This window comes from Taurulus bubalis (genome assembly GCF_910589615.1).
Source record: "Taurulus bubalis genome assembly, chromosome: 17".
In the NCBI taxonomy this organism is placed as follows: Eukaryota; Metazoa; Chordata; class Actinopteri; order Perciformes; family Cottidae; genus Taurulus; species Taurulus bubalis.
In genome coordinates, this window is record NC_136605.1 from 9,477,897 (window position 1) to 9,622,075 (window position 144,179).

General features: G+C 41.9%; 8 protein-coding genes across 11 annotated transcripts; 6 read left to right on the top strand and 2 right to left on the bottom strand.

Moving 5' to 3' along the window:
- Positions 1-10,587: 10,587 nt before the first annotated feature.
- Positions 10,588-33,847, top strand: vat1 (vesicle amine transport 1; the record flags this gene model as incomplete). The annotated part of the gene is made up of 6 exons (XM_079232712.1): positions 10,588-11,013; positions 16,163-16,370; positions 26,838-27,008; positions 28,232-28,321; positions 30,230-30,471; positions 33,528-33,847. 6 exons carry the CDS (start codon positions 10,588-10,590, stop codon positions 33,798-33,800), a joined length of 1,410 nt encoding a protein of 469 aa, XP_079088838.1. The 3' UTR covers positions 33,801-33,847.
- Positions 33,848-38,991: 5,144 nt separating this feature from the next.
- On the bottom strand, positions 38,992-41,311 carry LOC306749847 (uncharacterized protein). The gene is made up of 3 exons (XM_079233182.1): positions 40,283-41,311; positions 39,647-39,855; positions 38,992-39,547 (listed from the first exon to the last, which is right to left on the bottom strand). Exons 1-3 carry the CDS (start codon positions 41,135-41,137, stop codon positions 39,460-39,462), a joined length of 1,152 nt encoding a protein of 383 aa, XP_079089308.1. The 5' UTR covers positions 41,138-41,311; the 3' UTR covers positions 38,992-39,459.
- A 4,457-nt stretch (positions 41,312-45,768) lies between these two features.
- phb (prohibitin) lies at positions 45,769-48,893 on the top strand. The gene is made up of 7 exons (XM_079233393.1): positions 45,769-45,799; positions 46,314-46,411; positions 47,143-47,304; positions 47,425-47,567; positions 47,666-47,782; positions 47,878-47,973; positions 48,116-48,893. Exons 2-7 carry the CDS (start codon positions 46,327-46,329, stop codon positions 48,326-48,328), a joined length of 816 nt encoding a protein of 271 aa, XP_079089519.1. The 5' UTR covers positions 45,769-45,799; positions 46,314-46,326; the 3' UTR covers positions 48,329-48,893.
- Positions 48,894-54,726: 5,833 nt separating this feature from the next.
- On the top strand, positions 54,727-63,876 carry znf652 (zinc finger protein 652; the record flags this gene model as incomplete). Its single annotated transcript, XM_079233760.1, has 5 exons — positions 54,727-55,782; positions 59,115-59,262; positions 59,572-59,687; positions 61,525-61,669; positions 63,251-63,876. The coding sequence occupies 5 exons, from the start codon at positions 54,727-54,729 to the stop codon at positions 63,874-63,876; spliced, it is 2,091 nt and encodes a 696-aa protein (XP_079089886.1).
- A 5,328-nt stretch (positions 63,877-69,204) lies between these two features.
- On the top strand, positions 69,205-71,957 carry LOC306749681 (putative phosphatase phospho1). 3 transcript variants are annotated; one of them, XM_079232998.1, is made up of 3 exons: positions 69,205-69,342; positions 69,679-69,786; positions 70,168-71,957. In XM_079232998.1, the coding sequence occupies exon 3, from the start codon at positions 70,296-70,298 to the stop codon at positions 71,148-71,150; it is 855 nt and encodes a 284-aa protein (XP_079089124.1). In that variant the 5' UTR covers positions 69,205-69,342; positions 69,679-69,786; positions 70,168-70,295; the 3' UTR covers positions 71,151-71,957. The 3 variants fall into 3 exon arrangements, with proteins under 3 accessions (XP_079089124.1, XP_079089126.1, XP_079089125.1); XM_079233000.1 differs by having other exon boundaries at positions 70,345-71,957; XM_079232999.1 differs by having other exon boundaries at positions 69,223-69,252.
- A 1,847-nt stretch (positions 71,958-73,804) lies between these two features.
- On the top strand, positions 73,805-85,796 carry eftud2 (elongation factor Tu GTP binding domain containing 2). Of its 2 annotated transcripts, none has more exons than XM_079233381.1 (27): positions 73,805-73,920; positions 74,018-74,180; positions 74,651-74,729; positions 74,932-75,007; positions 75,772-75,837; positions 75,933-75,968; positions 76,182-76,272; positions 76,377-76,459; positions 76,654-76,820; positions 76,953-77,077; positions 77,177-77,240; positions 77,347-77,437; positions 77,555-77,690; positions 77,961-78,088; positions 78,440-78,633; positions 78,959-79,070; positions 79,164-79,304; positions 79,555-79,656; positions 79,741-79,823; positions 80,079-80,165; positions 81,134-81,260; positions 81,783-81,870; positions 82,078-82,196; positions 82,510-82,604; positions 82,737-82,890; positions 85,135-85,242; positions 85,324-85,796. In XM_079233381.1, exons 1-27 carry the CDS (start codon positions 73,816-73,818, stop codon positions 85,417-85,419), a joined length of 2,916 nt encoding a protein of 971 aa, XP_079089507.1. In that variant the 5' UTR covers positions 73,805-73,815; the 3' UTR covers positions 85,420-85,796. The 2 variants fall into 2 exon arrangements, with proteins under 2 accessions (XP_079089507.1, XP_079089508.1); XM_079233382.1 differs by having other exon boundaries at positions 75,802-75,837.
- Positions 85,797-127,032: 41,236 nt separating this feature from the next.
- On the top strand, positions 127,033-128,490 carry gjc1 (gap junction protein gamma 1; the record flags this gene model as incomplete). Its single annotated transcript, XM_079233661.1, has 1 exon — positions 127,033-128,490. One exon carries the CDS (start codon positions 127,033-127,035, stop codon positions 128,488-128,490), a length of 1,458 nt encoding a protein of 485 aa, XP_079089787.1.
- Positions 128,491-135,139: 6,649 nt separating this feature from the next.
- On the bottom strand, positions 135,140-143,755 carry st8sia6 (ST8 alpha-N-acetyl-neuraminide alpha-2,8-sialyltransferase 6). Its single transcript, XM_079232538.1, has 7 exons — positions 143,187-143,755; positions 141,064-141,138; positions 140,871-140,945; positions 140,046-140,190; positions 136,876-136,988; positions 136,676-136,768; positions 135,140-136,597 (listed from the first exon to the last, which is right to left on the bottom strand). Exons 1-7 carry the CDS (start codon positions 143,279-143,281, stop codon positions 136,123-136,125), a joined length of 1,071 nt encoding a protein of 356 aa, XP_079088664.1. The 5' UTR covers positions 143,282-143,755; the 3' UTR covers positions 135,140-136,122.
- Between the last annotated feature and the right edge of the window lie 424 nt (positions 143,756-144,179).

Sequence of the window (144,179 nt, forward strand, 5' to 3'; positions counted from 1 at the left end):
AAAAATCGGATATTGTCCTGTTTTAGTTTAATTGTTATATATTATTCAAGATATATTTGTATATGCTTACAGTGAATATAATGATGTATTTAAGGAGTGGTAGAAGTAATCAATGCTTCGAGGTCTTCAGCTTCAGCTTCAAGGTTAAAATGACTCTTTCTACTCTCCTCTCAGGTGTGAGAAACCCACAGCAGGTTTGATCTCTCACCATGACGGCCAGAGACAACTTCCAGGTCGTTGTCGGAGGCCTGATCTCCTCCGCCTGCTCTGACTACGTGGTGATGGATCTCCTGGGGTCTGGCAGCTACGGAGAAGTCACCCGATGTCAGAAATTAGCCACCGATGAAACGGTGGCTGTAAAGATCATCCGTGGTTTTCAGGGCATTGAGAAGGCAAAGCAAGAGGTATAGATATCATGTCTATTATTCTCTTTTATAGTAATTCAAAACCGATTGCATTCAAATCTAATCTTGTTCTAACATGGCATACAACAGGCGGAGATCCTCAAACTGATGAAAACGCTCAACTCTGACAAATACAACATTGTCGTTTGGAACGACTCGTTTACCTACAAGGGCCGTTATTGTCTGGAGTTTGAGCAGCTGGACATAAATCTGCACCAGCTTCTGCAGATCCGCCGACCTCTGTCCCTGGAGTTGAAGGAGATCCGCCCCATACTGCAACAGGTTGGCTTTTGTAATGCAAAAGATGTAAAACAAATTGCATTGTATAAAACAATGATAAAGGCTGTGCTTTATTTCTTAAATACATATATTCCCAGATGCAATTTCTATTAAAATACATCTTTAATTTAAATCCCTAAAACAACAAATAAAGAAAATGTCTCTTCTTAGTCAATAAAACATGTTTCATCATAGTTTTGTTGATGAAGTGAACAATGCAGTACAGACGATATATATTGTTGTTCATAATTTTAGTTGGCCACTGCTCTGAAATTCCTCAAGAGCACAGGGATTGTTCATGCTGACTTAAAGCCTGACAATATAATGATGGTGGACCATTTACGGCAGCCTATAAGGGTCAAAGTCATCGACTTTGGCTTAGCATTTAACAATCCCGAGGAGTGGTGGGGTAAGAAGCTTCAGCCCCGGTGGTACAGGTAAAGAACTGACATCACATCCAAAACAATATCAAATACATAAAATCCTGCCTCCTGACATGTCAAGTTCTTAGTCAGGCTGACTTTTTAGTGAGTCTTTATGACCAGTGACGCGTTTGTGTTTCTCCTGCTTGTCTAAAGGTCTCCAGAGGTCCTGCTGGGAGCTCCCTTCGACGAGGCAATCGACGTGTGGTCTCTTGGCTGCGTCGCTGCAGAAATGTTAACGGGCATCCCACTATTTCCTGGCACCGACGAGCATGATATGGCCAGTATTACACTTAAAACCCACACGGCAATGTCAACTTCAGCCATACTGTCGCACATTGTCGCACATTGTGTGAAATGCATATTTTGCCTGATTCTGGAAGATCAGTGTGTTTCTAACATTTTCAGCAATTCTCTTGTGAAACCATAAAATTGTTCACCTTTTTTGCCTTTTCACCATGAACAGAAAACATATATACAGAAATGAAAAACAAACAATAATAACTACAACAAAAAGGGTCTGGTTTGCTCTGTCCTCTCAAAAACATGACAAATCCTGAGAAACATTGAAGTGTTTCTCATCTTGTTCTATTGTTGATGTGTAAACATCGTCCATTTCTCCCACTTGTCATGACATTGCTCCTTTTGAGCTCATATTCTGTGGGTTAACAGTTCCATCTCATATATTTCACTCACAATTTTCAACCATCCTTCTTGTAATGGTGGTTCTATTGTGTGCCATCTCTTTGTAATAGCCTTTTTACTAGCTGCTAGCAGAATTTTCAGCAGAAAATGTACCTTGAAGTATAACTCAACATTGTGCCCACAGGTTAGGCACATTTCATACACGGTTGGGAAACCACCAGACCGTCTTCTCGGTGCCGGAATGCGTACAGCACATTATTTCAGTGCACCATGCACTGGACTGGGACCTCCGCTGTGGCAATTGACGGTAACATTATATTTACATAGCCGAGTTTATACATTTATGTGTCAATGCATTTAAAAGAAGCTAGCTAACTCAAATATTTATTCTCTTTAGTTTGCTGTGGAAGTGAGAAAACTGACTGGCAGGCCACTCACAATCACCAGCCTGAAGGATCTGGTGATGGTAGGATGTCTCTTTTGGAAAACAGGCTTTTATGATCATAATGTCAGAATGCATGAACAAATTCTGACTGTTGTTGTTTTATCCTGATCCTCCACAAGGTGTCTCATAAATTATCTGGAGAAGATGCCGAGGCTTATAGTAGTGACCGGGCAAATTTTATGCATTGCCTCACAAGGATGCTGCAGGTGGATGCGGCTCAAAGAATAACACCGAGCCAAATTCTGCAGCATCCCTACTTGAAAATGAGTCACCTTGGCCCTCCGTAAGTGTGTGCTTGGATGCTGTGTGTATTATCTCCACGCTGATGTAGGTAGTTGAAGTTGTTTGACTCAGCGATTGGTCGTTTTTCAGTGTAAAATCGTCCATAGAGCTGATGGCAATCTGCCCGAGCCGGAGCTCTAAGGATGGCGAGGATGTGGCTCAGAGGGCCTCTAACAACCTTGAAGTGGAGACCACACGGAAACGAAAGAGGGCTGATAATTAAGAGGTCACAAATAAGAGGGGTAGGAGGGTCCATTAAGCGTGATGATCTGGTTAGGTTTACCTGTCATCTGACATGTATGACATGTTTTTCTTTGCCTTCTGCTGTGAACTGCGCTGCGACAGACCAGTTCAGGTTGCAGTTGTTTTTCTGTGCTTGGTAGAATTGAGTGCATTAGCAGCTGCGCTGGCAACTTCAGTCGACTTCAGTTTTCTACCTCAAAGTACCTGCTATAATAGTCAACGACAACTATATAGTTAGTACTGTGCCATGTGAACAAGTCTGTGGCTACTGTTTGCCAAGTTCGTTCTGGGATAGGATGTGAAAGCATCGGTTCCTTTGCATTGGAGCTACGTCGCTCAAGGCAGATGCTGCAAAATCCTACTAGTGCCTCTCTCTGTTTGCACATTCCGGGCCAGAACAGTACGTCTATTGCTCGCTGCTTACACTTTTTTTACACTCACTCACCGGCGCACTGCTGATCACCGTCTGGATTTGTAAATCCATGCCTTCACTTAAAGAGTTATCAGTACACTCAATCGGCTTTCTGGACAGCGTGTCTGCGACCGGGATTTGTTTTCCGGGCTCGTGTGTAATAGTAATGTCCTACCTTTGTAGTTGCAGTATTATGCGTTGTAGGCGCAGCGGTGCTGCTGCCAAGGGTTTACGCATGATTGACTCCAGCGGTTTGTGGTCTGACTTGACGATCACCTGTCGTCCATACAGATATTGATGAAAGCGTTTGCATCCAAAGAGCACTGCTTACAGATCCTTCTCAATTTGTCTCATTTAGTGTATTGGATGCATGGAAGCATGTCTGGGTTCAAACTTGGAGAGGTAGGTGACCATGCCCAGTATGGTCTCCAGCTCTGCTTTGCTGCGTGGAGGAGTCATTTATTTAATTGCTTTGACCTTGTTGGGTTCGGGCTTGATGCCTTCTCGTCAGTTTATGTCCAAAATAGCTCACCTCAGAGACGCAGATGATGCTTTTGTCTTCGTTGAGCTTTATTCCTTTCTCTCTAGTTCTCTCCAGCATGGCGCGCAGGTTGGCATCGTGCTCCTCTTTGGTGCGGCCATACACCAGAATGTCATCCACTATGGCACCCTGAAGCCCCTCGTAGGCCTCATCAACACTCCTCTGAAACTCATACTGTGCAGAAATGATTCCGAACGGGAGCCTCTTGAACCGATATCTGCCATAGATAGTGTTGAACGTGGTCAGCATTGATGATTCCTGGCTGAGTTGTATTGTCCAGTATCCAGATCTAGCGTCTAGTACACTGAAGTACTGTGCTCCGGCTAGTCTTGGTCATTTAGAGTGGGAAGTGGATAAAGGGGTCTCTGGATAGCTTTGTTTAGGGCGCTGGGATCTAAACACACCCAAAGCTTTCCTGTTTTAGGTTTTCCCACTGCCACTAGTGCATTTACCCACTCAGTCGGCTCTGTGACCCTTTGGATTATATCCATTTTGGGTAGCGCACCGGAGAACATTAGCTCCACATGCTGGCGAAACTTTCTCCATGCGTCGGGCAGGTTAGATGAATCCCAATCCATCCGTAGCGTGGGTATGCCTACGTTCTCCATTTTCCGTTGTCAGGTTAGATAAGAAACAAGCTATTCTGACACCATGTAGTATTTATGTGTGTGCACTGACATTTAATTGTCTAAGTGAAAACACTCGGTACTCGTTTGACCATATAAGGCGCGGTGTGCATCCATCTTTATTATTCCACTCTAACTGTGCACCTTGATGACATCATCACAAAGCGACACTTCCTTGAAAAAGTCAAGATACTACACACGCCACATAGCCCGCGTAACTGCGCAAGCTGCAACAACACCAGGGAAAAACTGTGCAGTCTCATCAGGTATCTTTGTAACCGAGGGAAAAGATGTTACAATAGGAGGTGCCGGACCATCGGCCCATACACGGTTACCAGCCAGGTGGTTTTCCAGAATGATATCCACACCTCAAATTGGCAATGCAGGACGTACACCCATAGCCACCTCACTCTGAACCAAACCACAGTCGAGCCCCAGCTAATGCAATGGGACAGGCAGTATATTTGAACCCATTCCCCGCATTAGAACGTACTCTCCAGTGTTAGTTTCCTGACAAAAAAGTTAGCACAGAACTAATAATGAAAGAATGAAAAGCCCCTGTATCTCTCAGTATTTTTACCGGTACCTTAACATCACTCCCAGGCAGTGACACATGGCCAGTAGACACAAAACCTGAGAAAGCAGACTCTTCCAAACTGCAATCCACTCCAGGTTCTACCTGCTCACAGGAAGGAAACACACAGGGAGAAACAACATGGCTGACAGTTCGGACCGGAACAGCCAGTGCGGCCGGTCTAACATTCCCACTACCGAACCCACTGTTGGATCTTGTCTTAACAGGGCATTCAGCCTTTCAGTAATGACATTGGTCCATAGCCTCAACCTGGAGCTGACCACGTGTGGTCCTTTCAAGTCTAACCTGCCGAGGACCGGCTCCTTTCTCCTTCCGTTTTTTTAGTGGGTCGAAAATTACCGCCATTTCCTCTGTACAGAGCATTGCGGTCACCACGGTGCATCAACACATACTCATCAGCCAGAGTGGCAGCTTCTGCCGCCATCTTAACTTTACATTCACTTATATATGTAGCAATGTGACTGGGAACAGAATCTTTAAAACTGCTCTAGAACTATCAAATAACATCATACGAATTAACACCCAGTGACTTCACTGGGTGTTAATTCGTATGATGTTATTTGACTGACTGAAGTGAGTGGTTAAGTCCCTGGCAAACTCCATGTGTGTCTGCCTTCCGGACTTCCAGACTGTCTGTCTCCGGCACCAACTAATAGGCCCCTAACCCTGTAGCTTTGACAGACACATAAGCTTTACTTTCAGCTACACCGAGTGCGGAATACCCTTGTTGCGCCTTTCCTGTAAGAATGCATTGTAAGAGTAACGTACAGTCAGCATCCAACCAGCCTCTACTCTCCGCTACACACTCAAAAAGCAAGACAAAAGTATCTGGGTCTTGTTCACAAAACGAAGGAACCAACCTCAGATTAACAGCAATATCAAAAACCTGGGAAGGCCCAGCAGAACCAACAGAACCTTGGCCCACGCCATGACCATCACTCAAACTGCGCTCTTCTAGTTCAAGTCTTCTAATTTCCACTTGAAACACCAATAAGTCTGTGCGCTGCTCAAAAGTTAACTTTGTAACTTCACTCACTCCAGCTCCACAAGAGGCAGATGCACCAAACTTGTCTGAAGCGGAACCAACAGGATGCAGTTTAGATTGGAGCACCCCTATTTCAACTAGATTTTCTTTTAAGATGCTTTTCATGTTCTCCTTCAAACGTTTATCCATCTGAAAATGCGCAGCAATTTTCACCAACAGATCTTGCGAACAACATTCCAAGAACTCCTCCGATGGAGCTCTCAAGTCCTCAACACTAGCCATACACCCAAGGATTATCATAAATAAGTACACAAGGAGAAAAAAAACACTAACCAGACAACCATAGTTCAAACGTCTCATATACAGCCAAATATCACCGAAATCCCTGCCTAACCAGAGACTAGCTAAACTCCCCCCTAGTCTTCAGGTGCTACTTATGACGGGTACTTACGCACTTAAACCTGCAGGCCCGGTAAAGCCACCATATACTGGCAACCCAACTGCAACCTCGGATGTGCCCCAAGACACTTGGTCCAACCATTTTCGCCATCACATTAGCAAAAAAAAAATAACGAACTCCAAAGGGAATCCACTCTTCAGCCTAACAGAGACAGAACAACAGCAATTAAACTCACCGTAAAAAATTACAGGTCACGTTATCACACCACAGAAGACCAGTCAATTTACCACTCGAATGTCTCCCACACAACCAGATTCCAAAAACCCAGTCAACACAAGGCGCACAGACGACCACACTACAACCTGAACTGCTACCACAGCTGACCTCTAGCGTCCCACCGGATCAACACAGAATGGACGAGCCCCGATATGTCACAACCCGGCTCAAAGGCTGCAACAAACAGGGAGACAAATGAGCGGGCTGCTAACAAAAAGTGATTTATTTTTAACAACATAAGTCCAACCAATTAAAGTGGTGGTATCAGTTATCAGTAGTGAAGTGCATGTATGGATGTGTGGCAGAGTGTACAAAGAAACAGATCAAAAGCACAAGTCAAAGCAACTGTGTCATGCCAGCGACACAAAGGATCTCCCAAGCTGCCAAATGCAGAAGGTCTTTTATGGCCAGGCCACTTTGGCTCAGGTGTGGCTCATCCAGGCTGAACAGAACCAAAACAGTGACACCTAGGGTATGGGAGGAGGAGGGTCACCACATATATTATTAATAATAATAATAATGACTCATAAGACTACACTCCTAAGAGAAAAAGAGGGCTGATGAGGAAGAGGTCCCAAATAAGGGTCGATTAAGAGGAGACCTCCGCACATAATAATACACAATAATAATATTATACATAATAATAATGATAATAGTAGTGTACATAATAATAATAATTATATTACACTCCTAAGAGAAAGAGGGCTGATGAGGAAGAGGTCCCCAATAAGAGGAAGAGGATTGATTAAGAGGAGACCTCCGCACATAATAATAATAATACCCAATACTATTATACATACTAATAATAATACACCATAATATTATTATATATACTAATAATAATAATATACAATAATATCATTATATACTAATAATAATAATCTCCTCCTTAACATGGTGGAGGAGTTTGAGTGGCTCAGTGATCCTGGGAGCTATGTTGTCCGGGGCATCAGCCCCTGGTAGGGTCTCCCAAGGCAAACAGGTCTCGGGGGAGAGCCCAGACTAAGAGCGGTTCAAAAAATCCTGATGAATAGTGTTCAGACAGGTGAGTATGGTGTGTGTGTGTGTGTGTGTGTGTGTGTGTGTGTGTGTGTGTGTGTGTGTGTGTGTGTGTGTGTGTTATGCTCTTTTTGGATTAATTCTAGTAAGGTTATTCAGAGGAAGTCAATTGTAGTTAACGTTAGACCACTATAGCCATATGTTGATATTTAATGCAATATCTATTGTAGCCTAATGTTTACTCAAAGTACATTTAAACTTACCTACTTTTTACTCCCATCTAAGTACCTTTTTTTTAATTTTAACTTGAGTAAAATATCTATAGCATAACTAATTCCATCCCGGCTGGTTTCTGGAGAGATTGTTGCTGCAGCGTTTCCAATATTTCAAAAGCGCAAGTAAAATTCCTTTCAGGTCCATTATACTTGAAGTGTGACACACAATTTAGAGGCAAATATCTCAAACCTTGGACTGTCTGACCATGTGTGTGGTAAGGCAGAAAATCGCTTGTTCAGTCAATAGAACAGCAGGTGGCAGTATGTATTCATTACTACAGAAGACTTTGGTATATTTTATTCCAGGACCTCCCAGAGACAGAGATGAATATATTACTTGTCATAAGTTAACTGAGTAAATGAGGTTTCTAGGAAACGGCTGAAGCTCATCCTTTTCTACTTAAATTCACACACACATTTCCCATATTGCTTTTTCTGAATTTGTATGTCCATAAATGAATAAATATTTAAAATAAATTGTAGATGGATTACACTCACTCTCGTGCTGACTAATTTATACTTATGTTTCAGTAAAATCTTTTGGGGGAAATATTGTTCTTTTTACTTAACAGATATACAGCTGGTACTTTGCATGGTTAAACACAGATTTAACACAGTGGTTTCTAACCTGAGGTTCAGGACAAAGATTGTGGCATAACAAGATGTATTACTTAATGAGGGTCATAACCCCAAAAGGCTGGAAGTCACGGGTTTAGCATGACAGCAGCACTGAAAGAATTTCCCAGGCTTGCTCAAGGATATTGTAATAATGAACGAAAGAATAGCATTGATCTTCTAGCATCAAGGAGGTAATCAAGCTTTTTTAAAATCTGTCACAATAAGTCATGCAGATAACATGCCTGGGATTTGTTATGAATCCCAGTATTTGCCCAGTTTTAATGACCACACTTATCCTCAGAGATGGTCCAGACTTTCTGCAGACTGTATTTGCCTGACAGTGGTGGCACAGTCCTTTATCCAGGCCAAATTACACCACTGAGCAGCATTACGTATTCAGTAACCTACATACACAACAGAAGAAGTCTCCAAACTACACCAGGTGTCCAAGGCAATACGTCTCTGTCCCTGCATCCTATCCATATGTTCCTTTAACTGCAGCCACTTCCTGTGATGGATACATTTTTCAAACATTGTGAAGCTGCTGGAACATGTTCTGAAATGTGCTTTTGGGCTTCACAGTGAAACTATAGAAAGCTTTCCCATTGAGCTCCACTTCTAATCCCTTTTTTCAGACTTCAACCTGCAGTCCAAGTCATTTTCCTGATTCTGCTTTGCTTGTGCATTACCATACTGGCCCTGTCAAAGCTAATGAGGAGAAGAGCCTCTCAGCGAGCACCCACAGCGTACTGATGTATTTTCAGAGTGGCTTAGTGTGGTCGGCTGGGAAGAACAGACAATCTGCCATGTAACATTTCGCCCATGTCAAAGCGGCAGATCAATAATGCCTGCATCCTACACCATTAAGCCCCTGTGGGATATTGATTGGGACATTGCTTACTTTGGCCCCAGAAGTGCTGAGTGGCTCTTTACTGCCACAAGGTGTCTCACCACTTACTTCTCTTGTAGTCAAATCTCTCTGAACGGTCACTGGGTTGCACCTCGAAAGGCACAGAGCTGGAGAATGTGAATAGAACCTGATTGCTTTATGAGACAAGAGATATATACTGACTGTTGCATCTGTAATCATACAACTATTTATTTGCAATCCCACAATCCATCAGGGCTCCAAAAGACGTGGACCCTATGTACTTGATTTTAATGGAGAGGTCATCCCAACCCGATGGCTTTTGCGCCCTCAACTGAAGCTAAATAATACAAAGCAGGTTATATCGTTTAATCAAAAACTGGCGTGACCTCAACACAAACTCATATTTTCTGAGCTGCCTGTGCAGGGAAGTTATAACAATGGCCCGTACGCAGGCCCAAAGTTCCTGCAAATCCCACTGTAGAATAGGCAGCATAAACAGACATTTCCTCCAGTTCCTTTACTGTTCATGCACCACACACCACCGTGTTAAGCAGTAAAAAGAGATAAATAGGCAAAGAAATATGAATTAATTATTGGGCTTTCTATTTCATCGCAACTACACTGTGTTCTGAAGATAGGTCATAGTCCGCTCAATACTTCGGGCCACCATATACTGGCAATCCAGTATATGTGATTTATTGTCTCTCAATGATTAAACCCATAATCTCTGCCTGTGGCTTCCTCATTTGGCATGCTACTTTTTTTGCTCTTTTGATGATGCATTTTAACAGTAATATGGAGACTTGCAGTAATCATCAGATTCTGGTTTTGCATGGGTTGTCTTTAACTTGATTTGCCTTTTAGCTGTAGTTGACATTTTTGCAAATCACCTCTGTTGATGCAATACAGGCTTATTTTATAGCCCGACCCAGACAGCCAAACACACCCAACCATAGAAGCCAATCCCTGCGTTTCCACAGCTCTCCGGGTTTTCCAGTCTGCCTCTGTCTCGTCCCACTCGCACCCTGTCAGAGCGCGGCGTTGACATCCACTGGCCACTGATCAGCCCACTTTGTCGGGGTTTGTGTCTCCATGCAAGACTGCTGAAAAAGAAGCTCTTACTCTCCATTGTCTTTTATTCGCAAGACAAGCTTATACGCGACAGAAAAACACGCCCGTCCACGGCAACAGAAGCACAATAAGTATATATTAAGAGAAATCTCTTCAGTCATTTTCTAGACTCATCACTGTCTTTCATCTTCCTGCACAATGTCTGGAGAGGACGCACCTGCCGAGCAGCAAAACGCCGTGGACCAGAAGCAGGAGACCAAACCCGCCGAGGAGCCCAAAGCTGAGCCGCCCAAGACGGAGCCGGCACCCGCCGCCGCCGCCGAGGCAACTGCTACCCCCGCGGCGACCACCGAGAAAGTCCCCGAAGAGGAGACGTTCACCTACCGCGCTCTGGTGCTCACCGGCTACGGGGGCTATGATAAAGTCAAGCTGCAGGTGAAGAAGGGCAAGCCCGCGCTCAAGGCTGGCGAGGTCCTGGTGCGGGTCAAGGCGTGTGGGCTGAACTTCGCAGACCTGATGGCTCGGCAGGGGCTGTACGACCGGCTGCCGTCCCCACCGGTCACCCCCGGAATGGAGTGCTCTGGGGTGGTGGAGGCAGTGGGGGAAGAAGTGACGGACAGAAAAGTAAGCACACATGCCTCTCATCTTGTTATCTTGGCCCATTAAGCCTCATTTTACTGTGTCTTATTGTTTAAGTGATGAATATTTGCCTCGCCTGTTTTTTTGGTGCTGAGCTGCTACATCTGGACATGGGCGTGTCAGCTCGCTGTTCAGGCAGCTGTGGTACTGTAGGCTGGTGATGTGCAGTTTCATCACTTAATGCATTTAACGCAAATATGCTATTAAGTCAGGTAATTAACACGGTATTATGTTAATAATATATGTGTATCTATAGTTGATATTTAATAAGCTGTTATCGGTGCTCATACATTCATTCACCCGTGCGCAAATAGATAGCATTTGTTATCTAAAAGTGCATGATGCCGGTTATTGTGTTCAATTGTTGTATCTTATCTCTGTAGAAGAAGCCCGAAGTGTGTAAATGACACGAGTTGAGTACAATGAAATCAGCAGCAGGCGTCGCCCCTCTTGTCTCCCCGGTTTTCAAATTGCGCCGAACTGTGCGCACTTAGATTGAGCAACTTCAAGTCCAAAATAGTTGCTGACACGTAGATGGATGCATTGCTTTTACGCAACATATGTATTTTAAGTCTAAATAAACACATGCAAACCCGTGGGATGCTTTTCACCCTTCCAGCACCTACGCTTACTGCGCTTTGATGTGTGCTAAGGTGTGGAGAGCTGCGTCAAGTCAGCCAGAGATAAGACCGGAAATAAGACTGCTCTACCTTCAAAATTAAAGCTTTAAAGAGTCACCTGAGAGTTGCTTTTGCCGTGTATTGGTGGCAAAAGGAGTGAAAATGAAAATACATGTAAGCTATGGAAATCAAGAAAGAGTCATGAGTATGTTAAACGTGTTTAGCCCACTGAACGAGCAACGTACACTCATATACAGTGCACGTGTAGGCTAAGGTCTGCAGCTCCTCCTCGTGCTTAGGCCTTTACGGCTTTATGCAACTGTAAAAATGACGTTATTGGTGGGGAAAAAAAAAACACAAAAAGACCACCTTGGTTCTAATTTCCTAATCCTTTTCACTAATAAGGGGCTTTACTGCGGAAACGATGGGCAGATTCCACAGTTATTAATATGGCTGACTTGACACCGGTGGCAGAGACCGGAGTCACCGACGCCTTTTGTTACCGGGAGCGACGGTGGCGCACAGGTTCACCGAGCGGAAAGGGCGAGGCGCGACGAGACAGCCTGGTGTGAGGAAAAGGAACAGTCGGCCTCTTTGTCATCGGAGTCTATCGCCTCGCTTGTGTTCAGAAAATATTTACAGTCATAAATATACATCACCATTAAAGTTCAAACTCCACAATGAAGCCAAGTCAATCAAACAATCATTATTAAAAAAAACTGCTTGTCTTTAATGTTCAGCCACAAGGAATGTAGTGTTGATTAAAAGAGACTTATTGGCAGTGCATGATGAGTCACAGGCCTATATGTCTGTCTCCTGGCTGCATGGCATCACCACAGTAACGTCTTTGTAAGGCAATTAAAACACAAAGCCATGTTACACATGAGCCAGTGATGACTCACACCCTTTGTCATATCCTTACATCAGGCAGCTGGTTGATATCTGTGGATAACATCAGGCTGATCAGATGTGTGAGGCAAATGCAGCATCAGTGCTGGGGAGTGGCACATATGCCAACTCCTTATGGATGGGGACTCTGTGCAAAGTAATATGAATATGATTGGTGGCAGGTCAGCCAATAGCAGCCAGATATTATAGAAGGTTAAGACCCTTGTGTTTCAAAACTTACTATAGCTTCTTTCCACATTGTCAGTGATGACGATTGGATTTAAAGGTCATGCATTGCACTCACATGCGTAAACACGGATCTTTTCATCAAGGCCGCACCCCCGCAACCCTTAGCTTATAGAATTAAAAGCCAATCTTCCAAATGGACCGAGATCTCTGAGATCTTTTGGCATCAAACTCAGAGGGAATGTGCTGACCCTGATGGCACAGAATTTTTAGGAGGCTCATCACCCACTGCAGCTCTCTATCTGTCTGCCTATATCTCTGTTTCGCGCTCGCTGGTGCACGCACACACACACACACACACACACACACACACACACACACACACACACACACACACACACACATACATATATGCACACAAAGACAAAAATGGGTGTGTCTCACAGTTAGCTCAGCATACAGCGTGCACAAAGCTATGGAAACATTTATGACATTTAATTATACAGTGAACATCGATGGCTAATTTATTTTATCTGTGTTTTTTTTTGCATTTATTATCCACTGCGTGCCTCGCATTATGTTTCAATAACGTCTGTGAAACAAGCACCCCTCATGAGAGACTATCAGGTTGAATGAAGTAATGCTAGTGCCTCACCCAAAATGACCTAAGAGTGAGTGCGGGGAAAAGTGTAACAGTGAGTAAGAGGGGAAATATCACAAATCACACCGATGCTCCCCAGATACCAAACATCAGCACTTTTTTTTCTCCTGACCCGCTTCTTTTTTTCTTCTTCTTCATGCTCTTCCTCTGTGAGATTTGGTCGGATCTGACCCATATGTTCTCAATTACCTCCCTTTGGCCCACATTGTCAGTCTGGTATTTCCTTCATTCCTCCTTCCCTCTAACTATCTCTTCATTCTTCCTCTGTTGAACGTGCTGTCAGTGAATCCCTCCATCATGCTGCTCTCCCTTTGTGTCACCATCCTCTCTCTTTTCCAGACATATAGAACTTCCTCTTTCATCCTACATGTCTCCTTTTCACCACGACGACAACATTAAGAGCTCGCTCTCATACTGTACATGGCCTGTTGGCAGTTTGCCAGAAACTGCTGGGTTAAAATAAAAATCAAATGTCTGCTTTTTGTCGATTTCTCCTCATGCTTGTCCAGAGTGATTTTACACCTATACTTTTGGATCTTCTATTTTTGAAAGTGTAGAGTTGCATTAAGGTAGAAGCATTAATGCAAATATTAAGCGAGCTGCAAAAAGACGATGAACAAAAATGGTATTTTTCTAGCAGGACATGCTGATTTGCATAGTCAGAGGTGCAGTCAAGTGCAACAAGCAGCACAAAGACACTCTTGTCACCAATTATGCTGTATGTGAGAGCAGGGCGTGGCCCTTATCCCAGCATCACACAAACTGTGTCAAAGCACAGTAACACCTACGCTGACACCAGAGATGTATTATGTTTGCTTTTAATTACATTTACATGAGCCATGCAGGCTGTGTGGGTGTTGCATTTAACCTTAATCTTTTGCCTCAACCTGACTCAGGAACCCTGTGTCAGAAATTGAATCACCATCTGATTAAGTCCATTCATGTACAGTTAACTGGAAGTGTCTTTGTTCAGCGCTGCCTCAATCCTGACCCCAACTGTGACTACATGTGATGCAGTGGCATGAAGAGTGAGAAAGGAAATGCAAGAGAAGTGCGAGTGTGTGTGTGTCACACTGTGAAGATGTTGTAACAGAACTGTCACAAGGCGCACTCGCGTGGCCCTGAATGTTCCTACCTAGAATATATGTGACTGACAGTAACTCGCATGCTTTACGTGGGCGCGAAAGAATAGCTGCAGATGCATTTGAATGTGATGTGTGAGTCATATTTGTGTGTGTTTCTTGTACAAGCCTGTACTCCCCCGTCCATCGATTTGTGCCAAACTGTACCCCCAATTAAACCCACGAGGCTGATGAGTTTGAAGACTCAAAAAGACGGAACAAAAACCTGAGATGGAGATGGGCGAGAGCGAGTCAGCATGAATGACAAAGGGGAGGAAAGAGAAGAAGCCCACGGTGGAAAAGTGAAAGTATATTTTTGAAAAAATAAAAACCATGACTCTGCCTCAGACAGAAAGATGTTGGTATGAAAAGGGAAAATGAGAGGGAGATCTCTCTAATTGGAGTGGATAGACAGCAAGGCGCATTGCTCCCTCCAGACCATTAGAGAGGCCCGAGTGGAGAGGGTTTGTTCCCAGGAGGAGAGAGCTTGTCTTATGCTCAGCCATGGGGAAGAATCTGGCAGGGACTCTTGATGAGTGGAGGGAAGCCAGGGGAGAAGATGGGCCCCATTGTCCTGTCTCACTGATGAGGAAGAGGGGATGCGGGACACTCCTCGTAAGAGAAAAGAAAGAGGATGGTGAAGACCAAATGAGACAGAGAGGGATGAAGAAATAGTGAGGAAAGAGACACAGACAGGACGAGACGAGGGACTAGAGAAGGGGAAGGAAGACGTTCTAAAGTTGTAAGAGGAAAAGGACTCAGGAAGTGAAAGAGAAAGGAGGGAAGAGAAAAAGTGAGGAGAATGGAACCGGGACAGGAGGGTGAGCTTTGTCGGGAGGGGTGGGATAAGGGGGGGAGGAAGAAAACAGGAAGAGAGTTATAATGCTGCAGTCATCTCTGTTTCCTGTGTTCCTCGAGCGGGCTCTCCTGATTGGTCAGTAAGGCGCCGGTGGGGTAAGTTTACATTGAGGCTTGTCCTTCTGAAAACAGACAGTTGTGATTCAGAGGATCCTGCACTGATAACATTTTGGATGCATAAAATGACGCGATGGTGATTGTGGCGTGCGGCACGTTGAATGTTATTTGTGACCTCCTCGCTGTCAGCAGTAGTTCTGAAAGGTAGAAATCGATGATACTTTGATGATACTCGTTTATTTAATCATTTATAGAACACCTATCATACTGTGGCACCAATCTCAACGCATCTGACATACTAATCAAAAAGGAAGGAAGGAAAAGAAATAGAGCCACTTCCTTTTTTTTCTTTCTTTTTTTTTTACACTGATTCTTCTGTCGCTTTTATTTCCCTCCATAAAGTAAACCCAGTTACTACTCTTACTTTGCTGCGGTTTATTGCGTTCCTGGTTTGTTTGTACATTTTAAGAGCAAACACTTTCAGGTTTGGTGGACGAGGTTGCTGCATGTTTGCATGTCTATCGCCTGTAAACCACACTATTACTATATCGTAAGGCCACACAACTGCTACGTATTTTGTTGGTGTTCAGGTGGTATAATTCCAAATAATTGTTATTAAATCAAACTAGCTTGAGTACGCCTGGTTGGGAATCCCGCAATTACGTCAGGTTACAATGTTTCCAGTAACGCCCTTTACTTTCCCTCCTTCTCATCCATTGTCTTCCTGCGTTCTTCCATTCCAGGTCGGCGATAAGGTGATGGTGCTCAACCGCTTTGGGCTGTGGCAGGAGGTGGCGGTGGTGCCGGCAAACCATACCTTCCTCATCCCAGAGGGCATGGGCTTCGAGGAGGCAGCAGCCCTGCCTGTGAACTACATCACTGCCTACATGATGCTGTTTGACTTCGGCAACCTGCGGCCCAACCAGAGCGTCCTCATTCACGCTGCTGCAGGTAAGGAGAGAAGTACAAATACGGAGAGGGATGCACAGTTTACACGCCTACAGAAACCCTTTTAATCTATATCAATCTTAGGTTGGAGATGAATGCACCACTCCTCATGAAAGGGTCATTAATTTAAATGATGGCTGAATTAATTATGCATGGATTAATAATTCAACCACAAATCTAAAGCAAACATTGTTTTACAGTTTACTGTATGAATAACAGTCGATTTATGTTGTAGTCCTGTAATCAGGTTTCCTTCTCAGTGTGTGTCCAGAACTCTGCTAACTGCTTCATGGTTACAGCCACACAAATCCATTTTTCAAACAGCCTTTTGAGTAGATCTCTTGAGAATCATTTTTGAAATCCTCTGCAGAAGCTTCAAAGATGCAAAGCTTGTACTGTGACGTAAAGGAAACATCTTTGAATATTTACCCCACCAGACTTCTTCTTTATCTGCACCTCCTGTTTATGCATTTCCTTTCTATATGAATTATGGCTGTTGGAGAAGGGCCCACTATTCATTAGTATGACATATGGCTCAGTGTTTTGCACTCTCTAGGACTGCGCTCATACTGGAGCGCCTGCCACCTGGACCACAAGGTCAAAGTTCAGAGTGAGTGGGTGGGAGAAAGACGGAGATTGAGGGAGTAAATGCACCTGTTTTGGGGTGTGATGCACCTAGCCTGGGAACATTTGATTTTGCTGTGTTTACACAATCAGGCCAGCTGGAGAGAATGGGGAGCGCATTAGCCAAAAAAATATATTTTTTCCCCCGTTTCTCTCTCGCTATCTGCCGGTGTACAGCCTTCCCTTTGCCTCTCGTTCCAACTCCGTCTGTGCAGAGGGAGTCACAAAGAGATCCCTCAGCATTTGGGACAGTGTGGGCGTAGATGGCTATAAGAGATGTAAGCGCATAATGAAACCTGAGCCCGTTTTCTGTCTGCGAGACAAAATATGACAGAAATCTGTGGGAGACTACGGGCCCAAGTGGATATATCCCTTGATATTCACACAATTGCACCGAAAAGGAACGAATTCATACTCAAGATTCTCATTCAACTGTACTGTTTCCCCAGAGCAGCGAACAGACACATAGTTGTGGGAATGGTGGTTTACGGTGGAATCCCAAATGTTTGCGTTCACCATTTCATCCAGCTGATGTCACTCATCCCTGTGAACACACATCTTGCTCGGGCTTTTCTGTGCAGAGTATAGGAGGAATGCTGTGGAAGTGTGGGGTAAGACACTTTTCCCCACTGGTTTGGTTAAGGCGGCGTCTCTGGTTTCTCAGGGCAGGCTGCCAGTCTTGGCTCGCCAGCTGCGCGGACATCAGTTATTGTAAAAGCACATTACTGAGGCCATGACAAAAACATTTGCTTAACGTCTGCTTCACTACACTCTATCATTCTTTGCATGTGTAAATCATTATCATGCTGGATGCTCGACAACTCAGCTCCACTGACATTTTTAAAGCTTGTTTTTAACAGCCGTAAACATGAAAGTGGTTCCTTTTGTGGAAAAGTGTGCACTTCCTTCGCCTCCCTCCGTTGTGGGGCTGCATGGCTCACATGGTGCTGGAGGCTGGATTGTGTGTGTGTGTGTGTGTGTGTGTGTGTGTGTGTGTGTGTGTGTGTGTGTGTGTGTGTGTGTGTGTGTGTGTGTGTGTGTGTGTGGAGGTGGGGTGGGGGTGGGGGTGATGTTCGCTGATTAGAGAGATCAAACATATTTGCTGTGACAGGGCCAGAGAGAAAGTGAGATCTGCCTGTCTTTTCATATGATGTTTTGTTAATATAATGCAGGAAATTGCACACAGGGCTGCATATATTCCTCACTAAATGCATTCCAATACTACTATTCTTTTAAAAATACTACTATTTACTGCTTCTGACTTTTCACATGCTCTGATTGACTGTAATTTCCATATCTTTGGCCTTTGTACTGTTGTCCAACAATGAAAGCAATTTAAAGACATTACCTTGGTCTCTGGGAAAATGTAATGAGCATTTTGACAAGCATTTTGACATTTTACAGAACCAAATGATTAAATAATTAAGTGTTAGTTGCAGCCCTGCAGTAATGTGTAATTTGTGTGGCTCCCTTTTTGACATAATATCTTGACAATCCATCCTCTCACGTCATTTTTGTCATGAGATGTGAGCTGATCAAATAATACCTTTTAGAGGCCTGAGGAACTGAAACCTTCCAGTATTTCACACATTTTGTGAAACCATCCTCGCTAATCTACTCTGCTTGCAGTTACTTTGAGGTTACTTCAAACTTGAATTTCAGATGGTATTTATTTGACTCTAATACGTCACTTGAAAATGTGGAACGTTGTATTTGTAGTTCTAATTGACACATCAGAGTACAGAGCATGTATTGGATTTTGATTGTGAAACAGTAGTTAACAAGTACTCTGTTTCCACTCAACCCGGTCCACAATGCCAGTGAACACCCCATTTAACCACACACTATTAGTTTGAGTTTAACTGGCTTTACTTCAACTCGTCACTGTCTCACAAGGCTTTGCAACTGATGATTGGGTGAATTGCACTTATCGTAAGTCGCTTTGGATAAAAGCGTCAGCTAAATGAAATGTAATGTAATGATTGCCTATAAAGTCCTGTAACTAACTTACCAGCAGTGGTTTTGTGTGACAGACATGGCTGCAAATTACTGCATTCATGCTAGACCAGTCTATGTTTTACAAAGATAACATAGTGAGCTTTTACACAAGATTAACTGGGTCTATTTGTATAGTTGAGGAGTATGGTTTTTGGTAATCATGATTACCAAACAGCAGCCATATTCTTTGAGGAGCAATTTTCTCCTTTTACTGTCTTTTAATCAAAGCATATTGAATGCTTGAGGGGTTCATCCTCACTTCGATCCACTGATTTAATCGCATTAAGAAAACAATCATCCTCCTTTCAATTACTTTTTGATTGTTTTGTCTCCAAAGCCCCTGAAACTTGCTTTTAAACAGATAACTAATTACGAATGAACAACATTACATAATATGTATGTGATATGCTCATTTTCAACAGGTACTGTACATTTTTCTCAAGATATGTGGAATGTTTCATCAGCTTTGACTCTCTAATTAATAAACAGATTCTACATAATTTTGTCTCTAAACAAAAGTAAAAGGTCAAGTCGCTTTTATTCATATGGTCCAAAATCTCTAATATGTCTCACAGGGCTTTACAATGTGAACAACATAGGACACTGTTTAAGAAAACTCAAGAAACTCTTTAAGAGGGAAGAATATGAGACAATAGAGAAACCTGAGTAAGAACAACATGGGAGATACAACTAGTTAATTAGAGAGTTTTGGATTTGCTATAATTGTTATTTTTGTACAGAACCATGCTAGCTGTTTCCCTCTGATTCCAGTCTTTTTGCTACGCTAAGCTAACTGGCTGCTGGCTCCAGCAACATACAGTACTGACAGGAATGAGAGTACATCAGCTCTATATGGCAAAACAAATAACCTGTTGGGCCTTTACAGAGGGATGATGGATATCCATCCTCTTGCCTCTCGTTTCTCCATGGCTCCAAGTTTGCAGGTAATGCCATCTTAACTCATCAATAGCTCTCCATAAAGCACATCATTTCCTCAAAAGGTGACCTTTACCCACTACGATCAGATGACCAGTGCAGTATGTCCAACTGGTCAAGCCTTTGTGTGTGTGTGTGTGTGTGTGTGTGTGTGTGTGTGTGTGTGTGTGTGTGTGTGTGTGTGTGTGTGTGTGTGTGTGTGTGTGTGAATAGTCCTCAGCTGCCTCTCCCGTGGGTCCACTCCTGTCCTCTCTCTCCAAACAATAGCTTGTTGTATTTCCTCCCATCGTGCCTCTCTTCTCCACCGCACTGCACATCTGCATCCTCCGTCGTCCCCGCCCTCCGGTCCTCCGTAACCTCCTCTCCCTCTGTGTGACCTCGCCATAATATCCGTGCCTGATTCCTCGTCATCGGGGAACGAGTGCACGTTTCTCCTTTTGTTTTTCCCTGAGGGCTTGGGCGGGGGGAAGTTCAGCGACATTTGGATGTATTTCGTGGGTCTTTTACTGTGCCAGCAGCCTTTCCTCTGACCTCTCCCTGAACTGGTCCTTATGTTTATGAACCCTGGCTGGCCACCCCACCCACACTACACATTCCTGCATACATATGGGTCTCCGCTGCGTCCAATAATGACGTCCCCCTCTGTTTTATTCATGAGCTCTCGAGTGGCTGTAGGCCAACGTCAAGTGTCACACATTGTGTTGCAGATGTGGAATGCATAATATAAATTAGGTTGCGCTATGGGAACTCATCAATGTATCTGATGATTTTTCTTCATGGCCTCCGCCACCTCCCACTCTGACATTTTGGCACAGATGTCAGAGTTTGTGGATTCCAACTGGCTCCATCTTCTCATACTGAAGAAAAACATGCTCAATACTCGGACTGTAAGGTGCTTCATGCATTCAATCCCCTCCTCTCATAAAGCTCCACAGAAGTGTGTTCAGGGCTTGTCTGTTAGATTTCACACATCCTGTTTAAGCTGGACGTTTTTTCCACAAGCCAATTATGCAGGCTTCCACATTGTACTTTTGCAGCTGCTTTTTGCTGGAGTGTTACACCAGGTTATACTGAAGATTTTCTGGAAACACTTGTGTGAGTGGCTTTCAGCTGCTGCATGTGGGTGCAACATATAGTGATGGGTGATAGCAGTCACAGCTCAGGAGTTAAATCCTTGTGAATGGTAATCTATGAGCTTCTGGCTCTGGAAGTCATTTTTTGAATTGTAAATTCCTGTTTGTAGTTCAACATTGAAATGAGAGACTCTCTTGGATAATGTGATGATACTATAGGTTTATGTCAATGCCATCAGTTTTAGATGTGTTTCTTACTGTGATTAAACCGGTAAGGCTCAAATCAATGCTGTTGTAAATTCAGGATGATTCACTTTTATAATTGGAAAACCAAAAACTCTCTATAGTTGCCAAATTAATCCAAAATTGACCCTAAATATGAAAAGCAATTGATTAATTGAACTGCCCAAATTTGAATCAGGTTTCTACAATACCTGATCTGTAGGTTTCACTCATTGTTACTGGCACAAACAACTGCATTTATAATTTGTGATTTGATTTGGTTTTTCTTACTGAAATGCTCCTTGGGATTCATAAAGTACCTTGTCTTTACGTTTAGAGGCACAGATATGTTCTAATGCGTTTGCTCATCAGCAGAGCTGTCTGCCTTGTCACGTAACAATGTCTCTGCAAAACACGAACAGGACTTCAACTTCTGTCAGAGGCCTACTGTAAATGCTTAAAGCCATAGGAACAGGTGGCTGGATCTCTTGGGTTTGCTGAATGAGAGCCCCATCTTGGTGTATATTTTCATGACTGCTGTCAGACCTGCAGGCAGGGCCTCGGGCATATGAGCCCTCAGTAAGCAAAACACAGTTGATTGTGGATGCGGTAGAAAGATAGGAAGCAGAAAATGACTTTGAAAGTTGAATGATTGCAAGAAACTTATGAGCTATAAATAAAGAAATATAACTTTCTACGTATCTAATTTTACTCAGGACTCCCTCGACAGACTAATCTTCTCATTCACTGTATATAAAATATACCAGCGAACAAAGTGTGTTTACATCTCTCTCTTTTATGGGCCCATTGTTCCTGGGAGCCACCATAAAACTCTGATGCGTCTTGAAAATGGTTCCCTCTCCTCCCTGGCTGTCTGATCAGGAGGTCTTACCCTAGTTTAGAGAATGCTAATTCAGTCTGACCACTAAGCGGGAGTCTGGGCTGCGTGGTTGAACCGTCTCTGTGTTCCCTGGGCCTGGCATCGCCGCAGGCAGATCAGCTGCACTGATAGGAGAGGGAAACCAGGGCAACCTTCAACCTAACCCACCAATCACATTGCTTGCTCGCGCTCTCATCGCTGCAGCCGTTGACAAATGACCCCATCCACCCGCCCCCACCCTAACCACCACATACATTCGCAGGTGTATGTGAAACCTGTGTCAGGACACCTGTTTGTGTGAAACTGGATGAGTGTGCACCAGCTTGTGTTTAATGTTGCATGATGCAACATGAAACACAAACAGAAACACACACATGCACATACTAGTTTTTTTCCTCGCAAAGGATGTTTTTATTTTCATTTTATTTATCCAGTAACTAAAAGAGCCTCCTCTATGCTGCAAAAGGAGAAATTCACCATCAGAGAGAGCACACTAAACTGCTCTTCAAGCCCACAGTGTGTGCACTTCCACAGTCATCCCAGAAAAACACCAAGTTACATAATGCAGAGTAATATCTCAAGAGTAAACGTTCACAAAGAGCCAACCACGGCTCCTATCACAAAAACAGGACTCATATCTGAACTCTGTTTGAGCTGCACAAAGTAGCAATAAAAGTAAATGTATTTGGTTCAGCTTGTTGATGTTGTACCGCAGCCACTGCGAGTTTGGGTAAAAAGAGATGCTTGGGTCCTCGTTTGTATTTCATTCTTTGTGAGCCGCGACCACCGCAGGCTAATGATAGGTTAAGAAAGACGAGAGTCCTTGAGGAAATGTGGAAAGAAATGCATTAAAAAAACACAAGAAAACAACACGGAGCTCAGAGACAAGGGACCAGTCATCTCTCCGATGTTGACAGTCGACATATGGTCACCAGCCGTCCCCTGAGTAACACCTGAGATCATAGCCTGGCTCACACAACCGAGAAATGCTCTGATGTGAGATCTTTTTTCATTTCAACAAGAATCATGAGAGATGTATTAATTGGAACGAGGCCGACGGGGTGTCAATTCATTATTTCTTTATAAATCTGAAGAAAAAAAAACATTTCTGATGAACCCCCATCCATGCTGTTGAGCTCTGGGTGTGGACCAATAACTGTGGCCTCAGTGCCGGTCTGGATTCCACTGTGATTTGGAGAAAATTCCTCTTCACTCCTAGCAGTCATGTTATGGTAGCCAAGTGTAATTTGTGCCAAATTGTGAGTATGTAAAGGTTCAGGGGAAGACAAAACCCTACTGTGTATCCTATTCCTCCAGAGAGAGAGAGAGAGAAAAACAAAATACATAGGTGGATGCTTGTTGACGTTTTCCTTACTTCCATGTGTAAACAATTCAATCGAATCTTGAGGAGAACTAATGCAATTAGCAACAAGAATTTGCTAAAGCTGCTTTCTCTTCCACGGAGGAATGGTTAAGTATTTGTGGATGGTCTTAAATCACTCAGCCCCGACCAAGGGAGATGATTCTACTCTTACGAAGTAGATATAGAGGGAGAAACCATCAGGAAACCAAGGAAACAAGGGGAACTGAAGCACTGGCTTAATGAAAGGTTAATATTTTACTCTATGTGCATATTTGTGAAGATTAGCTGATACAAGCAGCTCCTCTCTCCCTTGTGATCTGTGTGTGTGTGTGTGTGTGTGTGTGTGTGTGTGTGTGTGTGTGTGTGTGTGTGTGTGTGTGTGTGTGTGTGTGTGTGTGTGTGCGTGTGTAGAGTGAGGTGGGGAACGGTAAGGGGTTCTTGGCACAGCTCAGCAGTCTTGTGATGGGGATCAGGAGTTTGTTCTCAGGGAGCTCAGATACAAGTACCTTCCGTGAGCGAAATATTTGACTAGATAAATGTTTTTGCACACTTACACATTTTAAAGATCAAAGACATGATTATTTAAAATGCATTTTTTGGGGGGGGGGGGGGGGATTCTGTTGCCATCTAAGTAATGGTTTTATGTTTTTAAAGACTTCAGTGTTTCAGAATCGAGACTGATTTCAGCATAGGTTGTTTCCTTTTGCTCACTGACTTAATAAAGCAGAAACAGAAGGGGAATCACAGTGTTTATGACAGCAGTCTTAGTTAAATATTAATATGCAAGTGCCTGGCAGTAAGAACATGCATGGGATTAATGGATGCCTCATTCTGTTGGACCCTTTTTCACACCTGTATATGAGGGTTGCTACTATGTGACAGATCCACTTGGTACAAAACAGCTCTTAAGCCCGACTCAGACGATGCATAATCAACATTTTCTCACCTTTTTTTTTTTATCTTCCCTTCAACCTCACAAAAACAATCAATGATGTGCTTGTGTTAGAACCTGTGGCAAAGGCAATAAAATATATTGTAAAACATGTGTAAAAGTAAGCTATAAATCCTGAACAAATAAAAACCGTGACACACGCTGGCTATCCAGAGCTCAGTCTGTCAAATATAAAATGATGACAAACATATGATTGGCTATAAATGACTCTTATATGGCCAAAGGAAGAGCAGTCAATGTAACAAAATGGCTCCCTTTGCTCAGTCATTGTCTGCAATTTGGCTGAGGTTTCCCTGGCAACACAAACTTGGTTTCTCACTGAGGACAAGGAGAGATGGTGCTGTGATGACGCAGCCGCAACAACCCTCACATCCAACGGCAACAGCCTAGAATTAGTTTTCTTGTCAATTCTCCCATCAGTGTCAGCAGGTGTGATTATAGTAGCAATCTATTCATCTGATGAGAACCTTAAATCAGAAATGTGTTTTGTCTTCACATTGAAATTAAAGGGCAGGGAAGGGTTTGTCTTCAAATTATTTCTCTTGTTTAAGTTTTTTTATCAAGAGACAATTTTCTGTAACAAAGCCCTCAGTCCTTTTTGAGAAAGGTTTCAATAACAGGCAACCTGAAATTAACTCCTTTTTCATTCTCATGCTGCATGTCCTGATCAGAGATTAATAAAGAGGATAATGTGATATGCCATTAATCTTGTCATAACATCTCAGGTCATATTTCCTTTAGCTAGTGTCAGTGGTGTTTTTATGTGACAGTGCAGCCTCAGAGACTAACTGCCAGGATGTCGTTGAGGAAATTGGGCTATTTGCCTGGTTCAATGGCTCAGAATAATTTTTATGCTGAACTGAAGGGACCAGAGGTACATCAGTGTCATTTAATGTTCTACTCATACAAAATATACAGTATACATACATAATCATTCTGATAATAAGATCAAACATTCAAAAGGAAATTAGCTAATCGCCCATCTGTACAATGACTGTTCCAGTTACACTGAGTACGCAAAATAGATTATAAAAGAAGCAGGTAGCTGTCCTAGGAAAACATATTTATCCATTTTTGGTGATTTTGAATTTGTCGGATAAACCGAGGGATTAAGTGTACCTTCATGGGTTGAGAAAATTCTCCTAAATTCATTGTCACACATCTGATTTCAGGGAGGATTTTCTTAGATTGTGAAAAGTTTTTACAGGAATACACAGGACAGCAATGGTGCAATTTACAGTCTGATGTAGTATGTATGTGTAATTATATGCATGTGTTTTCTCAGAATAACCTATAAGGATAAAGGAAGATGTTTTTTTCATAGATGTCACATGATCAGAAATGTGAAAGATTAACGATACGTCTTCCTCTTTGGTGACTTCTGCACAAGTCTAATCAAACATGCATGGGCCTTTTTTCTTCCTTCCTTTCTTTATCTCACTGGGTGTGCATATATATAAGTGTTGGGTGTAGTTGCCTTTGTAAAAAAAAGCAAATCCCGATGTCATCGTTCAGTTAATCCAAACCTGTCTAGCAGTCCAGTAGCTCAGCTATTATAAAATGGATGTAAATGCTCATGTTTTTTGTTGCTTTATTCTGGTATCAGATAAGACGTGCTCTTTACTTGTTCAGGCATACATGACCTTTACGGATGCCTTTCAGTTCAAGTCCTTTAGTCAGCCTCCATTTCAAACAAGCTACTGCTTATCAGTAACCTATTACTTCTTGCTTTGACTGCCTTAGCAAACATTGGCTGAGGTATTTGCCACAACTATGTACACACTTTCAAATAAAGCGGCCACACAAACACAGCAATCTAAAACATTCACTGAAGCACACAGTCTCGCAGTACTTTGTCTCAATAGGATCTTGGACAACATGCACGTTTTGTTTTCACGTGGCACGGTTTCATGGAGCTGTGTTTATGCCGTCTGCGATAGAATCTCATCCAGCTCTCCTTCCCTAATAAAACAGATACCACAGCTACATTGTTCCTTCCTGTGGAATTTTAGACAGGTTGTCTTGAATAAGGTAACCATCCGACTTACAATGGCTATTTTCACCAGAGTTGGATATGTGTGTGCGTGTGTCTGTGCATGTGGGGGACTATTCTCCCCAGGCCAGTCCGGGTAATGTGATTGTCTTTAATGCATTCTTTTCATACCCTTGAGCCAAACACGTCCACGCTGTTATTGACTGGCTTGTTTGGGACAATAAATAATACAAATCACATTTACCTGCCATAGAAAATACGTTCCGGATGGGAATTCTTTCTGTTACGCTGAGTTTCATCATGGTTTTGGTGTTACCTTGAATGACCAGTTGAAGCTTGAATGCTTGTCTGTAGAATAAGTCATGTCCTGAAATGTATATTCTTCCACAAAATCACAACCATTTATTAACCCTGCCCCTCTTCCTTCAGGTGGTGTGGGTATTGCAGCCACTCAGCTGTGCAACACAGTGAAAGACGTGACTGTGTTCGGCACGGCATCCGCCAGCAAGCACGAGACCATCAGCCAGGGCGGAGTCACGCATCCCATTGACTATCGCACCAAGGACTATGTGGAAGAAGTACGCAAGATCAGCCCAAAAGGTGAGCCACTTGGCCATCTGCACTGAGATAAGTGCTCTAAATGTTGAGTTTGTATGCACAGGGATGGGAAATAATGTAAAATAAATAAACCAGTGTAAACTATGATCAAGGTTTACATCAACATGCATGTTTAGCACTGCTCCGTCAGCAAATATTCCACATCAATGTATTCCCACTGGCACAAAGCAGTCCTATGTGACTGCAACATTTGTTGAACAGTGTTGAACAAACTGCAGACAGTGAGATGTTGTATTTTCATACACTTCGTTTTTTTTTCTTCTCATGAGACAATTCTCAGCAGCGCTGGCTGCTATTCTAGACTGGCAGCAGGGAGTCATTTTGTCTACCGAGCAAACTCGTTTTACTAAACTGTGACTGTTTGGATTTGCCTTCAATAATGTATCCACAGTTTCATGGAGATGTGGCCCTGGACTCGCTGAGAAAACCGCTGCTTTTCAGCAAAATTGAACAATGTCCAGCTCCTGTGTTCCAAGCAGGATAGAGACCGTTATTATGCTGATTTCCTAGTCCCCTCTCCAACCCGTCTCTGTTCTTTGTATCATGGAGCAAAACAGACGGACATTACAGAGACTGATAGGAAGACAGCGAGAACTGACACTTTAGACAGAATGTATCTAATTAAGCCTGGATCAATGTGCAGCCCTTCTCGCTACCTTTCCCCCTGTCTTTAGCTCTCCGTCAATTCATCTGTGCCGTGCTGAAGGCGGAGTCCTGCTGTGAGCCTCCCACAATCAATAGAAGCAGGGTTTAACGGAGCAAGGAGGGGTAGCCCAATTTGAGGAGTCCCCTCTGGCACAAAGGAACATCATTAAGGCCGAGCCTACATGGCCAGACATAAGCCCCAGAGAAACCTTCATAGTTAGCTTGCCATTCTTTACCATCTGTTCAGAGGTTGGTTTGTTATTCTCTCGACCATAGACGGGACCGGACATTGACGGAGAGACAGTTGAGCCCTCTTGTCTTATCAGTGAAAAGTATGAGAAAATAAAAAACAAGTAGCATCTCACCCAGCTCTCCTCCTCTCTCTCTTCCCTTGGCATACGTGTGGGTTCCTCTTTGTGTAAACATGTCACAACTTGGCTACACCTACTACTCCTCGTGAACTCTGGCCTGCAAAGGGGGCTGCTGAGGAGACTTGGCAGCCTGCTCTCGCTGAATTCACTCCAGTGATAACTGTCCCTTTCTTCTCTCTTCTGCTCCAGGGATGGACATAATACTGGACCCTCTTGGAGGATCAGACACCCATAAGGCCTACAATCTGCTGAAGCCAATGGGCAAACTCATCACCTATGGTAAGTAGTGGAACACCTGAGTGTAGGCCATTTACTATCAGTATAGAGCTAGTTTGGAGCGGCTCTATTTGAATCCTCGGTAAAACAACACAGCCCCTCCAGGAGTTAATGCGATTAGATTTGAGGAAAATTGTCTTAGAATGTTTGCCAATTTCACCAGTTATCCTCACAAAGTAATCTGATTCAGAAATACGTTTATGAGCTAAAGTCAAATAAAAATCACGCCTCAACCTCCACAAGCAATAGTGGTGTAACCGCGGTGGAAAAGACTTACGCAGAGCTTGCCCCCAGGCTGTATGTATCCCTCAACCAAGCTTCTCCAAATTACCAGAGCTTATCATGTAATGCATGAACCCTAATATGTGTTATATTAAAGCTAATACGAGGAAATTACATTTTGTGTTTATTTTTTTGAGTAACTGCGTTCCGTCAATTATTTCCTCTGAATTTGCATTATTAAATTGAGACTGTTTCATAACCAGTGCAAGGTTCCTCACAATAACGTTAAGCTTGTTGGCAGCGATGCACAGCATTATAGGAAGCACAGCGATGACCTTTCAAGCTAACGTCATGGCTAGCCTGCACAAGCTAGCAGCTGACAGAAATACCAATTAACAGGGTATACCTGCAACAAATCTTTACTCTATAATGTAAACTCTACTTTTTGACAATGAGTAAGTTCTTGACAAAGTGTTTACAAAGTCATTTTTTACAGTTTGTTATTTTAAATATGATTCTTTATTAAAATATCGTCATTTTGGACAGCTTGATAAAAAAAGAACTCCACGAGATCCTGGAGTGTAAATGCTAAGTAAATGAATACAGTACATTAAATAGTTGTGGGTTTCCACTGAATAGAGCTGCTTCCTGGTGGGCTGTGTGACCTCTTAATGGAGCTCCATGTACTCAGTGTGCTGTGTGTCATCTGTGGGAAGGCCTTTACGCTCGCTCTGTGGCGATGCCAATCTGGAAGCAGCATGCATGCAACAGTGGGCGGGGTCGGCATCCATGAAGAACAGGGACTTGCCTTTGCATGCTGCACAAAAACCCCACTACCCAGCATGGTGCCCCCGACCCTCGCCCATTCATCCTCTCTCGTCCCTGCAGAACTCCTCTCCCCACAGTCCACCCCACCCTCCCGAACCCTCTGTGCTGGTTGCTTCTCGTCCAGTTTATCAGAAATATGCATGGCGGAACAATGGGCGTTCTATCCACATGAAACCTGGAATGTGTCTGAATGTAGCAGGCTGGGTCCCTGTCTTCCCTCAGAGCAGGCTTTGTCCCCCCTGTTTCCCCCGAGAGAGACACAGAAACAGTGAGACCAAAGCCGACTATTTGCACACAGACTGAGGGGATAGGAAGTGGTGACAGTTAGAGCCGAGGTGCGAAAGAGGCCTGAAAGGCTGGAAGGTGCAGAGGAGTGTGAAAGAGACAGAGAAAAGCAAACCTGACAGGATTTAACAACTGCATAATGATTAATCAGTCTCTTTTTTTGTCATATAGATATAGATATCTATATCTAGTCATAAAATTGGAAAATAAATGAAAAGACGTGACACCGAAGCCCACCATGATGTCTTCAGATTGCTCTTTCTTCTCAACCAACAGTAAAAAATACAAAAATCTTTAATTTACGAATGACATATGAAAGAGAAAGTGGTAAATGTTCAATTTGGTCACTTTTTTTCTGCTAAATCAGTTACCAAATGATGCCAAAAGAGAGAGGTTGATGATCAGATGAGAGAGAAAAGGAAAATGGAGAAAGTGGGCGGATAATTTGATAGAAAATGAGCCAGACCTCTTATCGATTCATCATCAGTAAATCAATTAGGGATTTAGAAATATACCCTGAGAATATACTCTTAAGATTGAGCTTTTTTTCCTCCATTCTCCCTCCTTCTCCATCAGGTACATCTAACATGCTAGCTGGCCAGAAGAAGAACCTCCTCGCTGTGGCCAAGAACTGGTACCATCAGTTCTCCATCCACACGCTCAGCCTGATCCAGGGGAACAAGTCAGTGTGCGGTTTCCACCTGGGCTACCTGGACGGGGAGATGGAGCTCATCACCCAGGTCATGGACATCATCCTGGAGCTCTACAAGCAGGGCAAGATCAAGCCCCGCATCGACTCCACCTGGCACCTTGAGCAGGTTTGTGCCTTACTGTACTTTTGCCTTTACCTTGAATGTATCAGTCATAATAAGAACAATATTTGTATCATACACTTTAGACCATGTCCAGCGAATTAGATCTGGACATGCTCCAGAGTTTCCAACAAGTGATGTTCTCACCTACTGGAAATACTCTGTTGGGTTTAGGCGAGGGGTGTCGCTTGGGTAGAGCGTACAGGGTGCAGGACATGGCGTGGATTACACTGCGGTCACGTAGCCGGTTCGTAGTTTGATCCTAAATAACAGAGTCACTTGCCTTTAAAAAAAAAATGTCTCTGACCATTTCGCCCCGACAGAATTTCACGAACCTCGTTGTCTCCCAAGTGACCCCCTCTTCTCCCTCAGATGTTTGTTTTCTCACGGAGAATTCTCCGGACAATGAGTACACATGTACACATGGGCTCTGTCAGACATTACACAGACATTTGCAATTTCACATACAGCTCCTCTGGATAATGGCTGGATAATTTCAGGGCCGCAGTGCATGTGTGTAAATGGCTCATGTCAGAAGATATTATCCTTATCATCCACCCTATTTTCAACTGATGCAGCTAGTTTTCTGGCCCCCTGTATGTGACTATTTTAACTCTGTTTTTTTTATATATTCTTAGATTGAATCCATACTCAAAGATGTATTTCCAAACAGCCTTTGTATGTGGGTTTCAGATCCATGTATGCCTGGTGGTTAGTGTGATTAATGCAACCTTGTGCACCAGTCTGGATGTCTAGATAATTCATTGTGACACGGGTGCATTTACACCTGAACTACATCCATTTTTACACCATGCGCTTACAACCCAGTCACCCAGAATGCATGCGAGTGCCAGGTGGGTTTGTGTGCGTGCGCACGCGTGCAATTTTGCAGTGGGATCTGCAGGAGCTGGGTGTGGCTCTCCGATTTAATAAGGCTCAACAATCATCAGGCTAAGTTCGTCCACAAGAAGCACTGTGTCTCCTCGAGGATAACTCCCTCAGCCAGAGAGACAGAGTCAGATTGTTGCTGGCAAAATGATCGCCGCTAACAGATATGAATAGAGAGAGTGTGAAAAACACCAAGAGAAAGAGGGAGTCAGAGGCTGACATCTTCAGAGCTGGTCAGTATTTTGGCCAGAGAGCAACACCTGCTGTCTTTCTCCGCCATCTGACGCTCTTTCTATGCCTCTCGTTCTGTCTGCTCTTTATATCAGACTTTCTCTCTGTCTTTAGGTTATTGACTCCCTCCCTGGCTCACTTCATCTCGCTGTGTTCTCTCCTTCTCCCTCCTCACAGTGTATCTTTTTTGCTTTTTCTCTCTTGTTGCTATGGTGACATCCTCGAGTCAGTGTGTGCGTTGGTCTTAGGGAGGGGCCCTGATGTATGAGAAAGAGACATGGAAGCAGTGTGGGAAAACAAAGGAGAGAAGAAGGTGTCTCTCAGTCTGGCTTGAAGCGACCAGGTGTGGCAAGTTTTAAGTTCATGCATTAAAGTTCAAAAGCCGGGAGGTGACGATTAATCAAATAAATGATCAGGATGTGGGTGGGGTTGGTCTGACTGGGATTCTCCTTTCGTCGTGAGGATTGACAGTCAGTTGGTCAATCCATCACTGGATGGGGGTTTGGCTGATGAGCTGCCGACGCTGATGATTGGTTGACTCCATTCAATTCAGCTTTTAACACAACCAAAACATCACTAAAGTCATTAAAGAAAGTGTGCTAGTTTAAAAAAATAAATCAGAAACATTTAATTAACTACTACTGAAGTAAACCTCAGTTTTAAGCCACAAAGTAATTTGGATGTAATGGGGACATAATCCACTTTCCTTGTTCTCTGCAAAAATGCATTCTTAAATGTAGCTTAGAAATGCCTAGAGCACATCCAAAAAAGACAGTCAGCAATGATATCTTAAATGAAGGTCTGCACAAAACTCTTCAGTGCGGATTTATTGAAACATCAACAAATGACATTACGAGCTCTTCAATGCTCGTCTTTAGACGTCACGTACCTACGATGTGCAGAGTTTTATTCTTATTAAATACAGCTGATATTAATATGATGCTTTTGCAGTCCGAAGGAGGGATAACTAACAAGGCATTTTACACTAAAAGTCTGTAACTTGTTATCTTTAACGCAGACCGAATCCTCATGTTATCAGCTAGACGTTACGAAGCATTTCTACGCTGAACAAGTATATAGATTTAGTTATTAAACACTTCTCTTTACGGCCAGTATGAACAGGAGGAACGTGTACAAACATTAAAAACTGTTGCTTTTCAGGCAGACTTGAAAAATGAGACCCGATCCTTCACTAATGAGACATAGCACTATGTGATAGCAGCGGTTACTGATTGATCGATCTGCTGTGGCTTAATTTTATGACATAATAATTCACATTAGAGCCGTTATTAAACTCCAGCTCCCACAAGAATTGACAAGACCAAGATTGAACCAAGGTGTCAGATCCAACATTACACTGCATCATCCGCCCCTTATGAGGAGCACATTTTAATGTAAAGATGATATAGTTTTCTAATGCAAGTAAAACTTTTGTTTGGTAGCACTGGGATATGAGATAAAAAGATTACTTTCTGCTTCATGTCTCTATTTATTGCCTACTTATAATTATAAACATTTCATTTTGTTTATTCTGATATTGAAAGTATCTGTTTGCAGTACATGTTATTTCCCACATTTATTTTGTTATCCTTCTGTTATCCTTTTTTTGTCTTTGATTTTTCTTGCTGCCACAATTTCATTTCCCTTCAAAGATTATTAAAGTCTCATCTAACCTAATCTATCTAATGCAACTTCTCATATACGCCATATTAAAGTGATATTTGAGCCTGTAAAATGTATTATTAGTCTGTGGTACTAAAACAGAAGATTAGAGGCACAGAATGCAAGGAGGCTCATATCGCTGTGGAAATGTGTTGTGGAACTGGCTTCTACTGCTTAGATTTTTCTCAATGACAGGTGTATTTAAACTCTGCCTTCCTTTCACTCTTTACTCTTTAATCTTGCTCTATGTAATCGTCTTCCTCCTTCTATCCCTCCTCCAGGTGGGCGATGCCATGAGAAAGATGCAAGAGAGGAACAACATCGGCAAAGTGATCCTCAACACAGAGCCGATGCCCGAGGAGGAGAAGAAGGAGGAGCCCAAGAAGGAGGACAAGAAAGAGGACAAGAAGAAGGACGACAAGAAGAAGGACGACAAGAAGAAGGACGATGGCAAGAAGGAGGAGAAGAAGGACGACAAGAAGAAAGAGGAGCCCAAGAAGGAGGAGAAGAAGGAGGAGGAGAAGAAGGAAGAGCCAAGCAAGGAGGAGAAGTGAGAGGGAGGGATGGATAGTCAAGCAGACCGGCAGGGAGTTTGTGTCCTGGGAGCAGGGGGTGGGTGGGGGAGGGTGGAGATGAATTGGGTGGGAGGTGGGGGGTTGGAGTGTAAGCAAGAAAGGAGTTAGAAGGGTAGATTACAAAATTATCACACCACTGTTGATCGATCATCTCTTCCACCTCCCCTCCGCCTCCCCTCCGCCTCACCCTGAAGAAACCACAATGGCAGTAATTACTCAAGCCTGGCTCCACCCACCCCCCTCCAGTCCTGTTTTCTTGCCTTTATCGAAATAAAAAAAATGTCCAATCACTTTTAACACCTTGTAAAAGCCAAACATATTGCTCTGCCTCACAAGATTTAGAAAGCAGCCGCAAACACTTGAATCGTTTTTTTTACTATTGGGAATGACGGCAACAAGAGAGCTGTGGAGGATTGTGGGTATGGTCCAGGCTCGGGGCAAATTACTGTTTCCTTGACAACCGTAATCCCTGCTCGCACTCTGGCCCCACCCTCGACCCTTTGCCCCTCCGCACCTCCACTCCCACTGTGCTAAATTGATCTGCTCTGACTTCCACCTGCCACCTCCTCTTCCCCCCTCACTGTGCTGAGTCGTCGCCCCCTCCCCCCCCCCCCCCCCTCTCCACAACCCCACACCCCCTATGCCACCACTACCACCGCCCACCCCTCCTCACACCCAACCCATTCAGGGGTCGAACCCACAGACAGGCACAAAGACAGGCAGATAAACAGAGAACCACACCCACCCACACGATGCTCACTTAGTGTCCACTGCTTAGTTATGTCACGGAGGATGAGTCAGAGATGCCTGTGATTGGCTGATGCACCCCAGCTCTCCTGGTGGTATTTGCACCGTGGTTTTGATCATCATGACGTGTGATGGCTCAGACAATGGCGTTCATCATTGGTTATCATTTGAATGGCCTTTTGCGATGTATATTGCATCAGTCTCTATCAATAGAGAGAGAGAGAGACGGCTCCAAAATACATGCGTTCCCACGAAATTTCAGTGAAGTTATTCTAGTGGCTGCAGTTTTGCACTTGCCTGAATATGAATTTCCCTCATAATGAGCCTTTATGTGCGGCGCTGAATAGGGAGGCAGAAATCATTGCTCAGCTTCCTTCTCCTTAGTTACAGATTTTTCTAGCTGACCAACTGTTGGCAAGAAGTGTGCAGTGCCAATTAAGAGAGAATTTGTTTCTGCTCAAACAAGCCACAAATACACACTCATACACACTCTGAATGTGATGAAAGAGGCACTGTCGTGCTGAGACAGTGAAGCGTCTGAAATGAGCAAGTTAAGAAGGTGAATATCAGCCCCTTTTTCCTCAGGATCAGGCTTGCTTCCTCTTTCTTCCTCCCTGATCCTCCTCGAGGCATTCTGCTCTTTTCACAGCGACCGTTTGCCTGTCGATCACCCTGACCTGAGAGAGGAGAATTCAATTCAAGCTGGCGTCCATACTTCGCCTCCCCTGCTTGTCTCTACTCAACTCTCTCTCTCCCTCCCTCTCTCTTTCCAATTCCCTCTCCATGGTCGGCATAGCAACAGGCGTCAGGCTCGTCAGAGAAGGCACTGTGGTCTGTTCGTCTGACTCCCTCCTCCTGCTTTTCCCTAAGCAGCCCGTCGACTTGAGCAGTATTCCAACAGGTGTGAATTGTATTAAGGATTTAAATTATACTGTTCGGAAATGAAACAGTTTTTGAGGTTGTTAGTTTTGCACTCACAAATTTTAAATCAAGTATTGACAATGTGTGCTGGCAAAAACAGCACACCGCTTCCCCTAGTGGCCAGTGGGAATGTTGTCTCACTGGTGTAACGTAATTAAAGTAAATCCTAAACATTTACAATAAATCCCACTGGGTGGACTCTCAATCTTTAATGTAGGAGGATATCAACTTTAAAACATAGACATATACCTATCTGCCTGTCTGTCTGCCTGTCTGTCTGTGAGCTCGGCCTCAGTGTTGAGACTCAGATGGTGACTAGTGACTTTGTAAAAAACACAAAACAAAATGTAAAAAAAAAAAGAAAAAAGAAAGACAAAAGTTGTTGTGTTAGCATGAGTGGCCTCCCTCATGTGCCGCGTGTGGTGTGCCATTGTGTGTGAAGATGTGTGTGTGTCCTCAGGTCGTTTGTCAGGTTTGAAAAGCACCCTCCCTCCCCCTGCCACATTTGCCCCTCACACTACTCTGCTACAGTATTATGTAGCTCCAACTGCAACCCTCCCTTCTTACTCTATCTCTCGACCCTCCTTTCTGATAAGAGGCCTGTGTTATGAGGACAGTTGGTATTAGTATTTTGCACTCTGCTCGCTGATCTTAATGCACTTACAGGCATGGCAGCCGCACTCCAGTCCCACGCAGGCTTTGATTCGGCTCTAGTTTTGCGGCCTGTTTGCCGTCATCCACTTCCAGTGTATCTGCTGAAGCTCACCCAAAGCACAGGTGGCACACACACACACACACACACACACACACACACACACACACACACACGCACACATACATATACACATACACATGATGGTTCCCTCATGTTCAGCTTGCCAGTCCGTGCCCAGGCCACTTCTGCTGGGTGGCAGCTCAAATCAAAGCACTCATCCATCCTTGGCCGCGGGGAGTGAAATGTTAAGCAGGGCGGAGTGAACTGGGCTGGAGTGCGTCCGCCACGCCGGTGTGGGGAGTGACTGTGTCCTGTCAGCCTCTGGTTAGTGTTCTGTTCTAATCTGCTGGGCTCCCTTTGTGAACCTGTGGACGGTGCCATGTGAGAAACAAACGCTTCGGTAAAAAAAAAGAAAAAAGATGTTTTACTTAATATGTTATTTTAATTTACCTTTATATTTCTGTTTGTTTGTCTGTTTTGTTATCCAAGGGTTTAAAGTTCAAAGCTCATACTCTTATGTGGGGATCTGCCAACCTGCACTCCTTTTAAATGTGATGAAGTCTTTCTGTTGGTCCGAACCATGTGTGCCAAATTGTATGTATATTATTCTGTCAATGCTTTGAATATTAACTGCATAAAAAATATGAAGACAATTCTGTTTTTTGGATGCATTTCCGTCAACCTTGAAGAAAAGTGAAAATACAAAAAAGTTGTCACAGTGCGTCAGATTTGTATCCCAAATGCTCATTTTTTTTGCTGCGGCTTACAAAACGTGTAACACAATTTGTAGTTTTTGATTGGTTGCAGTCGTGCTCTAGCATAGGCCTGCACTGTGCCTCTCTCCTTGCACACAGTTTACCTCAATCCGAGGCACCTTCCTCCGTATTTATATCCTTTTCACTGTGTTTTACCAGCTCTCACGTCATGTCGACCACAACAGGTTGAAGTGTTTACAACCATAATATTAGTATCGCAGTGAAAAGGGACTTGATATGGTGCATTTAAGGTTCAAAACTCCTCCAAAAGACATAGATTCACTGAAATCTGCTAATTCTCTCCAACGCTCCATGGTATTCCTCTCTATGGATTTTTATTCCTTTCCGTTTGTTTCCAAATGGCATGTGTAGCAATTGAGGGAGCAGATGTTTTCACACAGCTGTACAAGGATGCCAATACCGTTACACAGCTGCACAAAACCCCATCTTATTGGCTGATAATAGCTCAGCTCTTGCCTGCCCCAGACGCAACATTTCCGGTTTACAGCTGATCCCAGTTCACTGAAGGATTATTAGAGACGTTCCTCTTTTCCTGTGGCCGGTGCTACATTTGCAGTCCAAAATTCCTCTTCATATCGCCCCCTTCTTTCTCCATATACAATCATAGCAAATAAAACATTAGTTTGACATTCGGAATTTGAAATTGCATGCATTCATCGGCATGTGGGAAACCTATTATATTCTTTCAACATTTTCCCCTTGGTTATTTTGGGCTAAGATGCCTTTGAGATGGACTCAGTCAGTTGGGTGGGTGGCAGCTGCCCGAGAGCACTTTCGCCACAGTGAAGCTGCAGTGTAATGTCATTCCAGACACTTATGCAAAAGTACTTAGCAACTCAGAGATGCACAGGAGAAAAACTGTGTTCAAAGATAAAATAAACAAAGTGAGAATTTTCTGAACATTTGCAGTTTTAGATTTGATATTATGAATTAACACTCGTAGTTTTAGGTTTGAAAAACGCACAAAGACAATGAGCGTAGTATTTCCAATAGCTCCTCTTCCGTCTGTCTCGGCCTGTTTAGCTGAAGTCCCTCCCAGGCACCCACCATTCAGCTCTGAGGGGAATTTCTTTTGTTTTTTATATGGTTTCTCAGGTCATTCTAAACATCATGTTTCTTCATGTAAGAAACTGAATTTTGCATTCACTAACACATCATACAACACAATTCAGTTTCACTGAGTTTACTGCACAAACTGTCGCACCATCCATGTTCTATGTACGCTTAATGTACTCCCAGTCAAAGGGAGAGGCTCTGACTGTGGGTTACATCCAAATTCAGAGCCACTGTGTTCACTCATCCACACACTGAGAACCCAAACAACCACATCTGCCTGCGGCTATTGTTTCCTTCGCAGTCATTTTCACATCACAGTAACATTGCAACAGAGAAGCTACGGAAGTACAACCTGGCTGGGCTTGTCATGTACAGTACTGGGGAGGCATGTTTAGTCGACCAGAAAATAAGGCATGTGTCTATGTACAGTTCATACACCGTCTCTTCACACAATAGTTCAATAGTCATGTGGTGACATGGTGCGAGGGAGGAGAATGTACTTCCAGTCGTATCCACTGCCCGCTGACTCCTTGTCCTCACCCTCAGAGTGGGCTCTTTCATGGCCAGCTGGTTCATTCATGATACACCTTAACCTATCTCTGGGAATGTTTCAGAAACTCTGTCTCACCACACACACCTGCTAGCATTCAGTCACCACTGGTCCTTTTCTACAAGGCATACTCAACAGGTTGATTTCTAATATAGTTCTCTTCTCTCTGTCCTTCCTTGTGTTGGTGTTTTTTTTTTCCCTGGTTACAATCACTCTTCTCGTCTCCACTTTGTTTTTTAAACCCTTTGAATTGATGCTGCTTCTGTGCTTGACTGGGTTTACTGCGTGGTGCCATGTTGTCCACATGGCCTCTAGAGCTTGTAACGCTTCAGTGTGTAATGTTACCATATGCCTTACATGTTTTCCAGGACTAATAAAAAAAGCATAACAAAACGTCAGGGGTGCTTTTATTTCATTGTTCATTCTGGAAAATCTTTACAAATATAATTTTACTCCAATATTCTAAAATATCTTTTTGTTATTCCTTCCTAAACTACAGAATCCTTAAAACTGCACAGGGCGGTAAAAAAATGTATATATATATACAGTACCGTGCACTTATTTTACAAAATAAGGCTGAAACAATAAGAACATGTTCAGGAATGCTATGTGAACTGAATAAGACAACAGTGGTTGGTCACAATTATCATTTACACACATTTTGAAAAATGTCCACTTAAATCATCTTGAAGAAAGCAATGGTGAGTCGGTAATGACATTGAAAAATCCCAAAAAACTGCAATGAGAGCTATAACTATTATCTGAAAAACCACAAAAAGATTATACTGATCACCATACAAATACAGAGAAAACGGCTCCAACTAAATTATTATAAAACTGCTTAAGAAATCCTCCTCAGATTGCTATTTATTCTTAAGATTTGGCTGGTGGCTCTCCAATCCCATTGGCGGTCAAGACTTCAGACAAGCGAGTCAAGTACGTGGAATCTGGGTAACCGTTCCTGAGAGAGACAAAAAGAAAACAGTTCAGTGTAGATACACGGAGTAATGTGACCTTTAACTCTACAGCTCCGTTAGACATCCACAGTGGCCTCCCTCACCCTGATTTGCCTCCATTTAGAGATGTCTTGTGTGGGATGCAGTCCCAGGAGACCCTGGCCCCTGTGTCTTTTCCCGTCACTGTGAAGGTGAGTCCCTTACTGAATGCTTCTCGCAGCCTTGGCACCAGCTTCCTCGTCTTCTCGTCGTCGGGAAGATATGCTTTAAACAACCCTCCTTGAAATGGTTGTCCTGGAGAAGGTTGATCCTCCTGGTAAGACAGAGAGTAAAGACCACTGTCGTGAACACAATCTTTGGAGATCATCTTGCAGAAGCTAAAAGCAAAGTCTTGATATTAAAGCTCTATGTGATACCATAGCACACACCATGCATAAATAATGGTAACTTCCTATGCACAATGGCACAGTGTATTTTCCAGTACTCTATAAATCATAATTGTTGAGCTAAATGCTTTTTGACGTTGTATAAGAGTCTATTCTATTCTACTACAACACAAAATAGTCTCTTCTCTGGATTATGGGCCTTAAATAGAACTATTTCTGTGAAAACAAGTGAGGTGAAACGTTAAAAGGTCCTATTGAAACAATGATATAGTTTGTTGTCCCTTCCTGAATGAAGATTAACAGGCCATCCAATACATATCATATGTGAGAATGTGTGTAAAATAAGCCCCTCACCCCTTGGATACCATCCGGAATGCAGTAAGTGATCTTGATCGCAGAGTCGTTTTCGTAACCAGGGACACTGATGTTTAGTTTAGAAGGGCTCATTTTGCCCTTGATGCCCCATGTCGTCGGCACTGTCTCATGGCAAACTCTGCAGTGGGCGTGCACAGTGTCCAGGCACTCTGAGCACATGGCAGCTCCACACTTTGTTTTCACCAACATCTCACTCTCTCCACACACACAGATGCCCTCCAGGCCTCCAGGACCGGGTTCCTCTGGTGTGTCCCGGATCTCTGCTCGTCTTCGCTGCATACTGTCCTTGTGGGTCGAATGTATAGTTTTCTCTTTCTTATGAAGGGACATGTCTTCATCAGTAGGGGCTGTTGTTGACGTGACATCATTCACATGACTCGCACTATCAATTCCTGTTTCGGTGTGACTGACAAATGACTCAGTCTTCTGTCCATCCACTGTTTCACTGTTTTTTCCAATTTTCACTTTCTCTTTAATGACTGGGTCTTTCCGGTTAGACAGTTGGTGAATAGATCCATTCACAAGCTCTTTCTCATGGAAGTCGCTTCTCTGGTGTGTTCTCCTTTCCTGGCTACTATCGGTCCCATCGGCTTTGCTTGTTGGGCTCTCCAGCATCACCCGTGGGTTACTGTAACAGTGCAGACCTGTACTTTGGTCCTCATTCATTTGCAAACATGTGGTTGGACTCCATTTGGAGGTAGAAGGGCCAGAGAGGTCCTGTTGTTCAGGAATTTGGGCCGGCTTTCCAGAAAAAACCTCCCGCAGTGTAGCGCCTACCTGATAACACAACACTTTTGGGCCGGAAATATATAAGCCCTTATCTGAAATCTGCATGGTAACTTTCTTGAACCGGTCCTGCACCTCAGCACAACAAGCCTGTAAGGTTTCATCTGCTGCAGTGATACCCAGCTCTGACAGGCGCAGCTCGTGCACAGAGAAGTCTACACAAACCGAATCAACCAGCTTCTGTAAACCTTGCTGACATGAACTTACTTTGAATGAGTTTGCCCCTCTTAAGGTGACGGTCAGATCACAACTACCCTCTGAGCCGCGCTCTTTCATCAAGACATCAGAAGTCAGGTCGTCCACTCGGGGGCTGTAGGCTTCTTTTATGTGCTTCCACATCACCCTGGAAACTGTAATCTCTGCATTGTAGGCTTCCCGCTTGTCCCTCCCTGTTTGGAGACTGAAGCTAGAGGACCTGCTCCTGTCTCTGTGTGTAGACCTGGCAGAGTCGTCTTGACTCTTCTGACTCACAACGTGGGCCTTCTGCAGAGGTGTTCCTGAGAAACTCCTGGTTCGCTTCAAGGTGGATCCAGATCCAGCGGGTGGAAACATAGTACTTCCTGACAAACTTGACTGAGTTGTGCTAAAGGAAGATGTTAAACTTTTGGGTCGAGTATCAATTAAATGAGCTTTCGAGGAGATTTTATTCGGCATCGAAGCTTTTGAAGGCAAAGCATCTCTACTCTTAAACAAGATGTCCCCTCCAGTGTTTTGGGCTAACGCACTGGAGACTCTTTCATTCAAAATCCCTGCCGTTTCTGACAGCACATCATGACCTAATATTGGCCCCTGGTGTGTTTGTCGAATGGGAGGCGAAAGCCCTCGTAAGGTGAAGTCAGTTGGTCGACTGCCTAATGCAGCAAGCCCTGAATCCTTAAACCGAGCAGCTAGTTTATACTTGCTGGATCCTTCAGCTCTCCTCTCATCCTCCTCTGACCTCAGATGCTGATCTATCCTGTCACAATGAGAATCGGCAGTGGAGTACAAGGTATGGGGGACTCTCTGCTCATGAGCATGAGTTGATGAACCAGAGTCATGTAGAGGATATCTAAGAAGACTGGCTACATCCTCTTTTTTATCCCTCACTTTGCTTGGGCCCAGGAGAAGCAACTGCTTTGCCTCAGACACATCACTACTGTTCCCAATGATGTAAATATTTAGGTCATCCTCATTCAGAAGAAGCTGAGGAAATCTGACACTTAAGGTGTCCATCAGCCTTTGCTGCCCCCCCCTGAGGGACAGGATACTTTTAGGGAGCTGGTCTCGACGGATCTTGGTCTCGTTCTCCTCGTAAAGCCTACTTATTGCCTTTCTTGCCAACTTCAGGGACTCCTGATCCCGGCCATCCTCCCCCACTCCTGTTGCTACCTGCAAAAACAGAGTAGTCAACCCCTGATTTGTCATATCCACTACATTAACCCCATACTGACTAAGGATGAGCTGGTATTCCTTCCTGCAGTGTTTCTGGAGATACTGGAACATGTCTGCATCCACAATTAGTGAGAAGTCCTCCTCTGATGTAGTAGGATGCCCTGGAAGCTGCAGAGCTGCACCCTCTATCTGGCCAGTATCTTCCAAAACATAACCACCAGGTGACAGGTCTCTATGTGGGCCGGGGTTGTACGCATCAGAGGGCCTGCCAATGAGAACGTTCTCTCGTGGTTCTCTTTGCTTATTAGGTTTCCTGCTCTGACCCTCTAACTCCTGAATATGAGGCTCCTGTGCTGTCTGAACGCGCCTGGAGCCACTGGTGGCAGGTTGACCCGAGTCTTTGTTTTCGGCTGATTGTGGGGCTTTGGGGTGGCCAAATAGTTGTGCCAAAGCAGCCTGGACATTGGAATAGGTGCCATTCAATGTGCACATTTCCTCAGGAGCATCGTAGTTTATCCGGATATCAGGGTGGCTCTTATGAAGGCTTGTGAGGGCCATTATTCCCCCAGGAAGCTGGCTGTAGTCGACAGTTGCTGATAAACTTAAGATGACCTACGATGATGGAAGAAGAGAGACAACAAACACTCAAGGATTTCACTTTCTATTTGTTGACATTGTTTTCCAATATTCTGCTCAAGTATACCTTGTCTGGGTCCAGGCTTTCTCGGTGCTCAGTTACAATGACTTTATACTTCTTTTCATCCACTTCCAGAGTGTGCCGTCTGTGTTGGATGACTCTCTGTGCCACTGTGTGAGAGGTGTCACCAGACAGAAATCAATCTCAGTCTGTAAAGCATCCTGACTGAGCCCTTCACCATTGGTTACTCCATTGACTTGCATGTCAAAATTCCAGCTAAGTGTAAATCACTGGTCACAGCCGATATAGTGAAATATGTTACTAATTAATGCAACTGAAACGTTAATAAAGCATTTGCTGTTGTATTGTGAGACAAGGGGGGTAATGTGGTAATATATCATAGTTCATAGTATTTGCACACCTGCATGTCTCTATCATGGAAGCAAGGAGCCAGAAAATCCCACCTCCCCTACACTTCATATGCACAGACATGCACACACCCTGACCCTACTGACCTCCACTGTCGTCGAAGGTGATGAGGGCAGAGACGGGCGTTGCCTTGACAATGGTGACAGAGTTTATTTCCCCTCCTCCATTCCTGGCTCTCAGGAAGTGGATACATAGCTTGTCTCTCAGCCTGTCATCCTCAATGTCAGCAGGCAGACCGCTCACCCTCACAGTCCTGCCCGGCTCTGCCATCTGATGGGAGAAGACAAATCACTGCTGTGAAGAATACGTATTTTAAGAGTGACTGCAAGACAGCAACACCAAAATATCAGGATTCTGCAGAAGTGGTGAACATCAACAGGATGATGACAAAAATCCAAAACGCAACCCCTCTTTACGAAGCTGTTTATGTCAAAGTAGTGGCCAACCATCAGACCCCGCCCTTGCAAATAAAAAAGGGAGACATGGTTGATAATATAACACCCTCTATTGGGGTAACTAGGGGACTACATCAACATAACTAAAAAAAAATCTCCATTTCAGGGGCCATCGCTAGTGAGACTTTTGTTGAAATTGGGAGCAAATAACTATTATATATTTGGTCCGTATTGTAAAAAAAACAAAAACAAAACGTGTTGCCGTCTGTTAGTTAAAACAAACCCTCGTGCAATATTAATATACATCTGAAAATAATAAAAATATATTTCCGATGGTGACAGATGGTGACGTTAACGCCCCTTCCACATTCCCACCTAGTTTGCTGTTGCCGTGTTGGCAAATAATTGACAAAGAGTAAACTGCTCAAAAAACTGCACAGGCTATGTTTCTTAACTACATGTCACTTTTCACACACAAAGACAATATATACGTGTGTAATTGCAAAGTAACTATAACATCATGTTGAATTATGAACTATTGTGGGCTGATTTGCAGCCATCCTGCAAAAAAAAATTGAAATATTGAGTGTTTATTGCAACAGGATGTCAAAATACATGTATCTTGAGGCGAGCAGGAAAGCCACATTCGCAGAGCTCATGTCAAGGAAGTGGAGAGAAATCAGATAAATCTGCCTTTCGCTCTATCGACGATCTTCTGTTTGCACTTGACGCTGTTACTATCTGACACAAAATATCTTGGATATCTGTAAGAGTCGTAACGTTTACTGACCTTACAACTGTTTCGCCGTGGTTTCTCACTATCGTTCACAGACGTCACACTTTACAAGCCATCGAGGAAAGTGAAACTACAAACTAACGTGTGATCCGTCGTGTCCACGAGGGGGCGACCAAGAGCCGTCTCGTTGCAGATAACAAGTCGGCCCATATTTCACAGTACTGTTGTACGTGTGCGTGTGCAGGTGCCAAGGCTGAATGGAACAGTCCTCCTTTCTACAATTTACAATTTCACAAAATAACAAAAATGTTGTATCTTCGCGTTTTTGTTTTTTCTACCCCACAGATCATTTTATGACCTCTCAGATCTTTGTTGTGACCCTTTGGAGGGAACCTGATACCTAATTTGGGAATCACTGGATTAAATTACCTAACTGTATATAAAGAAGTTAAAACTAGCTCGACCTCAATCAGCTACAAACATAAAGTGCTTGTTGCATCAGTAGTAACAATCTGGTGATGTCAAATATCAGTCATACTTTTACTTTTGGTATTTTGTACTTTTACTTCAGTGAGATTTTAAATGCAGGGCATTGTTTATTACATTTGCGAATTGGTATTTATTTTAAGATCTACTAAACATACCAAAGGAACCCATTGAGAGTAGCTATAAATACAGAAGGTGTGTAATATGGCTGAGGTCAGTCTGACAGACCAATTTAACTACTCACAATTAATCAATCATCTAGTTTACTTCATAGGAAGACACATATAATCATACTATCTGGTATTGCAGTCGTTGTAGTCGTAGGCTATATGCCATCGTGTTGTATTTTTTAGGCAAGCTACCGTCCAACATATTTTTATTTACTTCACACAAACTGCAAATACCACAATATTGTATAGGTCAATCAATCGATTGTTCATCTGAGATCCAACAAGACTCTAAAAACCAGTAGGTGGCGGTAATGCATCATTACATTGAAAGCCAATCACTTAAATGTAGCCGTAGAAGAAGAGCTTTGTCTTTTGTCCAATCAGAGGCTACGTTACTACAGGCTGTGCGCATGCGCTGTGGGCCAGATATTTCATGCTTTATACGTCGTGTCCGGTGGAGGTCATACGCATCTGAACAAAACCGAGGTGAGTGAAGTCTGTGTGTCACACTTAAAAGTCTTAATTGTGTATATGCATATCAATAATTACAAAGCGAATTGGAGACGTGTTATTTTATACTCTATGTATGACGTTATATCATGGTGTTGAGGCGTGCATGAGAGCAGCCCTCTACAGCAGCCACAGATAACATGCGTACGCGTTTTGACACGCGCTTTATGTCAGTTGGAATCTGTTTAAAATGATATACGTCATGTTTCCCACGTGTTGAACTCTTAAGATATCGTGCTCACTTTATTCGGCTTAGCTTGGCATCTGTCTCGGCCTCCCTCCGTGGTCTCAGTACGCGGCTAGGTGACATGTTAACGCTCGGGAGCTAAATTAGCTAACAGCCACAGCCTTGGCATCGCTCAACCCAAGGCCAAGGGTAACTATTACTGGATGGAAGGGATTTATACTGGCCTAATAAACACCGTCACAAACGTCAATGTTGTGGCTGTGTACTAATTGTGTTAACCTCTTGTCTTATATCCACTTCTAGTGTGACTGCTGCCATGGCCAAGCTGTTCGAGTCTATTGGGAAGTTGGGGCTGGCACTCGCCGTTGGTGGAGGTGTTGTCAACTCTGCTCTTTTCAATGGTGAGTGCTCCTCAGGTGGACACCTAACCAGTTTGCCTAGTTTTTACCTGACTGGTGGACTCAAGAAGTCTGTGGAATCATGAGGTGTCTGATAAGACTTTAAACTGACTCACTGATTTATGTCATTGCAGTTGTTTTTAGATGTTTAACTAGTTTAGCTGAATCATCACATTTAGCATCAACTTCATAAGATTTCATATGGTGGTCGAGAGTTAAAAGCACTGCAACTTAATACATCAAAGCACGTTATTTGTCACATACACAATACAGCGGCTCATAAATAACACTTAAATATACTATAAACAAGTTGATGCAGATAACAGTGCCACTACTACTTACAAAGTCAACATTTGGAAGCAAATAATGCTATAAATAAAACTCAAATCAAGAAATTGGCAATACATAATTTACAGAATACAAAAGTTAATCGCAAATGTTGAAATACCCCAAGTCTAATTCAACGTAGCTACATAATTATTTCAACCAGTTCTATATTGTGTGTTTGTGGTGTGTTTTTTACTGCTGATTTTGAGTTGTCAAATAATGTATTTATGGTAATATGTCTTTAATAAACCCAATTACAGTCCTGGTAGCAATGTGTAGCTCTTCAGTTATGTAATTTCCATGATTTGAACCAGTCAGGGCTTTATGTAAAACATTAGGACAACACTGATGTATGAACTATAAACCTGTACAAATGGCAAATAAACTAACTATACTTCTTTCTGCAGTTGATGCAGGGCATCAGGCTGTAATCTTTGACAGGTTCAGAGGAGTGCAAGAGACGGTTGTTGGTGAAGGTACCCACTTCCTCATTCCCTGGGTTCAGAAGCCTATCATCTTTGATTGTCGCTCCCGTCCACGCAACGTGCCTGTCATCACAGGCAGCAAAGGTACATCAATTATCTATTAAATCGCTGTGATGTTGTCTTCACTTATTATCATAACATTCAGTATGAATGTTTAATTGGCTATTATGTGCAATATGTTCACTTAAATAATTCCCCCCACAGATCTGCAGAATGTAAACATTACATTGCGTATCCTCTTCCGGCCGGTGACCACCCAGCTGCCACGCATCTTCACCAGTATTGGTGAGGACTATGATGAGAGGGTGCTACCATCCATCACCACAGAGGTCTTGAAGTCTGTTGTGGTGAGTATCAGTCAAGAGTTACCAATAATAAGGTGACTCTTTTTCGTTTTGGTGTGATAAACTGACTCCTCAAAATGTGATTTTTATTTATTTCGCAGGCTCGGTTTGATGCTGGTGAGCTCATCACCCAGAGAGAGCTTGTTTCTCGGCAGGTTAGCGAGGACCTCACAGAAAGAGCCAACACCTTCGGCCTCATCTTGGATGATGTTTCACTGGTATGAAGCTGCTGGCAATTCTTTTGCAACAATGTTCATGTTATCTCTTCAAATTGACTTTAACTTGGAGAAACAATTGTATTTTGTTTTTTCAGACACACTTGACCTTTGGCAAGGAATTCACAGAGGCTGTTGAGATGAAGCAGGTGGCCCAGCAGGAGGCTGAGAGGGCCCGTTTCGTTGTAGAAAAGGTAACATTTTACTTGCAGATCATCCCTGTACTATTTGTACATTCAAACATTTGCATGCAGTCTCTATGGAGAAAGGGTGGCTGGTTGAATTCAAGTTATTGTGAATAATGGCAGCTCACAAAATCTTTTCATCCTGTTTTAGGCAGAGCAACAGAAGCAGGCAGCCATCATCTCCGCAGAGGGAGATTCCCAGGCTGCTTTGCTAATTGCCAATTCTCTGATGGAGGCTGGTGATGGTCTGGTGGAGCTACGTAAGCTGGAGGCAGCTGAGGACATCGCCTTCCAGCTCTCCCGCTCCCGCAACGTCACTTACCTGCCATCGGGACAGGGCACATTGCTCCAGTTGCCGCAGTGATGACATCTCCTCTTAAATCCAACCCAATCTCGCTGTCATCAGTCGTTACAAGGGCCATGGAAGGGGTGGTTGGAGGATTCAATAAAGGACTCTCAGCTTCACACTCATTCCTCTCACTCTTTCTCTAACCAACTCTGGACTGGGCTCTGCTGAAAGCAGAATGGTGGGAGACAAAGTGAGAGATCTGTGATGGATACATTTATAACGTCCACCCAGGCATAAGGAAGTGGAGGGTAATCTATAATACTTGTTTTGAAAATGATGACAATGCAGTTTATTAAATACATTGTTTCAAATCATTACATGTGTGGAAAGCAGCAGAGTGATTTTACCATCAAAGAAAAACTGATTCCTTGAAATGATAAGATGATAAATTATGAATAATAAATGCAATTACTCTGTTATATGTGCGTGAATGATTCATTGACATAACTTCTTTTTGTTCTGATTTGCAAGAGGTGTGTATATATAGATATAAGCATATAGTAGTCACTGTGTCTTTAGTTTGTGGAGAACGTGTACGCAACATAATAAAGAAATAGCTCGCTCGGCTTAATAAATTCTTCTTTCTACCTTCCAGTGGTCATCCTTATTGTTTAAGGCCTCAGAGGTAATTGTACATCTATTGAGTGTAATCATAATCACCACAGGAGATAATTGCATCGCCATTTAAAAAAAAAAAGATGTAGAACATAAGCATGTCAGTTGCACACTTCATTGTTGCCTCCTTAACAATTGCTCTGTCTCAAAATTGATACAATAGTTGATCTACCTTATTTATAGCTTTGATAACGCAGTGAAAGTTTTTAAACGTCTGTTTGGGAAGAAATTAAAACTTATAATGCAACAATGTATGGGGTTCTTGTAAATATTGATTGGTATACAGATTATAACGTTTATTTTAGACGATATGGATTGGTTGAGATCCAGATTACTGCACATTATATTTAGATGTTATAACTAATTGTTTTAGTTACTATACTATGCACTGTCGCGACGTGTATTTATGTTATAGGAAACTATATTGTTAGTGGGAGTTTCCAGAGAGACATTTACTTTGGGTGTCCAAACCAAAAGAACAAAACGTCAAACTCATAAAATGGATGAGGTATTATAATAATAATAAAGAGTAAGAGCTGATGGTGAAAATAGAATAGATTCATTACACTTTTAGGATCTCTCCTTTGAGAGGCTAAAACGGTCCTCAGGGTCCTCATTATTATTTCATCAATCAAGATTTCGACTCAGCGCGTGCGCGCGCGCGCCGTACCCTGTCTTGTCTGGAGGGGAGACGAGAAGCGCCCAGACCCAGACAGCGGCCTGAATACCGAGGATGAGCGCGGGACGGCGGTGGTACGCGCGAGAGCTTGGCCGGGCCACGTAGCGGGGCTGAAGACACCGGTGCGCAGGTATCTCCGCAGCCTATACCGGACATCAACAAATACTCTGCCACGCATTTGCACAAAAACATCATTGGCATATCGCTCTTTCTAAATGCACATACGCGAATTTAGAGGGAGAGCGAGCGAGGAAAGTGCGCGTGCAACCCCGAATCTGTGCAACTCTGATTGCATGAACGCAGGAGGGAGGTCGCTGTCGACGGAGGTAAGCCAGCAAACCGACAACAAAATGTTGCTATATAATGTCATTTTATGCACTTAAATGTACGTCGAGCATATAGCCGCTGCCTGGGTTAAGCACCCGCAGGTCACCGGCTCGCCGTTGGCCGCGGCTGCCGGGAGAATCGTCCGCGAGCTCAGCTAGCACCGACTTTGTGACAGTGTCGAGTTGAGTGGGTTTGATCAGCACAGCAGTCGGGGGTTTGTTGGGGGGAAAGCGGCGCTTCTCATCTTGTACATCAAGAAAGATACACTGATAACGAAGCATGACATCGGCTCTTGCCTCGCTTCGCGTTGGTCCGATACCTGTCACACCTCCTCCCCCCTCAAAGTGCAGTATCGGAGTCCATGTGAACCGTAACGCTAAATATGTGACGTTAGTGCTAGCTGTAAGCTAACTAGCTTAAAACAAGGGTTAAAAAAATAAAAAAGTGAGTCTGGTGTCAGTTGTGAGCTAATGCATGTCAGCAAATATGAGCCTTTATGTGGTGTAGCTGGGGCAGTGTAGTGTGAATGCGAGTGTGTTTGAGGTGGAGTAACATTTGACTGCACTAAAATATGTAATGGCTGCATCTTGAGCTAATGTAGCCAAGTTAGCTCGTCATGTGTATGTGCAGGTCAGTGCCCGTGGAGAATCGCTAGCTAGCTAAGTAGCCTAAGTTGGGTAGGCCTGCATGGTGTTACTGCTGCTGTGCAATGTTGCCTTTTTTAGTTTGATCCTTTTTCTTTGCTTTGTATCCACTGCAATGGTCGCTCCAAAGTATTGTAGCTGAACAGATTGCCCTCAGCAATATGTAGCCAAACCCAGACAGGAGCTGCTGCACTGTACCTCGTCATACTTTTCAGAAATGTAGTTGGTTTTGTACTTTGTAACCTCATCTGCCAGAACGAGTGAGCTTGTTGGACCGATTCCTCCTGTTTGTGTTTAAATCATGTTTAAAACATTTTTTTACATCCAAATAAGATTTTAAACCAGAGATCAATGGCCCTATGTAATCTTTCCCTTCTTTTGGAATGGAGCTATCCCAAGTGTGTACATCAGTGGACTGCTGTCAGACTTGATATTGTCTCGTTCTGTGTGCAGTGATGAAAATACAGAAACTTGGTTTGGGGGACCTTGGGGTTAAGATGGTACTCCCCCACTTTTCTACGATTCCTCAGATGATTCATAGCAGACCAAAAACACAAACACTACGTAGACTACTGCTCCATGACCCGATTATGGGCTTGAGGGCCAGATACTTACAGAGGCACGGAGCACCCCTAGAGTGCACCACACCACACCACACAGTGAGCCGGTTAAGGTCTTAGAGTTTGGACAGAGTGAGGAATGTGAACCTTCACAGGGTCCTCTACAAGCTGCGAACGGGAAAGCTCATTAAAGTCTAGACTTCAGAGGGAGCTTGGATTTGAGGAGCACTGCTGCATAAGAAGAGGTAAACGTGATGCCCTTTTCTGCTTCAGAGATCTCGCCTGCTTTGCTGTCACAGACCCAACATTTGTGAACACTTGCACCAGTTCATTTTGTTGATCGAAATGTTGTATAGTGCCTTTGCAGTAAAGCTCCCATCCTGTGTCATTCAAATCGCAAACCACAGTCACACCTATCTAGTATATGACTGGCTTTGTGGCTTACCCGCCACGAAATTAGTTTTGGTTTCTCATCATGATTGAGGATTGCTATGAATTGCTTCTTGTTGAGTAAATTTTGATTTCTGGGCAACTTTTACTGAACATTAGTAATTCTTTGGATAACTTCATGGGCATTCATTTATGTACATTTCTGTTCTTTTTTTTGTGACATGATGCAAAGTTCCAAGAGGTTTGACCTCAGGATCCGACAAGGTGATTGTGTCGAATAATTACTGGTGATATTAAGTAGTCTGTGCTCTGTTTGATTCCCACATCAAAGGACTGCATTATTTCGCTGCGAGTGAAACTCTGAAATGACTCATCATTGATAATGATAAGCCGGTGGAAGGAGTTTGCTCTATCTGGGTTACATAACCACACTGTGTGTTTGTATTTGCACATGTGTTTTTTGGGACAGTTTTCAGCACTAAATGTAGCACTTTTGATTAGTTGGGAAATTAAATATATTGTTAGAGTTGGCTGTTGTGTATTCTTTCAACCCCATAATTGTTTATTTTAGCCATCCATGTACTTGCAAAAATAATAGACCATAGTGCATGTTAAGTCTGGTTCAGGCAGTGGTTTCTCATGCAATTTATATTCCTCTCTCATCCAGACGCAGGATAATCTATGAGGCTCTATGTTTAAGACAGCCATGTGAGTCAAGTTGCTCTGTCAGTGCAAAGCTCACCCCTCCCTTGTGGTCTTAATGCTCTCAGAGCTGCTGTCCAATTCTCGGAAAGGATCAGAGTCAGTATGCACAGGAAAACAGGTGTCTTTGTACAGAGACATATTCTACATAAATGGGTTTCACGTGTACTTGCAAAACTGGTAGAACATAGAATAATCCCTGTTTAGCTTTAATAGAAATTTAGCAAACATAATTTAGTTCTATGTATGGCTACTTTCACTCGTGTGTATTTTTAGTACAGTCAAGTTAATGACGTGACTGGAGGAACATGGAAATCAGTTTAGGGTTTACCAAGAGAGATTATAGCAATTACCTGAGAATGAATTTAATACACAGAGCATCTTTGGAATGATTAAAAAAAAAAAGAAGAGAAAAATCACTGATTTTTAATCAAGTGCAGCTTCTGTTCACTTTGAACTAGTGTTGATATTGAACCCCCCCAGTAATAAAAATATATATGAGCGCTGTATTAAATGTAAGCCACCGCAAATGAAAAACATTTTTTTAGTCAACATGTACTACTCCAGAGAAAGTAGTATAATGTTTGCTGTAATTGCGTAGCTCTCCACTCATTATGTCACTTCAGGTCCCCTTCTTTTCACTCTTTCTTGCTCCTTTTTCTGCCACTCTCGACTAGAACAAAGTAGTTCTCATGGGTCAGTGAGGGGTTGTTTGAATATCTTGGCCTATTTATGCTTTCTTTGTAAATGGAAGAGCATTTTGTGTTAAAGAAATAAAGCAAAAGATACATGCGAAGACAGAGAGGAGAGTATGTTTCCCAGCTCCACGAAAGGAAATGTATTTTTTTTTGTTTCTTGCTCAGGGAGATTTTCTATTGAACTAAACACCCTGGTTCACACTCATTGTGAGGTTGTTTGAGGTCAACCAACTGTCAGCCAGCGGCACCCAGCTTAGAAGTATGCCAAAGCAAAGAATATACAAATGTCCTAAAAGTGAGTGAAACTGTTCTTTTCATTGTTAACTTGCAGAAACATGACAATATTACTGCATGGTCCAAACTGTGCGATGCTTCATTTAAAAGTTGAATTACAGTTTCCTGTGGTTGTATCTGCACTACAAGTTCCTGAGCTGTGGTTACACAATGCTGTCTAACAGTCAATGGAAGGTTTTGCCATTTGCTGTGTGTTGCTTAAAAAAGATAATCTTCAGTTTATTCAGTGGAATTGAGTTTGTGTTTTTTGCCAATGTTAATTGTGCCAAATCTAACACTGGAAAGTTATTGAGTGAAGTTTTTCAATTTAGCAATTTATTGTCTATGTAGTGACTGCACCATTGTTTTCAGAGTCCATTGCAAATCGTATTGAGCTATTTCCAATGATACAATGTGTTTATGCTCCAAACCTAATATGAAATGTTACCTGACAATCTTTAAGAAGATATTTTCCGTCTTCTTCTTGAATGAATAAGCTCTTAAATTAACAAGATGTATTATGTCCTGAAAGCAAACCATCTCTTTATTTTATTTTATAGTGAGGTGTTTCAGTTGTTGCCTAGAAATAGTTAAAACAATACTAATGATAATCGTGCAATTCATTTATCGGCGTCTTTCAAAGCACTCAAGGACACCGCACAGGCACGCTTAAAAACATGCGGCATTCTATCAAGGCATCCTTTAATCTAACAAAACGGTATCTAAGTAAATTCAATAAGTTTAAAATCAATGTGGTTGTAGCCATTAGAGACCGAATCAGACTGAATAAGCTATTTTACAAAGATGTGAATAGACAGCTTTTGAACTTGAATTCCCTCGCATGTATTTGTGAAGGCTGTGGTTTTGACTCCTACGCACAGAACTGAAACATTTGTGGGCAAATGAGGTGCTTGGTGTTGGAAACTTGACAATGTGACTGTAATGAGTGGAAAGGCACCTTTTCGAAATCTCATTTCTGTTTCTTCTGTCTCATCTCATAGGTAATGCACTGCAAATGGCTCTTCAAGCAATACACAGAAGTCCCTACGGCAGTTCCATGTCTGGCATTCAGCTTGTCTTTACCCGCTCTGCAGTTTGAAGACACTGGCCCTCTGCAAGGCAGCAGCCTTCAGATAACCTGAATCTGGGATCTGCCGACAACTTGCATAACTTGAGAGGAATTTATCTCCAAATGTTCAGCATCAAGACACTGAGACTTTTATTTTTGAGTTAGATTTTTAAGCATATGGAGCGAAACTTGGAACGGATTGTATGTCTTTCCGACTGCATTTCCTACCTTGGACAGCATGGATGCTCTTTTTGAATCGGGTTGAATATCAGTCGCCTCATCCCCTCCTTCCTGTTTCTTCAGTAGAAGGAGGGTGGGGGATTGGTGTGGCGTCCCCTGCCCCTCCTTGTAGAGTAGGCTAGTCTACCTTGGCACCATAGCAGGGTTAGCATAGTTACTCTTTTTTTTCTTTTTTTTTTTCAACCAACTACATCCCTCGATTCCCTTTCCCTCTTCATGAAATCCTGCAAGAGCCTGAGGGAAGAGGTTTCTGTCCCTAGCCTTGGCGGGATGTCCCAGGAGGAAGGACGGAGGGCTCCGGTGTCCCAGTCCTATTTTCACTCCCCTAACCCAGATCTAGACCTGGCAGGCAAGCTGTATAAGAGGGAAGTTGGTGGTAAGCCGTATTCTGTGTTAGTGGACAATAAAATGGCAGCCAAGACATCCTTGGGAGATCCGAACATTGGTCAGATGCCCACTCAACATGTGACGTCACAGCAGCAGCATCAGCAGTATTTCAGAGAGGGAGGAGTAGGGCAGGAGGTGGGGACGCATGGGTCCCAGGCTGCCAACGATGGCACCGACGACGACACTGAAGATGAAGACGAAGACGATGAGGAAGAAGAAGAGGAGGATGATGATGGGGAGGAGGAGGAGAGCTTCAAGCGTGAGCAGATCATTGTTGAGGTTAACCTGAACAACCAGACGCTTCATGTATCCAAGGGAGAAAACAAAACTGGAACCACGGCGGATGACTCTGAAAGAGCTGGCAGTGACGACGATGAGGACGATGATGATGAGGAGGAGGAGGAGGAGGAAGAGGAAGAAGAGGAAGAGGACAGCCTCGACGAAGAAGAGGAAGATGAAGACGAAGAGGAGATTGAGAGCCGAAGAACGAGGGCGAAGAGGGCCCGTCGTGGTGCTAGTACCACAGCAGCTTCCAGCCATCCCCGGCGGAAGAGCCTCAGAACCGCTCTGAGCACAGCCACTGCTGGCATGACCACCAGGGGCCGGCGGAAGCGCCTGGAGCCCCCAAAGAGCAAGCGCAGGTCGGCCAGATCGGCCCCATCGTCTGCCGGTTCCATGACGGCGGGAGGGAAAGGGGAGGTGGAGGAGAAGGAGATGCTGGCATGTGAAAAGTGCCCACGAGTGTTTAACACGCGCTGGTACCTGGAGAAGCACATGAATGTCACTCACAGGAGAATGCAGATTTGCGACAAGTGTGGCAAAAAGTTTGTCCTGGAGAGTGAGCTGGCCTTGCACCAACAGACGGACTGTGAGAAGAACATCCAGGTAAACGCAAACCTACCTCATATCCCTGTAATTACTCTTTCACATTGTATTCTTAATGGTGGAAGAAGTGCATTTCCAGGGTTCACCATCTTCTTTGATAATATCTTTATATACCTGGATAAATTTAGCAGCTGCCCAGAACAACTTGCTTTCAGATTTATTTTGGGTGCTTTGATGCTTTGAAGATAAACCTGATATTCAAGCATTTCATTTTTTTCCCCACTGATTACAGTAAACATTTGAAACGTGAAACTGTTGTATCCCCTGCTATACCTGATTCATTACCAGTTATAATGAGACTGTGGTCTAAGTGTGAGGTAAAGTAACTATTCAGGGAAAATACATTTTTGATCTCACTAAGTTACAATATCTGTAGATCAAATACTCCCTAATATTATTAATATTTTAGTTTTTTTTCCAGTTAATTATTTGTAATATGTATTCCAGAAAACGGAATACAATTGTAATGGACTGAAAGATGAAAGCAGACTGGAGACTTTCTCTAACTGCTAACATGTAGGACACGTTTATATACTGTATATTGTCATTTGACAATATTGATTGTTGATGGTATCAGTGGGTTCAATTCTGTATAAGTTCTCTCAAACTGAAAAGGTAATTCAGTGTATTGATACCAAAGGGTCTTGTGGCTGTTGTTTTAATATCTAAGTTTGGCCCCCTGTTTTGTTTAACTAGATTTGCATCTTTAGTTAGTTTGGGAAGAGTGTTTTCAACTTTCCATATCCGGTCAAACCTGAAAATGCACTTTTCCTGTCCAGGAGGAAACTCTCAATATTCACCCCTTTCAATAATAAATGGAAATCTTTTATTTTTTTGTGTCAAACCCTCAAGGGTTTATAAGACACCAAAAATACAGCTGTTTCATTCAATTACAAATCTACGAGTTACTTCAGCGCTCGATTTTAAACAAAACATGCTGCCCTCTCTCCCAGGCCTGGCACATAAAATCATCCCAAAAAAAGGTTCCTTTCCTGAAGCACAACTCAACTTTTTCATCGGCATCCAGCCAAAAGAAATGAACATAATGGAAGTAATTTGACTAAAGAGTATGTTATGTCCTCGTAGATGGGACGGTAAAACAAAAAGTGCACCTCATTCTCATTTTCCCCGAGCTCACACAGCAAGCGGATCTTCCTCCGGAGTGCAATTAAACCTCCGGTCTCTGTCGCAAATGGTAATGTTCCTTGGCGTAACTGCACATGGGAATCTTTGTTTTTTGTATAAGTCACATGCATATGAATTATAGAGCTGTGTATAAGTATGGAATCCCAGATCACCACATTGTTTAACTTTGTTCAGTACAGATCCCAGGGCTCCTTCCGCCGCCTGAGCGAGGACATTGGCAGCTTCTTTAAATGTCATGTGCTCGTCGAGAGTAATGCCGAGATATTTATTCTGTTCGCTGTACGATAGCACTGTTGAACCAAAGTTAAAAACAACTGAACTTCTCTCCGTGATTTTTGTCTAAAATGTACTAGTCGTGTTTTGTCTTGATTTGACACTAGCCTCCATTTCCAGCACCACTCTGCAACAATGTTCAGCATAATCTGCAGATCTTTATCCTGTTTAGCAAGTAAAACTACATCATCCGCATATAATATGCCCACCGTCTGATCATCAACTTTAACCCCCAAATTAAAAGCTTTAATTTGAAGAGCTAAATCATAAATGAGAAAAAAAATTGATAAAATACACCATCTCGCTCCACACCAAATTGTTGGGAAAACCAAGCTTGATAAAAAGACTTGATGGTAAAATATAAGTTTTCGTTAACACCAGAATCTAATAATCTATGTTGAAGAAGTTCCCTATTAATTGAGTCAAATGACTTCTGCAACTCAATAAAACAAATGAATGTAGACCAATTCTCCTCAATATTTGCACGTATAATGGAATAATGGAAGACCATAATTATAAAGTGACCACATATATTGCTGTTTTTAATACATCCCAACTGCTGAATAAGGTCCAGCATTATGATGTTACTTTGGTTACAGGACCAAAATAATCATTGAGTTGCCTTTTTGTAATGCAGTTCTTCTGGTGTATGATATGTGAATCATCTTTTACAAAATACGGTCTTACTTTAACGTTCAGAGTAAAGTTAAGTAAAAAGAAGCGCTCCCCTTTAAATATCTCAATTAACTCATTTGCGGACACAGAACCTAACACAATTATGTAAGCCCTCATGTGGGGCAATACTATAGTCTACTACTGCTTTTCCTTTAACTGAAGCTGAAGTGAAGTTATCCTTGCTAAAAGGTATTCTCCCATTTAACACAGAACTCAAATCAATATTTCCCCATAAATATTAAAAGTGCTGTCTAAATTGTTTTAAATGATTTATTACCTGTTAAAGGAAAGAATACTGCAAATAGAACAGGCTTGTCTATAGGTATGCATTTAAAGTCTAGTCACTTCTTGATACAATAAGTTACTTCCAATTATTACAATATTAAGTGTCCAACTGTTTTGTAAAAGTACAAGTGAGGCTACCAACAGAGTTCCAGGGTTCATGCATGAGGCGGTGCAGAGCTCTTGGTGGTGCCTCATAAGTTTTATTCTCCTGGAAAAGAGAAAGTTCCTGTTGGGGAAAAAAAGACTCGCATGATAGCTTGGCATGCGTTTGCCAGAAGGCATGTGAGAAATACTAGAACAAAGTGGAAGTCTCTTCGATATGATGGACCAAAATGAAGCTTTCTGGCCATCCTAAATGCATGGGTTTTAGCATAATGCTGCGGGGATGCTTCTCTTGCAGTCTGCAAGAAAACTTCCATTACAGCAAGATTTATTTTCCACCAAGGAAAAAAGCCCCAAACACAGAACCAATGCTCAGGAATGGCCTCAAAACAAACATGTTTGGGCTGTTTTTTTTTAATAAAAAAAGTCAGTCTAAAATGTAATCCAGTTGACAATTGGTGCACTTTGACAAAGAAAACATTGCAAATGTGCAAAGTTGATACAAAATCCACACAGACTTAAATCTGCAATGGCTGGCAAAGGTGCCTCCACTGAATATCAATTTGGAAGTGATCAAATATCAATTTAAAATCTGGTATCGCACCAACAAGCCAAATTGGCACAATGAAATCCACACAGTTTTCCCCCCCAATGTTATATAAGCTGTTTTGTCAATTGATCATCTTCAGAAGATCTCCAGAGGGATTTCAGGACATGAGACTCTTGTTTTTTCCCCAGCAGAGGGAGCTAGAGTATAAGGAAACAGTTTGGGCAAATAAGAACCATTTGCCGCTCATGATTTTTATCAGCAACAATCATTTTAATGTTTTATGTTTGTGTCTTTTTTTTAGTGTGTGTCCTGCAACAAGTCTTTTAAGAAGCTGTGGTCACTGCATGAGCACATTAAGATTGTGCACGGCTATGCAGAAAAGAAGTTCTCATGTGAAATCTGTGAGAAGAAGTTCTACACTATGGCTCACGTGCGTAAGCACATGGTTGGTAAGTGGGGGTTGTTTTTCCAAAGTTCCTATTGTGCTGCATCACTAATATTTCATATTCGGGCTGACTCGGTTTTATACGATTTGGCAACATATATAATATATATTTAGTAATGTTATGCCAACCATTTTTCTTTTGTGGTGTTTGTTTTGAATCAAATTGCCTGATTTTAAATAAAATAATGTAGTAGTTTTTTATTCATGCATGGCTATCTTTATTGAAACTTTGATGTTTCATCAGATCAAGTGTATGCAGTTGTCTCAGTATTGATTTACTCTCTCTTTCATCCCTTTCTTCCACCAAACCCAGCTCACACAAAGGACATGCCATTTACCTGTGAGACATGTGGGAAGTCGTTTAAACGCAGCATGTCTTTAAAAGTTCACTCACTCCAGCATTCTGGAGAGAAACCTTTCCGTTGTGAGGTAAGATGCACATCGATTTTCACTTTTCAACATCGTCCTAAACATGAATTAAAATGTATTGATACAATCAATTTTATCGCCCAGTGTTTATTGTGCTGTACTCAAAAAATAAATGTGATGACTGACATGTTTGCGTTCAGTCTATATCCCGACAATGCCTTTAAAAGTCCATGACAGTCTATCCTTGGTTTGTTCTCAGTACACACAGTCACATGTGAATGACACTGAATGCAGGTGTACTGAAGACACATTTTTGGGCCGACTGGGGCTTGTTTTTTCCCCTTCACATTCTGCTGCTGTTGAAATGTGTTGCCATGTGACAGGTTTAAGACGTAAGCCTTTTCACCATTACAGTTCACAACTAGCAGCCTAAATTCCACAGTTGAACGATCATGGTTTAGTTTACCTTCCTAATTGGACAATGTCAGAACATAACATAAAGCTGACATACTGGAGTGATGGTCTACAATAAATAATGTTTGACATGAACACACATACACACACACCTAAATATCATATTTCTTGTTTGCCTTTGCAATGCCCTTTTTTTTAGCTAAATGCATAGTGTTTGAGTGGTGTGAAGGTTGCAGTTTTGATGAATCTGCCCTTGTGTGCCTCCAAAAGGAGCTTCAAGGTAGTTTTCACTCATTAGTTTGAGCAGAGGAGCCTCTGTGCCATGTGGGTTGTGTTATATTCAGCTGTTTCCTTTCAGAGGGGGACCATCCTGTATTTTAAACATTCATTCGACTGTTATATCATCCAAGTTCTACAGAGAAGTCAAACCATGTCAAATATTAACAAACCACACACAGTGTTCCCCAATTAACTGGAACCTAAAATAGATGTAAAACTGGTAACTGTTATGGGGCTTTAACCAACTTCTCTAATGGATGCATTTCGTCACACAGTGGGCCAAGATTTACAAGCTTATTTCTGCTCAATGGGGTTCGTTACAGTTTGTTATGTTCTCCCTGTTCTCACTCTTGAATTCAGAGGAAGTTGACAGATGGGATGGTGTACTCCCTCCCAAGGCCATTTAATGTCCAACCACATGAATGGACAACACACGGGGAACATATGTGGATGGGTGGAGCTGCTCTAATTAAATGTTTAAACTCATCCTACTCTTTAACATGTCATTACATGCTTATTAAGGATGTATGTAATGTATAGGCCATTCTCCTCAGTGATCTATCTCTGTTAGTGCCAAATTAGAAAAAGGCTAGTTTTTTCCCCACTATTTATTTAGCTGGGTGGTGCCATTTGAGATATAAATATTTAATTTTGGAAAAGACCTGACCAAGGAAGCCTCCATAATGCAAATATATAGTGTGGTTACATGCACCCAAATAATCTGGTTATGGTTGGCTTGCTGCACTAACCTAATTTCTTAAATGTCATGTATTTAAAAAAATAAAATAAAAATCTGCTCCCTTTTTATCAGATTATGGATTTACAGAAATCTTGTTAAAACGGCAAGATATCTGGAGAAACCTGATTTTCTTAGCCATGTATACAGTTATCCTGGGATGGCCTCCTTCATATGCAAAATAATTACATTAAAACATGTCTTTTGAAATACATGAAAATGTGTTGCACAATTTCCCACCTTTCTGTACTAACCTGGTTCCTTGTGTGCATGTTAAAAATTCATGTTCATAAAATGTTCATGTAAAACAAGAACATGATCACATACATTTTAATACTCAAATACACAAATATTATTGATAGTCGATATGGCACCGTTCATGATTGTTTTAAACTTGACTATGTGAAAGATGATAATTCAGAGTTTGTTTTGAGCGTGTTCTCTGAATATCTGTTTTCTCTGCTGTAGAACTGTGACGAGCGTTTCCAATACAAGTACCAGCTGCGCTCCCACATGAGCATTCACATCGGACACAAGCAGTTCATGTGCCAATGGTGTGGCAAAGACTTCAACATGAAACAGTATTTTGATGAGCACATGAAAACACACACAGGTGAGAAATGTCAAGCTTGTGGACATATGATCTCAGACGTTTGCCGGTGTTTAAAGCGTGTTGTTTTGACCCCAGGAACCTCTTGTAAGAAGACAACGTAACAAGCTTTTTGACTGCAGGAACCTTCTTCTTGTTTTAAAGCAATATTTAGTTCCTCGGCTGTACATGCCCTTTCAGACATTCCTGTTCTACAGATTTTAGTTTCCAGTGGCCCAGGAGCAATCGGGGTGGAGTCTCCAGTACAAGCCCTGGTCAACACTTGCACTGTACAGATATAGATACTTGCTTGGAATGTTGTAAACATTTAAAGTTATGCAGCAAAACTTTTCAGTTGTGCAAAAAGAGTGCGACAACTGAAAGTCTTCCCCTCCGTCTCTGCACGCTCTCCTCTCCAGCATCTGAAGTATTTGAATATCGCAGTTGTGCAACAGTGCATTACATGGTCATAGATTAGATTTTTTTTAATTGGTTGTTACCAGGTGTTATGTTTTTATTCTGTCTGCTGTAAATCTTAATCTAGATATGTAACATTCTGAATGCTTTGAGATGGAGACTTTGCCAAACAGCAGCAATGTTCCTGGGCTCAGTCTGCCAGCCCGTCACCAAACACGCTCTAAAAAAAGAAATACATGGGATGTTTTCCAAGATGAACATTATAGTGGCGAGAGCAGGGAGACTTCGCCCAGTTCCTATAATGAGAGGGATGTTTTACATCAAAGAGGAGCCTTGCATATATCGGGGCTTATAATGACTACCCAGACACATGCTGCATTACGTCCCTCTGGTTTTCTGTCCCTGCTCTATTGCTGTTTCCACGACCAAACTGAGCAGTGCACCCTGTTCGTTTTTCAGCCCGACGTGGGTGGACACACAGCGCTCCGTTGGCCCTCACGGTTCTATTTGTGATGTGTAATTACGCTGCCCTCTCTTCTCCCTGCCGCTACCAACCAATTTAAGCTCCTGCAGCAGGAGACACACCCTTGGCATGCCCTGTAATAGGCGGCACACATGTTAAACACAAACTCCCAAAGTTTACTTTACTGCTCAAAGATTTTTCATGGTGTCTTGCGAGTATAATGTAACAGTTACACAAGGCTCGCACATTAGCTGTCACCTTTTTGATATTCAGTTGGTTTGGAGGCGTTTCATGCATAACATGCCAGTGTAAGGCATTTAGAGAGCCCTTCAGCCGCCACTTGATAGACGGCTGTGTGGGTGGTAGCAGGCACATTCAGTCGCTCCATGGAGGTTAATCAGAGCAGCATTTTAATGAAGCTGTTGCTATTCATTTTTCACATCTCCTCTCCTCAAAGTGTGAATTGTAATAGCTTCCTTCGGAGTGGGTGGGTTGACAGCAAAGACCCTTAATTTGAGATGCCAATGTATTCACATTTTTAAAAGAGAACTGTCTCTCTTTGTAGAGATAATCAATTGATTAATAATCCTGTAATCATCTCATTTGACAACAAATGATTTGACTCTGATGCATCTTATTATTTTCTCTTTTTAGCTCTGTTCTTTTTGTCCACTAATACGGTCGCTGTCTTCCTCACACATTTTCTTTTGTATTTTTCTGTGCAGGAGAGAAGCCTTTCATCTGTGAGATCTGTGGGAAGAGCTTCACCAGCCGGCCCAACATGAAGCGCCACCGGCGTACTCACACCGGGGAGAAGCCCTACCCCTGCGAGGTGTGCGGCCAGCGCTTCCGATTCTCCAACATGCTCAAAGCACACAAAGAGAAGTGTTTCCGGGTCACCAGCCCCGTGGTCCTGCAGACCAGCGGCCCGCCTGTGCCTGTCCGTATCTTTGCCAACACCTTCTCATCCTCTTCCTCCATCTCTGGTCCCAGTCCCTCAGCTGCCACCACCTCAGCACCCATGGGCCTCAACCCAACAGGAGGGCCCATGCCCCCACGAGGCCCTGTGGGACACGCGTTCGCCCACGTTCAGCTTCATTCAAACCCCTCTCACCATCATCCCCACCCTCCGACAACCCAGCAACACCTCTCAAACGCCCCTCAACATGCCTCACCTCACCCTCCCCACCACCACCACCACCACCTGGCAGTGCCACCGGTCTCCCATCTTCCCCCACCCCCGGCCCTGTTCAAGAGCGAGCCCTTAAACCACTGTGGGCATGAAGACAGCAGCTACCTGCACCACATGGCTCCCCCTGACAAGGGCCCCGGAGCCCCACAGCACCACTGAACTGGGCTCCAGCTCTGCAGGCCGCCCACACCAAACCGCGCCTTGTCTCTCCTCTTCTCATAGTCCTGCCTCAGTCTCTCAGTTGCAGTGCCCCTGATCAAAGGGTGCCCTTCTCAAACTGATTTAAAGGTAAAGCTAAACATGCACACCTGTATATCCTCAGTGCACACATTATTTAAGTAAGACCCCTACTTAAATATCCTGGTTGACAGACGAAGCTTTTTCAACCTTTTAAGAAATATTTCTTGGACATTTTCTTAAGGAAATCTACACACAATGATTTCCGTGCAAGTTCTCTATTTGTACATTGATGGGCGTAAAGTGTCTCCTTTTCATCAAAAGCTGCTGATGGGAGGTCGACATATGTATTACCTGAGCTCCATGGATCATCAAGGATCAGTGTCATTTAACGTTCCCCCTTATGTTGACTTATGGTGGCACATTGATCAGGAGTCTCGGTGCCCTTCCTCCCAATAGCAATACTCAACCTGTCCTACGAGTTGAACTGTAGAGCCTCGCCCCAAAGCAATATTTGATGAATGTTGTTACCCGGAGGCCACTGTCGAGGCTTTCTGCCCGAGGGGAAACAGCAGCAGTAGTGCAAGAAGCAGTGCCATAGGCTAAAGTAAGAAGTGGGGGAGGACTTTTTGTAGGGGAAGTTGGAATACAGGTTTTGTAAATGGTTAGTTAAATCCAGACAAAGTCTGAGATTTACATTATGGTTAAATGGTGCTTTCCATTCCAGTGCATACAGTGTTTCTTAATTTTGCTTTTCCATTTGACTTTCAGAAGTTCAATATTACAAAATGACAATGTATTGTGTCGGCCCGGCATTTCTACAATGGTCGTGCGGTTTGACTGGATATGTTGTGATCGAGAAACTCAAATTATGCAGGACATGCACCCTCACTTACTGAAGCACACACTCAAAAGACAAAGACCGCATGGCCACTGATCTGCTTGGTGTTCAGTGCAACCTCAGAACTGTTGGTCAACAGATGTTTTTAGATAACTGATGACTGTCAAATACTGCCACTGTGAGGGGCCAGACACGTGGCCCCATCAGGATTTACCCCACTTCCCTTCGCTGCTGTCGAAATGATACGGGTTACCATGTGAAAGGTCATTTGACACACACAGTATACACACCTGGGACCTTTTTCATCACCGTTCTTAACAGGCAATTATGCATATTCCTCTCAGCCTATATTCCACAGTTTGGTGTGGGGAGTTGTTGTCATGTAAAGGTTTGCTCTCTGACTTCGTACTGATTAATCCACACAGGCAAACGTGTGTCTAAACCTGTTGAATGTCGCCTTCGCAGAATGATGGCCGAGGACTCATCTATGTTGTTGTTTTTTTATTCTCTGATAACTTGCTCAGTTTTAAGCTAATGTAGATATACTGTTGTTAGCACATGATAGGAAATGTCAGGATTAAAGGCAGTGGACATACAACTTCTAATATTTGGAATTCTTGTATAGATAAGCATATACATGTTATCAAGTCAGCGTCAGAAATTACATTTATTAATGTAATAGCCGATGGTGTGAATGTTATTTGTTTAAAATAAGCAGAAAGGGTTGGCAGGTGTTTGCCATGAATTTGAGTTGTGTGGCTGGTGACCCTTCACCCAGTCTGACGGCGATCAGACGTGTGTCTGTTGGAGCAACATTGAGCTTTGTGTGTGTGTGTGTGTGTGTGTGTGTGTGTGTGTGTGTGTGTGTGTGTGTGTGTGTGTGCGCGTGCGCGTGCGCGTGTGCGCGTGTGTGTGTGTGTTCGTCAGCGAGCGTATGTGTGCATGCGTTTTCTCTACCAGTCTGTCTGCTTGTCCCCAGTGCTCTTCTACCAAAAGCTGCTTTGACACAGTGCGCCCCGATACATGTGTGTATTTGGGGATACCTGAGACGGACAATAGCAGTAAATTGAACATGATCCTCTTTCTATCACTCTCACTGTATTCAGTCTGAAATGGTTACGCTCAGTAGTTTAGGAAGTCCCTTTTTGATTTGAGACCTGCTTATCCTGCCATTTCTATGGGTCTTAATACAGCTGTATTATTTGCTTATCATCCTGTCCCCTCGGGTTCACTGCTGTGTTTCAGCATTTTTGCAGTATGGATCTTTGTCTTGTTTTTTTTTTTTGTTTTTTTTAAGCCTTTTGTTTGTGTGTATTCTCTGCACTTTACTGCTGCGTGGGTGAGGCACAGGGAAGGGAGGGACTGACGATGCATTGTGGAACAGAGTGCAGTTGTGGCTGCATGAATAAAGGTGGAGGTGATTATTTTGAGTGGATGTTTTTAGGCAAGGAAAGGAGGAGAATCTCGGGAGGAGACGGTTAGTGTGGAAGGGGCCATAGCGAACGAAGGACATGTCTTTTAGTGTGCGCATACATTTCATTTCCTATTACTTTTTTTTTTTTTCAAAGAAATGCAGTTTTGCTCCCAAATGGACCTCTCCTCAAAGTGAAAGCGACCTTCCTCCTGCTTTGGTGACTTTACACTAGCCCCTCCAAGCTATGGCTGAAATTCATTATTTCGTTCTGTTTGTTCATGGAGTTTCTTTCCACCATGTTTCGTCTTTCAGTTGGTCAAATGATTCTCCTCCTCCTTTCTTTGTTTTATAGAATGCACTTTCTACTAAAATTCTTGGCTAGTTAAGAAAAAATAACATTGTATATTCTTTAAAGATGTTTTAAAAAAAAATCAATATACTTTTTCCCCTTTGTATTTTTAACCACTTAATGTAGCATTGCGTATTTTATTATTGTATCTGGTACAAAATGTGCAGCTTTATAATGTCCTGGTTTGTCCTTTTTTGTATGTTATCTGGAGATTGAGGAGAAGTGGAAAAAGTTGGGCCTTTTTTGATAATGTACATTTAACTGACTGCTAACTTTGAGAAGTAAAAACAAGTAGCCATGATTATCAAACATCTCTGTGCTTCTTTTCTTATTGTCAATTGCTGTGAGTTTTTACTGTTGCAGTTTTTAAGAATGAAATGTAGAAAAATAAGGATTGTGCACAACATGTTCCTGACAGTAAGCTAAGCGCCGAGCTTTGCTGGAAAGCTTAAATTTCAGCTGACCGTTGTGATTGCACAACATTAATTTGCTATTATTTGAGGGTCACTGGGTTCTTGGCATAATGTGTGTAACTAAATGTCTGCTGGCTACACAACACTGACAGGATGACTTTGCTTTTCAAAGCTTTTTATTTGTCCAGGGAAGTTCAAGGTCCCCCTTTCTTTTTTTGTGACTGCTTCTTGTTTTGTTTTTTTCTTAATGTGAGGCTGCTCCCCTGTGCAATATATTTGTTGTGTTTGTTTTTGAAGAAAATGGTCTGAGGGCGCCTTACAGTAGGTTTGTATTCGCTGGCGGTGACCTCGACTAACAGTGACCATCTAGGCCAGGGGTGTCAAACATACGGCCCGTGGGTCCAATACAATTCGATAATTGTTAAAATTGCAGAAAAAACAGAAAAAAAAACAGTGATCCTCTGATTGAAAGATGGGCACGCTAACCATTAAGCCAAAGTCACAATTGATTGGAGCACTGACATTACTAGACTTATTGCTCAACTGCAAGGGAATCTGCAGAGGAGAGCCCAGGCAGATAAACAGTTGGCTGTTTAAAGACCTGAATTTTTGGTCTTTAGGTTTCTAGTTTATTGTAGAAATACCTTTTTTAAAATGGGGTTTATCATCCAAAAACCTTCACCAATGATTTAAACATAGAGAAATATTGTCGTTATTATGCTATGATTTTACTGGTCTGGCCCACTTGAAATCAAAATGGGCAGTATGTGGCCCTTTAACTCAAATGAGTTTGACACCCCTGATCTAGGCAGCTATTCTCCAGTTAGGTAACATACAGCTGGAGTCTTTTCAGCTAAACCCCTATCGTATAGGTTTAGATGAGCAGTTGCATTTGGAGAAAGTGTCACTAACGGTTATATTATACGGAATATTATAGTGACATCAGGATTGTGTAAAGACTGTCTTCACAAACGGCGTGTCCTCTCCTGGGTGTCATCCAACTCGACCGTCTTTATTCCTCCGTTAACAGAATGCGTCTCCTCTCAGGGCACGATAAAACTTTTTCTGTTGCTGCTAAAACTCCTAAAATGCAGTGTGCCCTCCATCACCATGGGGGATTTTAAGTGGCGCAGCAATGAGTCACACAATCGTATAAGATGGCAGCACGGGCCCGATGGGGAGAGAAAAAGTGTAAGTGACTCACTGATGGTGAGTGGGTGGTCAGGTGCCGAGGCTCACTTCACGAGCAGAGGAGATAATAACACACCGGCTGTACATCTCCATTCCCATTTGGGTTTGAAAATAGTCTGCCACCCCAGCTGTTAGTCATTACGCCGTGTGGCAGGAGGCTGCGTCTGTCGGCAGGCAGATGAGGAGAGGAGGGCTTCATGTCGTGTTTTTTCAGACGTGTGCCCACCGCTCTGGAAGTTGCTGTGCGGTTCATTAATAATCACTATGGGCAAGGAAGCGCTGCTCATGTTTCTCTGTGGTTAATAAATGGAGAGACCTTTATTGCTCCAGTTTTGAAATGATGTATCACTTTAGATATACTTACTCTGAGAGCACAGCTCTATCCTCTTTTCCTGTGTCACCCTCACAATAGAGGTCAGAGGTCAAGTAGCTTTACAGCAAAATCTGTGTTTTTCCCAACGGGCTTACGGCCACGCTGACCCAAATCCTGACCATCCTGTTGAAGGAGGTTGTCCACGCTTCAGCAGGAAACGCATCGCATCAGGCAAAATGGACTCTTGAGATTATTCACATATTTTCCTGGGACTGCCAAGAGTTCGCTGCCATGCAAAGTGTTTTCCCAACTCCAAACTGGGTGAACACTACACTTAAAAATACAGGAAAAGGTGCAGTTTACGCTGGTCTTTTCTTAGACATAGACTCTAGGTCTAAGAAAGAGTGTGTGAGTGTGTATCCCCCCGTGTCTCAACTGGCTTATACTCAAATGGAAAGTGTGTGTGAGTAAGTTTGCATATGTTTTCTGCAATGAGACTCGGTGAGGCAAGAACAAACACTGACCCATTCACTTGACTAACGCACACCATTTTGTGGATACAGCTATTGGCAAACAGAATATTTGCATTCTCTCGTTCTCTCTTTTTTTTCCCCTCCCTTCTTTTCCTCCCACAGCTCTCTCTCGCTCCTCTTGAAAAGTACCGTGCGCGCGCTCAGAAGGCTGCTATTAAATGGGCGGGCTTGGAGGCGCGGTCACGTCCACCGCGGCTCCGGTGGTTTTGACGGGTCACATAAAAGCGCGCGCCCCACCAACCGGCGGAACTCTGTCTCTATACTCTCTGCGAGACTGGATCGGAACCAGCGCTCCTGACACACAGTAATGCATTTTTGCAAGAATTTGATGGAAGAGTTCAAGTTTGATCTGATGCCTTCCGCGCTTTCTGCTGCTGTTATTGTTTTGAGAAAAGTAGGTTAGCAGCAGATGATTGGCAGACTGACAAGTTCATTTTCTAATGGACAATGTAAAAATCTAAAAATTACGTAAGGTAACCTGTTCCTTGGTTGCTGCAAATTGGACTTGAAGTGTGTTTTACAGACAACGAGACCTCACGGACCTGTAACCTCCCGGACCCTGGTGTCGCTAAAACCGTGCTTGTAGGCGTATTGTTATTTGTATCTCCTATTTGATGTCTTATCATAAGGAACCTTGCGATGATTCGTTTTTAAAGTGTATTGCTGGTTCAGCTGCCGCGCACCGCTGACTGAGGCACTTCAGCTTCCATTGTGTTCCTCTTCTCCACAGGACAGAAGCAGCCGCACAGCTTGAAGGAGTTTAATAGGAGGAGGAAAAAAAATCAGGAAACACGCGAGATCAGCTGACATCCACTGCTGACACCAGCTTCAATCAAAGGTAGGCAGACAGACAGACATGTCTACACACTGTGAGCCACGCAGATGGTTCCTCTAATGTAGTTTATAAGCTTGCTTGCAGCATGAGTTGCATGGAGCCCAAATATCAGAATATATTCTTACTTCTACAGCAGGATGACCATCCCTTCCTTACCTTTTGTAGAAAGTCCCTCACATTGTTTGAGATCAGCTGGATGCTGCCTCTTCTGGTTAAAGCACTGCTGACTGGCTGCTTTGCTCTCTTTGTATGGTCATACATTTGTGCATTTATATGATATTCATATTATTGTTTTTACTTAATATATTAACTCTAAATTTTACTCTGTTTTTACCTCCACCCCAAACCCCACTCTTCATCTATTTATGCATTGATGTTTCCCAGAAATCCTCCTCCTCAGTATAGCCTCCACCTTACTGTGGCCGGCCTTGCGTGGGATGCTGGAAAGTGGGAGGAGAGCAGGAGTGGAGATTTGATTCCTGTAACAGTCAGAGGTGTGGTCAAAGTCAATCATGGGGGATTCAATATTCAACTGCTGTTATGTCCCACCCCATCCCCCAGGCGAGGGGGAGACCGCCGGGACCAGACGCGCAACAAGCATGGCCTCCAACTCAGCCAGCATCTCCTCCGACAAGCGCTTCCTCATCTTCTTCGACTTTGATGAGACCATCGTGGATGAGACCAGCGACGACATAGTGGTGCAGGCCGCCCCGGGCCAGCACCTCCCGGGCTGGCTGAAGGACACCTACCAGCCTGGCCGCTACAACGAGTACATGCAGCGCGTGCTGGCCTACCTGGCGGAGCAGGGCGTCACGGAGAGCGACATCCGCATCTCCATGGAGAAGATACCGGCCACCCCCGGCATGATCACCCTCTTCCAGTTCCTGCGCGCTCGGCCCGCGCAAGACTTCGAGGTGGTGCTGCTGTCCGACGCAAACACCTTCTTCATCGAGGCCTGGCTCCGACGCGCCGGGGCCCGCCCACTCTTCCACCGGATCTTCAGCAACCCGGCCACCTTCAACCGGGACGGGCGGCTGGTGATGCGGCCCTTCCACTCCCACGACTGCATGCGCTGCCCCAGCAACATGTGCAAGCAGGTGATCGTCAGGGACTACGTGGCCCGCAGGACGCAGGAGCGGGGCCGCGCGTACCAGCGGGTCTTCTACGTGGGGGACGGAGCCAACGACTTCTGCCCGGTGCTGTCCCTCGGGCCCCGGGACGTGGCGTTCCCGCGGAGGGACTTCCCCATGCACCGGCTGATCACGGAGACCCACGAAGCCATGCCCGGGGAGCTCAAGGCGGTCACGGTGCCGTGGAGCAGCGGGGAGGAGGTGGTGCAGAGGCTGAGGAAGCTGGTGGCAGAGTAGAGTAGAGTAGAGTAGAGTAGAGTAGAGTAGAGTGGAGGAAGGAGATGATTAATAATAAGGGGCCAGTTGACGCATTTTGTCAAACTCTCAGGTTAAATAGTTCCACAAACTAATGTTATGGCAATAAAACTATTTGTATTGTTCGTAGAAATAGAAAGTGTGTCTATGTACACGTGCCTTATAGTCCAGCCTTTCCCGTTTTGGTCTGGAGGTCAATCTCAGCACAGAGGCCATCATCATCATCATCAGTGAAATGATTGAGACCTCCCATTATCACAGGAAGAAGATCAATGGGATATCAGCGCTTTGTTATAAAGATTTAGATGTAAGGGTCACCTATAACTTTGACGTTTGGGGTATAGGGACATTTGCATAATAAATATCTATAATAATACTTTTCAATATGGAACTTTTAAATGTTATGAGTCGGTATGGAAATCATTGTACGTAGCTCACTTTAGTAGCAATATATACAAATGTTGCAGATGTATATGCCAACCAAGAAACGGGGTGCTCTTTAATAACGTGTGTTTTATTTATCTGCCCTTTTTTAAATATTAAATTATAGCCTCAATTAATTAAATCTGAGTAACACTGCTCTCCGAAGGGCATTTCAACAGATCTACAAGATGTCCAAACACAATTTTTTATTAATGTGCTTCTCACAGAATATATGTCTAATTTAGAAATGTATGACAATGTTTTATGGTTGTTTTGTTTAACTTGTTTATCAGTCTGTTGTATCTTTACTGTGTAGGCCAGGCCTACTGAACAATGTATTAACACCAGCAGGAATAAAGCCATCAACTGAAACCCTGCCTGTGTCTGCATCTATTATCAAACCTCATCAACATCCAAGTGGAATAATTCACCCCACTGATTACATACATGTATCTTTACCATATAAATGCTATATTCTATATTTGAACAACAGTAAGTACTTATGTTATGCTTCACTTCTCTGAAATGTTTGTTATTGACACGTACACCACAACTAAATGTAAACTCTGTGAACGTTAACAGAGGTTAAAGTCCATGTAGGTACCTACAATAGAGCAACGTTTAGAACTCAAAACGACTCAAGTAATGCTCATAAAGTCAAAGCTTAACCCCAACATTGAAATACTATAGTTTTCTGAGGGTTACATTATTATTTGTGTAGGCTATTTACCATTAATTAGAATGGGAAAGTGTATTATTCTAAAGACACTACATTTAGTTATCTAAAAAGTATAGTTTCTTTAGTATTTATTTATGATTGATTTGACCAGTAATGAATGTTCACTGCTATGCAGTGGTGACAATGCGAAACTTCATGCCCATCTATTTCTTTTTTTACATTGTATTGTGCAAGAGCTCACCAGAAAATACAGTATGAGTTTCGAGTCTCCCTTTATGCCTGCTCAAGACGATGCAATTATTATATGTCTGTTATAGCCAATTATAGCACAGCGAATTGCAGAGAGACATACTCTTAACCTTTCGGTGGACACGGACAAAATACAACTTTCAAAATAGTCAGAGTTGTAGTTGCGCACCATGGCCACTGGATGGCACTAAATACACTCATGTCACCCAGGGGAACAATCTCCTCCAATACAAACGCCAAAGTAGAGAAGGCATGCTAATATTTCTGCTAAAGGAAATCAAGATACCACGTTTAAATTGTAATGTGCTGACGTGCACTGTGATTATGCATATTCTAACATCATTTCGAGGTTTTGAAGCGAGGGTATTTTAGCGAGAATAATGTGAAAGATCGATGTAGTTTCTGAATGAACCCCTCTACTGTAGGGGCGATAGTGAACCCGAACCGCCCTCATGTCAATAGAAGAAGAAAGCCGGAAGTAGTATCTGGTGCGCATGGCGCTTTTTGGGAAATTATTTATCTTCTGAATACGCGCCGAACTTCTATCTCGATAATAATCTTTGCTGAGCGCACTAAAACAGATTACAGGTGAGTTGGTACCGTACCCTGTAAATTATAGTTTAGTTCCGGAAGATAAACGTGAAGCCCCGTTGAGCTGAATTGCTAAACTGAAACGTAACTGAAACGTCGCCTCCAAGTCATTCATTGCTGTACTTGTTAGCTGGCTAGCATGCTAGTTTTTGACTTGCTACTAACATTGAAAACACAAGGAAATGTTGATTTGTAAACTTTGAATACTTCTCACTTAAGACAGATTTTAGTATCATTTTTTTTTCCTACGGAAACTCTCTGGTGAATATCTGTCGTGGTGCATGTTGTGCTACATGCAACGTTAGCATTGGCTCTAATGATAACTTAAGGTAACGCTATTTTTAAGGAAACTAGTGAGGAAGTTTTCACCGGCTTTTGGAAAAAGAGCTAAACCTAATTCACAATGCAAGGCACATTTTTATTACTAATGAGACGTGAACATGACTCGTGTTGCATATTGAATCACAGCAGCAGAGACATGAAATAACATTGATAATGCACATTTTGACAATTCTCGTTGTATCCTTTTGTATCGTCTTCTACCTCAGAGACTGAAGATATGGCTATTTCATCTCCAATTTTATTCCAGCAAAACTGTTGTCATTGTCTTTTGTCATTGGATCTAATGCATATATTGTCTTTAACAAATGAGCGAAACTATAAACTATTGTTTAACCCATGACCCTTCTTTCAGTTCTCTACAAGATGGAGGCTGATCTGTATGACGAGTTTGGAAACTACATCGGTCCAGAGCTGGACTCTGATGACGATGAAGATGATCTGGATGCAGAGGACAGAGATGTTGACGAGGTACTGTAAAAAATGTCTATAAACGGTTGGTGGTACTTTTAATCCGATATGTGCGAACATGTCATGGTAATTACATAATTACGCTATCCTTGTGCAGGGTGATGATGACGATGATGACGAGCCTGCTGATGCTGATGAGGATGTCCCCGGCATGGAGGTGGTCCTGCATGAAGACAAGAAGTACTATCCGACAGCAGAGGAGGTTTATGGACCCGAAGTGGAAACTATAGTCCAAGAGGAAGACACACAACCTCTCACAGGTTAGATACAAAGAACAGTGTAGCCTGTACATGCAGATTTACAGTAAAGTACATCATATTTGGTTGCTTAACCCACATGCTCTCACATATTCATATACATTGGACATTGTAGCAATGCATAGTGCACTTTATACACTGAACAATACTAATACTATTATCATATTTGTATTTATTTATTATTAATAATATATTATTATTAGTTAATATTTCTATTATATATGTATTAATATATGTTATTAAATTAATTATTATTATATTATTTATATTTTTAATATTTTGTGCCTTATTTTGATTTATTGTTTACCTTAAGTTTATTCTAATTCTGTGTGTTAGGAGGACCCAGCAAAATAAGCATTTCATTGTATAGAATAACTGTCATCTGTGCTTATGACAATAAAACATCTTGAATCTTGAATATTCAGAATGTCATAAGTTATATTCCGATCCTCACATATTTCTCTTCACTCCAGAGCCCATCATCAAGCCTGTGAAGAACAAGCGGTTCACCTTGATGGAGCAAGAGTTACCTGCCACTGTTTATGATATGGAGTAAGTCATTGTCATGAATATGCACATGATGTGTTGTTTTTTTTCTGCCAATAAAGTCTGACGGTACACATTGACATCCAGACAGTTACTGGTACCACAGCTCTCGACTCAATCTTTTGTATTTCCTAGTACATATACCTTCCATTTACATTTGTTTGCTGTGTGTCTTTCAAGCTCTGATATCCCTTTTCTATCTTTGCAGATTCCTTGCCGATCTGATGGATGGTCCTGAGCTAATCCGTAACGTCACCCTATGTGGTCATCTTCACCATGGCAAGGTTAGTGCCCGTCGTATGGCTGCGTCTCTTTTAGCTTTTCATTTTTAGTAAGGGCAGTGTTTCTCCTACAGTAGGTTGACTACTTAAGCCTAGCACAATTACACCACACCAAATTCTGTTCCATCACTTTTCTAAATCCACATTAACCACTTTTCACATGAGCATTAAATAGGATCCACTGGACAGCTCCCTAGTATAAATGAAAAGTTACTTCTAAAGCGAGTTCACATGTATCTCAGTAACAGTGATGACACCAAACGCAAATGCCAGGAGTTGAGTTTTCATTAAGTCAAAATTAATGTCAAATAACGCAAAACAGCATCTTCCATAAACTGAATCTTCTCTGGTCTCGCTCAGCTAAAAACACAGAATCAGTAAACTCATCGGTTTATTTCATTTCATTATATTCACTTTAGTTGTTCAGTTGACTTTAGCAGTTTAGATAACAGGCATGCTGTTATTACAGACGTGAACTAACCACAGATACTTGCCTTATTCACAAACTCACGGCGTTGCACTGCTGCAGAATATATATATTCTTTTTTTTGTTCTGGCGGGGGTTCCTGTTGGTCTGGCAGCCCGCCAGGCCTGTACAATAATTGGTGAATCACTGCAGGGCTCTTTTGTGGCATTTTGCCAAAGAGGACATGTGTTCTTAAGATGAAAAATTAATGAGGATATGAATTTTTTGGAGCATATGCTAATACCATGGCTGCTCTTTGGACTCATCTGTGACTCTAATTAATTCGTTTTTATCTGTTCAGACCTGTTTCGTGGACTGCCTGATTGAACAGACGCACCCAGAAATCAGGAAGAGAGACGATGTGGATGTGAGTGTCGACTGGAATGATGAACTCATGGTGCAAAATTCTGACACTTATATTCTGTGTATTACAGCAGAACTAACATGACTTTTGACTTTCAGCTCCGATACACAGACATCCTCTTTACAGAACAGGAGGTGAGTCGTGTTATATTGTTCAATCATAATAACAACTCACTATATCCTAAAATATTGAGTTCCCACATATTAGAATGTCATGGAATTGCAAACATGGAACTATTACTGTACTACTATAATTACGTGTAGAGGTTGCAGGATCATTTTGACAAGCTATCAGAATTATGTTTCCCCTTCTGCAAAGGTTATTTATATCTTGTGCTTTTTCCATAGAGGGGCGTTGGTATCAAGAGCGCCCCTGTCACAATGGTTCTGCCAGACTCCAGAGGCAAATCCTACCTTTTCAACATCATGGATACACCAGGTATAGTGCACGGCTGAATGCGGTGTTTACTGAATGTATGTTTGGTGGTTTGTTTTGGTGCATCTCAGTAGAAAGTGATGTCAAACCTTGTGTCTCCCTCTAAGGCCACGTGAACTTCTCTGATGAGGTCACTTCTAGCATCAGGCTTTCAGACGGTGTAGTCCTCTTCATAGATGCAGCAGAAGGAGTGAGTCGATCTTTTTTCTCTTTTTATTTCATGGCCTTCCGATACTGCACTCCATTGCACATTTGTCAATGTTCTTCAACCTTCAAAACAGCACTGCTCAACTCGACTCCCTTTCGGGACCGGTCACTTTCTGAATGCTGTGTTTGCACAGCAGATAGTAACTGTTAACTCTGCCTTTGTGTATCTCTGCTCAGGTGATGCTGAACACAGAGCGCCTGATCAAACATGCAGTTCAGGAGCGTATGGCCATCACAATCTGCATCAACAAGGTGGACCGGCTCATTGGGGAGCTCAAATTGCCTCCCACAGATGCTTATTATAAACTTCGCCACATTGTGGACGAGGTCAATGGTTTGCTCAGGTAATACCTCAAACCCATCATGCGCACAGTGTTTAGAGGGCATGAATGGCTTCATGAGATGTAGTGCTACTTATTGGTGGAAAGAAAAGTAACAACATCAGACACTCCATGGTTATTTCTCTTCGTTCTCAGCACTTACTCCACGGATGAGAACTTGGTGGTGTCTCCCCTCCTTGGAAACGTGTGCTTTGCCAGCTCTCAGTACCGTGTCTGTTTCACTCTGGGGTCCTTTGCAAAGATCTACTCGGACACCTATGGTAAGGCTCTTCAGCATAAACTAACACCGGCACATCCTGTTTCTTATCTCATGCCGTTATTAGTCAAGTATTAACTTGCTCATCTCTTTGTGTTTGCAGGTGACATCAACTATAATGAGTTTGCCAAGAGGCTTTGGGGAGACATTTATTTCAACCCCAAAACGTGAGTGTAAAATTTGGACTTGAACAGAATGCTAGTATTTAATGCTAAGTGATCCTCGCTTAACAAATTCTTATGATATCGGCCATCTTCTGTTTTTTTTCTTCAGTCGCAAGTTCACAAAGAAAGCTCCCAGCAGTAACTCTCAGCGCAGCTTTGTGGAGTTTGTTCTGGAGCCTCTCTACAAGATCCTCTCACAGGTTTGACATGGCTAACACATTGTTGTGTAACAAAGCAACACAATAAGGAAACAATACTATCTGGCTGAGTCGAAGACCGCAGTGTGTCATCCTCACCCAAATCCTCTTTGTGTCTAGGTGGTTGGGGACGTGGACACGTCTCTTCCCAGAGTTCTGGATGAACTGGGGATCCACCTTACTAAAGAGGAACTGAAGCTGAACATCAGACCTTTGCTGAGGCTGGTCTGTAACCGCTTCTTTGGAGAGTTCACTGGTAAGGCTTCATTGGTTTTTATCTATCCTTTTCATTTTGTTTGTCAGTATTTCTATAATTTCTTTATTGTATGTGTAGAACGATGTTATATATTTTTCATGGAACTGTTTGCATGAGTAAAGTAATAACAATACTGCAGAGGCATTTATCTGTCTTGCTGCTTTACTCAATATAGCTGCTCCTGATTGTAATTTTAATCTGAAGATAAATTATAATGATTTGGTCAACATGTTATATCAATGTTAAGTCGAGCACACATCTTCTCTACAGGCTTTGTGGACATGTGTGTACATCACATCCCCTCACCACAGGAGGGTGCTAGGAGCAAGATAGAGCACACATACGCTGGAGGTCTGGATACAGACCTCGGGGAGGCCATGGTAGAGTGCGACCCTGATGTGAGTATTAAGGAAGCAGAGCAGGAATCTCATGTTTATTGGCTGGTGAGAAGCAGATACGCCAATTAACTGCAAAATGCGGCAATCTGTTTCTAGTTATTCCAGCTGCTCTTGCAGATTGAGCCAACAGTCTGTTTTTTAATTGTCTTGAAATGAGCAAGCTTTTAAATAAGCCAATTTAAGACAATACCAGACATTACAGTTTCCCAAGTCCCATTAAAAGTCGTACTGCCTTTTGCCAAAGCCTTATTTATTTATTTTCCCCGGGAAGAAATGGCACCGGTGATTTTCCAGCCCTATTTTCTATCTCTTATCCCTCTTTCCTACTCACCTCATGCCTCTCGCCCTCAGGGTCCTTTGATGTGCCACACCACTAAGATGTACAGCACAGAGGACGGGGTTCAGTTCCATGCGTTTGGCAGAGTGCTAAGCGGGACCATTCAGGCAGGTCAGCCTGTCAAGGTTTTAGGAGAGAACTACACCCTTGAAGATGAGGAGGACTCCCAGGTCTGCACTGTGGGCCGTCTCTGGATTTCAGTTGCCAGGTACGCTGCAAGGCTGTGGGTGGGAGTGTGTGTGTTTGTGTGTGCGCACATCAATACTTATATCGGACACACCAAGCAAATAATGTATTAAAAAGAGTATTAATATAGTATAATATTAATATACTATATAGGCTCTCATTTAATAAATACAGAATGGGATTATTGTCTGGTGTATATGTGGCAGGCTCTCATCAGGAGATAATGACGTGTCATTTTATCACAAAGAAATATGTTCTATTTTTTTATGTTACTTGCTTCTCAATTGTGATGACTAGGCGGTAATTTTAGTTTGAATTCAATCTTACTGTGCCGTCCACATTTTTAGATACCAGATTGAAGTGAACCGAGTGCCTGCTGGCAACTGGGTTCTAATCGAAGGTTGCGACCAGCCAATCGTCAAGACCGCAACAATCACCGAGCCCAGAGGGAACGAAGAGGTGAGGCTAAAGCCAGAAATACCACAGAGACCTTTTTAAAATTACCTTTTGAGAAATGGTATTGTTTCATTTTTTTTTTACTTTCTCTGACAGGCTCAGATTTTCAGGCCACTGAAGTTCAACACGGCATCAGTTATAAAGATCGCAGTGGAGCCCGTCAACCCATCAGAGCTACCGAAAATGTTGGACGGACTGAGGAAGGTCAACAAGAGCTATCCGTCTCTTACCACAAAAGTAAGTCGCCACACAAGTACAGGAACAGGCTTTCAACACACAACCTCTAACACAAGCTGGAAAGTAATTACTGAGATTACATTTATTCTGTTAAACATTTAACCAGCTTGGTAGCCTCTTGAAATGGTTCCAAGGGAAATAAAATACAAATATGGATCCTGCAGGAAGGAAAAATCTGATCTCAACAATAATTGTGTTATTCAATTGCCTAATTTATAACTGACCCTATGTGGACGTCTTTGTCTTTCAGGTGGAGGAATCTGGAGAGCACGTTATCTTAGGGACAGGAGAGCTCTACCTGGACTGTGTCATGCACGACTTGCGCAAGATGTACTCTGAGATCGACATTAAAGTAATTCTTCTCACTGCCTACAAAAATCAACACGAGTGGAGTCTTTTTGTTTCTTTGTTTAATCGTGCTCATCTTTGTCCACAGGTTGCTGACCCCGTCGTGACTTTCTGTGAAACGGTTGTAGAGACATCATCACTCAAGTGCTTCGCTGAAACGCCAAACAAAAAGTGAGTATCGAACACGATATTGTTTAGATCTTATCCACACATACAATGACATGAGTGCAATTACAAGAAACCATACTTTGCTAAATTATTGATATCACTCTTTTAAAAAGTTTCTAATTTCGGACAAACTGTTTTAAGACTCTTCAATGTTGTATTTCTTTGTTTGGAGTCACTGTCAGAGTTAGTCCTTCCCTCTGGCTGAGTGTCTCCCAGACCCAGAATGAGTGATTGACAGCTGTGTGATGTGATTGACAGGAATAAGATCACCATGATTGCTGAGCCCTTGGAGAAGGGGCTGGCTGAGGACATCGAGAACGAAGTGGTGCAGATCACGTGGAACAGGTGAGATAGAGCAGATGAGATGGAGCCGATATCACCATCACACATATTGAACTTGCGATCACTTAATTAATTAAAATGACTTAATCTGTAGATTCCCCCCATTTCATTCTGATATGGCATTAGCCTTATTAATATCTCCATATATCAGAGCCACTTTGGCCGATCATTAGTTTTCATTATTTCCTGGGTCAGCCGGTATAAAGGAGCCAGTGAGGTGATTGGTTCTTTAAATAAATGCGGTTATTGAAGAAGGTAGACTGATATGGAAAGGCCTGGGGCGGAAATAGTCCTTTCATAAAATTAAAATAAAAGCAGTTATAGATTTGTGGATAATATTTCTAAATCCATAGTTGTGTTGCTATTTGATCATTTAAATCAGTCTAGCGTGTCTTTTTAATTATTTTCCCTTTAAGAAGTTTTGAAAACTGTCAGAACAGTAACAGTAATTATGTATTTCTGCTTCACCATGTCAGTTTAAAAGGGACCATGGAAACTGAATGCAAGAAATGTTAAATATAAGATAAATTGTCACGATTAAATATATCTTGCATTTCTGTCATTGAATATTTAAAGGAAGAACAAGCACTTCTGTACAATGTGACAAGGGTGTTCTCATTCAAACCCCTCTGTGTATATTGATCAGATATCTCTCAGTAATTGAGTCAGTCACTAAAAGCATGCCTGAATTTCCCCGTCCCCGTGCCATGACAAGTATGAGTGCGTGTTCGGCTCGAGCGTGGCTTCCTGTCAGTCCTCGGCTCATCTGTTGGGCCATCTGGACCCAGCGGTGCCAGCGTGGAGCAGCAATGCCAAAGAAGTGACATACTTCACACACCATTAAACTGAACCTCCGCTCTACTCCTCCTCTTCCATTAACCCCTCTGCCCCCCGATCAACCAATCTCCTTAATGTTCCCGCTGACACACTGCGCAGACCTCCTTTCAACCAGTTCTCTTTCCTCATGGCAGGAAAAAGCTGGGAGAGTTCTTCCAGACAAAGTATGACTGGGATCTGCTGGCTGCCAGGTCCATCTGGGCATTCGGACCGGACACCACGGGACCAAACATCCTTGTCGATGACACGCTGCCCTCTGAGGTGAGTTTAGTACCAACCAATCACGGCTGAATATAGGGCTCCTTGTCTGGACACCGTTTTTAATTACAGTCCAGAGACTTAATCAAATCATCTGTTTTATCAGGTCAACCGTTCAAACCCCCAAATATTGAATTTACAAACGGAAGAAGTACATTTTTACATATGAGAAACTGGATCCAGCGAATGTTTGGCAGTTTTGCTTAACAAAAACCTTAAATGAGTAATTGCTCCTTGAAAAGTTATCATTTCTAATCTCACTTCTTTCAACCTACAACTTGGATGGCAATAATTACATTATTTCTTTAATCGTATTATATAAACACGAGACGAGACAATTGTTGCCCTGTCAAACCATGTGTAATTGTAAAAAAAATGTAGTTTGCCAAAAATGGAAGAAAAAAATCTTGAGAACAATGAGAAAGGGAGTCAGGACTTCAGGACCACACAAAGCTACCTACCTCTGAAATCAGAGAATACCGGTTTTGTGCCGATCTCTTGATGTCATTTTCTTTTCCCCTGTAGGTGGACAAGGCGCTGCTCGGCTCGGTCAAAGACAGCATCGTTCAGGGCTTCCAGTGGGGCACCAGAGAGGGGCCCCTGTGTGATGAGCGTGAGTTCTCTACTTCTTATTTTTTTTACCCCTGAAACATGTCGTTTTTTACAAATAAACGTTTTTTTTTTCTCTGCACTGCCATTGGTGCTGGAATTTCCTATTAGCCTGATGTCTACGAGTGTGAACGTTAAGCATTGTGCGAATGGGAAAATGTATTTTTCCTCATGAGTCTTATGTCCCAATAACTCTTTCTGCTCCTCTCAGCCATCAGGAATGTCAAGTTTAAGATCCTTGACGCAGTCATTGCTCAGGAGCCCCTCCACAGAGGAGGCGGACAGGTCATCCCGACAGCCAGGAGAGTGGTGTACTCTGCTTTCCTCATGGTGAGATCATCCTCCCGAAGCCTGTTCTTCTTATCTGCCACTAGCTCCTCCTGCCTTCATTTTCATCTTTGCTTTCTTTAATGCGCCATTATCGTGATTACGGTTTGGATTTTGCTGACTGTGTTCTCTTTTAATTGTAGTGCAATACCTTTTCTCTTTCACAGTTTTGTCATCTCTGCTTATCTTTGGCTCTTTCACAGCTCTAATAGTATATTATTGGCTGTGTCGTAGCTGTGCATGGCCTGGCCGTACATTTTCATACATCTCCTAGCCTTTGTCCTCCCTTTAACGTTTGATCTCCCTTGTGTCGCAGGCTACTCCCAGGCTGATGGAGCCCTATTACTTTGTAGAGGTTCAGGCTCCAGCTGATTGCGTATCTGCGGTCTACACAGTGCTGGCTCGAAGAAGGTTGGCATACTCATTCTCCTAATATCTAGTATCAACCAGGTGGAAATGTAATGCACTGACAATATTCTGTAATATTGAAATGCAAGGTTTTGAGTTTAAAACAAAAGTGGTCCTGTGTTTGTCATCTAACAGGGGTCATGTCACCCAGGATGCACCTATTCCAGGGTCTCCTCTCTACACCATAAAGGCTTTCATCCCGGCCATCGACTCCTTCGGCTTTGAGACGGACCTTCGCACACATACACAGGGACAGGCCTTTGCCCTGTCTGTTTTCCACCACTGGCAGGTAAGCGACCCAGCTTTCAGATGAACAGAATACAGAGAAATGGCAGAACGTGAATGAATGCACGTTTCCACCCACTCCCGTTACGCAAATGATATAAGGCTCATCAAGATGAATGGTGCTAATTCTCCAGTTGTGTGCCATTAAACTGTGTGTACATTTCAAGATTTATTGTTTTCTTAATTGGTCATCTGGCTGTGAAGAGATCCCTCCCTAACACTGTTTCAATGGAAGTGATGGGAGAACGGCTATTCCTGGCCAACTCTTTTTTTTATATTTTTATAAATCGGACCTGCTGATTCCGTTTATTTCGTATTGATTTTTCCGTAGAAAATATAATTGACAGCAAGGCTGCAGACAATTTTTTTTTTTTTACCACCGTTATGGAATATAGACAAGATTGGAACGCATGATTTAACTTCGCTCAATACTCATTTTTACTGAATAGAGCTTGAACGGATCATAAGTCAATGCAACCTCCGTTAGCATTTATCTGTGCAGTTCTGTGCCGTCGGCAGTAGAGTCGGTCACTGCCGTTAATCTGACCAGCAGGCATGGGAATGAATTGCTATAAAATTTGTAATTTATGATAAGCACCGTGAACATTAAGACATTTGTTTTTCAGATTTAAAAAAGAAGCTCCGTAAAGATGACAAACCTGAGCTTTTAAATGTTTTATCTTTGTCACAAGCACCAAATCTGGCGTACACGTAGCTGTGACAGCTTGTGCAGCAGAGTGTCAAACCGTGTGCACATGTCCGCCACTCTTGCTAAAACGCTTCTGATGTGGAGTGTCAAGTCATTAAGTTTTAAGTATAGTGTAACTGTCTCGGCCTGCTATGTCTGACCTGCGTTTGTGTCTGCACTCTGCAGAGCTGTCAGTGAAATGTAACTCCACTTAGGGAGGATTACTACCTAACACCGAAGTCATTCATGTGGAAGAGGAACATGTTCCCTCAGTGCAAATATTTAATGTTTTTTTTCCCCTGAGGTGAAAAGTGTGAAACAAGACACATTAATGATTTACTTACATGATTGTGCAAACACTGGAAACGTGGTTGTATAGAGTGATCCTTTGGGATCATACAGAAGAAGTGACAACCATTGTTGACATTTTTGCCTACGCAGAACCAAAGCAAAAAAAAAGCTTGCATTACCACTTTTAACAGTACGGAGCAGTATATTGACCTTTTATCATTTAGCTTTCATTGTGTTTTTTTTTAATATATATACTTGATATGAAGCAAAGCTCTAAGTTGTAAGCAAAGCAGTTACTAAATTAGATTTTCCTCTTGGGTTATTCCTGAAATGTTTTGTTAGTCAGCTAAAAGAACGTTCTTTTTTTACTTCCTGTCGTCATGCGGCCAAGTGTGATGAATTTATTTCCATATCACCTTGTCCGAGGTCGTTGGTGCTAAACAGAAAATATTCTTTTCCCGACAAGACTCCATGGGTCCAAAACCCATCACCTGATCAATGTATTTTCTATAGGGCAGCTACAGAGTTTGAACCTGACACAATCAACACTCCCAATCTTCTCCTCTGCTCTGGGCGTCAACAGACATTATTCCTGTAGGCACATATGGATTGAACTGCCCTAGAAAATAAGAATAACATAGGAGTCCCTGAACTTTGTTGTTTTCCCCAATAAACTCAAGAGGCTATGTGTGCCTCCCTCATTAGTTTGATTATGTACGGTTAGTATTGGCATGCAAACGGCACAGTGTTGAGTTACTGTTAGCAGCTCTCTCCCATCTGTTGATTGGGCTTCAGCCATTCCATTGATTTATTTTTTCTCCCAAACGTTCTCCAGATTCCTTCTCTTCCTTCAACCTTTGCCTTGGCTATATGATGCGTTCCCTCTAAATACAATGAAATCATGTTGTGTCGGTCACGCTGTGAGCGCCTTAAGAAAATGGATTGAGTGAATCATTTTTAAAAGCTTGTGAACACTTCGTCTAACTCAACCTGCTAACGTTGCATTGGTCACAAACTGAAGCGGTGACAGCTCTTTTCACGTTGCTTTTCCATCATGTTGATGGACGCAGTCCTGACTCGGTAACAATCGGACAGACTTGCAACTGAATCAGATATTTAGTGAAAGGTCAGAGCCACTATTAGAAGTGTCCACTCAGTTTATTAAAGCTCAAACTGGGATGTACGTTTCATGTCGTCGTACTGTTTCTCAGCTTTAGCTGTCGTTTGCGTCTCCGCTCTGGGTTAACTACAGTTACTATTTCCTTTCAGATCGTCCCCGGTGACCCGTTAGACAAGAGTATTGTGATCCGGCCTCTTGAGCCTCAACCTGCGCCCCACCTGGCCAGAGAGTTCATGATCAAGACCCGAAGGCGCAAGGTGAGCCTCTTGTCTTCCCGTTTATCTCTTCAGTCGTTGGTGTATCTTGTTGCCTGATCTCATGTGTTTGTTGCTCTGCAGGGTCTGAGTGAGGATGTGAGCATCAGCAAGTTCTTCGATGATCCCATGTTGTTGGAGCTGGCCAAACAGGACGTGGTGCTCAACTACCCCATGTGAGGCTGCAGACCAGAAATGCAACACCGAAACCTCCACGAGTCACCCAATCCAACTACAGTAACGCAAAATCCATAAAGGGATTTCATAGCTTCAGGCTACACAGCGGTTATTCTGGATCTTAAAAGACTCCATTGCTATGTTGTTAGCGTATCTGTAACAACGTGAGATCACCTGGATTGATTCAGGTGTTCTTTCCTTTTGGAAAATGTCTGTCAAAACATTGCAGAGGTTTGTTGTCATCTTTCTTCTTGTATTTTTATTTTTTGTATGTACAAATTATCATTGTTTTTGTAGAATAAGATGGCTTGGACGTGGGTTTTTTTTAAGAAATTGGATGTCATTGGTCTAGCATATTTCTGAATAAAAGAAGTTTGTAATTCAAAGAAATGTTTCATTGTTCTGCACTTTCTTAGTCAATGAAAGAACCCACATCCTCACAACGATGCAACTTTGAAGGGCTTGTGTATTTGAGATATAAAGGGAGTTTATAAATTGTCAGTTGGGAAGTTTGAGTGTTGTGGCTTGAGACCAGTGCTAAGTGGGAGCTTTGCTGGTGGTTTGAGTGATCGATGATTGACCAATGCAGGCAGGAGGGAAACCAAAGGTTCAGGTCACATGGCCAGATACAAGGAAGGAGGAGGAGATTGATGCAGCAAGATTTAATATTGATGCAGCAAGATTTAATATTGATACGCGAGTTAGCTGAAAATGTACGTTTTCTCATTGTAAACGTTATTGGCATTCAAGATTTCCTAGCTGTACCCCAGGGTGTACTTGTCGCTTTGCTGCGTAGAATGCTTGTGGAGTAGTTAATAACTAGATCAATCAAAATGGATTACAATAAGTGTGAAGCTTGTCTTCAGTATAAATCACAATGACTTATTAAATACTGTTAATATCAACATTTGTGTAGTATATTTATTATACTGATAAATAACATCCAGTTTCATTTCAACTCCAACTAACACTAAAGGAGCATGATGGATGGTGTTTAGGATACTTTATGTACAGATACATATCAAACAAATAAAATGAGGCTGAAATATAATAATGTTCATTCACCTTCATTATGACATCTGTCTGTATGTTGTCACCTGCAGGAAGTGAAAAAATGGAAGCCTAGAAAACGGCAAAAGTGAATTTTCCCAAGAGGACAAATAATGTTTTATTATCAAGCACAATGGGCCTTGAGTGTTAAGGGATGCTTCATCCAAAGATGTCAAGCTGACAAATGACACAGATACATATTGCATCTTCAAAACACAGTATATGTTGAGGGATAAGCACTCTGAAGAGCAGCGTTTAACTGTTCACTTCATGATGGATTGACGGGAGTCTCGTCACGCCTTGAGAACACTGCAGTGTCTGAACGGCTCAGGCCTTCATCCCTCCTTAGTCAGTCACCACTGACAACCTCCAACAGTCCTGGAGGTGATGGGAAGGTAAGACCAGGGACAGGAAGAGTCAAAAAGGGCCTGAGCTGCTTTGACATTTGGACTGAATGTCAATCCTGTCCAGCGAGAAAAGGGATTTTTTATTTATTTATTTTTTAGCAGATGGTGATGGGGGATACTGTGCCCTTTACAACTGCTGAGGGGAAGGAGAAATGGAAGAGATTGAGGAATTTCTGTAAACATGAACCCACCATTAGGAAGAGCTAAACACAGCGAGGACACTTGACTCATCAAGGTATCCGCACGCAGATGCTTTCGGGGTTTGTATTCTCTCACCTCTGTTCAGAAGGCATCAACTCTGCCCACGTGTTAAGCAAATGTGCACTCAGACGACACGGCTCCGTCACTCCTCCCCTGTGCTGGCGTGAGCCCGGGATCGTGCCTCGCCCCGGGCGGTGAGACGGATGGCAGCAGTTCTTGCCGGTCTGAACACAAGGCCCCGGAGCGCTTGTTACAATCTGTGGTCTCTGTGCTAATTATAGACGAGAGCAAGACTCTGCCTCGGTGAAGGGCCGGCTAGGGGCACCCTTCTCCTGCGAGTTCAGGCCTTTTACTTTTTCCTTTCCACCTCCATCTGCTCTCCACCGCCTCATCAGTCACCTTTTCCTGCAATGAGTCTGTCCTCTTACTTTACCGCTTCCTCTTGCCTCGTCTCTCTGCACCTGCTCACCTCGTCAGGCTTTGTCGTGTGTGTGTGTGTGTGTGTGTGTGTGTGTGTGTGAAGAGGCAACAATTTAAGTCTGAGTCGTCTGTGTGGCGGAATGCCAAAAGATGTAGTGGAAGTGTTGCAGTGGTAATAAATAAAGATATGCTTCAACAACAATATCACAATAACAATATCATGAAGTGGTATCATAAAATAATAATATATAAGCAACAATTATAATGACCATCATAATAGTTATGAGTTACATGGCAATAAGGTGCGAGGCCAAACCGGGGCAGTGGATATGCATGTGAGAAAAGTGACAACTGTCAGAGTTGTGGAGATTGCGTTATTTTAAAGCAGGGATGTTGTTTGATGGTTGTGGTGAGGAAAGATACATCTGCAAGTGAGATGTTATTACAATACATTTTGTATTTGATTTGCCAGATAGTAGAATAAGAAGTTTGGAACGTCTCGTCTGCCGAGAGATTCTCTTTCTTTGAGTCGATAGTTTGCTTTTTTTAACAGTAGAAATGTGTGATGCTAGAGTTGATGGATTCAAACCATTGATCTGTTGGTATGACAGGCAGCATTACAAGTAAGTAATTAATGTGAGGGGGTATTTCCAGTTTGACAGTTGCATTTCGTCCAATAAGTGAAAGAGGTAGATTCCTCAAGTGACGGAGTCATGTTCTCCTGTTTTGACTGCAATGGAGTGTAGTTAAGATGAAATGGGGGAAATGTCAATATTCAAGTATATAATATTACTAGTGTGAAATAAGAGTGCTGATTTCTGTTCTGCAGAATCCCAGGCATCTTCTGAAAGTGGGAGAATTGTGGACTTGTTCCAGTTTGTGTAATTAGACATTTTGAAGAATGTGTTGATGAGATTAAATGTTTCTTAGGGTAAGGGATCCTGTAAGTACAATAAAATACCTTTGTATTACTTATTATGGCCCACTATACTGTGCCATTTTAATTGTATGTTATTCAATTACCTTTTTATGACATCTTTTTATATTTTACAAATCATTCTGGTGTTTATTGTTCACATATGTACTAGACCTCTTAAATATTTTCCCTTTAAGTCTTGTTACTCAATTTAAAAAGGTGCAAGATGTGAGATTGGGATAGTTATGATTGCCTCGACGGCCAGCCGTTGGCTCATTGCTACTAGTACAAACTGGGAAAAGTGCTGACCGAGCAAACATTGTTTACCTGAGGGGGAACCAGAGGGAGCTTTGCTTCTGAAATGATGCTGTGACGGTGTTATCAGCTTTAAACGCCGTATGAGAGCAGAGCAGCGACCCTGAGCTAACCAGTGGCGCGCGCTCACATGTACTAACATGCACTATACCATGAACTAACATGCGCGGCCTGCCCGGCTATGTCAACAAAGTAAGGAGGAGCTTGCATAACACCACACACAGATCTATCTGTATCTCAACACAGCAAACTGTTGCTTTCTGCTATGTTATTGCACAGAATGTAAGATACTGCTCCTTTCACTTGTCACATACAAGTGTTGTCTTTAATTGCTCTTGCTCATTCTTGTGTATGTATGTATGTATGTATATGTTCTATACTTCTACAGTTTATGATACTTGTTTTATATTCCGTCTTTTAATGTGTTTTTTTAATTGGTTATGGTTATTAATCTGGTTATGGTCACTTTGGTTTTGATTCGTTTAATTTTTTGTTTTCTCGACCCCTGTAGACTTTGTCTGTGATAAGTGCAATATAGATTAACTTTACTTACTCTTATTTTACTACCTTATGTTTTTGTAATTATTCTGTCTTTTTGCAGCTTTATCGCCTGATCGATGAAGACTCCTCTCCGGTACCATAATATGACTTTATTACTTTTCATGGCATACTACATTATGACATTTTTACTGACATACTATATTGTGAAATTTTTGAATATTCTTTTTTTTATGGCAAACTATACTATGACATTTTTGGGTTTTATGCTAATGGTATAGTTTATTATGATAGTTTTTATGGCATACTATACCGAGACATGTTTTAATGACTAGTTTATGATTTTTTTTTAATGATATACTAAAACATCCTTGTGACATTTTTTTGTGACATACTGCATATACTGCATTTTTAATAACATTTTTCATGGCATACTTTTTCATAGTCTTTAAAAGGAAGACTAAATGTGTGCTGATGAAGATAATGATGAATATTTAAAGTTTACTATGGCTAATATTGGCATCCAGTTATTACACAGAATAAATAATGTAATTATTAGTAATGTTATTACTAAGTGGTAGAGCAGGGTCGTCCTTCAATCAGAAGATCGGCCGTTCGATCCCCGGCTCCACTAGTCCATGTCGATGTATCCTTGTCATGAAGACACTTAACCCCCAAATGGCTCCTGCAGGCTATTCCTTCGGTGTATGAATGATTAGACAGTCCTGATGGGCAGGAGGCTCCTTGCATGGCAGCTCCTATCATCAGTGTATGAATGTGTGTGACTGGGTTAATGGTGACGTGTAGTGTTAAAGCGCTTTGATTGATTGGAAGATTAGAAAAGCATGATACAAGTACAGTCCATTTACCACTTACCAAGAACCAGGTCTCTACATTTGCATCTTAATGCATTTTTACTCATTTTACAAATGTGCCCTTTCAAAACTTTTCTAAACCCTGTCCTGAATATATCTTCAGTGTCTCCATACACCAAAGAGCATCATACATATATATGTTCTGACATCGCCCTCTTGAATAGTCAAATGTAGCTTATCCCGCAGAAACACAGGAGGGCGCCATCAGTGGCCAGCAGGTCAGTGGCAATTTGAGGTCCGTCAAGGTCGGAGCCGCACTCTCAACAAATCACAAGCACGTGACCGTGTGACTCCTGCGCCCTAGGGCCCCTAAAGGACCCACACTACTGAATCATTGCAGTGTTTAGACGATCCAGAAGTCAATCCATCTCAGAGTTTAGCTGCACAGACTGATTGAGACTGCACATGCATGGACGCCTGAGAACAGAAAGAAAGGGGGAATGAAGAAATGTGTGAACAATCGAGCTGCAAACTCAAAGCTAAATGATCTATGTTTTCCTTTTCTTAAGGTTTCTTGAGTACAGGTTCTGTTGCTTTTTGCTCCACTCACAGTATCTTTAACTGCACTGTAACTTATGACAGTGCTTTATGTCCCACAAACCATATAGAACCATAGTAATCTGACATTTTCAAATAATACTATCTACCCATTAGTCTATAATTAATAATGAAACCTTAGCAGTTAAACAATAAAATAAACTGTAACAGACAAAAATAGCTTCAATATGAATACTCTGAGAATGTACATTTAAGATTACTACAAAACTATAGTAATCCTACATTATGTAATACTGTACACATATTAGTTTATGAAAAAATAATACAATTAAGATATTTAATAAACCAAAAACTGCAACAAAGACATATCAGAAATAATCTGTAATATTGATCTGAGTGGCTTTGCAATATTAGCTACAACCTCTGGGAAGGTTTTGTATAAAAATCGGCTTGCCCTTTTTTTTTTTTAAGGCAGATGTTTGTGGACCCAAGATGTGTGACCTGTCGGGTACGCGCACTGTCAAAGACGCGTGCGCGCAACATCCTGCTTTACTGCTCCCCTTGAAGGAAGGATCGCCAAGCTTCCCGTCAGAGAATCCAGCTGTCACTCAGAGAGACCCCATCGAGCCAGCGTCAGGCTGTCTGTTGCACACGTCGGAAAGCGGTCAAGATAAATACAAGACAAAGACACCGCTGGATGTGGGTGGATCTCCAGCTAGCAACAGATCGGCAACTCCACTGTCCACTCCTCCTGCGGAGAGAGAAAAAGATGAGGAATCCGAGAGACAATACCGGAGCCAACTGGCACATGTGAGCGATACCCAGCACCACATTCTCAAGCTAGTCGCGGAGATATGGACACACTAGCTCTCAATATTTGCTTGTAATTATCCGACGCAAATGCTCTTGGCAGCGGCGCAGGTTCAGCCCCTGCCAAAATGACCAGACTATTGTTTAGCATCGTAGTAACGGAATGGGCCCGCAGGAATTTTGGCACCGGTTTTACGCAGCAGACCACATAGTTTAAACGGCGTACCTCGACTGAAGACAGAATAGTGAGGTTGCTACGGACAAATAATGCTTACACATGTTGTATTGATGCTATGAGATAAAAAAAAAAGAAGAAAAAAAAAGACATCTGTGAAAGACCGTGCTGGTTCCTCCCGAGAAGCGGAGCAGATCATCAACGGCGGGATTCAAGTTTGGACCTCATCAAGTCCAAAACGACCTTCCCCTCCCCTCAAAAAAAAGGATCTTCTTACATATTAAAGCATCTTCACAGACTCGCATAGCGGTAAGATCTTGTCTTTTAATTCCCAATATTGTAATGATTTCCATCCTTGTTCTGAATGTGCCAATGTCTAACCCAACGGAAGCCCTGGTGAGAGGGGATGTTGGGGGTCACGGGCGCACGATAACGCACAGACGACGGTTGCATATTTTGTGATTCATTTGTGTTTGAATTTGCACTGGATTTCCCCCCCTTTGCAGCACGTTGACCAGGGCCAAGCTGTGAGCAACAAGAGAGCAACTTCGCTTTACAAACGTGCTTTTGTGAAGCGGACGCGAACAGCGCGTAGAAGCTGCTAATTTGGAGTCCATATGCCTGCCCAGCGGTTTCAAATCAAATGCAATGGTTCGTCTAAAAAAAAAGCAATGCTAATCAAGTTTATAGACTGAAACACCGTGTCTCGTAATCTTTTGTTCTCAAATAATTTCAGCATGAACATGATGTAGAGGGGCGGTGCAGGATTCACCTCGGGATTCAGTTAAATCCCGAGGAGGCTGTTCAAATTAGTGGAAGTACATGCAGACTGTATAATGACGTTATTGGCAAACTCTTGAGATTCATTAATGATGAATATATTTCACAAGTGGAGAAAAGCTTTGCCAACAATGCATTTTTATTTTTGTAGTGATTTATAGTAGGCAGTGCTGTCTTTTATAGAGTCACATTATCAAAAGCTACAGAGCTGAATTCTTTAAAATAGGATGACAAAGTGCTGACCAGTAGAGCTTATTAAAGGGTAAAGGTTTTTTGCTCTACAGAATAACTTCAACTACATAGATGCCAAAAGAACATAATACCACATTTCTAGCAATCACTATTGCAGGTAACGATATTGCCCAATCAATCAAAAATGATTTGCAACTAAAAACACTCAGGATTTGACTTATCCGTGATGGTGCTGTTACATGGTGATCTTGCTCTAAACGCGTTCTACCTCTTACAGCAGAATGTGCTAACAAAGGCGTTGACAGCCCCACTTGTAACCCCTGATTCAGTGATTATCTCATCATTTTTTAAGTCAGTATATCAAAAGAAAAACTCCCACCACTCGGTGTCGTTAACCTGGTCAGCACCCGGCATTATTCACAATGATGAGAAACCGTTTCATGCTGGACGCCTTTGAAATATGCCACATTGGTTTCTATGTGGAGCATTTGTCAACGCCACAGCAGCAATGGCTCAAATATGAGCCACCATAATGAGTTCCTCCCCTGTGCTTCAGAAAACCCTCGCTGTATGTTAAGTCATCGTGATGGGTTTGGGATATTGCCAACTGAAAGAGCTGAGTGCTAGTGAATGGTGCTTGCTTTCTATGTAACATTTGGATGGATGCTATGCATTTATTCTGAATTATTCTTTTTGGTAAGCTGCCAAAATTCATACCTCAATTTGCCCTCTATTCCTTCTTTATTTCCATCCAGTAAGTGCAGTTTGGTATTTCACAGCCTTGTATATAGATTTCAATATTTTTTTCTGTATGTGAAACTATTTCTGTAAGGCAGTCCATCTCTGTCGAATGATACCTCGCCCACCTTGTTATCCCAGCATCCCCCCAGAGACCATTATTTCACTCCCTGTGGATTGAAGAAGGAACTTGTACCCATATGGAAGAAGGAAGGAAGGAGAGACAGAGAGAAAAAGAGAGAGAGCGAGAGAGAGAGAGAGAGAGAGAGAGAGAGAGAGAGAGAGATGAGGAGCAGATTATGTGTGGCAGCACTGAAATGCCCCATCACTTCAGTTAGCATCATGACCAATGTGCTGCTGTCCTTTTTTCATTTAAAATGCACAGCTTTTTCTGTATTATTACACTCTTGGAAAGAAACACTACTGCTCCCAAAAAAAAGCATGACTTGGCACATATAAGCAATAAATTGTGCACGGGTGCTTATTAAATGATCAGAAGATGTCCTAGAAAAATGTCAGAGAAGTGTTGCTGTTCAGCTGGCTTGTAAATTGATTTATAACACATCCAATAATATATATAAAACAAAACAATGTTGCAGCTGTGTGAAGCAAAAGGCACCCCAAAATGTATGTTTTATATGTTGTGAATAACAACACTGACAATGCTATTCAGCAAAATAGTGTCTTGACTTACAAATTGTGAAAGTATGAAATTTAGACCACAATGTTACCTGCTAAAATATGCACGTGAACATGCATGTAAAATGGAAAGTGGTGGTGAAGAAAGTATTCAGGTGATGTACTTAAGTTAAAAAAGCGATACTGTAATATAAAATACCATAGAAGTACTCCATTACAATATACCATTTTCTTGAAGTCCTGCATTAAAAATGTTGCTTTGATACAATACATGCATTCTATTAGCAACATGTATTTAAAGTATAAAAAAATATATATTATTATATTTTTTAATTTTCATTACTGATGCATTCAGTACGTAGCATTTTATGGTTGTAGATGGTCAACGTGCGCTAATTTGGGTGGTCTAATCGATAAATTAAACATATTTATAAATGATAAATAAAGTCCTCCGTTTGTAAAATCTTGATCTGAAAAATAACTAAAGCTTTAATATAATATAATGACCAGTACTTAAAATGTGTGTTTAAGTCAATGCACATATTTACATTGTACAAAGCCCGTACAGCATAAAGCATCTTCAGCACGTTCCATCAAACTCATTTCATATCATGAAGGAATCTGGTTCCTTAAATCAGTCAAGGCCTGATGCAGAGCTCGATACAGAGCTTTATGATACTTTGGTTTAAATACCATACTATTAAATTCTTAATGTATTAATGTAAAAGGAAAATCAATATTGCCATATGCTGTAGAATTTATCATTCTGTTCCCGTTTCAATTCACAGTTAAAAGCTAGAATAATACTCCTGGGGGTTTTAATCAATAATTGTATATTAAATTAAAAGTGCAGTAGATTTGCCTGCAACCCTTCAGAGACTTTGTATAGAGCACCATGGTCTCATCTTACACTTAGAGGTGGAAATATGAATGGAAATAAAATGGACACATAAAGACAACATTTTAAGAGACATGTTTAATATCAGGTCAAACTGCAGTGTTTGTTCCTATCAATTCAAGATATGATCAATATAAAAGCTGCCACTCTCATCCAGATGTTCACAATACAGTAAAATACAGTATTTACCAGAATCAGTCATAGATTATAGTTTTAAATCCTAAATTGGCTCGTTTCCTCCATTAAACTCACTTTAATCTCTAAATATCACCAGAATATTATGTGTATCAAATTATCTATGCTGTTATTCTAATGTTTTTATGTTAATCACTTGCAATTAAATCAGGCATTTACAATTAATCATAATTGTCCAGTGAAATGTCTGTGGGATGTGTTTAAGTCAATTACATGCTTTATAGGCAGCTATTTTGAATAATTGGAGTAATTCACTTCCTGTTTTTCCCAATTCTTCCCTTCAGAATGTGTGATGTGGAGCCAGTACAGTAAGAGGTAAATTTTATGATTTTAGCCACTACATCAAAAGCATACCCACTTGTACATGAGGAGCAGGTGTTCTGCAGCACAAACAGTCAACACGTTATGCTACCAGCAACGAAAAGAAAATAAAAGTATATGTAAGTGATTGGTAACTGCAGTGTTGTGGATGAGTTGAGAAAGAGGCAGGGATGGCAGGAGATCCTTTACCGCGCCGCAGCCTTCCCTAACTGGCTTTGTGCGACATGAAATATCAAGGTATTATGTCTATATCTTGTTTAGCAGACGTGAGCACGCTGCCAGCCTTAATCCTCAGAGTGCAGCACACAGAGGGAAAACTGTATCTTCATGCCTGCCAACTAGTCTGGATTCCCTCTGCTTGACACTGTGTACTCTACTCTGCATTTTCTGGTCGCCAGTTCCTGTAAACGACATTAAAGTAAATGCAGAGGGAAGGTGCTTCGTTCTCTCTGTAATTACCGGGTGATTAGAATTGTTCGAGGTCATCAAATGCTGCTACTTTCACTCCCCACGTGTCGATGTCCTTCTCTTTTCAATGTTGGTTCAGCTGTACCAATGGGGTCATTAAAAAGTACAGTAGATGTCATTTATGGATTTGGATGATGTGATGGAACTATTTATGGAATGTGCAATTGGTCATTTTCTGGGAGAATAGCTTCATCGAGCAGATCGAGTGAATATAGTGAAATGTGTTCCATAGCATTGGTTTGAGCATAATTAGTGGTCTTCTGAGATGTGCCCGAGTGTCTTTAGATAATTGTTAAGATTACATTGTCATTAAATTGTCATTAAATATAGGAATTATGAGCTTCACAGTGTGAAATGATAATGATTTTGACCTTCATTCAGTAATATTGATGAATCTGTTATGTACTAGCTGACTGTAGTTTTAAGTACAGCTGAGCATGCTTTGACTTCTAAACGCCAGATATTTTAGTGGAGATTCCAAAGATTAGAGGTTCAGCCAACAGGAGAGGGCTGTGTCGTGCTCTCTGTGACTCACAATGACTCCTCGGGAAAGCGAGCCTCGCAGTCGGCCTGATCCTTCGCTAAAGAGGCGCGTTTCCAGTTGTGCCGGAGCACGTGTTGCGGTGACGCAGCAGTGGTTGAGTCTTTAATTTGCTAAAAATAGAAGAGAAGTGTGTGATTTTGACTAACAAAGAAACCGCCTTGAATCATGTCACACATGTAGTACTGCTGATGCATGTGAATCGCGGCGCAGCACATTTGTCCACATCACAAACGCAATACATTGAGCTGCAAATTTCAATCGTATATTCTACTTTCACTCATTCAGGTTGTTCTCCAAGTAAGAGCACACACTTACATTTTGTTTATTTACCATAGAGCTGAAGTTGTTTGTTGATTTGTTGATAAAAGCGCCATTCATGCTGTTTTATATCAGTATAAAATAGATTATTTGGAAAGATAAGACATCTAAAGATATCACTTTGGTTACTGTGAGGCTTCAATTTACATAAAAAAAAGGGATATCTTTTAGACTAAACAATTATTAAAAAAAATAATAGAGAGATACATTGATAATGAAAACAATTGTTTGTTGCTGATGTACCACTGAAACAAGTTTACCTTCAACCTTTCTGCTATATTATGTGAAATTGTCACTTAATTTAGATAATGCTCATGATTTTCTCATCATGCGATAACTTCTTTATATTTACCACAAATAAGACATTTTCATTGCTCCCAGAGCCCAACGTGAAATTGCCAACAAACTAAAATGTATATCAAAACTACAATTATATTCATATTATATATGAAACGGAGAACAAGCAGTACATCCTCACTTGGAGAAGATGTAAGCAGCAGAGACACGTGCAGTAAGACAAAAATATAGAGACAGACAGAGAGAACCCCACTGAGTGTGGATGAAATCAGATGTCACTTTCACCTAGCCTGTACTCGTGAAGGGATATGGGCAGTCTAGCAAATGGAAACAGTCGTGAGGCTCCTTCCCAACGGGAATGTCACTATAACACACCAGGATCAGCTCAGACAGTATGTATTACCGTGTGCCTGGACACTCACACACACGCACACGCACACACACACACACACACACACACACACACACACACTCACAAACACAGAGAGAGAGAGAGAGAGAGAGAGAGAGCCCTGCACATACAGAGATGTTTACGCTCCAGTCAGTGTTGAACATGCATATTCAAACTGATATGTCATTCTCGTGGATCTGCGCATGCTGACACATTTACATATGAGCTCGGCTGTTGTGGGCCGGGCTGTGATTCGGGGTGACAGGTCTTATGCCGCTTCCCTCGGGTCACAGGAGGGGCGGACTCGCAACGTGACAGGAATGAAGCCAGAGAGATGCCTTTCATTCACTGTCAGTCTACAATGACACAACCTTCCTCATATTCAGTCATATTCCTGGGTTCAGCGGTGGTGAGGTAACTGGGTGCTCATGTGACTCATGTCCGTTTCACTTTTAATGGTGTGTTGTCAGAGGCGGTGAAAGCTGGGGTGGGCAACTTTGGAGAAACCAGCAAGTGTAAGCTAGATTTGTACAAGTTGGTGTTTTTTGTTCAGGAATCACAAGCTAACAAGCTAAGTATTGGGACATTTTATTGAAAATGTACTTTGATGCAGTAACGTATTACTGGTAAGCAAGCAACAGCTGTCTGCTTGGCCTTGTGGACGACTCTGGTGACGCACAATGAGTGCACGGCGGAGTGAGCGCAGGTAGAGGGTCACAAGCAGGCACGCGTTTGTATTTCTTGACTAAAAACGAGTGAAAATTTGCACTGCAACTGCAAAGATTTGTTCATCGTTGATTAACTGGTTGATTAGTTTGTTTGTTGGGCATTTTCCAATAATTCAAGGCATTTTCTAGACAAAAACAATTAATCATCCATCATAATTACCAGAACCCAATCAGAGGGATTCAAAAAGCTTGATTTTGACCAACAATCCAAATCCCAAGGACTTTTAATTAGCTATGAATGGCAAAGAAAATGATGTAATCCCTACATTCTGACTTTAAAAAGAACTTGCAATGTATGAAAATTGATTATTCCACTAATCATTTCAGCATTATTGAAAACACCTGTTTTACTGATCGCTTCACTATTACTTGTCACTTCGCACATTAGCAGCAGCAGCTGCTGCAGCTGTAAATGACATCACAACCTTAGACAATTAAATAATTATGTTCTAATAAACAAGAAGCACATCTCTTCTTGTGCAAATGGGTCAAAAGTAACTATGGAGTTAAGCTCCATTATAACCCGCAGGCCAACAACAACTGGGTAAATCATAGAAAGTAAAAAAAAAGTCATCATAGACTTTACCCACTTTGGGAACCAGTCATCTTCTCAAGGCCATGTTTCCACTGCAGATAGTACCTGATGGTTTCTGCCCTCTGGGTAGGCAAGATGCTCAGCTGCGCTCAACAGCTTATCCGAGCTTCCCCCCAAAAAGGCGGGTTTGTGCAGGATGTACTGTAATGCGCTAGTGATGATTCCCTCTGACCAATCAGAGCTTCCATTGATCCATCTCCAACTTTTGCTAAAGGAAACACGAAAATAATCATTTTAATGTGCTTGGTGGAAATGTGCCATAAGTTACATCCCACCCACCTCTTATAAAGGCTCCAGTAACTTTTTATTTACAGGTGTTAATGGTTCAAGCCATTTCTACAAAAAGCTTGTTGGAAATGTAGTCTCCCGTGACAAGTTCAATATACCCCAGTTACACTTTCAGTGGGTCAACTCGCCAGCACTGCTAACCTCATCAAAACTTTATAAGTCAAAGTTTAAAGTGTAAAACCCACAGCGTTAAGCTATGTGACCCTGTGTAATCACTGACACTGTCCACATATAAAGGTGCAGTGAAGGCGGCTGCAGAGATTTCATTAAACACACAGAGTCACCTTCATTATCTGAGCAAACACACATCGAAGTGATCAACAGAGGGATGGGGATGGGGATCTGTGCCACAGCGCTGCACAGGCAGAAGGCAATGTGCTTATCCGTCCACGAGCGCTCATGCCTGATTGGCCCAGCTGGGGCGACGTCCTGCTCCGTCACTGGCAGAAAAACAGAGCAGCCAGGTTCAAGGACCGAGGCAGACACCCTGTCACTGCCTTGCTGCCACACTGAGGCAGAGACACACACACACACACACACACACACACACACACACACACACACACACACACACACACACACACACACACACACACACTTTTAGGGGTATTTTGCCATAATATTCAAATGTCCATGTTACTGATTTTATCAGTGTTGTCAGCTGTTCTTTCTCCCTCCATGCCACTGCTCAGTAATACATAGGGTCCCAACCTCCATTGGCTAATTATATGCTAATATAATAATATAATTATGAGCTAATTATTTAGGTCATGATAAATGCATTTGAGTGTGAGCATTGTTTTCCAGTACAAAAGGAGGAAAATGTGTTGTTTTTAGGCTGTAGAATATGTTCTCTGGTCTATTTCGTGAGTGTGCTGTGTTTTGAAACTCTTTATGCCCATGTGAAGCAACAGAGCGGTGGCTCTTTAAATCTGGTCGAGAATAGGCTAATAAGAAAATACAAGGGGTACACTAATAAAAAGTTAGAAAGAGACAGGCTAGCACCGGGTTATTTTTAGCCGCTGTTCCATATACAACATGTTCCTCCAGGCACTAAGATGCTCTAGGGTCATTTCCATGTTTATTAAGTCTCTTATGGAAACCTCATACCACTAGATTTAACTGGAGCTTTAGTGAAGCTTTGGAAATAACTAGAGTAGGTTTTGAGGATTTGTTGCAGGCAGAGACTGGATTAAGGTTCGATCTAGGTTTTTAAAGATAAAAAAATACCCCTAAATATATTCATGAGCTCATATTTTACCAAAAAGATCACAATGACAGGTGTTATTGTTTCAAAAAGAGATCATTTTCTGTTTTGTAGATTGTGTGACATCTGCAAATTTTCTATTTTGTCTGACCAACAGTCAAAAAACAGTAAGTACAAATTATTTACAATTAAATAAAAAACGAGAAACGTAAAGGTGCAAGCAGCAGGTATATGAATAGTGTAAGTAAAAGGTAGAGATGGACAAAGAGAAGCCCAGTGAATGTGGATACAATCTATGAATTGAGGAAATAATAAGCAGATTATTCAACAGGAGAAAAAATAATTGAGAATGCAAAGCCCATCAAAGACTTTTTTTTTCATAACTCAAATTATATTTGGAATACAGAGGTTGCTGATAAAGTCCCTGACATACAACATGTCCGCTTCCTCTCGCAACAAAACACCAAAGCAGCGTCACCCTTTTGCTTTTCTCTTTCCTGTTACATCACCAACACATGATTTGTCTCCCAGGACAGTCTTGTCCTGTCCTCTGTCTCTTCTCCGGGAGTCATGTTTAAACAAAGTAACATTCATACATGAGTGGATTTCCATGGCCACAAGGCCTCAGGATTATCAGAGCCGTGGCCCACCATGGTGTGATGGGTAGGAAAAAGCCCAAAGCAGCACACAGATGCTCTCGTGCTTCTAGTGTAGCCTTGATGATAGCTGTACGGTCTACCACTTTAGACTCTACAACTACAACAGAAGGGGAAAAAAAGATTCACTTGACAGAAATGCTCAAGGCATGACTTTAAATAGCTCTGTGTTTCTATTTTGTTTTGTTTTCCTTTTTTTCTGTTTATTATTGGATTGGGCCTTTGCTACACAGGGCAGTCTTGAATGTAGTTCTCAGGAGTCGAGGGAACTGAGCATCTCTCCTAAAGAAGCCCTAAGACAGATCGTTTACATAAACACTACATAAAAAATGAGTTTGTTCTGAGAATGATAATGACTTAGTGATTGTATGTGCAGGCCGTAGGGGAGTGCAGCAGCACCTTCCTCGGCTGGCACGATGCGTTTGTCTCTGGATCTCATCACTGCTCTTACCCCCTAAGCTTCAGCCCACCTCTCCTTCTAAACCTCAGGGCAGACACACACACACACACACACACACACACACACACACACACACACACACACACACACACACTTCCACGTTGAAGTTTGCGGACCTGTCTCGTGCATTAACCCGGATGATTTATACTTATTCACCTTGTCTTGTATTGCTTATTTCCGAATTGGCAACACCCGTGGTTACCAGGATAACAGCAATTTAAACACTCATTGAGCAGCTACTTTGTCAGAGTACAACAGGCAAAATAAAGGTTTAGTGCAACCAAACAGTGATGTCTGAATAAAGAAGTTGGCCAAAAATAAAACTGCGCTCTGATTTCATGCAATTAGTTTTACACACAACAGCAGCACACAGAAACATATAGCGTTAGCTAGCAAAGCTGGTTACCTTGTTGAGTTGAAGGTTTGCAGCTCTTCATCTGACAGCTCACTGGGAACGTTCCTTCTTGTTACATTATACTCCCATGCAAAAATTAAACTGATCCACTGAGAAAAAAAATATCAAGAATGTCCTTTGTCTCATTTTTGATAAACAACGGTGCCAACCACAGTGATGAATGCATTGCATTTCTTCTGGCTGCTTCACAATTAAAGCCACCTCTTGTTAATTTTTGTTTTCATTTCTTTGAACATTTCTTCTTCTGCTGTGCATGTGTGTGTGCTTTAAGTGTACATGGCTGAGGTAAGGCAGTAAAATATGAAATAAAATACATAACAAAGGGAACAACGCAGTTTATATAGCCTCTCGTTTGGCTGAAGTGATTGCACCTGGGATGGGCGTGTCCTATCCAGGCAGGAGAGCTTGTGCTGCCCACCTTGTCTCATGTGTAATCATGTGATAACTTGATGAGGACTTTGACTATCGTAGAAATAATGGGTCTGGGTTTAATGCAAATCTTTAAAAATGTTTCATTTCAAGCACAATATAGGCTGGCTGGATATCAGGGAGCCCCTTTTATGTATGGGTAAGTAGAATACAAAACAATTTGGCCTCTTACACCCCCGAGGATTTTTCCATCTTATATTAGATACTTGTGTTTATTTCATCTCTTATAATAACAGAAGCCATACATAGCCCTCAACAAGAAGAGACTTCACTCTGCCCGTATCTTGATCGAGGCAAATGTAAGCACAGCACTGTGTGGTCTTTACTGTGCCGTGGGATTTCATGTTGTTGTTGTATATACTGTACAACAAGGCGGCCTGAAGGAAATTGCCTCAGGCAACAATTGATTCATGGAGGCCGTACTCTCGGCTTAGAGAACGTGGTTTAGATCTTGTATCAGTGTGAGCGAAATCCAATTTTTGCACAACCAGACCTGTCAGTTGACATGGCAAGTGTGATTTGGGTGATTAAATTTGCATTGGAACAAGTGTAACCGTAGGCGAGAGCATATGGCTGCAAAAGGGCTCTTTTTATTCTCCAGTCAGTATGTTTCCTTCTCGGCTCCTCCAGCGTTCTTGTGCCTTTTCAATCTTGTCTTCGCTCCCCTTCTCTGCATCCTTTAAGTGTTTGTTGGGAATTTGATTGCTCAGTTCCGTTTACATTCACTCACCATCTGCTGAACTTGGCTGCAACTGTGAATCAATTCTTAATGTTGGCAGCTTTGCATTCACTCCTCTAGTTCTCTGTGCTTCCATTTCATCTTTTTTTGTAGTTGCTGGCATGTTTTGATCTCTAAACACTAAACAAAGCTCTCAATAATAAACAGCTCATGGAGAAGACACCTCAACCAGCAGTAACAAAGAAAGAGGCTGGTTATGTTTCTGAATAAAAAACATTGACTGAGAGCAGCAAACAATGCCAGCAGCATACATCTTCTTTGGAGCAGTTGTGTTACATCAAATTATGGATTTATATTGAAAGTTCAAGGTAGCAGCTCATAAATTAAGTAGGACATTTATGCTCTTTAATTAGCGCAGTTACTGTATGTGAATAATAACAACATGTTTAAGGTGTCAGGGGTACAACTACCTATTATTAATTTTGTGGCACACCAAATAATTTAAACTTTAAGATGCACTGATCCAACTTTTTCAGTCTTTATACTGATGCTGATACCTATCGGCTGATATTGATTACCAATCCGATACCAGTGTTTCATTAATAATCTATATGCCTGTGTGGAAGAGACTAGGATCATTATTTTATGTGTAAGGAAACATCAGGCATGACTTATGCATTTCTTTCTCCACTTTGTAAAACAAAATGTACGCTAATAAATAAATACTTTATGTATGTATTGTTTATATATATATATTGCTATCGGAGCATCCTTACTAAAAAGTTGTATTCTGATAATTGAAGGAAAAGATACAAAGAAGAGTGCGCAGCCATGCTACTGTAGCAGCTATGTGAGGCTGTTCTTGAGCTTAATGCCAACATTAGCACATTAGCATTCTCACAATAACAATGCTATCATGTTTAATGTTAACCATGTTCATTGCTAATTAGCACGAAGCACAAAGTACAGCTGAGGCTGATGGAAATGTCTTTGGTCATAAACCAAAGTGTTCGACAAATTGAAATATTGACCTGATGATGATGCAAGATGAAAAGTGAAGGGAACGCCAAAGGTATTACAGTTCATCCTGAGGGGACATAAAAGCCTGTCGCAAATTTCATGGCAATCCATTATTAGTTGTGGAGATATTTCAGTCTGAGGGCACCGACATTGCTGTCACTATTGGCCTGTTCGCAGCATGCTTATTGTTTGCCTTGCACTGTTATCCACTTCCCTCTTGATTTCCACCTATTAATCTGACATTTAAATTGGCATGCATGTTGCTATGTGGTGACTCTGTGAATCACGTGAATGTATTCAGGCTGAACTCTGTATCAACTCTTACTCTTAGTATTGTCATTTGATAAACCTTGGCCCTTCATGCAGCTGGGTCTTCAATCAGCCCGCTTTACTCCTTAAGGCGAGTACAGTGACAGTGAAGTGATAGTGTCCACGGTGCAGTCAGATGGACGTGAATGATGGCTGATGGATGCTATGCACAGAGGCTGAGTTATTACCCAGAAGTATAATAGCGTGGGAGATCCTTGTCCCCTGTCATTCATGGCCGGATATAAATATGAATGATGTCCTGTGGGTTAGACAAAAGAAACCGGGTCAGGGTTTGCCAACAACACATTTTGTTTTTTTTCTTCTTTTGATTGGGTGTCCTACAACCGGAAGAATCTGCAAAAACATCCTAACAGCAGCGAGTGAATAACCTTCTCAAGGCAACGGACATACAGCTGTTATGAATAGGAACAAATGTTGAACAAAAGATGTTGTGTTCTCATTTCTGAGATGTACATGGTGTACATCTCAGGGAAGCAAGAAATCAATGTTTCAGGCCCGCAAGAGTAAATTCATCCCAGATTTGACTTTTTACATTCTTGGCATTCTTTATGATATTCCTGTTAACCTTATTTTGACTAGTTGCATGTTATAGTTTCTCTCATATATTCTGATACTGAGAAGTTACTCTATAATGCTACATTTGAATTTGTTACAAGCATACAATGATGCTTGTAACAAATTCAAATGTATGATTATATGATTATATATGCATTTCAACCAAAATTATTGCATAGGTTGTTTCCCATAAAAGACACTGTGAAATATCTTTCTTTATGTGTATTACATTAAAATAAAGACATGTATATTATGGCTCTATTGAAGTGTTTCTCACCCTCTACTATTTATGTCTTTTCCTGAGTTATTCTTAAAGTGTGATGACAAGTACAGAAAGAGGTGTTCCAGAAAGAGGTGTCACCTCCAAAAAGAAGATTGCAATATTCCCATGAATGTGTAGTCACAAGGGTTAGAGTTAGAACACACATATACACCCCTTCTTACAAACTCTTAAACATCTCTTATATAGTTTTTACAGTATAGTTTGATCTTGAGGTAAACACATTATTATTTGTTCTCTATACGGATTAAATTAAAGTCAATCTTTGACTTTTAAAGCTGTTTTTCTGAGCCAGTTTGGTTTTCAATGTATTGTTTTTTAGGAGTCTGTCAAAATATATAGAATTTTGGACTAGGATTATTTATTTTCTCAGCATTCAACAAGAACACATAAAACATGAATCCTAATCCAAACATTGTAATGTATGGCAAAGAGAGAGACCGGGGACAGCAGGCATCAGACTGCTTAATCTCCGGACCAGTCACCACAGGTGGACAAGAACATTGGTGTTGAAGTGATTCATTAATGTCATCAGGGAGACTCAGTTGCAGATTATCAAGGATTCATGTCAACAGCTTAACCTAAATAAAACCTTAATTAGAATATGGAGTTGCTCTGTGCATCGTGACCATGCACGTATGTGTGTTATATAGAATTGAAGTCCCCGCCTCTTCCTCTGCACAAGCTCAGCCAAAGTCATCTTCTCAGCAATCAGTCACTGTGGTGGCAAGGATGTCTCTACTTATCGAGAGTAAACAAATTCAACTGCGTCTGGCAGCGGCGTCTGGCTTCTGTGTGCTCTCCTTTCTGGCAGCGTGTGTGTGTTTGTGCGTGTGCGTGTGCATGTGTGTGGAGCTGCTGCCATCGAACGCAGCACCATAGAGCTTGAATCGTGAAGTCAGTGGTTGCCCCTCTGAGATGTCTGATTCAAACAGCCCCGCTGCCGCTGGGCAAAAGCCACTTTTCATTCCACAATGCTAATTAATTGTAGAAGGAAGTCATGCGTGTTCCTAAGTGATTGACTCATTGTCACACCCTAAATAGATGTCCACGACTCATGATGCTCTAAGTGCTAATTTCACGCCAGCTACAGGGGGGAAGTTAAGCTATTAACTTTTTTTTAAGTGAATTGTCAGGTGCTAAGAATGGGACAACCATAATGGGGCAGCTGTTAATCAGTCACTCATTAGTGTTGTTGCAATATATTACATCCTCAGGGACTAGTTTGTGATTTAGTACTATTAGTACCTCACTTTGAGTCTGTTTGTCATCTCTTTGGTGAGCGTTGACATTGTCAGCCCTGACCAAGCAGAGGGGGGTGAGTGAAGTTGGCAGGTCTCAGGTCAGCTTTGGCCCGAGACAATGAGCTTCACAGGAAAGCCGGGCTTCTGTACAGGAGCAGGCTAATGCTCTTATGTTCCCCTTCATCTCCTTTTCCTCTGCCTCGCTTTACCTCGCTTAACCCATTTGTCTTTTCACCATGCCTCCCCAGCGCCTCTCCTCTCAGGTCAATTCTAGCTGAGCTCAGAGACCCATTATTCATGGCCCGTCATAAATCACCAATCTAATCAGCTCCTGCACACATCAGTTGGCAGGGAAGTACATCTGAGCACAATCAATCAATCGCGTCTATAAGTGAAGAAATTGTGCGTTTTTTGTCCGTGTGCATGTAGTAATTGACCCTTGGGTTGAAGTCTGTAAATCGTTTGCTCTGTGGGAGGTTGTTGGTTCTGTCCTCTGCTTATTTCACATTACTTCTGCCTCTCACTTCAAACTAAGGGCAATATGTTTTGTGTGCACTGGCCCACACAAACACAAAATATGTGTTTTTTAAACTTAGCACATTTTAATTCTTGTTGTAGCTAAATTTAAATTAAACACAATTAATTCACCCTGATTAAACAACCCTGATTTGTTAAAGCTGAAGCAAAATTGTCTGCAGCATAATGTATTTTACAACCATACTTTTTCTGACGTGAGCTAAAGGACTTCTTAACCCGTTTAGCCTTGCCCTCAGTTTGAGTGCCCCTTCAGAATAAGAGTGCTATAAGATGCTATCTGCATCAGGGAAACCATTTATTTATTAAAGATCATTGTTTGGCATTCTGGCCTTTTGGATAGTTGACAGTGAAAAGGAGGACAGGAAACAGGGGGTAAGATAAGGGGGTATGACATGCGACAAAGGTCCACGGCTGGAATTACACCGTTGACTTTGAGGCATGCGCTGTAACCAGTCAGCGACCATGGCGCTCAGAAACCATTCATAAAGACCAACATCAAGGGGGTTGAGGGCAATCTTTCACCCTCTGCTATTTATACCTTTTTGAGTATGACTAGTACGGCATAAAAAAATCTTTGTTTAGAGAAAAAGGTGTCACCTCTTAAAAGAAGGTTTACATTTTGGACACTACACTTCCCATGAACGTGCAGGAAAAAGGGGGCGAGTTTTCAAAAAGTCACGCAGAAAGGAACAAGTAGAGACAGTTGTCTCAAACGCTCTGAGCTGTTTAGTACAGCTGTGTCTTTATTTGGAAACCGTTATCTTTTCTCTGTTTGCTTCTCAGTGGCTGCCATGGACACTCAAAACAGAACTACTCATAAACTCCATTCCCAGTGCAAAGCTTCGCCTTCTGGCTTTGTGAGACAGGACAAGGCAAAAATGGGACTTGAGTTATATCTATACAGTTTCAGGGGCCATCTGGAGATGAACAGAATGAAAGGTTGGTAGAGCACGGGACACCCAGAGTGGACCTGGGTACCTTCTTCAGTCAAATGCTAACTACATTAAAATAAAACAGTTAGAGGAAAAAGTATCACTCTTTGGTTTGCCTGTAGCGGTTGTTTCCAACCAGGGGGTCGACACTTTCCACGGGGTCACAGGCTACATCTGAGAAGTCCCTGGACAATTAATTAGTTTGTTTTGAAGAAAAAAATCTAAATTCTCAGCACTCATTTGGAAGAGTTCCTGCTTTTCTTTGATTCATGTGATTGTACACTGAATATTTTTGCGTTGCAGACTGCTGGTTGGACAAAACAAGCAATTTGAAGACATTACTTTGGGCTTTAGGAAATTGTGACGGATAAGTTTGACTATTTTTTGACATTCTATTGGAGAAGATGATTGAAGGATTAATTAATCATGAAAATATACACAAGTTGCACTAATCCAGGTCAAATCTGTAATTTATGTCATCATCAGGTGTTGTGGTTGCGTTCAATAGCCGTATGTACATTACCGCTAGCTTGGAATGAACCATTATTCTCATCCAGTGGTATGCGGTGTAAGTGATGTGTAAACAGTGTCTGTCCTTTTGGTCCTTCGTGGATGATGATGAGGAAGTGAAGGTTTTGGAGAGGGGGATGGGGACAGAGAACAGTATAGTGAGAGCAGAATGAGGGAGGTTAGCAGAAGGGTGAGGGTGTGCTGGGATTTGTGGGGGTGGGTAGCAAGGGCCCACAGGGAGGAAGGTGGGGGATGGTGAGGAAGGATAGTAGTGTGCCGAGTCCCCCCCGCTTTCTAATATTGTAATATATCTATACTGTGGCTTGCGAGCTACTCCATTTTCTACCCTCTGTGACAGACTATGGATGGGGGTGCTGCATGAGAGCTTTGTCTCTGCACAGCACTTGGTACCATGGGCGGAAACAGAGCTCTCCATTCATGCACTCTCGTCAATTCTGTCTCATTAGACCGTGGGCGCCAATGCGTGTTTAGCTCCCTTTGTGTGTTTAGGTGTATATGCATGCCTGTTTGTTTCTATAGTGTGAGAATTGATTGCTTCGCTTGCAGGGGTTTCCTCTGTAACATATGTGTGCATCAGGCGGAGGTCAGCATCTGTATCCATGGTCTTTTTTCTTCTTCTCTTCCCTGTGTCACGCACAGAGGACAACAAAGGATAAGACCTCGTATTAAGGAAGGAGGGAGGGGACTATTCTCTCCAAATTCAGTCAAGATTTTCCTGCCCTCTGGCCAGTTGTGAAATCGACACACGCTTTGCTGGCCGCGTTACCCTCGTGTTCGCCTCATCCCAAAAAAAGCTCCTAATGGTGCGACCCTTATTTTTTGAGCCTGCTCTGGAATCCTTGACCCGAAACCGTGGTTTTTAGTTTTCACTTCATACAAATTTTGATTCGCAACACATAGACGGTGGAATGAGTGTGTTTGAAATGCACCATCAGCGCTCTCCTCAGAGTCATCTCTCATCACCATTCTGCTCTTTGTATCTATCAGTCTTTCAGACAACAGAATGGCCCCTACAGTGTAGACTGAGGCTGAAAGCTGCAGCTGCTGCACACACTGAACATAGGCAAGGGACAGCACTTCCCCTGCTACCCTACACACACACACACACACACACACACACACACACACACACACATATATATATATATATATATATATATATATATATATATATATATATATACAAAGAGAGAGAGAGAGAGAGAGAGAGCTGCTCCTCCCTGTTTGTCTGATGTTTTGCTTTGCTTTAATAGCAAGACTGATGCCATTTAAATCTTTCGCTTCAATTCACTCAATGCAAATCCAGCTGCATAAGTGGGTTACCAAAGTCCTTTACAAACACATAAGCGAGGACAGTGAATGTATCATTCCTACAGTTCAACTTCATTTAAGATCTGTGCAAAATAATTATAATTATAATAATTGCAATCTTTTACATACTGCCAAAACGATTTTGCATTTCAAGATGAATGTTCACTCATTTCCACTTTCAGAATTACAATTAGCAGATTAGCATTTCATAACTCACACAACCTTGATACATTTGCATTGACTGGGTTGTGTTTAACTAATGAAAAGGATTGTTATCAGGGAACATGTGTGTCATGGTTTCATGTGTGCAGTGCTCTGCGTTTCAGAGTGAACTATTGTACTTCTTATTTCACTACATTCACTTGATGGATGTTTATTAATATTTAGCTTGCTAGAGTTTTGACATTCTGTATCACTACTTTAGGTGAGTAAAGTAGTAGATCTCAGTATGTCTTCTACCACTGGTGAATCATGTGATATCATATTTCATACACGTATATGTATCAGCAGTATTATAAGATACAAACCAGCTTTCTTGCTTTCATCAGATTGTTTTGTAAAAAATGCACACATACATTAACTACATCCAATTTATACTCACCAATTCCCATTCCACATTTCACAGCACAAACAGATACAGAAGATGCATTTTGAAACCAGCAGTGGTATTCATACATATTTGAGATGTTATTTAAAAAAACCTTCCTCTCCTTCATCCATCTTCCCTCTGCCCGGCTTTTCAGCTCCTGCGGTATTAAAGATAGTCCTGCCTAATCCCACGTGTGTCGTATGGCCTCTCTGACGAAGACTCATCAAGGTGGAAGTGCTGTGTTATTTGTTGCACACATTATTAGCGTGGTAATAGGGTCTTAGAAGACACTGAAAGAGAGGGAGCGGCACACGCTGTGCACCCAGGTGTGTGATATTTAACAGCAGTAGCCGCCTCAGGAACAGACCTGTCAGAGAAGTGAACGTAATTAGTGTAATGAAAGACTGACCACTGCCCTGGAAAATGTGAATGATATTAATAAAAATAATAACACACACGTACAGTAGCTTGTGAGCGTAAACATTCAGAGGTTTGAACAAGAACACAAACACACACACACACACACACACACACACACACACACACACACCCTCTGCCCTCTAAACCTGTCACTAAAGGCAAAGGTGCTCTGCACATGCACCTACACATGTAGACACCTCCACACGTTGAATACACTCCATCCCTGCCTGAAGACACAACAAGAAAAATCTAATTCTGAATCACTCTCAGCTTGACTCACACCCATGCACATGCACGCACACATGCACACACACACACACACACACACACACACACACACACACACACACACACACACACACACACACAAACGCACAAACACAAGAGCAGTCTTTTTTCCTCAGAAACACCAAAATCCTTTAACTTTTATCTCGAATTCATCATATATTGTAGGTCTACTAAGTCAACACACACACTGCCTTCATTCACACACAGATCCTGCGGCTCTTCCTCTTTCTGCCCTCCCTCAGCTCCTTCCTCCCTGCTACTCTACCACCTTCCTTCTCTAATGAGTCTCTGAGCGTGCAGGTGAGCTTGAGCCTGAGGAGACTGTGGCCTCCTAGTGTGTGCATGTGTCTCTTGGCATGCAATATTGTGAATGATAACGAACACATGTTCACCGAGATGCACAACCATCCGTTCAACTCAGGTTAACTTGTCTCCTCGCCGCTAATTAGAGATGAGAATCTTAAAGGCTGATAAGTTAAAGACTTTTTATGGCAAAGTACAAAATAAAATGTGGCTTAGTGATGGGGACATGTCAAAGAACATAGGTAGTCATCTGTTCTGTATTGCAATTAATTGTAAAGGGTTTAAAAGAAAAGCTCAGGAAAATAAATGAAATTCACAAACTAATGCTGAGACAATTTATTAAAATATGTTTGATAAATACTGTCTGTGCAAAGCAGAAAATGCTAATCCTTGTCAATGAGGGGCATCCAGTTAACCTCTTGATCTTCAGTCTAATGCTCTGCTGCTGAGATATTATACCCCACCACATCTATAATAATGCTACATTTAATAGCTTCTTAAAGTTGCTATGTTATGCTCTCGTTGTAAATTATATTGAATATAATGTAATGATACTTGTTTTTGACTACCCAAATTAAAAAATATCTATTATCACTAGATTGCAGGATTTTCATCTATGCATCTGCTGAGCACTGAGCTATTGCACCACAGATATAGTGCATGCATACCGTGCAACGGCATTTCAAAGTGATGATCCATCAAATGGTACAAGATTGAAAACAACTATTGGATCACTTTTTTATACATGCAAATACAACTGAAAATGTATGTAATTAAACTATAATACAGTCGATTTAAATATAGAGTGATTTTATTCTGACTTGCTGTTTTTTTTCTTCATTTAAAGTCTATAAATGTTTTATTCAAAGTTGAACAACAACAACAAAAAGGTTCATGGTCTCCAGAGTTATGATTCTAAAATAAAACATGCTCAATGTCTTTACTTATGCACAGACTGACACCAGTTTAAAGTTTTACATTTTAGAGTGGAAAAATACAATTAATGGTAATATTACATAAATTGAGTCACAGCTATGACTGTACATAATGTGTCCTATCAACAGAAGACATACCCAGAGTGTTCCATCACTAATCTATAACCGCATGAGCGTGACAGTAACAATATAAGATACTATTGTCTATTGTACCGGGGTGGGATACAGGGCTCCTTTAATCCTATTTTACAGAGTCAGTGGGCAACAAATTAAACATAAGAGACGTAGTTATATGGAAAATGGTAAGCAGAGATGAGACTAACATGTTGTGGATCTAAAGAAAACATGGTGCAGCTCTGGTGAAGTTTAAAGCTGCGAGCTTTGATGGCTTGCTACTATGTTCACATCAGAATTAAAGAGAGGGGGCACCCAAAGTTGAACTGAGCTATAGCTTATCTATGTTATTTTAATCCTGAATTTAGTTACTGAGTCAAAGAGGGATAACTTTTCCTCTCAACCATATATGTATTTGTGGGTCAACCATATATGAATCTTTGTGTTTGATAATGGCACTGTTCATGTAGATGCTGTAGCCTTCATGCACCCCGTGTTAATTAATGTGTTCCATGCTAATTACGGAACAGAAATGAACAAGGGTGAAAAATTCCCAAGGACTTATCTGCAAGGGTTACATAAAATATTCAAACGCTGATATACATGAAATGGAAATACATGAACTTAGTGAACTCATTGTCTTTCCAAGTAATCAAGACCATTATAAAATGTAAACTGAAGAGTATAGTGCATTTTAGAAAATATCTACATCAGATCTCTTACTAAAGATGTGAGCTTGATCAAAATAACATGAACAAAAATTGACTTATTACCAAAAGCAAAAAAGTAAAGCGATAAGACAAAATAGTGTGTTGTTTTCCTCTGGTGAGTATTCTCAGCAGGAGAACACTATTTATAGTGTTTAAGGAATGCTATCTTTAGATCCATCCATCCATCTCCCTACATAGTATGCAACATCTACATATGCATTTGTGTGTCTGTTCATATTGTTGTCTATGTGTTCATAGCAGAGTGTCCATATATATATATGTGTGTGTGTGTGTTTCCATATGGTATTGAGGTAAGCAGTCCTAATCTCATTTCATTCGTGCTGTGCATCAGTTTGATTATAGCCGGTCTGTTCAAGGGTCGCTTCCTCTGTCTCTTCAACTTCTGCTAACAGTTAGCTGAGCGAGCTAGCCCACTTCAATGTTACTGTACACAAATCTGCATCATTAGCAAGGCAGAAGCAATAGACCTGAATCAATCATACTTTTGTAACCAATCCTGCTTTAGAAGGTAAAGACCTTCCACCTAATTAGCATATAGACACAAGGCTGTTTGATTATCAACTTTTATTTATGCATCCATGAATTTATTTATCTGATTCCATATTATTTAAGCATTTATTGATTATTTTATTTATTGATTTCAGCATTGATTTCAACATGTGTTTATTTATTCTTGAATTTATTTATACATTTATTTATGCATTTATTTATTGAATTATATTTGAGCCTTTTTCGTCCTCCATATAGTAACATCGCAGCCACAGTTGTGAAACTACGTACGAGTGCGTTCTAAAAGTCTCCAGGTTTTCGTTCCAGCTAGACACAATACACATTTAACTTCAGGTAATTAAACTAATAAATCCCTCCCTCTGGCTGCAGCGCTAATCAGCCGCAGTGATTACACGGTACTAAATAAAATTATCGGATACATGCTGTTTTACCGTGCCGTAAGCACCTCGCATCTATATTGATTCAATGAAGTAATTGTGCACTAAGGCAACAAACAGTCTGTGCAGATATTCCTGCAATTTAACAGAAGATGATCGATAAAGTTAAAGCGTTTCACATTAATGTTGCCCTACGGATGACCCTGTTAAGTAGTCTGATGTATTTATTGTGGCTCATGTATTCTGCTTGTGAAACGTGTTTGACCACAATAACAATGTATTACAGTGCTTCCACACAATGTTGACATCTAGAGGTTATATATGGGATCACAGCATTGAACTGTGGTGCGTTGAATTATTCCTCCTCATTCAGACTCTTAGCAAGCATTTTGTTTTGTCTTTAGTATCTCTACCTACAACAATATCAACATTTGTAATTCTCTCTGAAGTATTTATTTACGTGTTTACATGTCTGTGTGGGTGTAACCTAACTGTTAGTAGGACACTATTTGTGATATGTTACCTATAGTGGATGTTGTTAATTTATTTACTGCTTATTTTAACTAAAGATAGCATATATTTAACCCTCTCCACTCCAACCCTCTTTGCTATACACCCTTTTTGTTATATAAGAAGGACAGGGAGCGTCTGTAGTGGGAGATCAAGAGTCTTGATCCAAAGACCTTTTGATCCATCATGAAATGTTCTACCAGTGAGCTATACCATCTGATTGTCAACGTGCTATTCATGCCTCACAGCTCTTGGCCTCAATCCTTCAACTTCAAACAAAACCACTTGTTTTTTATCGGCCAGTGAAATAACTTATTGACCTACAGTGCTTTCTCACTGAGTATGCTCACACTTTGGTTTTGGAATCACTGACATATAAAAATCCACACTATCACTGTGTAAACAAGAGAGGCAGCCAAAGTTTAACAGGAGACCTCCTGATCTGCTGTCCAATGTTTGGCCAGCGACTTATACCAGTGGGATGCAATTAGGCTAAAAGGTGTCCAAACATGAATTATACTGGAAGCTGCTCAGCCGACCCAAACACCAAGACAGTCTCTTGCTCCCTGGTGGTTCTCTCCATGCTGGGCAGTGGGCCCACATGCTATGTGTCTTTCTTTGGCTTCATAAACAACACACATATAGTATCTTCCCACAGTTTATCCTGAACTAAATCCACATCTGCATAGTTCAACAAAGAAATCAGGAGGCTCCAGCTAACGTGTTGTTCATGTACTTTTATCTCTGTTGCCATTTTATTATTTACACCAAACACATATTTTAAACTAAAGGAACAGCTTGTGACTCTCTATGCCGGCAGGGCCACCGTCTGACTAAACTAGAAGGAGATGTGGCTCACAGTGAAGATTTCCCATTAAATTAAGTTTTGACTCTTTCATCGGCGAATACATCAACATTTATACGGCAACGCTCAGCACTGATTCTGACTATGTTCAATTCATTGCTTTCAGTCCAACTGTTACATCCAGTTCAGCATGAAACTAGCCTATACAAGCACTGTACATGAGGTCATTAGCTCAACAGCTCATTATTATCAACATGTTTATGAGGCAGAGGCCAGGCTTTGGTGGTCTATTCATAGACGTCACGGCTGAGCTGAGAACAGCGCTCTCAGTCCCAGTAAAATGGAGGAGAGCTGCACTAAAGCTACCGGTTCATTCAGTGACAACGGTGGATCAGTACACTTGAAACGGGACGTTGCCGTGTGACACAACACTGAGTGGTTTACATGAACTTGATCGCAGGGGAGGAAGTGTTTTAAAATTGTGGTTGTTTTATTAGTTGGAGTTAAATCAGTCCTCGGAAAGTTTACCATTAGGACGTTGTCATTCAAATTCAAATTTCTGGTGGTAAACTTCACATGTTGATGAGGACTGCGTTGTCGTCTATAAATATGCTCTTCTTCCAAGGAAGTGAAACTTTCCCATGAAATCCCCATTTCATGATGACACTGCTGTGTCAGGCTTAATGCACATTAATAGCAACCCGTCAGTCTGCAAGTGGGGAAAAGAGAAATTGCTGTTATGGCTTGAGTGAAACTGGGATGTGAAGAAAAAAAAGGACAAGATGTCTGACAAATCTGTCACTCAAACCTTCTTAAAAGTGCTTTGATGTTTACATGGACGATACACTGTCAAATGAGCCAAATTAGTTTGGCTTATGCAGACGGGCTAAAGGATTATGGGAGTTAAGAAACAACAATCTCCTCAATCCATCAATGAGCAGTCTGTTTAATGACATGCTGCTACATACATCATCATAAAAGCTGTTTATTTGCACTCAGAATATCAAATATATCAGGCACAGCATAGTAGGAGTGTTGATACGTTGGTTCAAACGTCAAGCAGAAAAACCCTTGGAGTGGTACGAGAAATGAAAGGTTTCTTTGCAACATAATCTGACATGATCCTCATGCTGTCACTTTGCACATATCACTATGTATGTATGTATGTATGTATGTATGTATGTATGTATGTATGTATGTATGTATGTATGTATGTATGTATTCTGTGTGTAATCAAATGGCACACGCATGCATGCAATGATTTGAATACTGTTTCATGTAGTTGAAGTGTATACATGAGGAGTAGAAGCCCAGACTTATGCACATAGGGCACTAAATATTATAAGCCATTGACACAAATCAGAAAGAGCCTAAATATCACCTTTAAAAAAAAAACTCTTTATACCTGTAATCTGGGAACTTTTCAGTGGCCACAAGGCTACACAAACTCATCTCTACTGGTTGGGAATGTTTCAATGAGATTCGCTTAGAAATGCATGATGAAAGATACAGAGTCTTTATTACAGTGTCAGCCAGAGTCAACTGATTTGAAACGCATCGTTAACTCTGGTCTAATATATATTGTCTCTGTGACGCAGCCAGTAATAATGCGGACCCGTTACCTAGCTATAAATTGGTGGAATCAAACAGTAGATCCTCTCAAGTGTACACCAGCCACAGCTTAGAGACATCTAATATTAACAGTCCTTCTAGTGCTGAAGACAAAAGAGATGATGAGTATGAGTTGGCACTGCTCTGAAATGTCTTTTAAGAGTTCCTGCAAACTACTATGACAGCGGGAGGAGCTACAGCATTAATGTTTATAGTTGAAACAGCTAACCATAACTATTAGCAATGCTCAGCTGTATCATTTAATATTAACACTGTTGTGGAAACCCAAGCCCATATGTCTAGTTTCATACAGTATGTGCTATAAGTGCTAACTGTCAGAATATTTTAGCTGTTAATATATCAGAGAAATTCACATACTTAACCGCTACATACTAAGTAATATACTGTAGTATTATGCAACAACTTTGCAAGTTAAACTTTGCAAACTCAAAAACCGAAGTGTCTTTTTTTAAGATTCAATACTTTTTCAAATCTAAATCTTTCTGGAAATTGTATTGTTGAAGGACAGTATACATCAACCGCACACTAAATAATTCAGTGCATTTAGTTTTGATATCTGTCTAAAGTATACTTAATGTGAAACTTTTGTTTCAATGAGAATATACTACATATTAAACAGCTACTTTGCATTAATCTGTCGATTGAATTAGGGTCACAGGTGGTACCATAAACATCTGGTCAAAGTGCCCAAGTGCTATATATTGTCATTTTCATCTTTTTCTAATAAAGGGGGCTGAGGAACTCTTGATCTGCAGTGAAATGCTCTACCGCTGAGCTCTACCCGCTTATGAAGGGATAAGGTAGTGAAAGAAACAGAGAGTTGTTCCACTTTATGTCAGCAAAAAATGAAAGTAATAAATAATCTCCCCTCTTGTGCTGGCTGAGTCTGCAAAGACGACCTGGACTGTGGCATTTACAAACACACACACACAGATTAAAAAAAAGAAGAAAAAAGGCATACGTAGCGATTTAGTGATTATTATTCACAAGGTAGAGCCTGAACACAGGGGGTACCCATGCAGGCCAGAACTGAGCTGGTGACTTTTTTATTTTGTTGTCAAAGCACTCATAGCCAGATAGGAAAAGGCCTTTAGTATGTTATTCTTCTTTAGTACGCATGTCATATCCACATGTGCAGCAAAATCATCATCACATCTAGTTTTCTATATAAATCTGTCTGACTGAAGAAATGCCCCATGAAATGCTCACATCTAAAGGAGATGTGGATGTCAAATTATTCAAGGTTATTACCAAGATGAAGAAAATACATTTCACCACTTATTGAATTTCACATACATCAAAACAAAATGGAAAAATTGCAATAGCTGTCCATTAAAGAAAAAGATACTTAACGAAAGCTGTGGACTTCGAGCGACATGATGTGAATTTAAAGAGGATTTATACCCTCTGATTCCTCAGCACATGATGGCGATAGCAGTTGGTCCGCTCAGAGAAGCGAGATAAGAAAAGAGGCTGAGATAGCGTGCAGTACTAATTTGAGCAACCACCGCTGATGAGTGGATTTGGACAATATCAAACGAACAACTTTTATTGTTCGTAGCGCTGCATGATTATGACTCTGTGAGAAGGGCTTTAAGGGAGGGAGCCGAGTGATGGAGAGGAGGGCATGCAGCTGAAATTGATGGGGAGGATTACGGCCAAGTGCCCATATATCTGCAAGCAGAAACTGCAGTGTGGGTGGTGGACATCAAACACTTAGAAGGGCCAGGGTCAGCTGATTATTTGGAGGTTTCCTAACTTATATCTCAAAGAGTTCAAAGTGTCCTTTTATGACTTTCTGTGTGAACTAGTTGTTAGTTTGTTTTATCGTTGGCAGCTCACAGGCCTTCCTAGTACCCGAGCATCAACTGGCATTCATAACAAACAGCATGTTGGGCATCAATTATTTGTTATGCTTTGACACATTGCACTTGGTATGAAACTCGTGGATTTATGCGGCAGATACTGAAAATTAAAGGCAGATTTGGTAATCTAAACATTTTTGTGACGTTAGGTAAAATTCTCATTACACTCGACAGCAATCAATAAATCATAATCTGACAACAACAAAAAAAGTATGCACATACCCTCCCTGTGCATTCTACATGGGTCACCTAAGTCTTCCACAAACTGTCAGTTCAACAGCTGTGAGTACGAACAATAGCCATATTCGTTGTTTATGTTCATTAAAATACCTTTGGGAGAGTGGCTGGTTGCAAAGCGTCATTCTTTATTTACATTAGTGGCTGTAGTAACAGCTCCATCTTTCTGTTTGGGCTGAAAATCTTCTCAGTTCTTATTGGGAGTTTGTTTCAACTAAAACTTTGTTATATAAACATTTCCTAGCGTGTTTAGTTTAATATTTATATATCAACTTTGACATATTATAGCATTGTTTTCAATGCTATAATATATCATATATATATATATATATATATATATATATATATATATTTTCCTTTTTTTACAAAAACCTCAATGTTTTTTCTATGTCGAGAAAATGGAATCTTCAAGTTATTTAATTAGGATCTACTGGACTGAAAATGATGCATATAAACTACATAAAATGCAGTATAATAGTGTGACTGAAACATGAAGCCCAGGCCTCTAATTGCCTTTCCCTTTCCTAAAAGCCTAATCCTGTTGTGCTCAGTGGCCAGCGGTCTCACAACGTCAATGAGTTGAGTATCTTTTACCTCCAAAACCATGTACTTCCTCTTACACTCGATCACTGTCTGTAAAGTCAGACTTCCCTTTCTCTTCACCCCTCCAAGGGGTATTACAACCCCACCACCTCCTCCTCCTCATCTTCATCATCACCACACATACAAACACAAACCCATCCCCACCCCCAACCATGACCCAGTTTGAAAGGGGATGAGGGGGTAAGTGAGGACCATTTTGAGTACCACGGGGAGAGAGGCAAGATGCTGTGCCTCCCTCATCCCTCTCTCTTTCAGGAAGAGCTCACACTTGGTTAAGCACACACACTGAGGCTCTTCCTGAGAGGACGGCCACGGAGACGTGTGTTTTGTTTTGAGTTTTTTGTTGTCTGGATGCCGTTGTCAATTTTGGGTCAGGGCTGTTTGAAGTCCGCCTAGGTTAATGGGTATGTAAAGGAGGCTAAGTGAGACGAGGGGACAGAGATGAGGGGCCTCAGGTTGAGAGACAAAGGACACAGTACCTGGTATCTGGAAGAGAAGGAGTAGAGTGAGTATGCTGCTTCGTCACTTTGTACTTGCTGCTTGTTTGTTGTCTGTATCTGCTCTCGTTGTTGTATTTAATCATTTGAAAGTGACTTTGAATGAAGAAAAAGGAAGTAATCTTTCATTTGTAACTGATCAGCTCATTCAGGAAGCCGTCTGGTGACGGCACAATAACTTCCTGAACTTGTTGGAACCCTTTTGATGAACTTAATATCAGAAAAAAAAGACCATCCATGAACTTTATCAGCATGAAGCCGAAGAAACTACACAGATGCACACGGAGAGGCTGCACCTGCCTCAGAGATTTATCCTGGAACATATGGAACCAGTTTACCGTTGCGTTTCTCCCCTTCGGACACTGTTAATGAGGTAATGTTGAATTGAGAGAGAAAGGCTCCTTCCAAACCTCCCTCCTGCAAGTAAAAGAAGAGCTCATTCATCCATCTCACGAAAGACTTCCTCATCTCAAGATCCTCGCAGGCCGAGGCTCACTTTTGACCACAATGTTCAGCAGTTTCTATTTTTATCCCTCACTAGTGAGGTTTTCTGATTTGAATTCCTTTACATCTTCCGCGACACGTTTTATGAGCCAGAGGCCTGATTTGGGGTTTACTGTCTACCTAAACCTTTGGAATGTATTATTTATGTCCATTGATCACTCTGCAAGTAAGTTGCATGTCTGTGTTGTGTGTGTGTGTGTGTGTGTGTGTGTGTGTGTGTGTGTGTGTGTGTGTGTGTGTGTGTGTGTGTGTGTGTGTGTGTGTCTGCATGAATACATACGCCACACAATCTGGTCGGGATTAGTGAATGAAATGGATGTGATTAACAGCTCTGATAACCTTTTGTGTGGGTGAACTCAACTTAATGCAAAGACACTCCCGGCATGCCTGTTTTTAATCACTTCAAGAACCTTTTTGAACAAAGTTTCTCCGCAGAAAGAAAGAAAAAAAAGCAGAGAACCAGAAAAGTTGATAAGAAGTCCATTTTTAGCTGTGCAGGATTTTTTGGGGTGATTTGAATATCTCTGAGTGCCTAACAAAGCAGCTTATCCAGCCTTCAGTGTAGGAGTAGGGGAACCGCAATATAAGAAACCCCTTGTTCTTTTTAAGGGGAGCATTTGCTGTCGGTCGGTCTTCCACACGCCGCTGTTATAGCGGTTATCTCCACTCATATTCTGATATCACAAGCGGAGGCTGGTGACCTTTTTGTGACATGAGTTTGTTAGTTTTATACGGGATCTCTTAGCGTTACAACACAGTGCCACGATTTAACCCACATATGGCGATCCAGGGGGTTATCGTGGACAGATGTCCGGCCAGCGACTGAGTGAGCAGATTAGTTTGGTGTGTGCTCTCTGTGTGGGACAAGGTGGAGGCTGGAAGGGGCACCAGTGAAGCCTGAGGATGCCGCTGGCGGAACAGAGGGAGATGGCACTGTGGCAATGACCCTCACATAAGGACAGTAAAAGGAACATCGGCCCGAACAGAACACGCTCATAGGTCCCAGACATTTGTCTCATCGCTCTCTTGTGCTTTTCTTGTGTTTTTGATGAAAGGAAGCATTTGTGTTTTGGTGACTGGCTCTGTGGAATTAGTGAGATTATAGATACTAAAATCATCCGTGTGTTTGTGGTTGTCTTTGGGTTACCTTGCTATCAGAATCTATTGATTATTTTAAATGTATTTCTATTTGTCATGGTAAAAAAGAGACTCAAACTAATGACTAAATGTGGCTCTTCGTCAAAAGCCATCATTGTGCCCGAATTCTGATCTCATCCCAATTAATTATTAGCTACACTTTCCAAAATATACGGGCTTCTTTTTTTATGTGATTAAGCTTTTCAAAGCCAGCAATAAATCCCTGCACACACAGCAGCGCGTTATTGTTGATGTTGCTGGCAGCTTCAAACTGTGCCGCCACCAGTTTGGGAATGGATTTGGTCTGGATCTTTGCTGATTACATTTTTGTTGAGGATTTCTGTTAATATAGAATGAAAACATTTGAGTTCCTCACAGAATAGGTTTGAGGTTTTCTCATGGAGTGTGAAAATACACCTCAAACAATCTGGGTTTACCAACTCAGATTTTTTAGCCCGAAATATATACAAAATAAATGTATACTTTTTCTTGAAAGAAATTTGACTTAATTCCCCTATTTGAGAAGAAAAAACACATGAGAGCTTAGCATCTCTCAATTTAGCACAATTAACAGAAACACATTATATTTTTATCCTGGTTATACCATTGAAGAGTGACCATTATAATGTTATTGTTGCTTTCTAGTTTTAATTATCTTAGCGATAATGTTTTAATACTCATAGCTTTTATAACTCAAGGGTGTCACTTTTGGAACATTCATGCTATCTCAAGAGAGTTAGAAAATAGACATAAGCACTAGTAGCAGCATGAAGCGTAAAGTAAACTTGATATTGCAATAAGTGGACCTTAGACACTAACTGCATTGTGAGAATTGTAAATAGATACAAAGTATGACATGTATGACATAGCAGACCATTCATCATTGATCATTTCTGTTCCCTTTTTTTTAATGAAAGTGTAGGTAGCGAACAGCTCAAAATCCCTTCGCAGCACATGTTGCTCATCTGAAATTGTTACAAAAAAAAACATGTGACAAACAGTGTTACAAATATATCATTTTTCAAACGTTTCAAATTTGACAAAAATATATATATAATATGAACATGAGAATCTGTTAATGACTGTAGTTACTTGGTTTTTATTAACGCATTCAATGGTCATGTCAGGGGATGCTTTTTGACATCGTGATGATGCAGACTGTCCATAAACTAGGGGCATTTATAATCAAATGAAATTGTAAAGTCAATATGAGGAATGTTTTACTGGCAGCAGATCGGCAGAATCACAGATAAATCAGTTGTAGCTGAAGAAGCGCTGACAGTTTCTTTTCCTGGATCTGCTTTCTCATCTTTTACAATCACATTAAAAACACTCCGAGATTTAAGTGAGAATTAGCATGATGGGGAAGAAGGAAATGTTGCACTGTTACTGACATTCAAGGGGGAAAGTACATGTGTGCTGATGGATAGCGGCTGTCTATGAAAGAGTACTGCGTGAGATTAGCAGACAAAATAAGATGAAAAATAACTAGGAATTATTTTAATAACGTTACATAAAACACACACAATATTGATATTATGAACTATAATAGTTTTGTGTTGCAATTTACTCTGTTTCAGATGCATGTACATGTTAGTATGCTTCACTTGATTAAAGTTCATCCTGAAGCAAATAAATACAATATCCTTACATATACTCATTAGAGCTTTTTTCCTAGCATTTACAGTAGGTTCATTATCTAAACCGCTCGTGGCCTGTGTTTTATAATATGACTGTGTTTGTGTGAGTCTGTGTGTGTGTGTGTGTGTGTGTGTGTGTATACATGGATCTGCATACATCAAAGCCAGGCAGAAAGAAAAGAGGCAAAGAGCGAGGACAGAGCCAAAAAGAGATAATTTATTATGATCTTAAATTCCCCTTTATTAAAAGTGCAGTTTATTAACAGTCCAACATACAGGGACACAAAACACATATTTTTCACTCAGGGCTCAGATGGTGACCTCTGACCTCTATGCTCCGCCTTGTTTAGCATATTGTCCTCTGTGATTCATTTGCATCGCATTCTTGCATATTTGCACTCAACATTACACATGTCCAAAATTGTATTTATGTCCAGTTGGCCTTACATGTACATTTTAATATAATGTAAATTGGACAATTAATTGAATGTCAATATACACAATTTGAATAATTATACCACATAAATACATAATCTTTTGAATTCTTATCTTTTGTTATAATGCTAATAACTAACTCTTATCATTATTCTTCACTACACACAAGCCTTTTTAACAAAGCCACCCTGCATTTCATTTCACATTTAATGAGCACCTGAATTAAATGTCATGTTAATGTTAAAATTAACATCAGTTTTTGTCAAGTCAAAGGACAGTAACTGTAACAGAAATCAGGACCTTGCACACCTGTGATATGCCTCTACATGTTGCAGAGTAGGACTCCTCAATGATGCACGCACCTCCCTGTTACACAATTACAACATTCATTCACATGCTCTAGTCTCCTGCACGGGTCGAGGTTTGTCCCGTGGTGGATTCATTCCCCTGGTGTCCCTCCCAAGCCCTGGGCCCTCTAGTTGGAGCACTGTGTCCACATGATGAGTCAGTACTGTGAAAGAGGAGAACCTCAGCTCACCTCAATGTGATGTATGTTCGTCATACCCGTGCTCTGTTTGTGTACAGGGACATTGTGGCTTCACTCTCCGTGCTGTTCGAGGCTGTTGTGGGTGTCTGCTAGTCTGGGAGTCTATATGTCATACATCTGGATGTGAGTCTCTGTGAGTCCTGAGGGATTAACGCCAGTGAATGAGGGGATCCCTTCAGTGACGCTAACTGTATGTGTAACTGTCTGATTGAATCAGCATGTGAGCTTGTTCACCCCTTATGAACTGATCTTGTTGACCTTTGACCTTGTACTGTTCTGTTTAGAGAGACTGGTAATAAGATCCTTTTAGTGGTCTCCTGTTATATAAATCCACAGTGGGATTACACTGAAGGGGGTTTTCCTTGTTTCTGTTTCTGGCCATAGAAAGTCTGGTGTGCTTCTTGATGTTTTCAAGTGTGACAGGATTTCCACCAATTTGCTGTTCTTCGTTTGTATCAGAATAACGGACTGAAAGTCTGCCTGCTGTGTCTGTGTGGTGCTATTGGGGAGGCTGACTCACGACAGTAACTTAATGCACAGAGTCAGCTTCTTACCCCTAACTGCCCCACTAGCTCCCGCAGACATGAATTGGATGAGAAAGCAAATGCCAGGTTATATGTGGTTATGGTAGCAGGAGTATCAGGCTGCGGCCCAGCCAGCCGTGGTCCTGGGCTGGAGCGTCTCTCCTGGTCAGAAGGGAGCGTGGTAGTTCTACAAAGTAAAGGCTCCATCAAGGGACAAGCAGAAGTTCCTCTGTTTCTTATGAATGTGCAAGGATTGTTTTTGGCTGGGTCTCTAGCTACAAACGTGTATTAAATAAAGTTCCTGTTGCATCACACCCAAATATGTGTCTTTTGAAAACTATTTGGCAGGTTTTACTCAATAAATATAAAAATAAAATACCCACAATGCATCTAAATTCTAATATAGATCCAAATGTTTACAAAAAAAACCAAATATGTCTATATACATATAAATATAATGTTGATATATTGATATGAAACATTTGGATTTGAGCCATATGTGCAGCCACAAAAACATGAAAATCTGGATTTGAACATTTCACTCTGTAAACATCAGGAGAACATATAGACATAGCGCACAGGAAAACTATTTTAAGATAGGAAAGAAATGTAGAGGGCGTGCACATCCTGCCCCAAAAAAACCTGCACTAATAATGAAAACATTCCCTAAAACATTAAGCAGCAGTATACATTAACCATTATATTAAATCAAAGCAGTTAAACCTTATTGTTTGTGACTGAATCTGTTCATGATTATCTAAAGAACAACTTTACAGCGCAATAAGAGTTATGTAAAGAAATGCAATGATGTAATGCTGGACAAGCCAGACGGAGCACAACCATGGAAGGACACTACTATGACTGTGTGTGTTTGTGGCAGCCTCTTCCTCCGCACTGGCCATTTGCTGCTTACTCATACATGTCGGTCACAGACGCTCACAGTTAGCACTCTCACAAGGACTCCACCGCCTCGTCTGATTGTGCACAGTTATGGCCACTTACTCTATGTGGGTAATAAGCGCACTGGAGTGTGCATGTACACACAAAGGATTCCTGACATCTCCCTTCTTTGTCCCAGGCATGTCCTTATATGGTCAGAGTGATCAATATGACACATGTTTCATCGCAAGCCTTCCACAAACACTCCCGCCCTCTCGGCTCCTACTGGAGACACAAAGCAGAAGGCTGGGGGCTCCTGCTCGTTTCCTCCAGCTATATTTTCCCTCTCCCTGCAGCTGCAGCTTGCTCCGACTAATCTCTGGACCTGCTTGGTAAGGATATCGTCCCTGGAAGCCCTTTAAACCCCAAACTAAGCTAGCATTCATGGTTGGATTTTCCTCTCAGTCTAGCTGACAATAAGCCATGCGCTATTGCAGCTTCATAAAGGGGAAAGTTCAGCAGAGGTGTCATACTTATCCCCCCAAAGCCGCCCTGAGGGACGACAGTGTTTGGGTTCAGCTCCACTGCCTGAGCTAATGTGGGTCTGCTATCCAACGGGTTGAGCCCGGCCACCTGCTGATTCTCCTGGTTTGGATCGACTGCCTGGAGCCCAGACCTAACCTACATAGGCAACATGTCCCTCTTTCTAAACTGTGCTCCGATGCTCACACACCCACACATGCACACAAGCGCAGCACAATGCTATTTACCTCCCAACCAGAACAAACCAGTCAATTTAATACAATCCTGAAAACTGCACCTCACACAGAAGAAGGCTCACTAAGAGGATTTATTCTTCAAAAGGAGATGGCTGTTAAATAAAGTGAGTGTGTATTTGGCGCAAGCAAATTCCCTATTTGGATTATTTCGCCTCCTTCTCAGTGCTGCTTGATGGCATTTTTTAATACCGATATCCTCTTTCCTCTCTGTTTGGTCTTCTAATTCCCTAAAAAGCCCGAACTTTACAGCAACCTCCACATTTAGTGTGTGCGTATTTGTGCTACCAAAAGCAACATATCAAATTAAGCATACAGTATATTGATTGGCTGAGCTCAGAGAGGAACACTTATTTTAATTAAGGCAATTATTATGTCACCACTTTTCCCATTGTGCGACTGAATTGGCATGAACTACTGCTATCTCCACAGGAATAAAGGTCTCAAAAAAATTGCTGTACTACTTGCTTTGATCAAGTTATGAAATTTGCATTTAGTGAACTTATATCTTCTTTTATCTCCCACTTGTCTTCCCCTTTCCTCCTCCTTTCCTTTCTGCAGAGTCTGTGAACAGGTGAGAGAGGGACACTGTCTGCCCCACTGTCCAGCGACACCATGAGCTGGAGCTTCCTCACGCGGCTGCTGGAGGAGATCCACAACCACTCCACCTTCGTGGGGAAGCTGTGGCTCACCGTGCTCATCGTCTTCCGCATCGTGCTCACGGCTGTTGGGGGAGAGTCCATCTACTACGACGAGCAGAGCAAGTTTGTCTGCAACTCGGGCCAGCCGGGCTGCGAGAATGTCTGCTACGACGCCTTTGCACCTCTATCTCACGTTCGCTTTTGGGTCTTCCAGATCATCTTAGTGGCGATGCCTTCTCTTATGTACATGGGCTATGCTGTCAACAAGATTGCGCGAATAGATGAATCCAAAGGAGGAGCTGGCTCTGCTGCAGTTAGAACAGGAGGAGGAGGCTACACGCACAGGAAGCCCAGGAAAATCTGCTTCGGAGCACGGCAGCACCGGGGCATTGAGGAGACAGAGGAGGACCAAGAGGATGATCCCATGATCTATGAGGTGCCAGAAATCGAGCCCCCAAAAAGGCCACGGGATCCACTGCAACCCGCACCCAAACCCAAAATCCGGCATGATGGCCGCAAACGTATAAGAGACGAGGGGCTGATGCGGGTCTATGTTTTGCAACTGGTGATTCGTTCACTGCTAGAAGCGGGCTTCCTTGCAGGCCAGTATTTGCTGTATGGGTTTCATGTGACGCCCGTGTTTGTGTGCTCGAGAAACCCATGTCCCCACAGTGTTGACTGCTTTGTGTCGCGGCCGACAGAGAAGACGATCTTCCTGCGCATCATGTATGGTGTCACTGTCCTTTGCCTCACGCTCAACGTTTGGGAGATGCTCCATCTGGGGATCGGTACCATTTGTGACATTCTTCGCCGTCGGCGCTCCCCACCCCAGGAGGATGAGTACCAGTTGGGATTGTTGGGCACCAATGGAGGTGTGGAGGGATCAGTAGGGGGGACAGGGCCTGAGGCAGGCTCTGAGGGAGGGGTGGGTGGAGATGGGGCTGCAGACTACGTCGGTTACCCCTTCTCATGGAACACCCCATCAGCTCCACCCGGCTACAACATTGTGGTAAAGCCAGAGCAGATGCCGTACACGGACCTGAGCAACGCTAAAATGGCATGCAAGCAGAACCGGGCAAACATTGCCCAAGAGGAGCAGCAGCAATTTGGTAGCAACGAGGATAACTTTCCCACTGGAGGGGAGGCCCGTGTAGCTTTGAACAAGGATATGATCCAGCAAGCTCATGAGCAGCTGGAGGCGGCCATCCAAGCCTACAGTCAGCAGCATCGGGCAGAGGAGCAGCTCGGGGACAACCAGGACGACAAGCCCCAAAGTAACATCATCCAGGCCCAACCTCAGCCACAGCCTCAGCCTCAGAAAGAGCGCAAGCATAGATTCAAACACGGGAAAGGAGGCAGCAGCGGAGGAGGCAGTAGCAGCAACAGCAGCAGCAGCAAATCAGGAGAGGGTAAGCCCTCTGTATGGATTTAACCCCAGAAACAGGGACATGTATTGAAAGCATGTATATGTTACAGACTGGATGACGAGCTGTTGCAATCTTCCTCGGATATTTGAACACCACTGTGCCTTAAAGAATCCTGCAAGCTGGAGAAGATGTGTTTGTGTACTAAGGTGTGTTAAAACAGACGTGATAATGCAGCTGGCAATTTGTTTTGTTCGGGCTTTCACTGTTTAACTTGAAACATCACATCAACACAAACTGTAGGCTACAGTCTGTCGTTTACATGTCTCGTTCTCCTCAAGTCCTGCAGCAGATTATTGACCTCTGTTGTCTCCGCATTCATCCTTTCTTAGGGATTTGAACTTTGGAAAATTACTGAATGATGATGAGCAAATCCGATTGATCCCAGATTTTGCTAAACTCATTTTCCGGCCGCTCCTCTGCGAAGACACCATCTCCATTAATACATTGGCATCCCAATTCTTCGGACATCAAAATGAAGTAACATCCTAATTCAAAGGCAAAGGGATGCCATGAAAAGCTAAGACTCCATACTGTAATGGTGTTATCAAGGAACACCATAACAATGTGCATGCAACAAAATGAAACATAATTCAGCGGCAGCGCCTAAAGCAATGACTTTATAATGCAGTGAGAACATCACCTTCCTGAAGGCTGTGTCCTGTCAGTCATGTTCTGTGTCTGCTTTCTCTCCACTGTAGAGTTTCCAGTGTTATGTTGCTGTGGCATTTGACAGTGTGTTTGTAGTTTCCTGTGTTTTTGTTGTTTTTTTATAACTGTGCTAACCAGATGCTTCTCAGAAACTAATGAGTACAGCAAGGTGGCTATTTTATCCTGTGTACATCTGAAATTTCCTGCGAAAAAAAGTGTTCTTTTTAACAAGGTGCATAAGCAATCCAGTTTTTATACCTTACTCTTAAACTTCTCAGTTTCTTGCTCTGGCTCTTCATGGCTATTGAACAAGGTTGCTCAGCACTCCACTGCTGTCTCATCTGCCTTGTAGTTGACTGCCCCCTGGTGGTATCTTCTTAGGAGAAGGGGGCGTCCTTTATCGGGTAGTAGATACCAGAGGAACATGCTTCCTGCATCCAGCAACAACTTAACCAGCTTTAGTGTTCCTTTTCTATTGACAAGCCTTGTGTCAATAGACTTGTGTCAGTCAAGCCTTCTCAGCGCTACGATTTCAGTGTTAGATGTACGAGGCTGCAATATCTCCACGTTGTAATGGAAAAGGTTTAAAGCCATTACTATAATATCGTGAGACCAAACACTGTTTGTGTGATGCAAGTGTCAGTGCCAAGATTTTATGCTACGCTGCCCTGAAGCCTGGTTGTTTGTGGCCATGCTCCTCCAATTGTGGAAAAATACCCACGTGAGACCAACCTTTTTGTAAAAGTCACTTGTTTTTGTATTAGAGTAAGTGTTTTGCTTTTTGGAACAGGATTTAAAATTCCAAAATCCAAAACGGAGTTGATTTTTATGTTTGAGCCGGTGTTTTATATGAAAACACAATTTGACTTTTTTCAAGAAAGTTTTTTTGTAAAATAAAGAAAAAGAAAGCTTTTTTAATATTTAATTTGGTGTATGGATATGTATGGTTATTGTGTTTTACATTGCCTTCCAACTGTAAAAAAAAAATTGAAATATGACATAGTATATTTTTTTAATATGTCGGCTACAGTGACTTATTGATGTAATGAAAAAAAAAGCCAGACTATTCCTTGTATGTTAAAGTGTCAGTATCTAATGTATGTATCAAACCTCTGGGCTATGTCTTTTTTTAATTTAATTTTTTTAAGTGTTACTCCTTTTCTAACCTTGTTCTGAGATCTGCTGAACAGCCATGTGCATGGACACAAACAAAAGAACATGAAGTGCCAAATTATTCAAACCATTCCAAGCTTTTCCCTCAGTGGCTTTCCTAACAAGAAGCATGGCGAAATTTTGAAGGGGAGCAAATCTGAAAACCAGGACATGATATATTCTTGATTTCATAAATGTCGTCTGAAAGATCTGAGTCTTTCCTAGCAAAAAAGTGAACTTACTGGACTCATGTGAAGCTGTAAAATGGATTTATGTTACTTGGCTTTCTCCCCACAAACACATTGAACGATAAAACAGAACGCTCAAGTAGAAAGAGTCTTTCTGATTGGTCTGTTCACGACTTGGCTCCACATATCTGTTCAACAAGCCAGCCTGCAGCAGACAGTCATACATCACAAGAAGTGCTTCAGTCAGCTGCTCCCCAGAGCAGCGATTGACACCGTCTACACCGATGCCACTCCCTCCCAATAAGCCACGGGTGATTTAATGAGAGTTCCCCAGTCGGGGACAGTGTCCTCCCCTGGAGGCCAATCAGACCTCATTAAATTCTTCCCCAGTGAACAAAGTTTCTCAACTAAAGTATTTACTGCGTTTTGTTGAAGTGAAGGACACAAATTGAAGTACAATGGATGACAGGCAGCTGGAGATGCTTTGCAGTTAGAGCCAGCTGGAGCCGCTAGAGGGCGACCTCCTGTCAAAGGAGGCATTTTGAGGAGGTGCCATGACTGGCAGCTTGGCCTCACATCTCCAAAAGTATTCTTGGTTATGTGACTTTTTTTGTATTTGGTGACTGAGAAAGTAAGAGGATAAGGTAAGAGATGCTTTTACAGCTGCTTGTATGAGGGTTTATTCCCCTCTGCATATTGTCGCTGTCCTTTAAAAACCATGTGTCTCTAAAATGTCACAAAAAAACAACTAAAATCGAGTCTGTACTGAGGCACGTACGTGTGCCAATGTGTGTTTTGACCGCTGTGCAGCATGTTGGTATATTTCGGGAATGTTCATTCTTTGTGAAAGTAGCATTGATTTTTTTAAACCTTTTTAAGCTGAAACATATTGCCAGTTAAACTTTCTTTTGCAAAGTAGCAAAAAAGATAACACAACATAAAATAATCTAAATTGTAGATCAGTTTCACTTGACATTGTGATATGCATTTGAGTACCTTTAAAGACACATGTTGGAACTGACAGACATTTAATTATCCCTCATACCTGGCAGCTGAATGAATTATACGTGAAAGCCCATCACATAGTGGTTGTATCAGTCTTTTGTGGGTCTATTTATCAGGGATACCACAATGTCCACCCTCAGCATCTGTCTGTCTATGTAAAAAAAATAATGTGATCAGAAGAAAGACCATGTTTCCCTTCATGTTTTTTTAATGGTCACCCATGTGGAATGTGGCAATAAAACCAGTGGTATTACCAGTACAAACTCTGATTCATACATGCATTTGTGTATTTGTGTGTTTTCTATGCCTTTTGTAAAATGTACATTTCTTTGAGTGCCATTCTGGTATCCCTTGGCAAAGATTTGTTTCATATTCTTTGATGAAGAGATTTGCATGTGAAAAGACCTATTTTCCTAAAAAAATAAATCAGAATTGCATATTGAATCATGTTTCTGCGTCTTTTGTTGGGGCTCCACAGCTGAGGAAAAAAAAAAGCATCAGGAAGAATAAAAAAGGCCTCCCCCTCTTGAGCTGTTGAGTATTGTCCTGTTCTTGTTGTCAGTGTGAGATCTGCAGGGTTTGATTTTGATTGGTGGGGAGCAGGGTCTCAGCAGCGCTATCAGGAGAATTACACACACGCTGGCATTGTGTCACTGGCAGGAAAAACACAGGACACCGAAGAGATGTCACTTCAGCTCATGTTAGTCGCGTCATTATGTTTGACACTTTGGCAGTTTATTCGGTGACAGATGAACTTCAGCTTGTGATGAGAGAACATCTGAGTCTGTGAGGCTTTAAATTGCCTTGCCTTTAAAAGTTGCCAGGAATAAAAAGAGTAGAAAATTACTTAAATAATAAACAAAATAACTTTTTTTACCTTTTAAATTACACAAGACATGTAGGCAACAAAAAAGAGGCGTTATTAGGAATCCCACTGGCAAGACCCGCCTAATGTTCAGGAACATTTACTGGCATGTATGAATGGGAGCAGGGATTGATATTCAGGGGATCTGTGAATCATTTCCCCACCTCATTTCAAGAAAAAACATTGCTGTATTGTTGCTGTATAGTGAATAAAAGCAGAACCATTGCATGGACAAGCACGTAAAGAGTCTGTCTGGAGAACATCACAAGAGAATCAACTGATGACATATTAAACAACTGTATTCCTCAGTGTGGCCTTACTAGAATGAACCAGAAAAGATAACATAACATCCAAAATAAATGGCAGGGAATAGATGCAAAATTCTATGGACATGGTGTAATAATAATAATTTAACAACAGAGGCAGCAACATGGACACACGGTAAACTATATAAATTCTGCAGCGGCTGCAGACAGTGGACGCTCACTAACACACAAAGCTACGCTGATGGTCTCCACTGGAGAGTTAGAAAAAAACATCACAGTCAGCGTGCTGTTTGTCTTGATCACCAAGAAGAACTCCTCAATCTGTTCCAGGTTCAACTTCTCTTGTTCAATCTCAAAGCAAAATACAACCATTCCACGCAGCCTCTCTGTCCCAGTATAACCAGTCCAATCAGGTTTCTCAGCATGTGAGTTGAATGAAGCTCTGCAGTCACATCAGGGATTGTTGTCAAACACACTCCTCACACTCCTCAAAGGCAGAAGTCAACATGGGAGAATCCAACAGAGCATTTTAGTATTTAGCATTTAAGCTGGACCCAGCATGCACCTGCTGGGTGTGTTTGATTGAGGCCTCCTAGCGTACTGGCTAGCTAGGTGGTGCATAAACCAGTGATTAACTAAGGCAGATGCTACCAAAAGTCAACGTATCATCAAAATATCATTTATTATTTTGCACACGTTTGTCCTGTTCGCAAACTGCAGGTGCGATCGTACACCCAACAACCACTGCCACTGAAGGTTATTTATTATTACTCTATAACAGATTTGACTTAAATGTAGTGAAGCACAATCTTTGAGAGAAAACAAATTGTAAAAGTAAAATTATTAATATTTTTTAAATAATCCCAGTTACAGTGACAATAATTAATGTAATTTGCTACTTCAGCCACTGTGCATTACGAGGACAATGTTAGGTCCAATTGGTCGCTGAATAAACTGAATTATCCTTAATAAAACACTAACGTATTAAATCAAGTGTTTTCAGCTTTGTCCCTGTCATCATTAAAGAGTTTGCAGTCAAATTTCCTGGAGAATAGACGACACAAATGTTTTTATGTTTTTCTCTGGAGAGACGAGCCAGTGGGAATGAGCAGAGTGCTGCAGCTGGATGTACAACAAGGTCACTGCCGATATGAGTGGAATCCCATGAGCAATGTCTTGGATGGGAACTTGTAGCAGCGGGCTATTCTCTCTAAAAAAGAAACAAACACTTCATCCCATTATTGGCCTAATTATCCGGATGTACTAAGCCTGAACAGATGCATGCTACCATTATGAATTTGGGGACAGGGAAAGAGGAGAAGAACATAGACTGGTCCAGTACGTTTCAACACTACACTGCATTGAATATGGAAACACAAATATGGATAAATAAAACTGAAATATTATCATGGTTTAGTGATAATATCACAAATGATGTTCAAACGCCTGAGGATGTAGATCTTTTTTGTTTTAAAACCCTGTTTTAAATGGAAATGTAGTTGTGTGTAGCGTAAGAGTAGCTCTTTGTGTCCTCCCCTGGAGATCAATAAGACCTCATTTAATTGTTCCTCAGTGAGCAAAGTTTCTCAACTCAAGTATTTACTGTGTTTTGTTGAAGAGAAGGACACAAACTGAAGTGCAATGGAATAGAGGAAGCTGGAGATGCTTTGCAGTTAGAGCCACTAGAGGGCGACCTCCGGTCAAAGGAGGGAGCACTAGAGTGAGGATGGGGCATTCTCAGGCGATTTGCCCAGATTCTGCATGATTCTGGCAAACTCTAGACTGGCAACTTGGTCTAAAGTTTCCCAAACTATTCTACTTTATGTGACTCAGACGTTCTGTTTTTTTCAGGGGAAAGAAGGGATGTCAGGCAGCTATCCACATCAATAGAGTTCCCCCGTTATATATTAGTGTTGCCCTGTTCTCTTTTGTTTCCCTGTAAAATCATCATCCAGATGTTTGCATCTTTGGTCCTCTCCATAACTGTGGGATGCCGTGCAGCAGTACACACAGGAGAAACTTAGTGAAGTGCAGAAATGTATAGGCCGCTGATGTGCTGCATCTAAAATGGAAAATATGAGGCTAAATAATGAACAGAAATATTATAGATTCATTGCAAATGCACTACACCGGCATATGTCTTACATGAGGTTTAAATAAGGTCTGAAATCAATGGAGGAATACATATAAAAGTGTCACATCTGCATTGAATATGGAAATAGAAATAGAAATATGAAGACATAATTATCATACTTTTGCCATATAAAGTGTAAAATAGAGATGATCAATAGAGATATGTATATACAAGCTCTGTGTAAAACTATGCTAATAATCAATGGAGCATATAGTGTTCCAGCCAAATATGCGGTTTGTAACAGCATACTTAATTTGAATGATAAATCTTGGCAGATTTGGGGACACTTAGAGGCTAAAAGACACTAAATCATGTAAGTTGAGTCGTCTGGGAGAAGCTTTTGTTGACGAATGAATTCGGCTGCAGTCACTAATAACCTACAAATAACCCTTTTGTGATAAATATTTATTTGTTGATTAATTTTCCCTCACAACTCGATGTTCCCAGAAAAAAATAATAATTCCAAAACTGACCCTTCAACAATCTCAAGTTTCACAAAAATCACTGTTAAGACTTTATAAGTATCAACATTAAAGGCAGTACTTCCAGTTACACAAGAGCCACCCAAGTCTTAATGCGAATGTTACTTCCAAACCAAAGGTTACAATTTTCCCCCAAAGTGCACAATTCCTAATCATTATATTGAAGACCATACATTGATTCAGCATTTACATGAACTTAAAAAAGTGTTGGTTTCCATTGTACCAATATGTGAGGTTTACCTCCTGTTTGTATCACATACAGTCATCAATAACGTAAAGTGAGAACAAGTTCCCAGATATCATCTTCCATAACCAGCACCATGATTTTACAACAACTGTGTGATTAAAGTGTGTGAGTATCATACATTTATCCTACAGAGTTTCTAGAATCTTGTTCTACGTGGTTAAATGTGTGACGCGCATTTGAACAAATAAATGTCAAAAGAATCTTTACATTCATTGTGCAGCCGTTTTCATTAAATGTTAAAGTGTTTTAGTCCGACAATATTCACGTAAAGGAGGTATTCCATTTTCTTCAAAATACATTCAGTTTGATCCAAAAGAAGGCACTACAATGTCGACTCCCACAAAGGATTCCCATTTAAATCAAAATCGCTCCCTCCAGACTCCAGCTGGAACATTTGTGTTAATAAATACAGTTTAGATCCATTGCAACACTATAATGTTTACAGCATAATAATAGTTGCATTTTTATTTTAGTGCAAATGTCTTTGCTGCTCACTGTTACGTCCAAGCATTCACCTTGGCTGGAGATATGTCATCAGCCAAAAATAATCTTTGCATTCATTCAAAAATAGTGTGAAAGACTTCATGAGCAACTGGGCTACAAACAAGGCACTTTGCTCCTGTCCTGTCAGCCGCCCCCGGGTCTGAGAATCAATTTTCACCTGGACAATCTCCCAGGTGAAGCTTGAGCACCCCCTGACTGTGCAGCTGCAACAATAATTCAAACTCAGCCGGCATGGCGTGGATTTTCTTTTTCGGTTGTCTATCGTCGTAGTAGTGGTTCGTCAGGGCGTGGAGTCCATGTGGGTGATTGCTGAAGGGCCAGAACCCATACAGATGCACATCGGCACAGTGTTCCAGCGCTATGCTGGCCATGATCAGGCCGGTGCTGGGCCGTAGTGCCCGTAGGCCTTGGGAGCGCCAGAAGACGGACAGACTCTGGAGGTACTCTGGGTTGAAGAAGATAGTCTGGGTGGGCCTTTCAAAGTCCTCAATGCTGTAGACGGCCCGCAAGCACACGGGAGTGTTGAAGCTGAATGAGAAGGCGGGAAGGAGCAGCAGGGAGTCGCCATAGCTACGCAGACTCTCCACAAACGGACGCCGTCGCCCCATCAGACCCCCGTACCTGAAAATAAACACCAGATGTCAAGCAACATGACAAAAGGGAACATTTTAAGGGGCAGTGATTCATCGTTTCGCTCACTTCTCTAAGAGGATGCTTGGATTTGCTGTGACAAGGTCAGTCTTGATGCCCACATGCTTCTCATAGCCTTTGTCCAAGGGAGGAAGGTTGCATCTGAACAAACGACAAAGAAGATGCAGGGATTGTTATATAGCATTTCCACAGAGATGAGCTTAATTATGTTGATTAAGATTGTTCTCTACACTGGACACCGTTCACACCTGATCACAAACTGAGATGAATCGATCCTCTTTCCACAGGTGCTGTTGGTGAGGATCCCACCGTTCCCAACAACTGCACATGTGTCCCATTTTTTGTTTTGGAACGGATGCTCCTGGAATTAACATCAACAGAAAATGTTTTACAAAAACAACATTTAAACTGGTATACTGTGTGAAAGAGACATTTTAGGGGAGGGGACTCTAGAGCTGGATTTAATTTGCAAATACATGTTTATTCATTGCAGTTGCTAATGAACAAGATTCTGGTTCCTTCCTTCTCTGGTTGAGTGGCATCAGAGTCTGGGTTTTTCCATATCTATACCTATTCTATATTTTTTGCAATATAAAAAGGTATAGCCATAAATTGTAAATGCAATTTGAAATTGTACATATATGGAGGCAACTACAGCATAAATCCTTTTACAGATTGCAACCTAAACTACGCAGATCAGTGAAGCTTCTTGGGTGGTATACTTTGGGGAACCTATAGATTCCCAGTTCAAATATATAGGTGCCCCTGTAAACCCCCCTAATGTAATAACAATGTGACACTGTATATTATAAGTTGATGTTGGAACCGGTCGTATCTGGACCCAAATGCAACACACAAGATTCCAGGGATCTTTGACCTTTTATTTAAAACTTCCGGAAACAGCAGGCAGAGTTAAACAGAGTCAGGATCAAAAGACTGGTGGGTTGAACAGGGGCAGGCAGTGTCGGCAACAGGAGATCATTCTGTGAGTGAGTGCTGGAGGGTCTGGCATGGAAAACCGAACAATCTGGCAAGGTGTGTCTGGGAGGCAGGCAGGGGCTTGATTAATGATCAGAGGCAGGTTAGTGAACAGGTGAAGGGAGTTAGACTGACGAGGAAGTGACTGAAAAATAGACTGTGGAGCTGAACTGTGACACATGTGGTCTAGCTGACTGTACATTGTTTTGTGGACTATGATATTGACCAAAATGTGAATATTAACCTTCATGAACAATAAGATAAAACTTTATTAGTCCCACAGTTGGGAAATTGCGAGACACATAGTAAATGATAAATCAAGTAATATAAATAAACAGTAAAACAGTAATAAAAACACTGTGAAAGGATTAAAGTTGTAAACTGAACACCCAGATGACCCCCAGACTTGAAGACACCTTGGTAGCAACCTGCACCACAAGGTAGATATGCCCTGTAAAATGGTTCATGCTTTATTCAAGAAGACTTTGACACTGGTGATTGAGACCATAAACTCAATGTTTAGTGAGGTAAGTGAGTAAGGTCATTTTCTCATAGACTTTTATACAATAAAATTAGGAATAGTCATGTACTATTGATTTTCAGGTTTGCTGTGGACAGAAATCATTCAGCAAACAATGCTGAAGTGCCTGTGTGGACATAGATATTTTTCGTTTTAAACGAAAATGCATGCGTGTGGATGTAGCCTCAGCGAGGGGGGAGACGTGAAGCCATGTGAAACGGTCCCTCAGTTTGGAAAATTGTTTCCATGAGAAGTGATAAAACAAATCAAATCAAATTAGAGAAAGAAGTTCCAAACCGGACTCATTTCTCACCTCAGCACAACACAGTACGTCCTTGTCGGATTCAGGATGTTTATGAAGCCATCAGACAAGCTCTCACGAAGCACACAAGCAGCTTCAAACTTGCAGATGACACAGTTGTTGTGAATCTACTTCAGGAAAATGAGTCACTGGATACTTTAAGTCTGTGCTCATGACCTCATTTTGTGATGCTAACTTCCTTAGACTAAACAATTAAAGAGATCTCACTTCCACTTTACCAGATCATTGTGGAAAGACTTAGTGTCACAAAGTGTGCCTCAGTGCTGCTTTTCCCATCTTCTTTGTACCTCCCACCCTTCAGCCACAGTCTCACTTCTCCATTGCCCTTCTCTCATTCAACGTCTAAATCCTATTTTAGTATAAACCATGCTTAAGTGGGATGGCAAATAATAATTAATAAATAATGACTTAACTTGTCTTTTTAACACAAGGCTGCTTTGTTGCAATTTGTATTGTGTATAGTCTGTTGTGTTAGTGTCTTTTATTGTTTTAGTTTTTTAAGTTTTTATGCTGCTTTGCTTCAAAAACTATTTTGTCTGGTGTGATACAGAGTTAGATATAGCTGAGGTCAAAGTCAAGATAACTCTATGTTGAAGAGGGAAAAAACTGAAATCTTTGGTGGCTCATTTTCCATATCAGATTTTTGCACAATCTGTAACACCCTGTTAGATCTTTGTGTATGTGTGTCTCTCCAGTGTCTCCTGATTGTTCATTTCCTACACCTGTGTTTCCCCTCTCTGATATATATATCTATATATCTATAGATAGATATATACTCCCTTGCTTTCCCTTGCCCCCTGCTAGATTGTCTTGTGTGTTACAGCCGAGCTCTCCAGCGTTGTCCTAGTTGCTATCCCTTATCTGTCTGTTCTGACTGTCTTGGACTCCGGATTCCCTGCCTGCCCTTTTTGTATCTGTTTTTGGTGACTAAGTAAAGTACTTTTTGATTTTGGCCTCACTGGGACTACTGTCATTTTCCTTCTGCACCTGAGTCTCTGCCCCAGCACAACCGGTCGTGACACAATTGTATTTTATCATTACATTTATCCATTTTATTACTTCACGTTTTCAGTTATTTTCAAGAGAATTTGACTGCAGAACACTTGGTCCTCTGTTCAAATATTGGTCCTCCCTGTTAGTTTGCTCTCCCAAATTAAATATTGTGTAATATTCAAAACAAATACTTAAAATCCAGAAGATCAATATTCTCTCTGTTCAAAGTTGTAAACCTGTGAACTGTTCAAATGTGATTGCCCATTCACTTGTAAAGACACTGCTTTTACTTACAGTGTGTTTGCATGTTAATCCAAAATGTGTTTTATTGGTCACAGCAAAAAAAAAGTGCAGCACCCAGCAGTACAGACTAACTCAAGCTCAGGAAGTCGTCTGGTCTGAGTTTGTGAGCCCCTTACCACAAAATACGTGGTGTGTTGTGTGCGTTAAAGAGCCAACGTGTGAGGAGACACATGACCTTTGGCAGAGCTTGCAAGAGCAGAACAGAGCAGAGCAGTAATGTCTGTGGTAAACCATTAGAGGAATCAAGACACCAAACAAGCAGCAGATGTTGTGCTAAATATTCATTATAACAAACAACATACCTTTGCAAAAGTGCTGAAAATCTCCGGGGTCACCTGGAGGGTCTTCTTCTTTTCTCCGTCGTACACCAGCTTTGCTCCCACTGGAGTGTTGGCCTGGGTAATGATGGCCTTGTCAGAACCATGGCACTTGCTGCTCAGCTGGGATCTGTGGCACCACAAAGACTTTGTTAGATAACATACTGGTCTGGAGTCTGCCAACTTCAGTAGGAGCTCATCAAATTGAAAGATTTTCTTCTTTCATATAAGAATTTTAATCCGATAAGAAGACCTGAGAGAAAGCAGTCTCGGGGTCCTTTTGGTGAAGTCCTTGAGTTTCATTATCAGTCGCATGACCCTCAGACATGTTATATTTAGACCCTGTGGTAGACATTGGTCTGCAAGTTCTTCTGCTTTATTCAACATTTCTATTTCCACTCCTTCCGTGACTTAAAATGATCTTCTTTCTTACCATATAAAAAGAAAAAAAGCATTACATATAGATTTTGTTTTGTGGCTTTTGTGACTGTCTGTGACAAATAAGAACATTAGAATGGCATTCAGAAACATTTTATTCATTTAGTGTTTTGGATTGATCTGACAGCTTCCTAAAACTGCCAACTGAGACCTAGAAGGATTTCATGTTTTCCTTTTTTTTTTTAAGAGAGGATGTGGTGCAATTACGGTGTCTAGTCTGTATCTGGAGGAGTTTTGATTAATTTTTGGATTATATTAAAGAGCAATTGGACTGCTGCAGCTAAATAGTTTGTATGTACTTTTAAACTTTTTAAGTTCATACTCTTTGTACATCCCCAAACCGTGTCAATGTATAATGTCCTTTTCTCTTACCTGAACTTTTGGTAATTGTCCTCCTGCTTCTTCCAGGTTTTAGAGTAATGCTCTAATACTTTGTTAATGACTTCCCTGTTACACACACACACACACACACACACACACACACACAAACAAGGGTGTAACTCATGTTGCGCTGACATGTCTTAAACGCATAAACAAAAATGTTAGTGATGGTGTTTGCTCTCACCTGCAGCCTTTACAAACGTCAGAAGGCGGAGGGGCACTTTTCTTTTGAGAAGATGGCCTTTTAGGTTCCACATTACTGTGACACAAACAAGGACACACAGGACAGGTGAGTAAAATGCTGCTGTCAGAGATAAAACTGCCATACACGTATTCATTACATGAAGCAATCCCATAAACTATAATCTATAAACTCAGTGGTGTACAGAGGTGTCAAAAGTATTCACATTCATTACTCAAGTAGAAGTATTGATACTAGGGTTTAAAAATACTTCTGTAAAAGTTGAAGTATCAACTCAAGCTTTTTACTTAAGTAAAAGTGTAAAAGTACTGGTTTAAAAACTACTTAAAAGTATAAAAGTAAAAGTAATGTAAGGGGAATGTTTGTTTGTTTTCCATTAAGGACAAAGCCGCGTCTCAGGGGCCTATAGTGCACTACCCCACCTCCCCCCAAAACAATCATTTTTATAAAGGCCATAATGACTATAATGTTTTAAAATGTTATGTTTAAAAATGTGGGATGCACTAGGCTACCCGTTTCAGCTGCATATATGCCCATTTAAAATGATCACATTTTATTACAATGCAAATACATTAAAGTACCATATGTGTACTACTGAGCATTAACATGCGTTTCATGGAGCGGAAGACATGATAACTAGTTGCCTATAAGTATTGTAATAGTGCAAAATAGGCGGCGGCGGCACAAACACTTAAAGCTGTGGTTCTCAAACTTTTTCTGTAAATAACATAATTGTGTGACTCATCTGTGCTTTTGTAAATAACAGAATAAAGAAAATTGCAATCACTTTCAAGTAAATCAGATTGCCCCATCAGACAATGTTTTGTGTAAATTCTATCTGTGCAAAAAAATACTCTACTACTAAATAGCTCATTGTGGAAAACAATAAGCGTTAAAAAAAAATTGCCAAACAGAATGAGTGCAGTGAATGAGTGCAGTGAATGAGTGAACCATCACGTTGTATCAGTATTAGTGGCTGCAGTGACAGTTCAGAGAGCTGCTCCGGTGCGAGGAGAACTCCGGTTGCTCCTCACATGAGAGCTGCTGTTGCATCTTCACCCTGGGAGCGTTTAAAACGCAGATATAGCGGTCTACTTTTCACGCGACATATTTTTCGACGCTCTCTGTCTGCTGGTGCGTGTGCTCAGCGCTCACCTGTGTGCGCGCGCACGTATCTGTGGGCAACGGGGCGGAGAGGTTTTGTGTGTGTGTTTTTGAACGATGACAAGCCGGAGTGAAAACAAACCAAAATGAAATAGTAACGAGGCTATTTTTAAAATAAATACTCCAGTAAAGTATAGACACCCAAAATTTCTACTTAAGTAAGGTAACGAAGTATTTGTACTTCGTTACTTGACACCTCTGGTGGTGTAGCATGGAGTTTTGTATGTATGAAATTAGAACTTCAATAAAGACGGAAGCAAATAGAAAAATATACAGAGTTCTGCAGTCAGAGATTTCCCATCGAGAGCAGCATCAGCTTCACCCGCCATACAAGAAAAAACAGTGTGCAAAATCACCTTACTGAGCTACGTTTCAGCAGGCGACGTGTGGCAGGTATGTGTGTTGTAATATCTGTGGACTGTGGGAGACTATGTGTTGCTTGTAGTTCTGTATCCTCTTCTCTTCCTGTTAATACATTTAAAAAAAGGTTTGAAGATTATGAAATAAAATCTCTGATAGAATCCAGTTGGTGTGGTTGCCTCTTGTGTCAGTTTCACTAACTCTTTATTTTTCAGTGTGAGGCTGTCTGCCATTGCTATATGCAACAAAAACAACATTTGAAAGGGAAATGAACCTATCTGGAAGTGAGTGTGCTATCTGGAAATGTTTCTCATATCTTCAATCTTAGATTACTCAGCATTGTGCAATAAATCCTGACATCGACACCCAGATACAAACAGATTTTCATTATACACAAACTACATCTCCCATCCTTTCCGTCTTTGACTCAAATCTATACAGCATACTTCTATTTCTGCCATGTATCATCATACCGCTCCACAGGGTAAATCTCGTCTCCGGGGTCGTCTTCGTCCCGAATACAAAATTCAAAAGTATTGAAGAAAGTGCTGTGTGGTTGGGAAAGGTAGCTGCACACTTACTTGTTGTCGGCCATGTACCAGATGAGAGTGGTCAGCAGGCTCCCCAAAAAGAAGAAAGTGATCACCAAAGAGAAGAGTGAATGCAGTCCCCTCATGCCTCTCACCTCCTGCTAGCTTCACCCGGAGGCCCCCTCACCTTCTGTCTTGCTCTCTGCTTGCTCAACACTCACTCGTCATCTGCTTTCAGTCCCCCTCTGTTTTCAGATTTCCTCCCCACTCTTTGGCTCAACCCCTCTCTCTCTCTCTCTCTCTCTCTCACTCTCTCTCTCTCTCTCCAGAGTGTTAATCGTTTGCCTCTCTGCTTTCTTATGTTTTCTTTTACCTCGGTGACCTCACAATCTTCCTGTCTGTTAGGTTTGACTCAGGGTTTCTCTCCCTCCTTGGGTGAGTGAGAGCATGCCTCTTCTTTAGCTGCTTCTTGTTCAGGCAAGTTCTCTGTCTCTTGCACCTTGTTCTTGTTGTACTTGTTCTTTCTTCTACTCCTGTTTGTTTCCGGTTCATTTGAGACAAATACGGTCTTTTGTTGCTCCACCACATCCTTCAATCCTTGTCACGTCTCTTTGATTCACTCATCCTTTTTACTCTTTTTCCCACGTGTTCAACAGAGAAACTCACAATCCTACTTTCCACCGTTGTCCCAAAGCTCCTTCTGTTCTCCGCCCCCACCCCAGAGCCCTAGCCTTCCCTCTCTGCTTTCCCCTCCCTCCTCCAGCCATCCTCCGCCCACATCCCTTAAGCCCCTCTCCCTGTTGCACAAAAAGGAGGCAGTAACATGAGTGCCCAGTACTGAATTAGCTTAGCATTTGCCTGTTGACTTGTGTGTGTGTGTGTGTGTGTGTGTGTGTGTGTGTGTGTGTGTGTGTGTGTGTGTGTGCAGGAAACACATTCAAGACCAATGAGTGGCAAAGACTGCAAGGGGCAGAGGCTTCCTATCCAATCGGAGTGACCCCCAAACTCTTACCTACACACAAGTTTCTTTTATTCCCATGTCAA

What these genes read in the sequence shown, in the direction of transcription:
- LOC306749847 (XM_079233182.1), bottom strand. Translation starts at nt 41,137, where the DNA reads ATGCAGATTTCAGATAAGGGCTTATATATTTCCGGCCCAAAAGTGTTG. An exon ending in TTCCGGATGGTATCCAAGGG is followed by an intron (nt 39,856 to 40,282) that starts GTGAGGGGCTTA and finishes CTGTCTTACCAG; the next exon opens with GAGGATCAACCTTCTCCAGG. An exon ending in CTAAATGGAGGCAAATCAGG is followed by an intron (nt 39,548 to 39,646) that starts GTGAGGGAGGCC and finishes TGTCTCTCTCAG; the next exon opens with GAACGGTTACCCAGATTCCA.
- phb (XM_079233393.1), top strand. Translation starts at nt 46,327, where the DNA reads ATGGCCAAGCTGTTCGAGTCTATTGGGAAGTTGGGGCTGGCACTCGCC. An exon ending in CAACTCTGCTCTTTTCAATG is followed by an intron (nt 46,412 to 47,142) that starts GTGAGTGCTCCT and finishes TTCTTTCTGCAG; the next exon opens with TTGATGCAGGGCATCAGGCT. An exon ending in TGTCATCACAGGCAGCAAAG is followed by an intron (nt 47,305 to 47,424) that starts GTACATCAATTA and finishes TTCCCCCCACAG; the next exon opens with ATCTGCAGAATGTAAACATT.
- LOC306749681 (XM_079232998.1), top strand. Translation starts at nt 70,296, where the DNA reads ATGGGGGATTCAATATTCAACTGCTGTTATGTCCCACCCCATCCCCCA.
- eftud2 (XM_079233381.1), top strand. Translation starts at nt 73,816, where the DNA reads ATGGAGGCTGATCTGTATGACGAGTTTGGAAACTACATCGGTCCAGAG. An exon ending in GGAAGAGAGACGATGTGGAT is followed by an intron (nt 75,838 to 75,932) that starts GTGAGTGTCGAC and finishes TTTGACTTTCAG; the next exon opens with CTCCGATACACAGACATCCT. An exon ending in TGTACTCTGCTTTCCTCATG is followed by an intron (nt 82,197 to 82,509) that starts GTGAGATCATCC and finishes CTTGTGTCGCAG; the next exon opens with GCTACTCCCAGGCTGATGGA.
- st8sia6 (XM_079232538.1), bottom strand. Translation starts at nt 143,281, where the DNA reads ATGAGGGGACTGCATTCACTCTTCTCTTTGGTGATCACTTTCTTCTTT. An exon ending in TTTTCAGCACTTTTGCAAAG is followed by an intron (nt 136,989 to 140,045) that starts GTATGTTGTTTG and finishes TGTTAATTCCAG; the next exon opens with GAGCATCCGTTCCAAAACAA. An exon ending in CCAAGCATCCTCTTAGAGAA is followed by an intron (nt 136,598 to 136,675) that starts GTGAGCGAAACG and finishes GTTTATTTTCAG; the next exon opens with GTACGGGGGTCTGATGGGGC.